Genomic DNA, 121,254 nt, shown 5'->3' on the forward strand with positions numbered 1-121,254 from the left:
CAGTATTCAGTGACGCAGTATCGACACAATATCAATACAGTTTGCTATTGGTCGAAACGCTACATGACGCCTCATTTACCCATCACTAGATGTAAGTATTGTGACTGTTTGAAATGTTTGGTGCAGCTGTGGCTTACCTCTGTCTCTTCCTGTGTTCAGGCTAAAAGATTCCCCAGAGGCCTGAACACCTTTTAAAGGTTCCGGAAGAGACCAATGCAGATGGAAGCGGGGGAGCAGCAGAACTATGCTCTTCAGAAGTTTAATGTTGGATTTATATTTATAGAATGTCTTTTTAGAAATGAAATGTCTGCTTAAAAATTAATAGTATTTGCTAATATTATTCTGAAGGTTTGGTTGTATTTGTCAAGTTTGTATTTTGTTTTACCCTGTTCCTTGGTGAGTTTGTTAATTGGACTATAAAAGGCTGCATGTTGGCCGCATTGCTGTGTGGTTGCTGCTGAGACCTTAGCCCTTTGTAAGCAGGGTGTCTGTGTGTTAAATGTTGGTGAATAAACATCCAGTTGGTCTGCACCGTTTCTCTGCCTCAAGACTCCGACTTAATCCAGCCGCTAAGGGCCATTCTAACAAGTGGTGTCAGAAGCTGGGGTTGGAGTCACAAAGTGGAGTTGAGGATGACAAAAGACAGAGAAAAGAGGAAACAAGACCAACAGGTGGAGCCTGATGATGGAGCAAAGTCGTCTGCTAATCAGGTGGGCGTGGCACCCAGCAACCCTGAGAAGATTGAGGAGCTTGCAGATTTGGTGAAATCGCTCATTCAGTCTCAATCAGTAAGAGACCAACAGATTGCAAAAGAAGCTTCCCGTCAAGAGCATAGATGGAAGTCTATGCAGCACCAATTTCACCAAATACAGCAGCAAGTGAATGATCTGAGGCAAGATTCTGGAGGTGACCAGCTGCAGCCTGGTGCACTGCAGCCTCAAGAGGACATAGATGATCCATGAGGAGGGACAAGTCAACCATCTTGGGGTGTCGGGCCTGAGAGGGATTTCAGCATGCACAGAGAACCTAATCTACATCCTCTACCTAATGATGACATTGAACATTTCTTGACCACTTTCGAAAGAATGGCCGACGTTTGTCGATGACCAAAAGAGGAATGGGCTATCCGGCTAATTCCCCTACTGACTGGCAAGGCACAAAGTGCTTATGTTTTGATGGATCTTGCAGACTCAGAAGACTATGACAAAGTGAAGGCGGCCATATGGCAAAAGTATGAGGTTACAGCTGAAACCTATTGTCAACGTTTCCGTTCTTTGGACATTCTTCCTGTAGAGCACAGGTGTCAAACTCCAGTCCTCGAGGGCCGCAGTCCTACAGTTTTTAGATGTGCCACAGGTACAAAACACTGGAATGAAATGGCTACATTTCCTCCTCCTTGTGTAGATCAGTTCTCCAGAGCCTTGCTAATGACCTAATTATTCTATTCAGGTGTGGTGCAGCAGAGGCACATCTAAAAGTTGCAGGACACTGGCCCTTGAGGACTGGAGTTTGACACCCCTGCTGTAGAGACTCCACAAGAGCTGTATGTGGGCCTCAAAGAAATGTTTTGCAAGTGGGTTAAACCGGACAAGGCAACAGTAAAAGAAATTTCAGAGACAATGATCCTGGAACAGTTCCTGAGGATGGTTAACCCTGAACTGGAGGTGTGGCTTCGTGAGCATGACCCAAAGACAGCAGAGAAAGCAATACAACTGGCTGATGTCTTCACGGCAGCTAGACACAGCACTTTTGGCCGAGGCTCCAACTTTGCCCACGAAAGTAAGTCCATTGGGGATGAACGAGGTGGTGGTCATTTGGAGAAAAGGGCATTTTCTAGTGGTAGGCAACTTTCCTCTAGTAAATACAAACCTGATTCTGCTAAGAATGCCCCTTTTCGTTCTGGAAAGTGAGACATAAGATGCTATTTATGTGATGGACTGGGCCACACTCAGTACTTCTGCCCCCTTACTAATCAGTCTAAGCCATTCCTGTTTTGTACAGTCCCTAGACCCACTACAGGTGCTTTTCATGATGCTGCCTGTACTGCACTAGTTCTGATTAATGGGCAGCGGGAGACAGCCTTGCTAAATACATGGGGGTTTCAGACTGTGGTTTTGTCTTCCTTAGTACCTAGAGAAAGGTGGACTGAGGAGAAATGTCACATAAGCTGCATAAATGGAGATAAGCATGAATATCCAATGGCTGACATACAGTCAGATGACTGTTTTTTATGTCAGTAGCTCTTGCAGAAAAGCTGCCTCATACTGTTATTCTGGGTAATGATGTCCCCATTATTGCTGATCTCACTCAGCAAGCATAATTACATCCTCCCAAACTACTGAGTCCCACACATCCAGAAAACGTTCCCCCACAGGAAGTAACTGGTGCTCTTTTAGCCCAAACCATAGAGTACCCATGTATAGTGAGATCTGCAGGGCACAACATGGTCACTACAAGGGCTCAAAGTGCTCAAAACACCTTGAGAGAGTTACCATTTTTTGAGGAAGTATGAGAAATGGGACCAATTAAATCTTATAAAACCAAGGCTGAGAGAAGGAGGGACAAGATGAGAGGATCTGCCAGAAATCACTTTTAAACCATTTCAGCTGCTAGATGTTAATCTTCCAGCTAATGTGGGTGAGCTTCAGAGACAGGATCCAACTTTGAAAGTTTGATTTGAGAAAGTCATAGAGGTGGAAGGAAACACACAGGGCACTGCAGAATTTCTTGATGAAGCTACTTATGTAGTAAAAAGGGGAATTTTGTATCAGTGTAAAGGGGATGTAGAGGCCTTAGCATTACCACAACAGTTCAGAGAGAGAGTAATGGATCTGGGACACACAGATTCATGTGGGATTTCAGAAAACACTGTAGAATTGCCATAAGATTTGTGTGGCCAGGAATGTATAGTCAAACATCACACTTCTGTAAGTCCTGTGTTAAATGTCAATTCACTTCAGGAAAGAAGATTTCTCTGGCCTATCTTCAGCCCCTACCAATTATTGGTACTCCTTTTGAGAGAATAGGGATGGATGTAGTGGGTCCCTTAGAGAGAAGCTCAGCAGGCAACAAGTACATCCTAGTTATATGCAATTATGCAACTCGGTATCCTGAAGTTTTTCCCCTGAGGTGTGTGAAAGCCAGACTGTCTGATACAATTGTTCTCCGGAGTAGGGATCCTGAAAGAGGTTTTGACAGACTGTGGAACAAACTTAATGTCTAAGCTGTTACAGCAAGTCTACAAGTTGCTAGGAGTGAAGGGAATTAAGACCACCCCCTATCATCCTCAAACGGACGGGCTTGTTGAGAGATACAACCAGACTTTAAAGAACATGCTGCGCAAGTTTGTTTCCACTACAGGAGCAGATTGGGACCAGTTGTTGCCCTATTTGCTTTTTGCATACAGAGATCCCACAGGCTTCGACGGGATTTTCGCCATTTGAACTGCTCTAGGGACGCCAAGTGAGAGGACCATTGGACCTCCTGAAGGTTACTGGGAACATCCTGAATCAGCGGAGGACATCGTGGCATATGGTCAAGATGCGACAGAGCTTGGAGGAAATGACAGCTTTGGCACAGGAGAGCATGAAGACAGCACAACAGAACCAGAAAAGATGGTATGACCAGAAATCTAAGGAGAGGGTCCTGAAACCAGGCCAGCAGGTCCTATTGCTGCTACCAACCTCAGATAACAAGCTGCTTGCCAAGTGGCATGACCCATATGAAGTGACTCAACAAGTGGGTAAGGTTACATATGATCTGTTTATGCCTGACAGAGTGAAAAAACATCAGACATTTCATGAGAATTTGCTGAAAGAATTCCAGGTGCGTCAGAGACCAGTGCAGCAGCTCTTGATTTGTGAGGTTCAAGATGAAAAGGTGATAAAGTTTTTGCCCTCTAATGAAACACAGCTGTGTGGCTGCTGCTGAGACCTTAGCCCTGCCTGTGTGTGTGTTAAATATTGGTGAATAAACACCCAGTGGGTCTGCACCGTCTCTCTGCCTCAAGACTCCGACTTCATCCAGCCGCTAAGGGCCATTCTAACATCTCCAGTCAATATAGATGCATCAGTATTGCACGTGTGCATGTGTGTGGTAAAATAGGGTTCATAGCTGCAAGGAAACGTATACAATTGGACTTTTTTTTAACCTTTTTTTACCCTTCAACCTGACTGCTGGGTCAAATTGACCCAAACAGTATCAGATTGAAAATGAACCATTTTCAATTTATATGAAGAGTGCACCTATTAAGACAAATAGAAAAAGTTTCATGCAGAAAAAATACTTCCAACTATTTAAAAAAATACATTTTACTGTAAAACGGGTCAATTTGACCCGCAACATAACAGGAGGATTAAGGGAAAAGAAACAGACTAATTGTTTTCTTAAAATGAATTTGCAGAAATAAAAAAAGTCAAAGATCCTTTTGAGCAGAAGTGTAATAATGTAGTTGATGGCAAACAGGCTCAGAAAACATTGTTACAGTACAGAATTACATCCTGGAGAAGTCTGAAGAAATCTGACTGTAAAACTGTTTTAATCTCATTTTAAATTTTAAAACAGGCAAAATATTATTGACAAGATAAAAAAGCTGCATTTTAGACATGCAAAACAGACTTCTAAACATCTTTCTACACATTCTGTTCCAACTGAAAGTTATTTTACAAATTTGATCTTAAAGTCAGACGGATGTTCAAGGCAAAATATGGCAAAAATATTGAGCAAGATTATGATTAAAAGGCTGAAGATGTGAGCGACAATAAATCTTTACAGAAAACTGGATCTGAGTCACTGATGCACAAGATTAACAGCAGCTTTAGTTCAATAACTGATCAATGCTTAAAGATGCATTTCTGATAAAAACTATAAGCAGTTAAACTGTTCGCTGGAGAAATTATATTTTTTACAGTCTTATGTTATTTTGGGCTTGGAAACGAGTTTTAATCGTCACATTTAAAGTGGTTTTCATCGTTTGAATCAGCAGAATCAGGACCTGGTGACTCAGATTAATGATCCGAATTGTTCGTTAAGGCAGAAAACATTGGAGCTGCATCCCGGGTCAGCGGCCGGGTCCGTTTTACAGAAACGCGTTATGTACAGGAGCTACAGGCTAACGGCAAATCACTGAGGATGAGGACGGATGATCTTCTTCACTTCTTGAATCTTCCCAGGTGTTCTCTGGCGATAATGAGCCTCTGGATTTGAGCCGTGCCTTCATAGATCTACAGATAAAATAAATCAGAGCTGTTTTAGACTGTTGGTAGTGAATAAATCAATCAATTAACTTTATTTATATTGAACATTTCAGCAACAAGGCAGTTCAAAGTGCCTTACATTATAAAAACACAAAAATACAAAGAAACAAAAGAAGCCAGACAGTAAACCAGTAAAAGGAACTCAGTGTTTTGTCAGTTTTATTCTAAATGAAGCGATCTTCCTCACCTGGTAGATCTTGGCGTCCCTCATCAGCTTCTCCACCGGGTATTCGCTGTTAAAGCCGTTTCCTCCAAAGATCTGGACGGCGTCGGCGGCCACCTGGTTGGCGATGTCTCCGGCGAAGGCCTTGGCGATGGAGGCGTAGTAGGTGTTCTTGCGGCCCTGGTCCACTTCCCAGGCGGATCGCTGGTACCCCATCCGGGCCAGCTCCACCTTCATGGCCATCTCAGCCAGGAGGAACGACACGGCCTGGTGCTGCCGAACAAAAACACAGACACCATAACCATCCTGGTAGAAAGGCTTCAGCAGAAATACAACCCAAGTTTATTAGCCATTTGCTTTAGTTAATGTACTGTTACGGAAGAGGATTAGGGCCAAGAAGCTGACTTCTTCCTCAGTTTCAGAATATTTCACATTGTTTATGCATCATCAGACAAATCTAGTCTTAAAACTTAAATCAACCAAACAAATTTGGGACAATATTTCGATGTAGATAAAGTGCAGATTTACAAATCCTATAACAAGGAGGAAATGTAATTATCTTTATATGCAAACAACATAACAGATATAAATCAAAGAATATTTGCTTATTAATTTGGATTTTGATATAGATTCACACAGAATCTGGGGGAAAAAATTTGGAAAGAAAAAAAAAAAACAAGTCAATTCTGGAAAAAAAAGTCCACAATCTGAGATTAAAGTCAGAATTCTTAGGAAAAAATCCATCAAAATTCTGGTAAAACAAAAATTATTCTGAGAAAAAATAAAAAATAAACCAAAATCACAGGAAAAAAGGAATTCTGACATAAAAAGTCTAAATTCTGAGATTAAAATCATATAAAATGTAAAAAAAAAATGTGTTTGTCCTAATCTTCTTCCATAAACAACTTATTAGTTCCCAAGTTCCATTTCTTTAGTTTTATGCTCAAGGCGCCACCTAGTGGTGGAAAAGGAGACTAAAAGTGAGGCCTGGGCTTTATCCAATAAAACTATGATTCACCGTTTCCATGAGACTCGGCACAGCAAAAGGTCAGATTCTACACTGTGGTTTACGTTTCGGATCGCAGCTGCATCCTTTCAGAGGAATAGTCACATCACAAACTGCATATTTTAAGCGAAAATTATTTATTTTTTCTGGTGTGCCATATTCATTTACTCTCCCTCAGTAACAGAAGAGTTTTTGTTGTTTTTTTTAACTAGAATATTCTCTGGAGTCTTGGCTTTATTTTGATAAATAATCCAAATAATTTCATTTTGGGGAGGTTATTTCAAGCAGAAATGTTGTAAAAGGAGTTAAATATACCATTGTGTCATAGTTTGAATTGACGACATTGTAGCTAAAAATGATGCGACACATTAACACCCCATCCTGGACGTTCAAACTAACCTCAGCAATAACTTTGCCAAAGGTTTTCCTCTCCAAGGCGTAGTTGGTGGCTTCGTCCAGAGCCCTCTGGGCCAGGCCTGTTGCTCCGGCTGCCACCTGAATTAAAGTCACTTTAATTAACAGAACGAAACATAAATACATTTAAATCTGGAATATTTGAGACAGAACATGGGAAACATTTGATCACCTCAATTATTATGTACTGCGGACATTTACTCGTTTGATTTAATGGTACCGTTTTGACAAAAGCAAACATAAAGCAAAACCAAAAGATTTTTGTGACACAAAGGAAAGTTATGTAAATTTCATATAAAGTGAATGCTAGAGAACATGCTGTTTATTCAAATATTGAAACTAAAGGACTTGATTTATTTAAAAATGCTATTAGATATGTTTAAAGCTAGAAAATATTACTGACAGTTAGTTTAGAAAAGGTATTTTTCTCAAGCTCAAGAGATAAAAATAAGAAATAAATTTAAAGGTAAAACTGTGAACTAGTTTAAAACAAATGTGCATTTCGATGGACGGATTAAAATTATGGAGCAATTTAGATGAAGAGATGAAAAAGTGCTTTACTGTGAATCAAATCAAAACATTTTACAAGAAAAATTATTAAGTCTTATAGATTTCTATGAGTAGATTATGAGGAGAATGATAGATTGTTTGCAACTTAGATTGTTGATTTAATGTTTACGGCTCAGAAAATGTATTTTATTATTGAAGAGGCAGATTTTTACAAGATTTATTTCTTCTTCCTGCTCTCTTTTCACTTGTTTGCAGTAAATGTTGTAAGAGAATGTTTGTGAATTAATGATGAAATTTGTTAAATATAATGAATAAACTGATTAAGATCTAGAAAAACATATCCATGCATTTATTGTCTGTATTGTGTTTTTATGGTGAGAAGCTGTCATATCTCCATTCTTCAAAATAAACCTGATTTGCTGTGATATTTCTGCAATGCTGGAAACATCTGGAGCTCTTACTGGTGGTCTGGTGTTGTCAAAGGCCCCCATAGCGATTTTGAACCCGGCTCCCTCTCCGATCAGAACGTTCTCCTTCGGTATCCTGACGTCCTCGAACGTGATGCCTCTGGTGTCCGAGCATTTCTGACCCATATTCATCTCCTGGAAGGACAACACGGGTCAGAAAACGCCTCGAGCACGAACCGTCGTGGCTGGCCTGAAGATATTTACTGTTTATCGTTAACATCGCTAAATTAATGTAGTTTTATTTACAGAGACGCTCACAGCTTTATTAAGATTCCCTGCTTACCAGGGTATCTGCAGGTTTCACCAACTCAGGTTTAGGAATTTTTAAGACCATAATGAATGAAATTTAAAACTTGTATCACGAGAGAAATGTACAAAAGAAAATCGTATATTTTACATAGTAGTAGTGCCAAGATTTATGCACACAATGAATGTAGCATCTTATGGATTAGAAATAGAAGTGAGCTTTTAAGACCTTAATTACATGAATTAAAGAGATTTTAAGGCCTTAATTTGAGATAGATTCATTTATGATTTTCAAGGTTTTAATTTTGGATACTTTGAAGACTTTAAATATGTTTGAACACCCTTCTTACCTTCCTTCCGATCTGAATCCCTGGAGTATCCGCTTCCACGATGAAGCCAGTGAAAGCTTTGCTGGTTGGACATTTGGGATCAGGATTGGTGCGAGCAAGGAGGAAGTACCTGAGGACAGAAGAGACAAATAACATGTTGTCTACCAATACTGCAGCCACATAACCCCCAATGAGCGAAAGAAGACAGCAGCTGGGCGTAGATACACACCAGTTAGCTTTCCCTCCGTTGGTAATCCACATCTTCTGGCCGTTAACGACGTACTCGTCTCCCACCTTCTCGGCTCGGGTCTTTAGTCCGGCCACATCAGAACCGGCTCCGGGTTCAGTGACGCAGTACGCCTGTGGAGGAGAAACGAGAAGCGTCACAACTCTGAACGACAAACAGAAAAAAATTTCATTTTTTTTATGTTGCCTAAATTAAAAAGCCATAACTTAGATTTTTTTTCAAACCGCAGGAAGTGGAAGAAAATGGTCACATTTCTGTATGTTGTGAAAATTACCTCCTTATATTTACTCTTAAATTGTACTAAATTTTGACTTTGTTTTAACTCCTCGATTAACTTGTTCCATAATTTTACACCATGAATTGAAATATAAAAGCTCTTTCTTGCATATACTACAAATCCTTCGGGTTGAGAAACCCCATGAGTTAAATCTCCTTCTCTTTCAAAAAAACATCTCTGTTTGTGCTCAGGTAACGGTTTATTTGATAAACATAATTTGAACAATTTTGAATTCCACCAGATCTTCAATGCTTAAAAATAAACAGTGTGGAGTCAAAATGGTGGATGAAACAGGAACGATTGCCAGTATTTCAGATATTACAGAAAACTAATCAATAATTATCTATAAGCCACATCGTCCAGAATGTATTAAAAACATTCTTTTAATACTAATTTGCTCTAATTTGAAATGTCGTGTATTAAAAAAATCATCATAATTAACAGGAATAAATTATTTCAAACATTTAGTGTGTAATAATTTGTTTCACTTGGTGATAAAAGTTTCTGAAATAAATGGACTTTTCAGTAATATTCCAAACTATTCAATGTTTAGACTAAAACTAGCAGTTTGTCTTGTACTGAACTTACACACATCAGCGGCTCCTCCGTCATCCTTCCCAGGTATTTCTTCTTCTGCTCCTCATTTCCAGCAAGAATTACAGGCATTTGCTGCAAAGTGCAAACAATAAGTTGATTAATACGGAGCTTCTCCTTATGATTGATGATGTGGAAAAACTATCAGGAAGGAAGTTAGGAGACATAAAATCTGTTTTGAAGCAATAAACTTAAATCTCTTAAATAATATTTGAATAAAATTCATTAAATAAATAATTTCTGCTCTGTCACTAGCTGCTCTCCTGTCCTGATGACGTCGTTATGGATGCGTTACTTTACTTACTCCCAGAGAGTTTGCCTCGATGGCCGTCTGCATCCCAGTGCAGGCGTAGGCCAGCTCCTCTGTGATCAGGCAGGCGTCAAAGATCGACAGGCCCATTCCACCTTAAAGGAAAAACTCAACATTTAAGAGAAACGGAAGAATAAACCTCACATTTAGATTTGGGTCAATAATCAGAATATACATTATTGATCCCCAAGGGAAAGTGATTATTTGCTGACAATCTACTCCCATCCAAATAGATATAAATTAGCAAATACAAGCCATTAGTGATATAAAATTTATAACATGTGAAATTATAATTTAAATATGACCTAAATGTGAAATAAATAAAAAAGAGAAGTGAATATATCATAAATGTTGATGTGCATCTACTGATTTATTAGGAGTTTATTAAGATATATTTGACACTATAACTGGCCTAATTAAAAACCAACTAATTATTTCACCCAGGAGCCTTTTATGAATAAAAATAAGTCTTAAAAAAAGACTAAATATGATCTGTTTTATTTATGTTTTTAACATTTTTGTTCATTTATCTGTACAGCAGAGATTTGCCTACAAATCTTGCATTCAGAGAACAATCAAATATTTCATATCAAACTATTCATGCTCTTTATGAAGCGTTAAAACGGGACAAAATTCAATAAATAAACAGATTATTAAATCATCAAATGTACCATAAAATAATTTATTTAATAACCCATTATTGAGTCACCATTAAATCATTAAAATGTAAATTTAAAACATCTTTTACAGATAATTAAATGTGCATTTATTTAATTATCTGCATCTGTTATTATAAGATCCTGACAATTAAAAAAAGATTGGATATTATAGAAATGCATTAAATTAGTAATGGCTTACCGTACTGCTGTGGGATGTGACTGTTGATCAGGCCGAGCTCCCAGGCCTTCTTGATGATGGGGACTGGATACTGGGAGAAAAAATTAAGGTCAATTAAACATTAAACTTAAACATTTGGCTTCCTAAGACCTACATTTGATTAGATTTAAATCCATTTTCTATTTCCAAATAATAAAGCTATGTTTTATAATATTAAACCAACCACTATTATACCATTGGTATTTAAATTCGGCTTCATATCTTTAGGAAATTTGAACAACTGAAGGGTATAAAGATTAAAGTTTTTCTGTAAAACTACACTTTAAAAGAAAGTATTCAGCCGTATATTTGAGCCTCTTGTTTTCTGAACATACTTCACCACTTCTGTCATAAGCAGCTGCCACAGGAATCATCTCTTCTCGAGCGAAGCGCCTCGCCAGCTGCTGGAACTCCTTCTGCTGATCCGTCAGCTCTGTTCAAAAAACAACAGAAAAAAATTTAAGACAGAATTCACTCATTCACTACAAATAGATACACTTTTATTGTTTTCCAAAACATGTTGGTATGACTCAAACAAAACTCATTTATAAAGGAGCCTAGCAAGGACAAATGTTTATGAGTGAATCTTTCAGGAGGAAATTAGGTTTTGTTCTAATATCTGATTCTTGGGTAAAACCACTAAAAAACAAGGCTGCAGTTTGTTTCTGAAGAAAATTAGTTTATTTATAATAAATAAATAATCAAAACAGCTTTCTTTCAGCATTTATGTCCATCAGTGTGTGTAAAAAAGCATTGGAGGGGTGGTGAAAGAGGTCAGAAACCACAGAGATGCACCGATCCAATATTATATCTGTATTGGTCCTGTAGTAAAAAAAATAATTCTAGATTGGGTATCTGTGACGATGATCCCAATAGATGAGGGCAGATCTATTCAGTATAATTCTATGCTTTATTAGTTATTTCACATTATATTTAGAATTCCTAATTGCACTTTCTGAACCACTTGAAAGAAGATTTGTTGTAGTTTGGTTTTACAGGTTTGACCAAAGTAGTCAACCTGTTTTTGTCAGTGTCAGTTTCTTTATTATTTCCTTTATATTGGCTGTTATACTCTAATTGCACTTACTGGAAAATTTAAGTTGTTTTTATATGTTTGTCCAAACTTGTGAAACTATTAGTGTATTTAAATGTGCTGTGCTGGTGCAGAATTATCATTTAAATGTGTAAACTGATGACTATGTTTAAAAAAGGAAAAGTCAGTAAGGCACAATTTTCTGTATTCACATATTGCTTATCGTCTTGTTTTCCTCCGACTCACCGAATGAGTAGCCAGGAGCTCCTGCATGGCTGCTGGAAGCTGCAGCGGCTGCAGCAGCACCGGAGCTCTGCAGACGAATCCCAGAGCGAAGGCTGGCTCTGAACACCTGCATGGAGGGCAAAGGTCATCATAGCACCTTTCAGCAACAAGGCATTTCAAAGTGCTTTACATCATAAAAAACACAAAATGCAAAGTCGTAGAAACACAGTGAACAATTGAAACATTACACTTTACCGTCGCAACATCAGATTGTTGATTAATGTTTCATTGATTACGTTTCAAAAGCAACTCTGGACAGTTAGGTTTTTAGTCTAGATCTAAAGGAAGTTATTGTTTCGGCTGTTTTGTAGTTTTCTGGAAGTTTGTTCCAGATTTGCATGAATATTATACATATATATAATATTCACAGAACCTTTGTCATCATCTTATTGTGTCTACTTACTGTTTGGCAGATTAACAGTTAGGTAAACATTGTGTTTACATATTACATGCTCTGGATTCAGATAAAATTGTTCTCCTTTGAATAAAATATAAGAAAAAATAATTTATTGCCCAGCAGAGGGGAAATTCAGGTGTACCAACAGCAAGTTAGAGGAAAATGGAAGAACGTAGTTACACCAAGTAAAAAAATATAAAGACACTGAAAGTTTAGAGCAAGTTTATAAGAAAAATAATACTGTAGTTATTAAAAACAACATACTGAAAAGGGGTTATGAACGACAAAAACCATCCAAATACATTTAACAGAAACTAAAAGGTATTCCAGTCTGTTTACTCAGACCAGGTTTCAGTTTAAGTCGGTTAGTCTTTTCTAATATTTCTCCTGCTCCTTGAAATGGACCTTTAGATTACAGATATTTACACAGGATGCTAAAGCTAATGCTAGAAACTCAGGCACGGATTCGGGTCTGCTGTTAAAGATCCAGGAGATGCTGAAAATCATTCAAATAGTGACTAAAACGTACTTGCAAAAACTCGATAGAAAACTATTTCTGTGTTTTAGCCGTTATAGCAACTTGCTAACTAACATTAGCATGTGACGTAACGGTTCAACTAGCCTCGTTTCCATATACAAACGCACTAATTTAAAGCTTACGTTCACAAATTAACTGGAACTGAATACATAGAAATGTGTCTGCAAATAGCAATTAGAGGAAACAAACGCACCTTGTTGAGCAGCATTGTTGATCCTTCAGCATAAACTGAACCGACTGGACGTTAGCTAACTCTGCTGCAGCAAGTTAGCGTCCTCTCGACCAATCACAGCGACGGAAAAAGGTGACGTGTACAACCTGGCACCTCCAGTGTGACTTTTGTCCCAGTTTTTCCAGCTTATATAATGCAGTTCACCTCTACTGTTTATAGCAGTTTAACGTAACGGAACATTAAAACTGTCTCAGAAGACGTCCTGTAACACAAGTTAAATACAGCAACAGCTCAGAACCTGTTCCGATGAAAACTACGGCAGGTTGGATGGCATTCAGATCAAATACACCAAAATGGAAAACTGAAATATGCTATATAGTGTTGAAAAAGAGGTTTAATATTGCAAAAATACCAAAAGAAGGCTCCAATATTTCTGGTAAATAAACCCTTCAAATTTCTCAAAAAAGAAAACTGCCATGATTCACAAAACAAGGCAAAAATAATAGTCAATATGATCAAAATTAATCTCATTATTTAATGTAGTTAGTTTTAAATATTACCTTACCTGTATAGGGGGAACAAATATTTTTGTAATGAAATAAGATTGCATCTGATGCGTCGTCTTTGCTGGCAAAAAAATAATAATTATGCTCATCAGTTTTTATATCAAGTTCATGAGATTTTTATCAGAAAACATTCACTGTGAAAATAAAACTAGGTCAGGTTTTAATTAAAAGTTCAACATTTTTCCAGATTCTGCAGCAATTAAACAGATTTTATAGGAATTGTTCCCATTTCAAAGAACAAAGAGGGCAGAGATCAGATCAGGTGTGGGACATTTGAGTTTTATTGTTGTATCAAACAGCTGTACATCTATTTGCCTTTCTTGGCCTTGATCTTCCTCAGGTAGAACTCCAGCTCTTTGCCCTCCAGCAGATATCCGTCTGCCCTGCCGCACTGGCCGGGCCTGGAGGCGATGCAAGCTGCAGGAAAACAAGGAAAAACTAAACTGTTAGGAAGAACTAAAGCAAAAATCAGGTAATAAAAATATAAATATGGATTTTAAAAAAATTAAAGATATGTTAATTTACAGTTTTAAAGTTCTAAAAAGTATATACTAAAGCAGTGTAACTTGAACAAGTACTAGAGATAATTAGAACAAATGAAAATAAAGCTGAGGATAAAATAGTATGAGAATAAAGTCATGAAGACAGTCATAATATTACAAAAAGTAGGATGTTACAAGAAGTCGTACGAGAATAAAATCATATTACAAAAATAAAGTTATACAAGAAAAGTCGGAATATTACAAAGTCATAAAATAATAAAATAGTAAAATTACAAAAAGTCGTAATATTACTAGAAGCCATAGAATAAAGTAAGATTACAAAGTCGTACAAGAATAAAATGGTAAAATTCTGAAAAGTCGAATCATGAGAAGTCGTACAAGAATACAGTCGCACGGAAATAAAGTAATATTACAACTTTATTACTTTGTACGAAGTAATACTACAAAAAGTTATAACAGAATACAACTTTTATACAAGTAGAAAAGTCGTATGAGAATAAAGTCGTAACATTACGAGTATAAAATTGTACAAGACATAATATTGCGACTCTTAAGACTTCACTCTCAAAATATTACAACTTTATTGTAATAAAGTTGTATTACTTTATTAGTTTATCCTGGTAATAAGACTTTCTTCTTGTAACTTTATGACGAGAAATTAAGGTGAAGTTGTGATGTTACAACTTTCTACCCGTAATATTATTTTTTTTAGATTTTCATAATATGATCCTTAGACGCCATTGTGAATTTGCTTTAGTGAACATTAAACCCCGGAAAATTGTTTTTTCTGACAGTTTTACCGACCAGTGCTATCAATGTGACTCGCCTATATGCCAAACTAAAAGCAGAATTTCCAAAACAAAGAACATTTCTGACCAAACAATCAGTTTGAAGATGCACAAATATTGAGCACAACTTTAAGAGTGAGTTCTTTATTGAGATTTATAGAATTGTTCCCTTTTTAAAACTTTAATATCATGAAATTCTGTTTTCAGGCTCCTTGTTTAGCTTTTGTAGTGGATGAGAATGTTTGACCTACCGAGAAGTTTTCCCTGCAGGAACTGCTCCTCCAGGAGAGTGCTGATCTTGGCTGTCTTTTTACGCTCTTCGTACTTCTTCTGGATCTTTTTGGACCTTTTCTTATTCAGGATCTCCTCCTCCTCAGGAGTCTGCAGGAGGACAGGAAACAACTTATTAGAATAAGAAATAATCTCTGTAAAAATGAACTCTGCTGATTGTTTTTGGTGCTGCTCTCTCGTCTTTCTCAGAGACTCTGATGTCACCACTTCCATTCAGTAGCAGAACTGGTCAAAGTTATCATCACGGAAAGACTTGATGGAGATTAAAAATACAAATATTATGTAAAGCTGAGATTTTAACAATCCTGATTATCGCTTGTAAACACCTCAAAATGTCAGCTCTTAAAAATTTGTCCATTTCAAAAACTTTTCCAGATGCAAAGTTCAAAATTTCCCAGCAGTTTGTAATTAAATCATGAAAACAGTATCAGATGAAGGACAATTTCACTTTTTCTGACCAATTCAGAGTTCTGTTCAAATGCTAGAAAAACAGACTGAGTTGTATTAAAAAAAAATTCTTCAATTCACATTTTGTGAACATTTGCATCAGTAGTTTGTTTGCAAAATTTAGACAAATGAGGGGCATAAATGAGCCACATATCTTTAACTAAAATGTGGATTCATCTTTGTCACGTTAAATTAAAATTTTTACTTGTTATTTGGATCGTTAATTTTACCACTCTCAACTGGAATGAAAGTATTAATAAATAATACATTTGACTAGATGCAGTTACTGTGTGCAATTTAATGATGCAAATCACTTCTTTATGGGACTTGAAAAAAATGAAAAAATAAATGAGAATTTTTGAGTTTGTGCAGCTGATTGCTTTGTTATGCAGTCAGACATACAGCTGGCTGAAAAGGTAGTAATAACTAGTTCTTATTGTCACTTTAATCATTATCACAACAGTACCACAAACTATTGTGACAAAACGTTAAGTCCAGATCACCCAATCCTATCAAAATGTGAAGTTGGCATCAATTTGCATCTTACACGTTGAACACCATCTTTAAATATAGTTTAAAGGCATGAAATGTACCAGCTTGGCTCCCTTCTTGCGTCCCAGAGGAGTGGCATAGTGCGCCTCATACCACTGTCTGAAGGGAAGGCTGTCGACCAGGACGATGCAGTTTTTCACCAGGGTCTTGGTTCTGACCAGCTCGTTGTTGGAGGCGTTGTAGACCACATCGATGATCCTGGTCTTGCGTGTGCAGCCTGAGCACACAAAGCGAAGCAAAAATCAGACCAAGAAAATCTCACTCTTTGAAATACAAAACTAGTTTTATAGGACTTTTATTTTTTTCTCAGAGTCTTTGGTTTCACCACTTGCACTCAGCAGCAGAACTGACAAAGTTCTCATCATGGAAAGAGGAATTACAGGAAATTTAACGGAACACTCACCCTCAGAGCCCCATGAAAAGTTTCCAACATCCAACCTCAGAGCACGGTACTTCTTGTTCCCACCACGGACCCTCACTGTGTGGATGCGGCGAGCTCCGAGCTGCAACGATTAAACGCTCCATTAAAGCAAACATCATTTCTACAGCAGCAGCAAAACCAAATGTTTATCTCTTCAGCGTGTCAGTGTAACTATGACAAGTCCTACCATTGGTAAGTCCAAAGCTTTGAACCAAAACGGCTCAAACAGGAGCCTACCTAAGGGCAAGTTTTCATCTCTCACGCTGCTCCACATTTAACACAAAATTGTCTCTTCTCTTACCTTTGTGTTTGCAGGTGGACGACCGAGCTCATACTTCCTTTTCTTGTGGTATGGCTTGCGTTTACCGCCGGTCTTGCGGCGTTTGTGCCAGTTGTCCCTTGAGATACCTGGAAAAATGTTTACAAAAATGCATCACATCACAGTTTCTACCACGATACTGATTGAAAATAATCTTATGCTTGAGTGATCAGTTCTCCAAGGTAAGGTTTGTCCGCATTCTGAATTTGGAATCCGCTTATAAGAATTTCATCACGTCACTCAAGCAATTTCAGGTGAACTTAAGATACAGAAACATAAAAACACATTTTGATTCAAATTCTACTTCCTTGAGCACTTTAGGTCTTTGCTGTTAATTGAGACTGAACATATCACATAAAATATCTAAACGTGCATCAGCAAAAATTTCTAACCAGTTAGCCACTAAATAAAAACAATAAAATGTGCATTATCTGCTTTTAAGATCATCATAAGCAGCATGACATGATCTCTGCCAGCGCGCTAGCTTATGCTAACAGCCTTCACTTCAGCTTTACAATGTTTACACATTTAAAGATCAACTTTCACGAACTAAATGAGCATCAAAACTCACACTATCATCTAATAAAGTATGTAAACCAAATTTAGCAGCTCTCTAAACCGTTTACGAGACACACTGCAACTGCAAGAGCTAGCTAGAAATGGGTGATGCGAGCAGCCATCTTGGAGCATTTCACACAGCTACTGAAAATTACATTATAAAACATCATCTATTGCATTTACGAATCAAAGTTCGAGCTAGAAACATTTTAAAATTATTAAGCAGCATTAAGGCGAACCATTTCGATAATATTCCACCGATAAAAAGCGAGATGGACAAGGATTCTGTCTTCGAGCAATGCATGAAAACACGTACCCATTCTCAGGCGCCGGCTAGAAAGAGGAATCGCAAAGGCTCATGGGTAGGTTTGAAGCTTCGACCTCTCGCGATAATTTACGCACTTAGTCCCACGCGTTTAAACGCGGTTAAAAGGTTGTTAAAACGTATCAGTTAAACTATTTCGAAGTAAGCCACCGCACACTTTTACGGAAGAGAAATACGGCGACCGAGGGAAATAATTCTAGCTAATCTCAGATTTTTTAAAGATTTTAATTCAGACTTTCCCGACTTTTCAGAAGTCAGGCCTTTTCTGGCTGAAAAAAGTCATTCTGACTTTTCTTTAAACTCATATTTAGTTTTTTTTTTAAAATTCAAACACTGTATTCCCAAGAGAAAATTAAATGTTATAACTTATATCATCCGAACATCTTCAAAAAGTTGTTGTGGCTGATGATGCTATGGGCAGGAAGAATCTCCAGTAGCAGTCAGTCCTGCAGCAAATCTGAAAAGGCTTCTGACTGAAGACTGTTGCTGTACTTCAGTCTCATGACTGTCACGACATACTAACAGCTAACACCATCAGTTGCTAGCAAGCATTGCTAATCTCTACTCGTATATAAATCTCTGGTCATTTGTTCAGAGAGTGAAGAGTCTGGAATACGATTCTTGCCTATGGACATTACAATGGCTGTAAAACACGTTTGCCAAACAAGATGGCCGCCCGAGATACACTGGATTATTCTGGACTATGAAAACCCCTGGAGCGGATTCCTGAAAAGATTTTCCAAACATTAAATCTTCAAATATTAAATATTTGATTAATCGATCAACTTGATTTATCGCCCAGCCATACCTGATACCTGAAAATATAATTGATAATCTACCATCTGTATTATGATTCGTGAAATTTAGGCTTTTACTCACAAAACTAAAGTTTCAGATATAAAAAATACCTACACAAACTGGATATAACCCATAACACCTAAACAAGTTTTAACAAGTTTTAATCATGTTAACAAGTTTTAACTGCTTGGATGAGAAATGGTTTAAAACATTTTCAAAGAACTTTATTAAAACTATTATTATTTGAAGATAAAACATGTTAAACCAACATTAATGAGTCAGGTTTGTGTTTTCTCATAGTTGTTTAATATATACAGCTATTACTGTTAACTGGCAGTTGTACAGATGTGGTTATAAACATGGCGGTGTGCATGTTTCCGCGTAGTGAGCAGCATTCAGTGAGGCGGCGCAGAGAGGTCACTCTTCCCAGGGGCTCATGTCGGTGTCAATGGCCACACAGTTGTACGCAGCGTAGCGCAGCTTTTCCTCACAGACCTTGGCACTAAAGAAGAGAGCAGGGAGAGTTTTAGTGTTCAGCCATTTTGTATTTACAGTTCAGGCGAGAAATCAGCACAAAAACAGTCATCATAGCCCCCTGACCAAATCCTGCAACTAACAATTATTTTTGTAATGGCTGCTTATTTGTTGAAGTTAAAGCCACTATAATGTTCAAAGAAGTCCGTTTCTTCTTGTTTATGTTCAAGTGCTTCCACTAGATGGCGCTTTTACACAAAAACATACTAAAAGAAGATCTTTCTGAGGAAATATCTAAATATACATCCAATAATTAGAGATAATAATAAAAGACATATCTTTGGCTTTAATAATCTTATAAATCAATTATTCTGATGATTAAATTTTTCAGTTAATCACATAGACAAAATTTGTTTTTGGCAAGAAAATAAAAATGCTTTTGCCAAAAATGCAACAGCATTGTATTTTTTAAAATCATTTGTAGCAGCAAAATAATACTTATAAGTTCAACATGTGAAAAGCTCAGTTCTTTCTGTATAGCGTATGGATGATCTGTTGACTATGTTTTAGATTAACCAATTATAGCAAAAGGTGCTTAGTATGATATATTTCTCTTACAGAATTTGGACCAGGTGAAGCAAAAGGGGTTAAAAACTTGTAAACTTGTAAAAATGAAACTCAAGACCCTTAACCTGGTCATACCTTGGATAGTTGGGTAGATACAAGGTGCTGGAACACGTGGACGACTGTGGAAGTGCGTCAGTCGTGTCCGATCTGAATTTGAAAACAAAAACAAGCTGGGATTATTCTGTTTTTCCACCATTGCTAAGAAATAACTCCTAAACATAGCAGTCGTGCTCACCCTAGTTTGTCAGGGAAGACATAGATTGGTGCAGGAAGACGACTTCTACCCGTCACAAACCTCAGAAACCTGCTGCGATCCTCTAGAAATTAAAAAAGCAATGTGTTTAATTCATTTCTGTCTTGTTAAACTCTAAAGAATTATCTTCATGTTTCATATATAAGTAGGAAAAGTTACAGGGCACAAACCATTGGTGAAGTTTGTCAGTGCCTCCCATAGGTACTGCACTCTGACGTCACTTTGCTCCAGGTCTTCGTAGCGCGCTGGATGATAAATAAAACACATTATTTTCATCATGTTAATGAAATGTTGAGTTTTGCTACTGAAACATCCCTGATCTGTGCACCTGATCTGTGCAAGTTTTGACGCTTTTTACATGCAAAACATTTATTGTTCCAGTAGAACAATAAATGTATAAACAAGTGCCAATAGAATAAGTCAATCTATGCTTTTCATCTCAAAAAATCTATTTATTAAAAAACAAAAAACTACATTTATGTAAGTATTCAGAGACATCCTGGATGTACGGTATATTTCTCTGCCTCTCAACACTCCTGAAGGTTACGCCTGTCATGATGACAAATTTGGCTGGATGATAAATTGTCCCAGATGTTATGATAAATGATAATATTGTTGATTTATTACTTGTTACGACATTCCTACCTGAAGTTGCTGTATCATTTTATAAATTTCAGTTTAAAGGCTTAATAACAATGTTATTATTAATGGTGAGTGAAACGTACTGAGCCGTTTCAGGGCTTCCACTGTGATCTCCGGGTCTCCACACACTTTCTTCTCCACTTCCTGCCATGTGAGCAGGTCCAGTACGGCCTGTGGAACCACCTTCAGCAGCCCTGCCTGCATGGCTGCAATCTGCAGCAAACAGAGAAAAACAGAAATCAATAATGAAACAAAGGAAACCAGGAGCAATAGTAAAGTAAGAGGAGTTTGTCTCCAACCTGCTGCCTGCTCTCCTCCAGCCGAACCTTCTGCACCAGGCGGATGAACTCCTTGCGGTCTTCGTATCGAACCGGCACGTTGCTGCCACCCGGGATCAGGTCCATCATGTGGCCGTCGGTCAGCGGCGTCGTGTAGACCAGCTCCTCCCCGAACCTGAACTCAAACGTCTCCTTGTCCATGTTCTCCATGGCTTCCAGCAAGTTCACCTGATCGCAGATTTAAGCCAAAGTTACAGAACCCAACAAAGACCACAAATTATCTGCAAAATGTACAGTCAGGCATGGGTAAGCGAATCTGCACTGCTTAGATGTCTCACCAGAACCGAGTCGACTGCTGGGAAGTCTTTTGTCCAGCTAACCGTCTCCCCTGTCAGCTGCTTCCACACCAGACCAGGCAGAGCCAGAACCTGCAGCAGGAATTTGGGATTTTAAATTAAAATATGGTCCAAAGTAGAGCTGCAAGACATCATTTGAATCGATTAATTACATTTTTGGTTTCTCAAGATTTAGTCTTTGGAAAATCTGGATTTGCAGTCCTTGGGTTTCCATAGTTCCAAGGCGGCCATCTTGTTTGACATGCGTGCTTAAAGCTTCTATTTATTTGGACTTTGAATTCAGGTTAACTCTACGACTGAACATTAGAGTCAGGCAACTATTTTTAAATCCGAGAGTAAACTCATAGTATTACCAACAATAGTGCAGGGGATTCTGGGTAAATACAACCAAAGTAAACACGCAAGCCTAGTGCCAATTGGAGAAATGGATCATGGTCTTTTTCCCAACGACAAAAGAGAAATCCTACAACTCTACTCCATTTTGTTTACATTTTGTGAAGAAAATGTAAACAAAAACTTCTCTCCTGGTAGAGAGGAAGGAGACAGTGGTTGATTTTTAGACCTTTGCCAAGGTAGATAAGATCGGCTGCACATGTAAGAATCAACTGATCACCAATCTCCCAAAATTAAGAAAATTGGTGCAGATTTACCGATGCACCCATTAACCTACAATTGGATTGTAGGTTGACTCACCAGGAAGTCTTTCCCCCTGAGAGCTGCACCCATCAGCTGACCGATCCACTCATATTTATGGAAGTCCTTACAGGACGGGTTGGGGACGTAGTAATCTCTGGCCTCAAAGTCTCCCTGATGGACAAAAGACGGTTTCAGAAAGGCGAGGCTCACTGACGTTTGGCAGCAGTGATGAGGTCGGATCTGCTACCTGGTTGGACGTCCGGGTGAAGAACGGCAGAGGCATGGGACACTCGGCAGAGCTGGGGCAAAGCTCCTCCGACATGTCTGCCAGGCTGTCCCGAAAGCCTCCGCCCTGGTCGATGATTCCCTCGGCGATGAACTTACATTCCCACCACTGATCGTAGCGAGCCGGCCATCTGATGAGACGAGAAGAACATCTTGGTTTGTGATCAGACTTTACTTTGACTTCAGAGTAGAGGTGCTAACAAATGATCATGATATATATATATTTTTTTAAATATCTCGATAATGATAGCAAAGACGATATTCCACATTTTCTGCTTTTTAATATTTGATGCGGCCAAACAAATATGCAACTAGGGTTGTCACAATAATCAATTAATCACATGACAAATTAAAACAAACACAATAATTTCTCATTTCTATCGTTTTTTTTCTTTTCTCTCTTTCTACCAAAATATGGATGACAAACTTCTACATTGGTCCTATTTTTGAAGGATAAATACTTTTATTTACAAAGACTTCATTATTCATTTTATTTGTTGTTTTGTTTATTTATTTTGGATATTTAGAATGTCTCCCAGTTCGAATGTTTAAATGTTAATTAGAATTTAAAGTTTATTTATCTTTGAGAATGTGTTCTTGCATTATTATGCCATTATTACCATTTTGCTACTTGAAAATGGTCTCAAAACAATATAATCATTTATCACAATAACTTCTGGGACAATTTATTGTCCAGCAAAATTAGTTTTTGTGACAAACCTATATGTCACCAGAATATAAAATATATTGATACAGAAATATTTACAAAAATCAGACAAAAAAAATACAGAATTAATTTTTTTCACCATTGTTACCATATACGAGACAACATGCCGCAGTCCTACTTGAGAGTAACACGAGGCCAAGAAGACGTACCTGTAATCTAAAGTCTTTTCGTGTTTGTCGGACGGCTTGAGACCTTCATACACCTTCAGGAGCAGAGAAAGCAAAGATGAAACCATGGCAACGACGTCTGACTGAGCTGAACCTCTGAGTTTAGAGACGGACCTGGCTGAACACGGCGTTCTTGCAGCTCGGGTCCAGAGACGGGTTGTCTCTGTGCTCCATGGCCAGGCGTCTGTTGATGTAGAGGCGAGGCATGAAGTTTGGCTTGCTGGTCTCTGAGTCCTTCAGGCACTGGATGATGAGGGCGGAGCGCCGCTTGGACAGCAGCAGGAACTGCTTTATGCTCTAGAGGGCGCCAGAGAACACACACAGAGATGAAAAAGCACAAAAAAGGAAAGAGAAAACATTTGTTTGACACATTTAGCATGTTTTTATGCTTCCATTTGTGTTTCTACTACTTCTAAAAATATCCCATGTGATTAAAAAAAACACCCAGCCGATATGTGGCAATCACTTAATGTTTTTTGATGTCTGGAAAATGAGACGTTTCAAAAAACTTCTGATTATTGAGTCACATTCCACTGCGCGTTACCTAGCAACCACAACCAGCTCAGCCCATAACTTAGCAACTCAAGCCAGGCCAAGTGCCGTTACCTGGCAACCACAACCAGCTCAGCCCATAACTTAGCAACTCAAGCCAGGCCAAGTGCCGTTACCTGGCAACCCAAGTGGATTAATACCTCAAACTAGAGACTAAGTGAAATTAGACTTCTGTTGCATTTTAGGCAATAAAATGTTTTCTTATAAAAAAAAATACACTGAATTGTGTTTAATAGCTACTTTTACTAGCTTAAGTCGCTACTACAGAACAGGACAATGGTTTTTTTTCTTCTTCATTGGTACGTTTAAGTCTGCTGCTTAACGTAACGTAAATGTACGTTTAGTCTGCTGCTTAAATGTACATTTCCAGTTTCTGAGTTTCAGTTTTGTTTTTTCCAGATTTAGGTTTTTAGGTTAAAACCAGCAGCAGAAAAATAATTTGGACTCTTCTGCTGTTGATAATGGAGGAAGAAGCATTTTGAAAAGAGGAGCTTCATTCCCATTGATGGTGTTCTGAGTTTTGATCTCTTGGATTTTCTGTGTGCAGAAGAAGAGATCATGTTTACTAAACTTAAAAAATATATTCTAACTCATGTTTACATTATTATTTTTGAAAAAAATCCAGTAAGTGATCCGTTTCTGACACAACCTGTTAAACTGTCTATTATTCCTATGTTTGCTTGTTGGGTTTATCAGAACCGGGTCACCACACATGGTTTTGTTTTGGTTGCTGTTCACCACATAAACATCTATAACCCGACTCACTTTGATCTGGTTAAACGTTCCCAGGCTGTAGTCCCAGGCTGGCACCAGGTGTGGCAGCACATTGTCCATAAGGCTGATGAACCTGCAGCAGACCGAACATAAAACCAAACTGACGCGTCACGGACTGATCCAGCTGAAGGAAGCAGAACGGAAACCGCAGCGGTCTTACCTCTGGATCACCAGCGCTCTGCGGTACAGGATGTCGGGCGGCGTGCCCTGCAGGCGGGGGTAACGGACCAGATTGGAGGAGTGAAAAACATCGGCGTTCAGACCCAGATCCCGTTCACACGACGACTTGATCTTTAAACCCCGAATTCGGACGTCGATCCCCTCATCTGTGAAACAGTTGGAAAGCTTTATTTAGGTCTCACTGAAACAGATACTTTCTTCTTACCTCTAATGAAGAAAGAAATCATTTTTAAATTTGGTTTAAATTCTGGAAATCATTTTTATCATCATTATCTCCAAACTTTACAGCCAGATTTTAGGCCCAAATACACAAATTGCCTTTCAAACAGAACAACAGAGCAGAGTTCATTTGGATTTAAAAGACGTTCCGCAAGGCAAAGTTTTTGGCCCATTTTTGTTTTCTATTTTTATTCACAATTCAGAAAAAAAACATCTATCTTTATGCAGATGAAACCATCTTTATACAGATATGTTGGGCATTTGGCTGGATGGCAGAAGCATTTAGAAAGGTTAAACTGGGTTTTCATCATCAAAATACGGCCAATTTTAACTTCACAGTCACCAAAAATCTCGTTCAGGCTACATTTCTGAACATTATTGATTATTGTGTCACTTTATACGCAAGTTATTCACGGAGTTCTTCACAGTGTATTTCATAAATAGCTTTCTTGGCTCTCGTTATGTCTAAGAAGTAAACAGCAGCGGTTTATTTTCATATACACACATTTAATTACATACTTGTATTTGATTTGAGTACGTTTCTAGGAGATTCTTGTGATTTACAATCTTTGAATTTGTTTATTTTTTTATATCTTCTCAATTTAACAGAACAATATTGGGAATAATCTTCATATTACTCTAAAGTCTTCTGTAATTGTCCAACTGCTGTTCTTAATTTGGACTTCTCTGTGTCATGATGACTCCAACTTCTTTGATTTTCTTTATGTTTTTCTTCTTTAATGCCAAACTTTAATGTGTAACTTGGAAAACAAATGGTGATATCTGGGACCTTCTGGACAAATAAAGGTAAAAAACAAAAAAAAAAGACTGACCTCTACATTCCTCGATTCGGACTTCAATAACAGGGAGATGAGAAGTCATGTCCTCCAGAACGCACACCTCTCCAATCAGATTGCTACAAGAAAAATGAGAACAGAACGCTATGAGATATATAAAACAAAAGACTTTCTGGTGTTACTCTGGTGTATTAATGGAGAAAGTCTTCACCATCCCATAAATAAAACTCATAAAGCACCAATAATTCAGCCGTTATAATGCTAATTCATGCAGGTAGAGAAAGTTTATTGGCTGAAACTCACTCGTCTATGGTGACGTCACTCAGCTTCTTCAGATTGTCTCCTTCTCCTCCATAAACCGTCACTCTCTTGGGCATGTAGTTGTCGTCCGTTGAGTCCACAGTTAATATCAGCTTACTGTTGGAAGAAAGAAGAAACAATAAACCCTTTGACAGAAAAAAGGATTCACTGCTTCTTGGGTTGTTGTTAAGGTTTAAGTTGTAGGAATCCATTAAAGTAAGAAACAAGTGACTCGAACCTACAGAGACACATAAAGATAGTTACAAAGTCGGCCTTCTATCAACTGAAGAACATTTCCAGGATTGAAAATGACAAATGTATCAGCAAAATCTAGAGAAACTCATCCACACATTATCTTTAGTCGAATTAGTTTGCAATATTGTATTTACATGTCTGCCTAAAAAAAAAATCAGACCATTGCAGCACTAAAACCAGGAAACAATAGAAAAACACCCAAGTCCCAATACACTGGCTGCCTGTAGTTCAGAGAATAGACGTTAAAATACTGTAGCTAGTTTATAAATCAACAAAATCAATTAGTCCTTTTGTCAGTGTGTGACGACGCACTTGACAATCGTTGACTGTGTTTTACAACTTTGTATTTTTGGGGCCTGCCATGCAAAGCAATGGCAGGAACCTATTACTATTGTCGGAGAAAGTGTTTCTTTCTTCTTCTTTATTTTTCTTCCGTAACCGTTAATGCGGCTCGTACCGCTGGGTGCACACCTACAAATGAGGTATCAAAACGTGCAGAAAATTCACGCCATTCCAGCTATTACTTTTGGTGGGATTTGGGCTTAACGTGGCGACATAATTCGCAAAAAACTACGAAAAAAACCCCATTATAAGTCAATGGGAAAAATCCTAGAAATACCCTATTTTTGAGGATTTTCTGTGTCGTCACAATTTCACCTAGAAATGCCATTCAAATTTCATTTTGTAGATACGTCTGTGATCTCTTCGAAAGTGAAGACGGCTCGTCGATACCAGTTACGGTTTGTCCACAATTTGCCTCTAAGCGACCCAAAGTTTCTCATTTTTCCTAAAGTTAGAGTGCGTCTCTGGCTGCTTAGAGTGAGAGATGAAGACAACTTTTTCAGCCCAAATCATTTTTGAAATCGCCATCACGCCCACAAATATCGCACGATTAGTATCAAAATCGGTCCTGACATTGATACGCCTGTCTGCTTCGGTAAAATGTTTTCGAAATTTATCTAGACCGTACGGTTTTCTGTCACGGTGCTTCAGAGCAAAGTCATGCGACAGGATTTTCTGAGGCTGTCTGAGGCTCTCTCCCATGTATTTGAATATAATTTCAGATCTGGGCACAACATTTCTTTCTCTCATCACTGTAAATGCTCTGACTGAGGTACAGATATGAATCTCGGGACTATCGCAGAAGACACATTGACCTCTCATACGCTCGAAACGCTTTTCGAATATGTATTACGGTTCCCGAACACGAAGGATTTGTTTCCAATGCTTTTTTTCAGTAAAACGTGTAGGCTCAAACACACAATGGTGTGTTTGAGCATGTATGACTCACAGCTCACACCTGCTGAGACCATTATTTACCATGGCAACGGAACTCAAGAGGCTATTGGCTGGTGGTCAGGACTACAAATTCGCATCGCTGTAGTTCTATCTATCCTCAGTTGAAACAGATCAGGACTGAGAACTGGCCTTTAGAACTACCTGCTGCTATGGGCTGTATATAACTGATTTAACTCAGTAACTGTTACACATGGGATTAGTTTGGAACTTTAAAATTAAGCATATTGAAAATTTCAAAATAAAAGCCCTGAATATTTTTACATGACGTAATTGCTCTTTTTGGCTTTATTTTACTTTTCCATCCAAAGCACTGTTACACATGGGATTAGTTCGGAACTTTAAAATTAAGCATATTGAAAATTTCAAAATAAAAGCCTTGAATATTTTACATGACGTAATTGCTCTTTTTGGCCGTATATGACTTTTTCATCCAAAGCAATGTTACACATGGGATTAGTTCGGAACTTTAAAATGGAGCATAATAATAATTTCAAAATAAAAGCCTTGAATATTTTTACATCAGCTAATTGCTGTTTTTGGCTTTATGTGACTTTTTCATCCAAAGCACTGTTACACGTGGTATTAGTTTGGCCCTCTGAAATGAAGCATACTGAAAATTTCAAAATAAAAGCCTTGCATATTTTTACATCATGTAATTGCTTTTTTTGGCCGTATATGACTTTTTCATACAAAGCACTGTTACACATGGGATTAGTTTGGAACTTTAAAATGGAGCATAATAATAATTTCAAAATAAAAGCCTTGAATATTTTTACATCATGTAATTGCTCTTTTTGGCTTTATTTGACTTTTTCATCAATTTCAAAATAAAAGCCTTGAATATTTTTACATGACGTAATGAAGCATACTGAAAATTTCAAAATAAAAGCCTTGCATATTTTTACATGACGTAATTGCTCTTTTTGGCTTTATTTGACTTTTTCATCCAAAGCACTCTTACACGTGGTATTAGTTCAGAACTTTAAAATAAAGCATACTGCAAATTTCAAAATAAAAGCCTTTAATATTTTTACATCAGCTACTTGTGTTTTGAGCATTATATAACTATTTTAACCCAAGGACTATTACACATGGGATTAGTTTGGCCCTTTGAAATGAAGTTTAACAAAACTTCCAAAAATAAAAGCCTTGAATATTTTTACATCATGTAATTGCTCTTTTTGGCTTTATTTGACTTTTTCATCAATTTCAAAATAAAAGCCTTGAATATTTTTACATGACGTAATTGCTCTTTTTGGCTTTATTTGACTTTTTCATCCAAAGCACTCTTACACGTGGTATTAGTTCGGAACTTTAAAATGAAGCATACTGAAAATTTCAAAATAAAAGCCTTGAATATTTTTACATCAGCTACTTGTGTTTTGAGCATTATATAACTATTTTCACCCAAGGACTATTACGCATGGGATTAGTTTGTCCCTTTGAAATGAAGTTTAACAAAACTTCCAAAATAAAAGCCTTGACAACATTTTAAATCGTACCGAATGGTGCACGTCCACCTCGCTTAACGTTCTTGCGGTTCTCCGCGTGCCACTGATTACGTCGCGGCGTTCTTTAGCGTCGATGCCGATTTGTAGCGACGACGCCGTGCCCAAACCCCACGGGCGCGCCTCGGCAGGCCCCGGCTAAATTTCTTCCGAAATTTTCTAGTTGTGTTTTTATGATACTGTGACTTGCCTCGTTGCTGAAATGTGCTGTAAAATTAAACTTGATTGATTGAACTTGATTAATGTATCACATTTTGTTAACGTATCAACAGGGCTTCTGGTTCTGACCGGCTCTGTATCCCCAGAACCAAACATGGAGAAGTAGCATTCAGCTTCTATGCTCCACAAATCTGGAACAAACTTCCAGAAAACTGCAAAACAGCCGAAACATCGGGACTAAAAATCCAGCTGCATACAGTTGCCTTTATAATAACTGAAAAATAGATTAATTGCCATCTGAATTACAACTTTTCATTACTTCTCTTCATTCTGCTCCATAATTAAATGTTTTTTTTTCTGTTTGTATATTGTGTTAGTTTAAAGGCAAATCCATTTGCCTTCGCAAATGGATTTGCAAAGGCAAGTCTATTTTAATGCTTTGGTGAGAAGCTATTTCCCTTTGCTCTACAATGGACCTTTCATAACTGAAACGTCATCAGTTTTATTCAGGATTGCAACTTTTCATTACTTCTCCTTACTTTATCAGTCATATAATGTTTCTGTTAATTGTTTTATGATTTTATTGTGCCTTGTTGCTGAAATATGGTATACTAATAAACATTGTTGGTTCTCTGTATGCTGCAGATTGTGTGTTTGCATGTTTAATTATACTATCAAATTGTTCCTGAGTAAATGAGTAATTTGTTTGTTTTTTTTCTTTTGAGGGGAAGGACTAAAAATGCAAAACTCCTGGTAGGAAACCAGACAGTGAAGCTTAATAACACAAACAGCTGCAGGAGTTCCTGGTACTTGCTGAGTCTTAGTTAAAGACATGCTGGAAAGTCAGTGACAATTCTTAAAAAAATAAATAAGATGCAGAAATATTATTTATTTTATATACAATTGGAATAAGAGTTTGAATGACTTTTAAAAGCAACTAAAACATGGATCTAGGCCTGTCACAATAACAAATTCTCCTAGACAGTAAATTGCCCCAGACGTTTTTGCGATAAATGATCAAATTGTTGTTTTGAGACCATTTTAAAATAATCTAATGGCATAGTAATGTAAATTATTACATTCTCAAAAATCAATAGACTTTAAAATATAATGAACATTTAACACTGGAACTGGAAGACATTTAAAAAATCCAAAACAAATAAACAAAATAACAGAAACAACAAATATAATTAATTATGAAGTCTCTGTAAACAAAATTGTTTCTACAAAACACAGGGCTGGTTGAGACGAAAGAACCAGACTGAGGAATTTTATCATCCAGTTTTTGGTAGAAAGAGAAAAAAACTAAAAATTATGCAAATAGAAATTTTTGAGTTTGTTTTAATTTATCATGCATTTAATTGATTTATTGCTTATTGCAGCAGGTCTACATGCATAAAATCAATAAGTTTAGGATTAAACATGAAAAAATATAAGAAAATGAACCAAAAATAAACTTTCTAAATGTTGTGAGTGAGCAGATACTGAGCTGCACAGCATCAAATAGATCATCATCAGAATATCAGGAATTTATAACAACATATATCAATATTGTGAGAATTCCTAACATTGCTCAGCCTTTGCTGAGGCCTTTATGAAGACGCCACCAGCTGAGCTTCAAACATAAATAACCCGACAAACAGCAGATTCTTACTTGACCACAGTGCCTCTCTTCATGAGCAGGCGGATCCAGTGCTGCCCCTGCATGCCGTCGCTCTCCCAGTAGGTTTCGGTGTCGCCATCAGTCAGACAGGTCACCCCGCCGCTGGGATCCTCCTGTCGTTAAACATCAGTTTCATTCAGGCACAGCAGGAAAATGCAATCAGATTTTTTCCACATATTCGACCTATGTTCAGATCTTTCCACCCAAATAAAAAATGTGATCTGTGTATTCTCTTCTCTTGTATTTACGGAAGTAATCCGGATTGTTTTGAAAGCGTCAGTTACGTTACATTTTTATGTTCTGGTTCTGACTGCACACTCTAACAGACTTCTCTAAAGAAGAAGGCTCAATTGAAAACAATTGAATCAGATTTCTTTTTGGGTGAAGAGATCGGAGTTGAACCGTTCAGACTGCGGTGAAGAAGTCGCGTATGGGTTGGCATGTCACGAAACATTTTGCTTGACGTTTAATTGTCCCAGAGATTATTGCGATAAACAATAATATTGTTAAATGAGACCATTCTCAGTTAACATTTTAAATAACTGAGAAAAAAAAAGAACCAGACTGCAGTCTTTTCTCATTCAGTTTTTAGTAGAAATAGAAAAACAATGAATCATGCAAATAGAAATTATTGAGTTAGTTTTAAACGATCATAATTAATGGATTTACTGCGAGAACCCTACGCTTTTGCCTGCTGTTTGAATCCAACCTAAATGAAGAAGCAGTTAAACATCTGCGTGTCGCTCACCGAGCTTGAAGACACTTCGATGCCGGTGACGCACTGCTTCACGCTGCCCAGGTTCTCGTCCTCCTTTCCTATGTGGTCGTAGAAGTAGTGCACCAGATCCTCGTCGCATTCGTATGTCCAGGTGGGAGGAACGCACCTGAAATGTGCAGGTAGCGTTTAAACTCATCACTCCGTTAACAGTGAGCAGTCACTTCACACGACCGTGCTCACCTCAGCTTCTGGACAGCTACCGAGTCGCACTCCGCAATTTTGGGCTTGGAGCCGATGTAGAGCGCGTTCTCCACGTCCACCACCTGCTCCCACCTGTAGCAGGGTTTGTGGTCGTAGCCGAAGAGCTGCTGCTGCCGACTGATTGTCTCTGGCGACTCCACGGGAACCAGCCTGTCGCCTCCCTCCGTGTGCTTACACACCAGGATCCAGCCCTCCTCCAGGTCCTGGCCGGGCCGCAGCTCCTCCAGCTGCTCCTGGGAACCGAAGGCCGTCATTGGGTCGTCAAAAACATCAGCAAAATGTTTCTCTGACTATCACAACTTTGACTGATATCATACAGAATGAAATTGCAAACACTTCCTTCTAAAATGTGCTGCACCGGTGCAGATTTGTCAAATAAATGTGTAATTCAGTGCATTTATGCCTGTGTTTAAAATAAGAAATGTCAATTCAGCACTGTTTTCGTGTATCGGATCAGTATTTACTGATACTAAACCTCAGATATCGGTATCGGAAGCGACTGAACAAATTAAAACTGTTGTTTTTACATGTCTGTCCAAGCTCGTGAAGCTATTGGTGTATTTAAATGTGCTGTGCTGGAGCAGAATTATCAAATAAATTTGTAATTTATCTATATAGTTTATGTCTGTTCAGTTTTCTTTGAAAAAAATAAACATTTTACACCAATTCAACACTGTTTTCTGTATCAAATCGGTATTGGCCGATACTAAACCTCTGATATCTGCATTGGAAATAAAAAAAGTGGATCGGTGCATCCCTAATTGTGGGACAATAAAGGATATTTCTATTCTTTTTTTAACTAATGAAGAGGGATGATGAGCTCACCTTGTTGATTTTGACCCAGAGACCCTGGCTGTTGCAGTACTCCTCCCCTGTGGTTCTGATGCAGGTCCCTTTCTTCGGCTCTATGCTGTACTTGCATGACTTCTTACTGTGTGGAACCTGATGAGGGCTTTCAAAGATAGCCAGGAGGGTCTTCCCCACCGTGGATCCTCCTGCAGCAGCACCAGCAGCAGCAGAGCAGCTGGAGGATGAATCCTTGCAGATTTTGTAGCAGACCTCTTTGGGAACATAACACAAACTCTCAGGGACCGGCTCACTCCTCCTGAAGCTCTCGATGCACCTGTTCAAGAAGCGGATCCTGCCCAGGAGGAGGTGAGGGTTGTTTCCCAGAGCCATGGCGGAGAGGATGAACAGAGGATCAACAGCCCGGCAGCAACAGGGGGAGGACAGCTGACATTACACCTCTGCCCTGTTGTGTTTTCCAGCCTGGATGCAGGGATGCTGCTGCAAACAACACAGAACATTCCGCCTCAAAACACGATTTACAAAACTCTCAAAGGTCAGACATTACCTAATTAGAGGGCGAAGTTCACTCACTCTGAATCAAGAGTCGCCTCATTTCTGGAGGTAAAAGTCACTGTGCTAATGCTAACATGCTAGGTGTGCTGTAATGACTGGGACTCTTACTCTTTATCAACAAAAACTAATGAAAGATCCAGCTAAATATCTAAAATACTAAATTAGACAAACGTCACACAGTTTAAGAACAAGCCCGGAAGCTGTCTGCAGGAACAATAAATGTCAACATACCTGCTGAGGAGAGTTTAGATGGAGAAAGTAGTCTATTCGAGTCTTGATTTCTCACAACGCGGAAGTGCAGAAAACATCCGTTTGGTGTCCCTTTCAAAACAAAAGCTCCAAACCGTTTAATTTTTAACACGCTCCGTGTTGCTCAAAGTTGTGACTTAAAATAACCAGAGCTGGGTAGAGAAGACAAAACTTGTATTTAAGTAAAAGTAGCACAACTTAAATATATTTTTACTCAAGTAAAAGTAAGAAGTAGCCATTCAAGAATTTACTCAAGAGTCAAAAAGTATCACTAGACAAACAGACTTATAATATCTGATTATTTCGCAGAGATGTCATCAGACATATATAGAGTTGTGTGTACCTTCTGGAATTTAAAGACTAAAATAAAGAAAAACAACAACAAATAAATAGCACAGTTACAAAATAAAAAATGCAGAAGGAAGAAATAGTTTTCCAAATTGATTTTTTTTTATGTCAGACACTTGATTTGTTCATTCAGTGAAATTACTCGCAGTGGGTAGATTATATGGAAATTTTACTCAAGAAAAAATTAAAGTATGTTTAATAGAACTACCTTTAAAAGAACATTTTCCCCAAAAGTTACTGAAGACTGATAGAAAAGGGATCTCAAGGTCCAAACACTCTTCCGTATTTCATATTCATGAAAATAGCTAAATGTAACGTGTTCTCTGAAACTTCATTTTAGTAAAGTGAAATTTGGCCAAACATTATGAATAAGTTAATGTGATGCTCATAAATATTAGTAGCGACCGACTGACTTATTTTGTTCACTATAAAATTTAACTTGGACAATCAAGTCAAGCCCAAACTGTATGTCAATGTAAATTTATTTATATTCTGGTTTACAACTCAGCCAAACAAAACAGTTAAACAGTAAAACAAGAAAAGAAAGTGGTTAAAAATCAATTTAATGTCACGTCAGGCAGGCACTGCCCGTCACCTAGCAACCCCCATGGCGCTCCGTCCCCTCCCACCCCGTCTCCTAGCAACCCAAGCGAAGCTCCGCCCACTTCACTGTGCCTCTGGTTTAATGTTATATAATCAACTTGTATGTTTGTGGTATGATTGCATATATTTCTCTGTACTTCATGTTTTCAAACACAAGATGTTCATATTTTTCTTTCAACTAAATTTTAATTTAATTCAGTTCAGTTTATTCAGCAGCAATTCAAAACAAATGTTTTTACAAACATTTCAGTTCTATTCCAATTGATGCTAATTATCAAACAATGCTTTCGTTTCATTATTCAAATTAGTTTAAAGTTTTCCATCTAAGAAAACTCATCTGATTAAAGTGCTCGAAGGCAGCCTTACTTATCAATATTTATTTTAATAAATACAAAACCTTGATAAAACCTCCTTGAATATATCTGAGAGATATAAAGTTTACTTCTTTTTCATAAATAGTGGCGTGATAAGCACCAGGATGTTACTGATCTATATTTTATGCCTGAACACATGCATCCACCCACACCAGGAATGACTCAGTGAATTGTTAACTAATATAATAATACATACTTACACTGAAGAAGCTGTAGTCTAGGATGAAGGTGTGTAAATATGAGCAAGCTAGAACAAGGCATTTGTTATTTACACATAATAAACCTCTCAATGTCTGATGTTCCAGTTTAATAAAGTATTAAACTAAGCTGGCTGGGCGTTTATGTGCTTAACATAAAACAGATCATATAAAGACCTCACAAATCAACATAATACCTTATCAAACCTCTCATTTCTATTTCTCAGCATTCATATTTTGTGTGTTGTATGTTTTATTTGACAGATTTCTTTAGTCTTACATGTAAAGGCAGCTGAACAGTCACCAGTATTTCACTTCATTAATTTCTCATCACAGATTAAACCGCTGCCTTGTTATTGGTTGCATCTGTTTTGGTTTCAACGGCCTCGTCTTCCTCACTGTGATGAGTCAAAACGTCCATCAGGTGCGGGAGGCTGCCGCTGCGCAGGATGCCTTTGGTTTTCTGCTGGAGACCGTCCAGTCCGTCCCCCAGGGAGCTGCGTGGAAGTAAATACTGCTTGTTCACCGGCACATCGGTCGGCTGATGAATCTCAAGATCTTCAGCGCTCATCCTGGAAATAATGGAGTTTTTTTTTTTTAAGGTCAAACATAAATACATTATTATAAATTTAAAAGGGGCTCAGAAAATAATTTGCTTTATTCTACAATTGGATTGTGTCTAATTTGAACACTTTGTCTTTGTTTTGGCTTCAAAGAGATTTTTAGACAGCACAGTGACAAAGAAACATTTTAAAATTTTCATTATGTTACATAATTGATTGCAAATCTAATAATACAGGTGATCTGCTTCCACAAACATAAATCTCACCTGCATTGTATATGCATTGCAAATATGCAATGCATTGTATATTTGCAATGCAAATGTATATTTGCAATGCAAATATACAATGCACCTGTATATTTAGCCATTAGGAGGGTGAAACACTTTTGCCTGGTACTAGAACCGAAAAGGTTTGTAGTCTTCCTGCTTTTATAGTTATTGTTGTGATTGTGAAGATTATTACAAAATATATGTATAATTGGTGTAAAAACAGCGTTAAGTTTCAGAGTGGCAGTTTTATTTAACCTTAAACTGAAGGTTGATTAATTAGGAAAGGGTTTTTTCAGTACGATGGTACCATAGGTGTGTAATTGATATGAATAATAAATCATTTCTAAATTCTTAATATGTAAATGTTATTAAGTCATCCTTTTGTCTTGATATTTAAAGTTGTTTTACATGTAAGAGACACAAACAGTTTCGATATTTGCAACAAATGTCAGGTCCTGTAAGGCTTTGGCCAATTATCTTTGGACACGGTGCCACGTGGCAAGCAACTACCTACAGGTTTGTCTTCTCTTGTATCCAATCAGGATTCAAGTTTAACTCCACCATTCAACACTAAAAGAAAAGTCTCACCTGGCCACATCTTATTCAACATTAGGACGTGTTATTAAGGAGAGCATAACATTTCCTGTTGCCATTGGTACTGGAGACGAAAAGGTATGTGTTCTTCTACTGCTATAGTTATTGTTGTGATTGTGAAGATTATTACAAAATATATGTATAATTGGTGTAAAAACAGAGTTAAGTTTCATAGTGGCAGTTTTATTTAACCTAAAACTAAAATTTGATTAATCAGGAAAAAGTTTTCTTCAGTAACATGGTACCACAGATGTGTAATTGATATGAATAATAAATCATTTCTAAATGATTTATTATTATTATTAGCCATTAGGAGGGTGAAACACTTCCTTTTGCCTGGTACTAGAGCCGAAAAGGTATCTTAATCATTTAGATAAAAAATCTACGTGATTTATTATCTACATAATTAATAATTATATAAATACTTATTAATATAATTGAAAGTTACCCCTTTGTCTTGGCACTTAAAGTTGTTTTACAATATTTGCAATACTAATGACTGTTCCTGTAAAAGGCGTCAGCCATTTTTTGGCACAGTGCCACGTCAGCAAGTTAGTCTTTATTCTCGAAGCTTCCTCATTCTTGTGTTGTCTGTAAGCGCCTACTAGTGGAAAAGGAACATATGAGATGTAATTAAATTTTGTTTTATACCTTTTAATATTTTAAATTAAGGTCAGCAAGCTTTAGATGTGTTCTCAGGTTTTGTTATAGAAATCTAGAAAACCAAACAATGAACATATTTTTTAATATTTAGGTTTCTTGCCATTTTAATTGTTCTCAACTCTCTCTTCAGCTAAAATATTATTACAATTATATTAATAATGCAACAATAAAAACTTAATGGACATGTTCATCAGAGCAGGAGAAACAAGTGTAGAGGCATTATGTCTCCTCAGCATTGATTTTCTAATAATGATGATTTCACCGTATAAATACAGATTTCAACTGGCAAGAAAAAACTAATTTAATTGATATAAATGGCACACGCAGGTATATTAAAGCTACATTATTGTTGGTTAAAAAATCATAACATTCAATGCAATTCTCACAGTGTAGTAATATATTACTGACAATAATTTCACATTGCAGGACTCTGAACGCTAGAGGAACTTCGAGGAAGTTCACCAGGATAACTTCTTGACTTCATCCTTTTTTCAGCTGATGTGGCCCGAATTCGTGAGACTCTGATCAGCAAAACTTGACCTGCTTTTTTTTGTTAACCTACTAAATTATAAGTTGGTTATTTTTAGATACTTTCCTTTAGATACTCTATTTACTATCTTGTTTTTACCACAAGCATAATGGCAAGATTCAGTTCCAGTTTGCAACCTAGACGCAATTTCAGGTATTTTAATGAAGACAACTTAATGTCTGATCCTTTATATGGTGATATCAAGGAAACGTTAAACATTTTAGATGTTGAAGGAGCTTTAATACATTTCAGAAAATCTTTCAATGCAGTGGTTAATAAGCATGCTCCTATAGTAGGTTACATATATAAGAATATATCTGGGAATCGATCCTGTCCTAAGAAGGTCAATAAAGATGAAGGCCAAATATCAGATCCTAAACAAATCTGTGAAGCTTTCAATCAGTATTTTATAGATACAGCAGCTCATCTGTTTGAAAGAAACGATAAAGGGCCACCTGTCTTACCAAATGAGGTTGATGACAGGATTACATCGAGTTGTTGCTTCGGGTTAAAAGAATTTACTTGTCAAGAAGTTTATGAGGCTATGCTAGATATGGATCCGAGAAGTGCCATTGGGGAAGACGGTCTTGAACCTTACCTTTTGCGGTTCACTTCTCCATTAACAGCGATCTACATAACACACATTTTTAACCTCTCAGTTTCAACTGGAACTATCCCTAAAGTCTGGAAGGCCTCTTATGTAACCCCCATCCATAAAGGTGGTGAAACATCTGACCTTAATAATTACAGGCAGATCTCTAAACTTTCATGTTTAGCAAAGATTCTTGAAAAACTGGTTAGCAATCAGCTAAACTCGTTTCTAACAGAAAACCAGATTTTACATGAACGGCAGTCTGCTTATCGAAAAAACCACAACCCTGTGACAGCTGCTACTGTTGTGTTAAATGATATTATAACTGCTTTGGACAATAACCAACACTGTGCAGTGCTTTTTACTGACCTCTCTAAAGCTTTCGATACAGTGGATCAAGCTGTGCTTCTCAAAAAACTTCAGAGGATTGGATTTGATGAAAAGGCCTTTAAATGGTTTGAAAATTATTTCCAAGACAGACGTCAGAGCGTTACCAATCGAAATGTTGACTCACGATTTCGACATGTTGGAAATGGTGTTCCTCAAGGCTCTGTTCTAGCTCCTGTTTTGTTCAACATCTACATGGCGGATATTGCTTCATCTGTAACAGGCTGTAATGTTCACATGTTTGCTGATGATACTGTTCTGTACTGCAGTGCAGGTGATGCTCAATCTACCATCACAACCCTTCAGCAAAGCTTTAATGATTTGCAAAATGAATTCAGGAAACACAAACTAGTTCTCAATGCAAATAAAACAAAGTACATGATTTTTACATCAGACAGAAATGTTGATGATGGACTTGTCCTCTCCAGTTTGGATGGCACAAATATCGAAAGAGTCAAAAAGTACAAATATCTGGGTCTGTGGATTGATGAGGGTCTGAACTTCACTGATCATGTGACAACATTGGCCAGTGATTTGAGAGAAAGAATTTATTCTTTTGAAAGAGAAAACTCACACTTATACATGGAGAGCAAAAAAGACTTGATTAGAAACAAATTTTTGTCCAAATTTCATAAGGGTGACATTTTGTACATGCATGCCTCGCGCAAAGTACGCAAGCAGTTGAATTATTTTTATCATTCTGCTTTAAAATTTATCCAAGGGCATGGAGATGATGCTGATCGTCATACTCTGTATCATGAAATGGGATTGCTTTGTCCCTCTCTGATCCGTAAGGGCCACTTGTTACTATTTATTTATAAAGCTTTGAACGGCTTTTTACCCCCTTACATTAAATCAATGATTGTCATAAAGGAAGCCAGAACAAGTGATTGCATTTTGCTACAGGAGCCAACGGCCTCTACTAAAGTTGGTAAAACCAGATTTAGTTACTTTGGACCAAAAACCTGGAATAAAATGCAGGAAACACACAAACTTGATCCTTCTGTATCATTCTGGAAAGCTAAGTCTTTAATTTTGTCTTATCTGACTTCCAAATGTTCTTGTCAGTGCAGACACTTGAGAAAACCTAAATGGGGACTGTAGGTGTTATTTTCTTTGCTGACACTTATTTTTCTGTGAAGCACAAATACTAAGATACGTGTGTTCATAATATGATCAAAGGTTGAGGATAAAAATCATGAAAACTACAAATGTGGATCAGAGTTTATTTCTGTTTTGTTTGTTATAAGAATGATACTATAATAAAGTTCTAATGTAGTTTAAAAAATATACATGATTAATTCAGCAACTAAATGATGAATGAATGTTAGCTTAATTGTTTCTAAACTGTAACTTTGCATTTTCATTTTATTTTTTAATAAGTTTAGTCATCTTTTGTTTTAATTTCCATGTATTGAACTTCTAAATGATTCAACATAACATATATTTTTTGACTGCATTGAAGTTTTATTTTATTATTAGTTTAAACTCGTTTATTTTTTTGTATTATTATTTTAAATAATAAAATAATTATTTTATTATTTTATAAAGGGTATTTAAAAGCCTAACATACAGGTCTGTAAATTAGCCTTGGGTTAGAGGACTTATTGTGAAGAAAATGGGTTATTTTAATTTTATTTTGTTTTATATCTTATCCATGAGAAAAAAAATCTAAAACAATTATGTTATTTTACATTTAAATGCAGAATTTTAACCAGTTGTTGCATATATTGTTGCTTTTGAACCATAATAAGTGGAACATTTACATATTTGATGTGTACTGATGACTTTAACAATGTCTCTTGACAAAATGTAATAGCTGTTGACTATATAATGTGTTTATGTTTTCGTAATGTAAAGCACTTTGAACCGCCTTGTTGCTGAAATGTGCTGTACAAATGAACTTGATTGATTACATTTTTTTTTAATTAAAGCTATTTTCATTGTTTTATGCAGAAAAACCTGTAAAATTAAACTGAAATGTGTTCATCTCAAATAAATCTGGTTTTCCTTTGCTCAAACTCATGTCGTTTCTTCTTTTACTGACTTTTTGAAATGATAAATTGTAGTTTCTACTCACCTCATGTCGAAAGTGGAGCCTTTGAACGCTGGTCTGAACGCCTCTGCTGCCGTCGACTGGGTGTAAGGGACCGAGAAGAGGCCGTTCTTCCAGTGTTTGTCCTTCACAACCGGAGCCAGGTTCTGGTACATGTCGTCCACAGCCAGCATTGAAACCTGCAGGAGATGAGAATAAAGTTAAAATCCATATTTTAGGTTTGGTTGTGTCACAGCGAGGCGCTGAAACGCAAACCTGAATGTTTCGGTCGATCAGCTGGTTGGTTTCAAAGTCATCATCGTCTTCACCAAAAGGGTTGATGATGAGCTCTCCTACCTACAAAGCACATGCAAAAAAGCAACTTCAATATGATTTTACTGAGTTAGAAGGATAACAGTCTTAATAGCATTTACTCTTAAAATTAATTTAAAAACCACTAATCTAATACAACTAAGAATGTAAATGCAGAAGCATCAAACCATACTTATTTCTAATTGGTTTAATAATTTTCTCATCATGTTGGAAAAAGCCCATTATATCATAATACAAGGTCTGATTGGTAATAGTGTTCTTTTACTTTTGGTTGCAATACAATTTTGTTTATTTACAAAATTTGCTAAAAACATCAGTTGAAATGTGTGAGAAATAACTTAAAATACAATACCAGCATCCTACTTCACTGTATAAATAGTGTTTTAAACATTTAATAGGTTATGGACAGTTGGGCTTTTCATAACAGAGTTTGTATTTCTGCTAAAGTAATTAACCACCATTACATTTCCGCTTAAACGTTTTCCTTTCAAAACAGCAATCAAACGTTCCCTTTACCCTGTTATGTGTTTTCGACATAAAACACTGTAGACACAAAAACTACAGCTGTGAATAATAGATTCTTCCACTCTCAGTCTAAATTGTCTTCTCCATAGTTTTTTAACTGTTGTTTTTTATTTGTTTTTTCCCTGTCTAGCTGTGGGCTTCCTGTTCCGCAGAGCTCAGGTCGGGTTGCTAGGAAACCATGGCTCCATAGCAACCATGGAATGCTCTGAGATCACCATAGCAGCCTGTGACTCAGCAGTTCCACCAAAATAAAGAGAAATTTACGGGAGTTATATATTAAAGATAATACAGAATGTCCTTCCTGACATACAGTAAAGAAGGAGTGTCAGGTCACCTTTAGCCAGCCGGTGTAGAAGAAGAACTGCAGCAGGGTGAAAACAGGAACGTACATGTCAAATCTGTGACCGCTGTAACCCTTCTCGGGATTCAGAAATTGTCGGCCAATGACGCAGAAGGCGAAAAAGGAGTAAATTGCAATGGTTACCACCTGTATGAGAATGAAACAAAAACCTACAGGATAAGTACACACACTTCAGCTCCGAGTTCATCCTAAGCAAAACGTTTGTGTTGATTCTTTGGCATGTAGGACGTAATAATCCCAAATTATACTTAAAGGCGTCTTCAGTTCTGAACAAGAATGGGAAGTTTGAGGCATATAAGTTCAAAATAATCATATTAATAAGGTCACTAAGGTCACAAACAGGGACATACAATAACTGAAGAATGTTGAATTAATATGATTTACAACAATTTTTTATTTCCCTTTAGGATTTATTAAGCATTTCTGAATTTGAATTTGAATTGAAGTGTAGCTGTTTCAACTGTTTGCCCTAATGTCTGATTGGTTCAACATTTTCACTTGAAAATCCAAACTTGCCAAATGGTGAGTATTTTTGGTTGAAGGTGTGTAATACTGCATATTTTAGTATTTATCCGATCTCAGGTAAATACAGGGCCAGTATCATTGATACCAATACCAATACCGATACCGATACTGATACCGATACTGATACTTTTTATTATTTAAGCTTTTTCTAACATGACGCTCTGATGTTCATGTGTTTTTGTGGATTTTGCGTTGTATTTTATTTTTTTAACGTAGGAAAAACCTTTGACAAATTTTATGCAATTTATGTTAAGAATATATTAAGATAATAAACAGAAAGACATAGAAAAACAAAACAAATCTGAGCTAATTCTTTCCTAAACGCACACAAACACATTAGAGAGAAAATCAAAACAAAATATGTTTTGACACCATAGAAAAACAACAACAAAAAATTGTACAAATTCAAGAAAGAATCTGAAGTTAATTTATTGACCACTCTAGTATCAATCAAATACTGATACCAACTTGGTATCAATATTATCAATATCTGCGAAGACCTTATTGGCCCTATTTATTAGACTGACTGTTTAGAACTGAAGAAACAAATTTAAGTTAAAAGTATTTCTTGCATTTTATCATTAATTTTAATTAATGCCTTGTTTCTCAGTGATTAAAATGAAAGATTTAAAAAGCCATCTTCATGCTGAATCTTTGAAAACAGTAGATTGTAAGTGACTTTTTTGGGCTTTGTGGCCTGTACCTGAGTGTAGACCAGAGGGATGCTGATCCAGTCGTAGTGGAACAGCAAACTGCATTTGGCTCGGTAATTATTCAGCTCCTATTGACACAGTACAAGAAAGATGCAAACATCACACATATATGTGTTTTATTTCACCTTTACAGTACTTTACTTCCATTTGAGTTTCTCTCAATTGATAAGTTATTTCCCAATCTGAATATTTGGCGAATTGGAAATACATGTAGCTGTTTGTCTTAGCTTTTAGCTGTTTGCTCCTTATCACTTCACATTAGTCTGAAAGTTAATTACCCTGCTTTATGCATTAGGACACTAATTAGCAACTTTATCCACTATTGCATGAGACAAGTAAACTGGTTATATTTTATAGCTAAATAGGGATGCACCAACTTGAAACTTTGGGCCGATAACCAATATTTACCAATACCATATTGATTATATGCATTTCCTTTTGATTATAACATTGTAAAAGTGACCACACTGCCTTCATTCTCTGCTTCAGTTAAACATCCCATAAACCTAGGCTGACCTCCATGTTTTTCAGATGAGATAATAAAATACATTTTCAGTGTGTCTGCACTGGGAATTGGAAAATTAAATAATAACAATAATACATTTTTATAGGGCCGCCGCCGCCGCTTGTACGGTTTTTGTGTGAAAAAATCTGTCAAAGTCCAAAGAGAAATTCTGAATGACCTTCAGAAACCCAGAGAAAGCAAATATTCACATGTAAAAACAGAGGTGCGTTGTGCATGAACTAGTTTGTGTTTTATTTGTCGTTCCTGTTAGTGGAGAAGAACCACTCACGTCCATCAGCAGCCTGAGAGCGATGTCGTCCCTGACCCGGCCCTCCTGCCGGGCCTGGGCCGCCAGGTTGGAGAACCACGTCAGCGGCATCCAGTACTTGTTGAAATCAGAGTGAAGAGACTCAAAATTCTTCAGCTCGTGTGTCGTCATGAATCCTGCACAAAAGTAAACAGGAAGTCAGTAAAACAAAATATTTTATCATCTATTTTTCTATCTATTTTCAGTATTTCAGCTGTTTTCAGTTTTCTGGAAGTTTGTTCAGCCAGACATTATATATAAGAGGTTCTTTTATGTCAATATTTCCTTAATATTGATGGAAACGAAATAGTTTCACTGGCAGATTATTTCACTATAACAAAGGAAAAATGTTGCTGTAAGTGAAATAATCTGCCGGTTGAACTACAACATTTTTTATCAATATTAAGGAATAATTTACATTAAACAAGTTCATTTATCTTGCTGCAAAGTTATTAATAAGTAAGTTTTCTCTTATTTCAAATGTAACATATTTGCACTAGAAACTAAACCGAAAATGCTTGGTAAGATTTTGCATTTTTGCAGTGTAGATCTTTCATAAGAAGTGCTTAAACATAAACACTTACTGCGATTATATTTTCCTCTGAATGAAACTGTCTTTCATATAATATGTTCTTTATACTTTCAGATTACACTGCCCTCAAGTGGAGGATGTTGAAAATCTGTGTGCAGGAACCAGTCAGGTTATTATAAGGTGATTTATGAGAAACTTGGCTTAGTATACAAACTTTAACTGTATTTCAATGTTATGTTTTTGCTGCATTACATAACAGCATCTTATTTAGTTATAGTTGTGGAGATGCTTTTGTTAAATTGTTTGGTTACAATTTAACAAGAGTGGAGGATTTCATGTGGCTTGTGGTTCAGCCCATCATCTGTACATGAAAAGAAAAATTCAAACCTGTCAACACATGACTGCTTCCCACTTAAGGTTTACACCAAGCAATGAGGGTGGGAGAGCAAACGTGAAAGAAAGTGGTCTGACTGGTAAACTGGTTACAGTTGATATGAGGAAAAATGAAGTTAAATACAAGGGAATCCTGAAGAACAATATTTTTATAGGTCGTAGATACTTAATCCAGAACATTAACAACCTTAAACATACAGACAGAACCACGAATAACAATAATAATGTCTTAAATCAAAGAATATTTATGTGTTTGAATGGTCTAGTCAAAGTTTAAACATAAATCCAAATGAGTATCTTGAATATTTACATGTACAGATACTAAATGATATGCTACAAAGGTGCATTAGTAGATAGTAGATTGAAATAAAAAGGAGTACATTTCCGCCAAAAAAACTAAAATTTTTAGAATGATCTGAGAAATCTTCTAAGAAAATCTCAGAAATTTCTGAGTTTCAAAAGTCGAATTTTTGGGAAATTTTCAACTTCATCTCAAAGACGTTCATCTCTGCAGTTTTTATGTTTTAAACAAACTTTCAACTTTTCAAACTCAGAAATTTCTGAGATTAATATTAAAATTTCTATGTTTTTATCTAGCTATTTTTTTATTTTTGGAAATCAGAAATTTCTGAGATTAATCTCAAAATTTCCCCCTCTGTTTTTCCTCTCTAAAAAGGACCTAATATGACGTCACAGATTTGCAGTTACTGGTTCAGTTTCATTGCAGTTTAAAGCAGAAACATTTCTGCAAAGACACAACAGAAAATTATCAAGTAATTAAAGGACAGGAAAACAATTTCTGAAAAAATATAACAGTAAAATTACATCTAAAATGGTCAACATCAATATTCTCCTTATTTGCCCCAATAAGGGGCAGTTGTCCTCCGGTTTTGTTCCTACCTGCCTCCACGACGTGCTCCAACGTTGGGAAGCGTTTGCGGACTCTGGTGCTGATGGAGCGGAGGATCAGGACCGACGACAGGTTGGCGTACCTCATGAGGGTCCGGCGCAGCAGGCGACCCCGGTCGTCGACGCCGTGCACGTTTCCCGACACCACCATCATCAGGTTGTCCGGCAGCGGGAAGCTGGTGTACTGACCCCACCAACGGGTGAAGGCCTGGTTCACGTAGAAACCTGGACAGAACAAGATAAAGAAATTCACTTCATTTTCAAATCGACAGGGAGGCTGATGATACGGAAGAGGATTAGGGACACTGAAAAAGAAAAGAATAATTTTAATCTGGATTTTTGTTTCCTGAGAATTTAGACTTTCTTTTTAGAATTCTGACTTTTTTTCTCAAAGTTCTGACTTTGATCTTAGAATTCTGACTTTTTTTTCTCAAAGTTCTGACTTTGATCTTAGAATTCTGACTTTTTTATCTCAAAGTTCTGACTTTTTTTCTTAGAATTCAGACTTTAATTTCAAAATTATGACTGTTTTTCTCAAAATTATGACTTTAATCTGAGTTTTCTGACTTTTCAATCTCATAATTCTGATTTTTCCAAATAAACAACCAAGCATTCCTAGGTATATGTCAACTATGTTGTTAGTGCAGTATATGAACAATGATCACATAACTATTTCAGTATCGTTGTAGGATTTAGAAATTTACAGTTTAGCCACACTGAAAGCCTGTTTCAAATTTATTTGGTAGATTTGACTTTTAAGAGCAGATTTTACCTGAAGAAAATATTAATAAAATATTTAAACATTTCTGATTCTAAGGGGAAAAGTCAGAATTTTGAGATTATAATCAGAATTCTGAAGGAAAAAAATCTGAATTCTGAGATTAAAGTCAGAATTCTGAGAGGAAAATTCTAAATTCTTAAATTTTTTCCCCAGCTTTTATCCTCTACTGTGCTGTGATCATATTTTACCCAGGACAAACAGAACGGGGATGAAGCTCGTGTTGGTGAACTGGTCACAGTAAAGGGCGACGCGCTCGAACAGATCCTGCTGCCTCGGCGTGAGGAGGAGCCTGGATACAGAAACAACCTTCAGTGATGCTGCACCAAAGACCCACGTAAATAAATAAAAAAACATTAATTAAGCTAATTTACCTGTAAAACACACTGAAAAACAGATAGACAGCACAGAAAACCAGGAACTCCTTATACATCAGCTTGTAGATGCTTCCCTTCCACCTGAACAGCAGCCTGGAGAAGCCATGAAACCTGGCGTTGGCTACTTCTAGTGAGTACGACACAGTCATATTTAGGCTGCAAAAACACACAAAGCAGCATTTAAAATGTGCAGAACATTAGATATAAAAAAGATGGATAAAGATGAAAAAAGTGAAGCTATGTCTCACCTGAGACAGTTGGCTGAGAGTGTTGGTATGGTGTCGGATCTGCACCCCGCCCTGAAGAAAGACTCCTTTCTTCCTCTGAATCTGAATTTAAAGCTCTCTGCCGAGTCGTCATAATTTACGGCCTCGGCTTTATTACCTGAGAACCTGCAGCCAGAGGCAATCACACCTGCTGAGCTTTGAAGCATTTCTCTTATCAAAGGAAAACCAGATTGTTTAGGTGGTTTGATTACGTCACAGCTTTTTATCGTCTGTTTGACTCACACAACATTTTTGATTATTCAGTGGGAGTTCCTGAGGTGGTAGACGTCTAAAAAGCATAATTAAGCGTCAAATTAGATTTATTTTTAATAACACCATTTTATTCAAACACTAAATAAAATCCCCAAATATTTAAACCCAAGTCATCCATTTTAGGTTATCCCTGATACTGACCAAATGAATGTAAACTTTTGAATTTGAGGAAAGTTACAAAAAAGTTTTTTAAATGTTCTTGCCAAGGTTTTTGGCATTTAACAAATAGAGATAATTGAAGTAATTCTAACTGAGCTAAAACAAAAAAAGTTTGGTCTGATTTAACTTCAGACATTTAGAAGAAAAAAATGTGTGTTGTATTTTTTTATTCAGTATGTAAATATTTTGTTCAATTGTATATACCTGGTTACAATTTTTATGACTTTGCATTTTAAAGTTCACCCATAAGCATATAATTTGAGATTATCATTCAACTCTTTGCGAAATAAACAAATAATATATAGATTTGACTTTACTTTTCTCTTAAGAATGTTCAAATATTAACAAACCTTGTAAATTATATTTATTCTCTATTAACTTAAATAATTTCTGAATTCCAGAAGGAAGATTTTAATTAAATGCTTTATAGAAATGTACAAAACTAACTCAACAAGAAACATTTCAGCAAGATATAACAACTTATTTTAAGCTAATAATTCCTTAATATTGATGAAAAAGTATTAGGTATAAGTGAAATAATCTGCCAGTGAAACTAGTACTTGTTTAGCAATATTGATGAATTATTGACTTAAAACAAGCTCACATTTCTTGCTCTGTCTGATTTCCAGTGTACTAAGATATTTGACAAAAACAAAAGAATTCAGTTTAGACTTGAGAAAAAATAATTGTTGATTCTCAGGAAGCAGGAAAATGATACACAAAGATAGCAAAGTAGCTGCATTTCCATTGGAAATGTGCACAAAACGTTTTGGAGATTCTGCTAATATCATAAAAAATACAATTTCGCGATTACGTTGTTTCTATTAAATAAAAAACGCAATTAAAACAACACGTACATAAGTTTATTCACGTGATACATCATTTTTAAAAACAACCTGCTAAGCCATTATCCTCCTACCACTTCCGGTTGTCTTCTTCGTCTTTTTCACTAACATCCGGTTGTTGATCACGTGACTCGTGTGACGCCAAAAAAAAAAAAAAAAAAAAAAAAAGTGTTTCCGTTGCCAAACATTAATTTCGATACATCCTAGCCAGTCCCGGCTGCGTGGGCCGAACCCGGACACAGAGTCAGCCGTGAAGCCCCGGACTGGAAGCTGTTTGTTGTTTTTACCTATAAGTGACCAACTGCCCTCTGTCACTTTTTGTTTTATCAAAGTGGCAGCTAAAACGGTTTAATCCGTCATTCACACGTCGTAACCTGTTTTTCCGAGCCGCTTTTAAACGCAACATGAGCGCTAAAACGCTCGGCAGTGAAGGAGGCCTGCTGCTGCTGCTGCTGCTGCTCGGGTTTGTGTTAGATTCATGGCAGCAAAACCAACAAAACGCAAACAACTTTGCGCAGTTTTTCCCTCCAAACCAACTGAATGAGTTAAGTAATGCTGTTGGATGCGGGTAATGTTTGCTAAAAGATGACTAGTTAATGCCAATACAGCACGTTAAGCTTGTTAACAAGCAGCCTATAGGTTACTGGTGCTGTTGTCTATGTTCAGATGCGTAGATTGAGTTTGACCCCCAAAATAAGCCGATTCCCACCCTGTTAAACTCGTCTGGAGCCTCAGCTGATCCCTGCGCAAAAACGTGAGTGTTTTCTAAATTGCTCGATTCTAAGCGAATGTTTTTTTAGTTTTTTCCCCCAATTTGCGTAATTTTACAGAAACATAGTCAGTGTCTCCGAGTGTAAAGAAGTGGACTGAGAACAAGTCTGGCGGAGGAATGAAGCGAAAACTAATGATAAATGTGTCCAAACACACAAAGTTAAAAGATTTTGTCTTAAGTATTTATTTTCTTCACAAAACATTTCCACTACATTTCTCATTATTTGTCAATTACTAACAAAAACCAGCTGGGAAACTTTGAACCTCGTATCTTAAACGAACAAACACCTCAGCATAGAAAACCAAACAAAACACGCAGCCTGATTGCACTGCAGAGGTTTCTGGTGTTATTTACAAGTAGAAACTGTGATAAGAACGGTCCAAATGTCAGACCGGTCAGAAGGTTTTGTCCTTCTGGTCCATTTGTTTGTTTTTCACATGGTTAAAGCACAGCACTGTAAATCAAACCGGGTTGCATCCGTCATACTTTGTCACTTTGAGTTGAATTACTTTAAGCTGAATAGACATTTATAGGGCCATCCGGTACCTTACATCAGCGTGGACTTCCCTCTTTCCTGCCTGAATCTGCAGACGGATTTATTACTTGATCATTCCGCCTTTAGTCGCTAGATGGCGGTGTTGCCCCGAATCTGACGTGACACACATGGGTTCCGCTGTAACTTTGTCCATAAGATCTGTGTTTATCTAATAAACAAAGCTCTCTCAAGGGTCTTTAAGAGGCAGAAAACGTTCACAAGTACTTCTGACACATTAGGCTCATTAGGGTTGTTTACAGCAACTATGTGATATTATCTGTAGAGTTACAACTACTAGTTGATTTACTTGAGTAACTTTTTTGGGGGAAAAATAGAAGTATTTTTTCTACATTGTACTTTTTCTTTGATTATGAAGTGTCACTGCTCTTATGACCTTTTATTTTTGAACAAATTAGGACAGGACTATGGGTAGGCCTGTCGCGATAAACGGTAAATCAATCAATCGTACGATAAATTAAAACTATCAACGTCATTATCGTCTCTTCCGGCCTTTTCCTCTTTCAGCTAATGAGACTGAATGAAAAAAGGCTCAACTCCGGTGCTCTCCACTGATCCTCCCTTCCTCATTTCCTCAGTGTAAAGCCCAGCGCAGACGACACGATCTTAGAGCTGCCAGCCGATTGTCGGCCCATTTTCAAAACCTGAGACCAAACATTAGCCGACAGAAATCCTAGGTATAACGGTTCGATCGGGTTCGGTCCTACCGTGTGGTGTCCAACAATGGGCACAAAATAATGGCTACAAGTCCAGTGAACTAATTTTAAAACCAGACATTAATCAATGCTTTACTACAATCTACCTGCAATGCATGTGGCTAGTGTCAGCGTAAAGTCCTGACTGAATGAAAATCATTATAACCTATTTACGTCACGTTAACGAATAACAGCTGAAAAGTTACCGGGTTTATCAACTGCGGTAGCAATTTCGCTCCAACTCCTCCCCTTGTCATTTCTATATTCTTTGCATGTTAAATAAACATTAATGTTGTTTCCACGTATCATCTCCAATGTCCGCTGGACTTCGGGTTGCGTCTTGTCAGCTGTTTGGGATTCCCCCTGTAATTTCCCCTCAGAAAACACGGAGGAGAATCTGCGCTTTCTGATTGGCTACCTGTCACATTCAACAGGTTTCCCAGTCGGGGAAAACCCCTGATTTAGATCGGAGCGGCAACGATGATCTACCATAACACACCACACAATCTTAGAAAGGCCAACGTTTTAAGATTATTGTAAGGGGAAAAATAGGAGCAAAAAATCATGTAGTGTGAACTATTGCATCAGGTAGTGGATGTGCCCATCTTCTCTATTTAAATCTAATTATTACTGAAGGGCAACATAATATACAGACTTCATAATCTGCACTCTTTTGTGCAACTTATGAGAAACGGCAGAGCAACAGGCAGCTCAGAGTCTCCACGCGCCACCTACTGGTGAAACACCGCTACTACACCCATCGTCATTAATCCCTGTTCACAACAAATAAAATAGCTACCTATCATAACCCCATAAACATTTAAAGAAATGCATGCTCCTTTTTTTCCTGTTGTGGGCACACACCAGTGGGCATCACACTAGTTTGGAGTATTTAGCTCCAAACTAGTTCTACTTTATTCACACTCAACCATTTGTTGGGTTTCATCAGCTGTGACTTTCTGAAACCCTGTGAAAAAAAACAAACTGTAAAACTTTAAATTTCACTGAAGAACCAAAACTATAAACTTCAAAAAATAAAAACTTGTCTTCTTTCAGCAAATTAATAACAAGTTCAGTTCAAACTCCTGCGAAATACAACTTGGTTATGTTCATTCAGAGGGCTACGGTGCAACATGCCTTAACAGATTTTTAACATTTGCTAACAAAAATGAACCAAAACTGCATGCAACAATAAAATATATTTTATAAAATAATTAGAGAACTGGTTATGTGCCCAAGAAACTAAGGATGAGTCCTGTTAGTATTGCCCCAAACAAAGCAACAAAGGAGTGGCTAAGGAAGCACATGAAGGTCCCAAAGTGTTTAAAACGATTCTCCAGACTTCAACATCTGTGAAGGGATCTGAAACTTTTCCAGGAACCAGGAAATCCAGGAACAAATGCCAATAACCTTTGTAGCAGTCAGTCAAATATGTTAGAATATTCTGGGGTTAAATGTGTCTGCAACAAGATAGTTCTTGTGTGAACTATGTACTGACCCAAATGCAAGAAAATGTCGACTACAGTTAAAAACAGAGAAAGTGTGTCTCCAGCTATAGCATCTAACCACAACAGCAGCACGTTGCAGATATTCTTCTTCTTCACCTTGTTGTTTTCTTCCCACACAACAAGTTGGTACACTACCGCCACCTGCTGGTCGGTCAGTTGATCTTGGTTTGTCTTCATCTACCATCCAAGATGGTAGATCATGGAAGAGAGGACCTAAATATGAGGGCATACAAACAAAAATCATGCATTTGCATAGGTCTGAAAATGACCTAGGCTTAACATTTACTGTGGCACACACTGAGTTTGTGGTGCATGGTGGGATGGGTTTGAGATCCCTGGTTTTCTCATGGGTAAATCTTGCAACTTTATTTGTGCTCAGCCCCGACTAGTTCAATTGTTTTATTATTATTATTTTAATTAGTTCTTATCATTTTCATTTTATTAAAGGATTTTATATTTATATATTTATTTCTACTCATGGCATTAACTTAGCAAAATGTTACCGCTTCCCACATCAATATATGTATATAAAGCAAAAAAAAAAAAAACTACAAAAGCAATAAATGTTTGATAAAAGAAACAAACTTTCCAGACCTCATCTACTTATTACAAATGTTCTTTCCAACTCTCTTTTTCCAATGTTTGACACAAGAACAAGAAAATAAATGTTTGACTAAACAAGCAAAATTAACTTTCTAATGAATAGATATTGAAAAATGTTCAAAAGAAATGATCACATATGGCGGAAAAAAACAAGTGAATCAGACTATTTTGAATATAAACAAGAATAAAAAGCATGAAATTTACTGGTGAGATGATGTAACACCACCAGCAGAAGATTCTGTGATGTCACTAGTGAGGCAGTCTGTGTGATGTCATCAACTAGACATATATGTATAGAACACAATTCTGCATATCTTTCATTGCTTGCTATATCGCTGACCAGTTCAGACATACTCAAAGCTCTTTCAAATACCGTTCAGGTAATTTAGAAACCGACTGATTTTACAGAACTATTGAAGGGAAAATGTTTCATCAAAATCCAAGATACCACAATGGAAAGATGGGACCCCAGATGAGAAGGGGATTCCAGCACAACTCCCAAGGCAGGTTCCCTCCTGTGCACCCGAATGTTTTGCACGAGGAAATCCAAAGGCTGCGTGCTTTTTTGGAAATGGAGAGAGCCCAAAGGTTTGAAGACAACCAACGACTGGCCCACATGGAAGAAGAGCTGGAAGAAACGAAATTCCAGTTAAAAAGGCAGAAAGCTATCAAAGAAGTCTTCATCAACAAGTCCAAAGAGTCAAAGAGGGAACTCGAGAGAGTAGAGAAGCTTAGTGATCCAGCAGCTGCCAGCGCTGCGATCCTTGCTTCCAATGTGCACAACGATGTGAGACATAAGAATAAGAAGATGCTGCAACAAGACTTTGTAGATTTAAAGACGGCCCATCTCCTCAGCCAGGAAGCATTTTCATCAGAAATCCAGGCTGAAAAAGAAAAAGGTAAAGCCCTCCAAGAAGAACTGGACAAACTCCAGACTTCTTACGAGGAGCTTTGCTCTAAGTATGAAGCCGACATTGCTCTGGTGAGGCAGGAGGCTGAGACACAAACGTTTTGTGAAGAGAAGGATAGTGAGGTACAACAGCTCCTTGAAAATCTAAGAGCTGAAAAGGAAGATATGTTTCAAACAATGTCGAAAGAGATAAAATTTCTGAAAAGCAGCGAAAAAAGTTTGCAGGACGAATTGGACCAGGTCAAACGTTCATATGAAGAACTCGGCGGGAAGTATGATAGAGATGTTTCTGGACTTGAAGCCCAAGTAGAAACATACAAGAAAGAGATCGATCTTGAAAGAGAAGCCAGTTCAGAGAGAGCGAAGAAAGACCTTGAGGAAATCAACAGACTGAAAGCTGAGCAAGATCATCTCTATGAAACGATGACAGAAGAGTTCCAGACTCTGCAACAGAAATTCAACGGGCTCGCAAAACATTTAAAAACTAATATAGGCCAGTATGAAACAAGCCAGTCTTCACTTCAACAGCAGGTGGAAAATCTTCAGGTGCAAATAACTGAGGAGAAAAAAGCTCACTTGGAAGACTTGGCTCTTCTCCACAACATAAAAGCCATGAATGCCGACCTCCAGGAAAACGCAGCAAAAGATATGAAAATCCTGCAAGAAAAGGAAAGGGATGCACAGACTGAGTTAGACAAGATTAAAGGTTTGTACCAGGAGCTGAATTGTAGATATGAAATGGATGTTGCTGCACTAACACAACAAGCAGAAAAATATCAGCAAGTAAGTTGTGAGAGAAATATTAAATTGGAAAGAGAAGATGAGGATCTCCAGCTTGCTAACTCTCTGACAGATGAGAAGGGAGACCTACAACAAAAAACTTCACAAGAATTTACAGATTTTCAAGAGGAGGAGAAAGATTCAGAGAGCCAACCTGACCAGGTTGAAGTTTTACATCAAGAGGTTTCTTCTGAGGAGGATTTCTCAGAAGAAACCTCATCAGGTTGTTCCACGGATTTGGAATCCACAGCAAAGACGGAGTTCGCTGTAGAAACCATCCAGGAGAATGTGGACAACCCAGATCCTCAATCCATGCAGGATGGTAAAAGGAAAAAGCCAAAGCTTTCAATTTGGAAAAAACTGCGAAACATTCTGTGTTTGAAGAAACAGAAAAAAGAAGGAAAAGAGTGAACGAAAATCAAGAACGTCTCACTTTAACTATCATGCCATGCGACGCTCCGTCATGACAAAATTTAAAAAGGCAAGTTTTTTCCCCCCATTAACCAACTAGAACAAAGATCCCTTCTTAACCCAATTCAAAAAACAATCAAACGCTAAGATGAATTTGAAATAGAAAAAAAGCGGGCAGCACGGTGATGCAGTGGTTAGCACTGCAGCTTCACAGGGAGGATGTGTCAGATCTTTGCTGTGTGGAGTTTGCATGTTCTCCCCGTGCTTGCGTGGGTTTTCTCCAGGTGCTCTGGTTTCCCCCCACATCTCCTAAAACATGTAGGTTAGGTCAATTGGTCAATGTAAATTGCCCCCCAAAAGTGTTCAAGAAACTGCAAGAATTGCTTTAAAAATCACCTAAAAGTCTTGAGGTATCAGCACTAAATCTAAGACTATTCCTTACCCAACGATGGCTGCTTCCTCTACTTTAGCCCTTTTCCCTTCACTTTTTTAGTGGCAGATGGCACAGAGCCACAACACATAGCTCAATATTTATAGCAACCGATTAATTTAAGAATTAAAATTCGTCTTGTAATAGAAATGATTTCTGTTTATTTTCTCTCTGTTTTTGTAGTTTTATGGTTTGTCCTTTATTTTACCTTCTCTACTCACATTTTATGTTGCAGTTGCACTTTTTCGTAGTGAAATGTTTTTAAATCCGGAATTTAAAAAAGGTTAACAGAAGGATCATGCAGTGGCTTTTTAAAAAAATGTTCCAGGGTGACTGTGGCTCAGTGGGTAGAGCGGTCGTCTTGTGATCAGAAGGTTGTAAGTTCGAGTTCAGCTTCCTCCTGCCACATGTCGAGGTCCCCTTGGGCAAGGCACTTTTGTTGCTTACCGATCTGCATATCGGTGTAAATGGGTGAATGTGACTGTAGTGTGAAGTGCTTTGAGTGGTCAAAATGATTAGCAAGGCTCTACATAAGTTCAGTCCATTCATCTTTTTGTTTCTTTGATAAATCCTGTGTTTGTTTTTTTTTATACCAAACATAAAAAAGCTGATTTAACAAGTTTGGACTTCTTCAGGGTCCCCGGGTGTTAAATTAAGGTTAGAATTACATCTGTACATAATATTAGATGATAATTGTAATCATAATTTAATACTCTGGAACCCGAAGAAGCCCAAACTTGTTCTATCTGGTTTGTTTGTTATAAGAAAAAACAGGCTTTATCAAAAATGAAAAGAACTGTGTGATCTTTCTGTTAGTCTTTATTTAAAAAAATGAATTCAATATAATATAACAAACTTAATAAAAAAAAAGTGCAATTTAACATGAAAAACTGAGTAGAAAAAGTAAAAACGAAGCACAATCCATGAAACAGAGAAGATAATCAGAAATTATTACTGTTGGTGAGGAAAATCGATCCTTAAATGAATACATTGCTATAAATAGAAACCTATGTGTTGTTGAGCTAATGTGTATTCTACTGGTATAATAGAGAAGAACGACAGGATGCTCAACATCTACAGAGGCTGTAGACCTCAACACAGTTATCCCAGGTTCAATTCCAAGTCTTGGGTAATCTGCTGCATGTCAGTCCCTTCTCTCTCCTCCAAATCTCCTGTTCAGTTACTGTTTAATAAAGGCCACTAGAGAATAAAAAACTAAAAATATACCTGCCACCACATCGTGCTCATTTCCTCATGTTGAAAAAAAAGAATGAAAAAAATACAACTCTTTCTTGCTCTCTCTCTCTCGTTCTCTCTCATTCTTAAATAATAAATGTTACATACATATACTGTACATACACACATACATAAATGCACACACACACACCCCAACATGCACACATATACACATCCCTTCCATGGGCTGCCACCTTATCGTGGTGGAGGGGTTTGAGTGTCCCAGTGATCCTCGGAGCTATGCTGTCAGGGGCTTCATGCCTCTGGTAGGGTCACCCAATGCAGAGAGGTCCTAGGTGAGGAACCAGACCAAGTGCAGCCCAAATACCCCTTATGATGAGGACCACCAATGGAAACAGTGTTCCCTCTCCCGGACGTGGGTCAACGGGGCCCCACTCTGGAGCCAGGCCTGGAGGAGGGGCACGTTGGCAAGCGCCTGGTGGCCAGGCTTTAACCCATGGAGCCCTGTCCGGCTAAACAATAAATATTATTTTACAAACTACATTTAGCATTAAGCTAAATATTTATTTAAGCTTAAGATTTAGTGACCAAGCTATATATATTATATTGAGCTAAATGATAAGCCTTGAGCAAGCTGAATACTTAGCTCTGAGCTAAGTATTTGGCTAACAAGGCAAATATTTGTCTCTGAACTAAATATTTAGTTCAGACTAGGGTAACGGGTACCAGGATTCCGGACCCGTCAGCAGCAGATGAAGCTGAAAAACAGCATGTAAATGAGCACAAGGGAGTTGCACTCTGTACAATTTCTCTCAGCTTATTTATTGAACAAATCAGCTCATTTAACTGTCAATACAGCCCAATTTATAGTTCAGTAACTTACTGTACACATTAGACATATTCCATCATAGACATCAACATTAGCTTTCCTTAAATCAGAAATAATCCCATAACATCCTATTTTGTCACAATTCCCTCAGGTAACATGTACCTTCAATTCACTGCACTTTATATGCATATTTAATCACAGACAGTGACATATTTCATGGGCATGTATCTTACAGCTGTTGTAAACTGGCATAACTATCTTAGAATTCAAACTACTTTAATTAAGTGAATGCATTAAATCACAGTTTAACCTTCCACCACTGTGTTTAGAACACAAATAAACCCTGGAGCCTGATAACAGTATATCACTCTCACATCATGGATTATGGGCTATAGAAAACATGTTCATTCATTTTTTTTTTACACAAAATTCAATGAGATTTTAGTTTTCTGCCTATTTTAAGCTGTTTTAGGGCATCTTGTCACTTTAAATCCAAATAAGCTGCTGCTTTCCTCTCCACTCAACTCAATGTTTACACTGGGGGGTGAAAATGGCTGGAAGCAGATGCACAGTTATACAACTGTACATCTTTGAAAAGCAGAAGTGGAGAGTGCTTCACAACCAACAGGAATGCAGCAAGTGGTTTCTGGATGGGAGGTCGACAATAAAGCACTTACAATGGCTGTCTTTATTGTACGGTGCATGTAACAGGCTAGGGTTGCTAGGTAACGGCACAGAACCTGCTAATTTGTGATGTTACATTCTTAAGGTTTTTGAAACGGCTCATTTTCCAGACACCAAAAAACATTAATTCTTGCCACAAACTGATTGGGTCTTTTCTTTTAAGCATTTGGCTGTTTTTAGAAGCTGTACAGTAGAAACCTAAATGGAAGAACAAAAATGAGCAAAATGTGAATTTTGCATAATACATCCTCTTTGTGTAAGATTTTTGGATGTTCTACCCACTGTGAGTTACTTCATTGAATAATGAACAAACTTGTTTAACAAATAACCAGACAGACACACAACTGCTGTTTATGTTAAAGTTTCATGATTTAAACTCAAAAGAAACTGTTTTTTTCTCTTTTGCCTGGTTTAGTTATTTTTCATTTTGATTTTTTAACAATACAAAATTTCCTAATTTAATATTTTGCTCTGCCTGATGATGCAATTTTTAAATATCAAATGATGGATGTTTTGATCAGTTACTCAGTACTTGAATTGCCTTTTTACCAAATTCTTTTACTCTTCAGTAATTTTCTGGACAGCTACTTTTTACTTTTACTTGAGTTAAAGTATGTTTATTAGTGTTATTCGAGTACAACTTTTCTCCAGAATTTCATTGTTTTCATCTTAGAGAACCATAATAACTGGTTCAATTTAGATTGTTGGATTGTTTCTAGAACCAGCAAAATGTTTACCTCTCTGGTCTCCCTCCTGTCACTTCACACACTGGCTTACCTGTGGTCCTAATGGGACACATCCCCAAGTCCCTTTTCGATCACCTCTGTAACCCAATGCTGTAATTACAACTTCCCACGGTGAATGAAACCGGAGACGGAGGAAGAGTGGGATTTCAGGTAGACGGCGTTGGCCTGAGTCCTTGTCGGGGCTAAAAAGCCGAGGGGCCACAGGGAAAGAAAAGCTCTGCAGAGTGAAAACCTGCAGACCTGCATCCCTTTATTTATCATTTCAAAGAAGAAGGCTTTAATAATGAAAGATTTTTTTAAAAAAAGTAAAATATCTAACATGTTTTGCTATTAAGGCAGGTTGGTAAACAATTCTGCAGTGCTCTATTTTATTTTAAGCTTTTCAAAATAAAATAAGATGACCTACTTCATGCATATTATCAACAGGTGAGTAACTGCAATTGTTTACCTTTCATTGACTAACATGTGACGGCAAACAATAAAAACAGCACAAAATGTTGCCAGGTATTTTGGTTTTATTCCTACTGCAAATATCTCAGTACGCTTGAAATAAGACAAAACTAACTTACAAGTAACTTTTCAGCAAACAGACCGGGCTTGTTTTAAGTCAATAATTCTTTAATATTGATGAAAAAATACTGGAAAGCACAGAAGAGCTACAGGAAGAAACCTTTGACACTTGAATCGATTTGTGTGTCAAAGGGACCCATCCCTGTATATATATATATATATATATATATATATATATATATATATATATATATATATATATATATATATATATATATATATATATATATATAAAGCAAAATTTCATAATGAGCTGTTAACAGCACTTACCAGCAGGAAGCAGCAGCTAACAGTTGTAAAGTTAAACATAGCTAAAAATGCTCAGCAATATAAATGTATACAAAACACAGCAAATTTACTCATTCAACACTGCATATGATTACATTTATCTAAAATATGTGCGTGACGTGTCCCTGGCACTTTTGTGAATGAGGACCTGATTAAGTGTTGTGCTTTCTCCTTGCAGTTGATTGGCTGGAAGGGGTTTAAAAGGATCAAGCCCCGCCCACTAGGGGCGCTAGTGAGTTTGGATGAGCAGCTGCGTGGTTGAGAGGATTTAGTATGTGTGTGTGTGTGTGTGAGTGTTAAAGTATGTATATTATATAGTTATTTTTAATGGTAGAAGATCTATAGGATAAAGTGAATTTCTGTATTACATCTCCGTCCAGTTGATGGCGGTAATTCACTAAATATGTAAAACTGCCAGAAAATGCTGTAGAAGAATTCTGATCAAATTTTCTAAAAGACAGACATTTTTTCTCAGCCGTCCTTCAACAAAGCTTGAATGGAAAATATGTATGAACCCGCCTGGAAAATCCTCCTCAGCTCTTTCAATTCCAGGAAGTCCCACCCTCGCTGCACCATCCGTCTCCCTCGCTCAAGCCAATTAGCTTGCAGAGGTATAAAGTGTGAGAGTCTGTTTTCCACATCGCAGATAACAATCGAGTGTCTGTGTCGTGCACTTTAGCCGTGACCTGGATGTTGGGCCTTGTGTATTGTGTGGCAGCCAGGTGTGCTCTCCTGCTGACTGAAGCGACTCGGACTGATTTTGATCTCAAACCAGGATTCACGGCCACTTAAGCCCCAACATCTCTGGCCTTTTCCAGCTCTGTTGTGAGACTTTCTAAGGCTTTACTCAAAGCTGAGCAACTCTAAAAGGAAACACATTATCTGTTTACAGAGTTGTTTATACACTTAGTCGATTATACTTACTTAAGTGTCATAAGTTTTTTAGTGAAATAAACTAATTTGGAAACATTTCTGTTTTGCCTGATTTTGTTATTTTTTGTTACTAGTAACAAAAAACACAAAAATTACAACCAAACTTTATATTTTGGTCCGCCTAATTTTAAATATTAAATGATTGATAATTTGATCAGTTATTCAGTACTTTACCAAAAATGTTTTTACACTTGAGTCTTGGACGACTACTCTTTACTTTTACTTGAGTAAAGATATGTTGAAGTAGTTTTACTCTTACTTCAGTACAATTTATGGGGACTCTATCCACCTCTGATTATACATTTAAATTTGGTGAAATAATAATAAGCTTACAAAGTATTCAGTCTGTATTGTTAGAAAAATACTTCAGTTTCCCAATCAAGCACTACTTTCTCAAGGTTTCCTGCAGTAATGTGACAAACATAATGGATATAAATGCTTTTTAAAGGATTTTAAATGTAAACACAGGCATTTGTGATCTTAAAAAACATTTTTCCTTTTTATTTTTAGTTCCTCTGTTCTGTATGCCCCACAGGGAAAAGATCCAGATTAAATCATTTCCTCTTGCATTGTGATACTTCAGAGGTTGAACTACACTCAGTTTTTGTGTAACACATTCAAAAAGTGTCTCTCTATTAAATAATAAAATAGAAATGTAACATCTGAACATAGAAAGAAAAATATCACAGCTCTGATCTAAGAAACTAGAGAAACTTTCTCAATGCTTGAAATGTCTAAAAAACTGAAGTTATGAATCATTTTCAGTTTCTCGGTTTATTTTGCCCAAACATAAACAACAGAGCTGTCTGCAAAACAAAGACACTATATGAGAATCAAACACCATTGTTGTTTTTTAAAACCCTAACCAGGGTTCTGAATGTTTTTCCCAGAATACTTATCGATCTGAATGAATTGTATAAATTAATAGCTGTAGAGCGAAAGCTGAATAATTGATGGTTCTGATCAGGTTGTAATACAGAGAATATTTTATTTTATATGTTTTTATCTGGTGCTTGTGTTTCTTCTCATGCCGCCCTGGGCTACCGCCCATTTTTAAACCATACTGGGTTAACTGGTTCCACAAAATAACTATTTAAAGTACAAAAAGGAACTCTATTCTTGAAAAAAAATACAATTGTCAAGCTCTATAAATATATAAAAACATGTTTTTTATTGTAAAATTAAATAATCACAGCTTTGTTTTATTTTCATGTTGAAGAAAAGCATCAAACTTTCACAAAAGGTAAAAATATTCCTCCCTATTGAGTCATTTTTAAATATAGGGGCAAAAAATAAAGAGCCCTCCTTAAAAAAATAAAGCTCATATCTTGGAGGATTAGAATGTAGTGAAACAGGAAAATTTGTCTCTTTTAACAAAATTTAATTCAATGCATAAATTTTATTAAAACAAATAAAAGAACACTTAAAAAATAATTACAAAATTAACAAAAATGTTTTTATTTTATAGGGCAAATAGACCAAAATCTTTACAGCTGAGAATGTAAATCATAGAAAAACTGAGTTGTTGCACTTTAGTTTGTTTTTGGTAAACAATAATCCTTCATTGAACTTTAAAGCCGCTGACAAATTAGTTGTTTTTTAAAATTAAGTACAAAGTATTTAAACACAGCCAAAAACATGTATATCACAGCAGACCACGATCTGAGTTAAATTACAAAAAAATAAAAATATTTATTTCTAATTCTACTTCATCAGTGTCGGATATGATCAAGATTGTAAAAAAGTGCACCAGCTTTTCATTTTGAGTTTTTAATGGTTAAATTATATTGCTAAAGATAAAGCTCCAGTAAAAAAATCAAAAAAACATTTACTGCTCACTGCAACATCGATTCAGGAGCTGATATGACTTTTTTTTTTTTTCTTTTGGTCAGTTTTCATTCTGCCATTTAACATCAGATTACATAATAAAAAAAACAGTTGTTATTATGAAGAGTGCTGAAAACATTTACTGTTGATATCTGCTCAAACACTATGAGAAACAGTTTTAAAGCAAAGGTTTTATGACTACCTGTCGCTCAGCTAGCTGTGCTGCACTGCTAATGCTAGCTGGTACATAAACAGGAATAAATAATGTACACTTTTGTTTTTATCCATCTTTATTACAGAGTTTACAACATTGGTATTAGCTTCAACTAGAACAACAACATCTTCTTTGCTGTTGGAATAGCTATATGTTTAAGCTAGTGCTAATGCTAAAGCATTTTTGTTAGCTGGTATTTTCTTGAAACTATGAATTTCCTGTAGCTACATTCAACTATATCCATGTATAAAACTTGTAGCTGTTGATTTGAAGTTAAAGAAGTTCAAGGTAGTTTAGCTTCTTCTTTATTTATGCGATGCTGTAGCGCCGCTACCAGCTAATCAAGCATGATGCCACCACCATGACTGATGTTTCATAGTGTTGTTCAAAAACCTCTTAGGACTTTTTCTAATTCATTTTGTTTTTTAAATTCTGTATTCATTTGATTAGGAAAGGGCACATTAATTAACTTTGCCTTGATTTACAGCAATTTAAAGATGCAGAAATTAGCACAGTAGCTAAATTTCATTTTTTGTCCTAAGGCAGGTAATTACAAAAAATAACAGTAAAACACAATTGGATAATATCATTGTGATGAAAAAATCTGTGTTTAGAATCAAACTGTAATCTGACATATTTGCTATCATACATTTAAACTAACCAGTGTATTAGAAATCCATAAAAAGTGTGTGATAAAGATACACACTGAGACTGAGGTATCCAAATATTAGTGAGAGGTGCATTACTGTGTTTCAATCTGTTAAAAGTACAAAGTTAATGTGGCATTAATGCCCATGATTGATTGAAAGGCCATCTGTAAACTTAAAGGGGATCTACTATGCAAAATTAACTTTTTGCACGTTTTTATATTTCCATTTGGTCTCTACTGCTTCTAAAAACAAACATGTTTTTGGCTATAAGTTAATGTTAAAAATGAGCCGTTTCAAAAACCTTCCGGATGTTGAATCACAATCGACGGGAACTGCGCCGTCACTTAGCAACCCCAATGAATCCCAGCTTGTCACCTAGTGGCCCAAAGCTGAGCTCGAGTATGTTTGGTCAGCTGGCTTTACCACAATATGTGCTGTACAATGGCTGCTGGAAATGCGTTTTTATTCCTTCATTTGGGTCTCCACTGTTTCTAAAAACAGCTCAAGCGCTTAAAAAAAAAGCAGTTTTATGGCAATAAGTTTATATTTTTTGGTGTTGGGAAAAGTAGATGTTTCAAAAACCTAACGAATGTAAAGTCACAATTTAGAAGCCACTGCCTGTTACCTAGCAACCTCAGTGAAGCCCATGTCGTTACCTAGCAACCCAAATGGAGGTCCAGCACGTCTTGGTTAGCTGGTTTTATGGCTGTATGTACAATGGCTGCTGAGGTAAAACAAGTGTTTTGTTGGCGACTTACTATCCAGAAACCACTTGTTGCCTCTTTGTTGGTAAAGCAGGAGGCTGCACTTAATGCTTTTCAAAGCTGTATGGTTGTAAAATTGTGCATCTGTTTGCAGCCATCTTCACAAGCGATTATAAATGTTGGGTTGGCGGACCTGACTAGACTAAAATCTCAATATCTAAGAATGATTTTGAAAAAAAATGTAGTGAACTTGTTTGGTCCAATCCTAACCCGTTCATTGAAGCATAATAGGTCACCTTCCACCATATCTCTGTGTCATGACAGATTTACGTTCTCATATTCCCCGTGGTCCGAGTCTTCCAGCTCGATGCCCGGCACCAGGCTGTAGTACTCAGTGGACTGAGTCAGATAGACCTTTTCTCTGTCCGCCGAGTCTTTCATCACTTCTGTCACGCTGACCGTGTCCAGCTCCATCTTGCTGGCCCTGTCGGGCTCCTGCGGACCCTGCCTCCCCTCCGAGGAGCCGGGAAGAGACTCTGCTGAGCTCAGCTTGATCTCCACCTCCTCGTAGATGTCCCTGGTGCTGCCCAGGAGACCCGAAGCCGGGCGGAGCAGCAGCTGGTTCTTCAGGATCCCCTCCGTCCTGCAGTCGGCAGCTCTGCTCGGCTCGGCTCCTGGATCCTGCTGCTTGTTGTGGTGCTTGTGGTTGCTGCAGCCAAAGTTGGGGGCCCTCTTTTTGGAGGAGCTGAAAGTGAGAGTTTCCTTTTTCTTCTTCTTCCTCCCACAGCACCAGCAGAGCAGCAAGGCGGAAAGGATGAGGAGAGGCAGGACGATGAAGAGCGCCGTAAGACCGACCAGGCGACAGACGTCGCTGATGCGTAGCGACCACACCGTTCTGCCGGCGAGGTGTCGAGGAAAGAAGCACGTCAGGTTCCCCACGAGATCCTCCAACCGGGCCGTCCTGTTGGCCTGCCTGCTGGCCTCCAACCCTTCCAGGAACAAACAGGAGCATTCCCACCGGTTCCCATCCAGCCCCAGTTCATGAAGCCTGGGAATCTGGAATAAATTACCAGGGAGGGAGCGCAGCTGGTTCCCCTGCAGGTCCAGCCTCTGGAGGCGATCAGAGTCCTGAAGGAAGCCTTTGGGAATCTCCTGGAGTTGGTTCTGACTCAGGTCCAGCTCAGTCAGACAGGGCTGGTCCGCCAGGAAGTACTCTGGCAACTCTCTCAGGTTGTTCCCATCAAGGAAAACTCTCTGCAGTGAAGAGGCCTGCTTTCCGCTGACAATAATAAGGCTGATGTTGCAGTTGGAGAGATCCAGAGTTTGTACGTTGGTGCCGTTGGTAAACACAGACCAGCGCACGTGATTGAAGGCAGAGCCAGAGAAGTTCAAGCAGCAGGCATCAGCGGGAACCTCAGAGGGAAACTGGGACAAGACGGTAGCTGCTGGACAATTGCATCCATGAACCGGACCGGTCTTCAACAGCAAGGCCAACATCAGGAGAGTCCAGCGGAGAACCATCTCTGCAACAAAAATCACAGGGAAAATTAATTCATCAGCTCCTCCATTGCAAAAAACCATACCAACTATTTTGGGTTTAGCTTCTAGTGCAAATATCTTAGTACTGGGCCTGCTAGCTAGATGTCCGTTGCAGTACGTAACTTTTACAATTTGTTAAAACTGTCAGCATGTCGTAACAGTACATAATCTGTATAAAGATTGATCTCCTCCACCTCCTTCCTGAGCTAATATTCCCATCTGAAAAACAAAAACAACCAATCAGAGCCAGGAGGAGGGTCTTAACACTGTCAATCAATGCTGCTCAATGTGCAAATGGCTGATAAATAACTTACAGTTCCAGGAAAACCGTTAATCCGCAGTCAGCTGTGGTCAGGCTAACTAGTGTTAGCATTCGTGATGAACCAGCGCTAAGACCCTCCTCTTGACTCTGATTGGTTGAATCTGACTGTATGTCTGATTATTTTTATGTCACGACATAATTAGCAATTTAGCAAATATGTAAAAAAACAACAACTGTTTTTTAGTAAAAGTTACATCCTGTAGCTTTAATACTGTATTAGATTAAAATTAGTTCCAAAAGATTAACTAACAACGGCCACTTAGACCTTTTTTCAGTGTTGTAGTTTGGCCTCCACCCAACAGAGGGCGCCGCTGGTCATCCTGAAGCGAGCCAGTTTTAAGAAAAAAGATGGCGGAGGGATCGCCGAAGAGGATCACCCAAATATAGTCCGCTGAGGGACGCAAAATGCTGTTTATTCGGTTCAGTTTAATAATTTAACAGCAGTTTCTGTCCAGTTCGTTGAAACAGAGTGACAGGTGAATTCTGCCGTCCTGAACAAAACATGGGGGAATGCGTAAGTGTTGACTTATTTTAATCTTTCTTTATGTATTCAGAAGCCTGACAGCTTCCCGTTTTGGTATATTTCATAAGTATGTCGAATCTCTTGCTACAAGAGAAAACTGTTTTTTTAAGAAAATCGGACGCTTATCAATTAATCGCTAGTCCATCAACAAAATCAATCAACGTGAGATTAACTTATTCATTGATAACTTGCATCCTAATTTACTGCACTTGAAGGCAAAACTAACTCTGAAGTAACTTTTCAGCAAGATATAGGAGCTTGTTTTAAATTAATAACTCCCTAATTTTGATGAAAAGGTACAAGTTTCACTGATATATTATTTCACTTATAACTTGGGAAATAGTCTGCCAGTGAAACCAGTACTTTTTAAAATCAATATTAAGGAATTATTGACTTAAAACAAGCTCCTATATCTTGCTGAAAAGTTACTTCAGAGTTAGTTTTGTCTTATTCCATAGGTACTAAGATATTTGTACTAGAAACTAGACCAAAAGTACTTGGTAAGTTATTGTGTTTTTGCAGTGTTTTATCCCTCTGATTCCTCCTCAAGCCTACCTGCCTCCCAGTCCTCCCACAGACCAAGATGGCGGCTGATATGCTGGTAGACTCAGCAGCTTCTCTGAGGACTCCTGTTTGCTTTGAGGGTTGTAAAAGTTGGCATGGCGACTGGGATCACCGGGGAGCAGCTGCAGGAGAGGAAACAGATGCTTGGGTGAAGGTTTCGCTTGTATTAGTAGATGGGAACAATATTAAAAACACAGTTCAACTGCCTTGTCTTGGCAGTTTTTACTTTTAAGATGAGAGGCTCTTAAGACACCTAAACCTGCTTTAAACGTACAAATTCAAACTTTGTACCCTTTGTGCTTCCATTTGGGTTTCTACTGCTTCTAAAAACAGAAAAAGTGTAAGAAAAAAAAAAAACACCCAGCTGTTTTTTGGTGTCTGGAAAATGAGCGGTTTCAAAAACCAACAGAATGTAACATCACAAATCAGCAGGGACTGCATTGTTACCTAGCAACCCCAGCGAAGCCCAGACTGTCACCTAGCAACCCACGCTGCGCCCCAGAGCATCAGCAGGTTTTACCACTGTACGCGCTGTACAATGGCTGCTGGAAAAGACAGGTGTTTTGTTGTTGACTTGCCATCCAGAAATTACTTGCTGCATTCTTGTTGGTTGTGCAGAAGGCTCTACTTCTGCCTTTCTAAGATGTACAGTTACATAATTGCGCATCTGTTTGCAGACATTTTCACGTCTTATTTTCACTGCCTGCATTCATGAAGCCTCTTTTTCAACTCCTCTGGGATTTATAATCATTGTTCGGAAATTATTTTAGCTTGAGATGCTAATTAGCTCTCCAATAAAAACAATACCTTGTCAGTACAAAAATGTGGACAAAAGCCTTGAAAATGATTGAAAGATAGCTATGCTATGACTAGCATAGCATAACTGTCTTCTAGGTTCTTTACTGATGTTTTAAAGAACCGCTGAACACTGGCCAACAAAATCTTCGTCCTTACGTCACTTTAGTGTCTCTTTTTGTATTTTTTAAACTTCTTTCTGCAGTTACAGTGCATGAAGACAGATTAGCATAGCTTAACCTCTGCCTTTTTGTCTGCTAACCATAGCCCTCATCTCTCTAACATCCAGATATGCGCTTCTTCGGCTGATAAATCACATGTTTGCTGGGTCGGCCGGTTCAGCTTGCATGTCGGCCACAGCTGGACCAATAAATCCCAGACCCCCTGCAGCAAATAATTAACACTAGATTGCAGCAAGAAATGTGAGTTTAGGTTTTGTTCAGCAACAGTCTGCCCAGAAACCACGTAAAGTTTCTCTACATAGACCCTCACTTCCTGCCTTTGTTAAAGAGCCTCGCTGGACCTGCTGATATTCTCAGAAACGGCCTATTTTTGCCTTTTTTATGTGGCATCTCTTGGCTTTGCGTTGAATTAAGAAAGTAAAGGTCAGATCGTGGGAAACTGAAAAACTTTACAGCGGCTCTACGTCGAAGTTTTGCTTTCTGCAGCAACATGACTGACCTTTAGAGATAAAAAGAAAGCAACGAAAAAACACGCCGTTCTTTGTTTACCGATAACTTTAGCCATTATCTATATCTGTAAGGCCTCAGTGAAAATTACATGACCTTAAACAACGTGTAAAGATATTATTTAGTCGTTTATTTATCTTCACAGATTCCCACTGGCTCCTGCAGTAAGTTTAATTCAACTCAAATTAAGTTCAAAAGTTGTTGTAGTAACTGTAATTATTCAAGATTCTTCAAAGAGCTGTTGGTAGATGGTGATGGCTGGGGGTGGAAAGCGTCTCCTGTAGCAGTCTGCAGCGAATTTGAAGAAGCTTCTGACTGAAGACACTGATGTTACAATAAGTGCAGTAATTCCAGGTTTAGTATGGAAATGTTGGAGTTTACTTCTGATTCCTCGTTTTTGGTCTGCTAGTAATAAAAAAATACAAATTTTTGCGAGAACAATTGATTTCTATGTTAATTTTTAAATTGAAAGTTCTTTCTGAAGGAGCAAGCACACTGCAAAACTAAGCATTTTTGGTCTAATTTTTAGTGAAAAAAATATCTTAGTACACTAGAAATTAGAAAAAACTAACTTATAAGTAACTTTTCAGCAAGAAATATTAGCTTGTTTTAAGTCAATAATTTCTTAATATTATGAAAAAGTACTAGTTCAGTGGCAAATTATTTAACTTTTTTCTATTTTTTCCATGTTATAAGTCAAATAATCTGCCAGTGGAACTTGTTTAACTTTGAAATTTTAAAATTTTGATTTGAATTATACTTTTACTATCAATTATGTTTGATTAGGGCCTCCAAGAGCCCTATAATTTTTCAGTTTGCTGCTACTTTAAGGTTAAAATTAATTACCATAAAGTTTGTATGATGTAAGCTAATTAGAAATGATGCTAATGGTAGCATAATTAGCATAACTTCTGTTATCATTTAGCACTTGTATTTACTCAGGAATGATGAAGCATTTATTGTTGACATGTTGGTATATGGGGGCCCCAAGTGAAAATCTGCTCAGGGCCCCAAAAAGGTTCTGACCGGCCCTGTCGTTTAGCCGCCTTCATGCCGTCTGACAGGTTCCGTTTGAGGGATTTCCTCATTCTGCAGGTCAGGAAGTTTTCAGGCCTGAGTTGGTGAGTAAAACTGAACAAAGCAGTGCGGATCCCCTGTAGTTAATTCTTTAAGAAACAGAATATAATCGTCTTGGTCATTATTTGAGAAACTGAATGTTGTCTCAGTTACAGGAGGCCATCTTGCATCATCACTGTTCAAACAAACAGCCTTTCCTGCTTCCTGTTTGCTTCACACACGAGTTATTCAGGGTGTTTTCAGCCATGTTTATGTTCCCCACAGTCAGGCTGAGGCAGCCCCGCTCTGCACCTCAGGTCACCAGTAATTAGTTTATTTATGTCTCCAAATCATCGGCTTCTGCCAACTGTTTTCATCTGACTATCTCCCAAAGCAGAAATAACATTTAAGGTGACAGGAAATGGGTGTAATCATGTTATTTATTTGTGTCATTCTTTTCATTTTAGTGTCAAAAATACCACAGTTTGAACCTAAATTTATATTTTTAGTCAATCTGATGTTATTTGAAAATATTAAATCAGATTTTGTGATCACTACTATATGGAAGAGGTGACTTTAATCTCTGAATTTAAACTTTTTCTCAGAATTGTGATTTGGATTTCAAAATTCAGACTTTAATCTCTGAATTTTCACTTTTTTTCCCTCAAAATTAAAACATCAATCTAGGAATTCTGACTATAATCTCAGAGTTTTGACTTTAATCTCAAAATTCAGACTTTATGGTAAGAATTAAGATTTTTTTTTCTCCTCAAAATTCTGACTTTGATTTCTAATTACGATTTTTTTTTTACCTCAGAATCAGAAGTGTTGAAATAGTCTATGTCCTATCAGACAAATATAGTCTTAAAACCCAATAAATTTATATTTGGTAGATAAATATAAAAAATTAAATAAATTATATATATATAAACATGGTGCCTAAACATGCTGCAATAAATCAATTAACTGCATAATAATTTAAAACTCAATAATTTCCATTTGCATGATTTATACACTCTTTCTCTACCAAAACAATTTTGTTTACAAAGGCTTCAAGAATCATTTTACTTGTTCTTTCTTTTGTTTTATTTATTTACTTTGGATATTTAAAATGTTTTCCAGTTCCAGTGTTGAATGTTCATTAGGATTTAAAGTTTATTGGTCTTTGAAAATGCATTTACCCTTATTCTACTTGAAAATGGTCTCAAAACAACAATATTATTGTTTATTCTGCTCCTTTGTGGCTCTTTGAACATGAGTTTCATTACAGGTTGAGATTTGGTTTGGGGTGTTTTGTTGATTTTTGGGTTTTACTTTCTGTTTGGAAACTATCAGTCAGATCTGGCAACCCTATATAAGGAGAGACCAGCAGTAGATCATTGTCATCATCAACCAACAATTACTACTTACTCCGTCTTCCTCCCACTGTGTTTGTAACTGGATGAACATTTACCTGCTTTTATTCAAATTCAGGAAAGCTCCGATCTTTTTCCGCTGCACATTTTTGAGGATTTTGAATTTCGCCCTGTGGTTCTCCGTGTTCCTGCATGTCTTTTTCCTCTGCGGTTATTTGCATGCTGTTAGGTTTCATTTTCAGCTGATAATAATCAGACAGACGGAAAAGTGTTGGCGTCCAGTTGGTCATTTGCTTAAATTTGAAAGTTTTGGTTCAACACTGGGAAAATACAAAATCTCACCAAGTATTTCTGTCTACTTCCTAATGCAAATATGTTACTACACATGAAATAAAACAAAACTGTCTTACAAGTAACTTTACAGTAAGATATAGGAGCTTTATTTAATTAAAAAAAGTCCTTTATATTGATGAAAATGCTCCAGTTCCACTGGGAGATTCTCACAATAACAAAGTTTTCTTTAAATTGTCCCAGGCATTATTGCGATAAATGATAATATTGTTGTTTTGAAAGAATTTTCTAGTAATATAATGGCAATAATAATGCAAGAACACATTTTTAAAGGTCAGTAAACTTTAGATTCATTTGAACATTTAATACTGGAACTGGAAAACATAAAAAATATCCAAAATAAATAAATAAAACAAAAGAAACAACATATTAAATTCATTTTGAAGTCTCTATAAACACAATTGTCCTTTACAAAAAGGCTAGTTGAGGCCAATTAAGACTTTTATCATCCAGTTTTTGGTAGAAAAAGAAAAAAATTATAAATTATGCAAATGGAAATCATTGAACTTGTTTTTATTTATCTTGCGATTCATTGATTTATTGCGACAGACTTCCTTATTTCAAGCGTACCAAGATGTTTGCTCTGGAAACTAGAGAAAAATAGTTGGTTAAATGTTTTGTGTTTTTGCAGAGAATCGTTCACAGCTGCGTCCGAGCGACTCTTACAACGGTTCAAAAGTCTTTGCATTCTTCAGTGAAGATAACCGAGACGTCAAACTCCGTCTGAGTCGGATAAGCGGAGGAAAGGCTGCAGCTGTATCAAACCTTCGGCGTAAACACAGAAAACGACGAGGTGATTTCACCGCGGCGAACTGGAATCCACAGGCTGACCTTCTGGATGTCTGAGAGCGAGAGCGAGGGTTTAAACCAGGATGATCTCACCCTCTAACAACGTGAGCCGCTGCTTCCTCTCTGGCAGCCAAACGGATTCATGCATCCTTTCATCAGGACGGATCTGGAAACATCCAAGGCATGTCTCCTGTGCTTCTAATGTCCAAAAGGTTTGAATTTCAAGGCATAAAGACACATTTTAAGTTTGGAGAAGTGGGAATAAACTTTACTGTTAGTGGGCCAGTGGCAAAGCAAGTGGATCTGCATGATATACAACTGCGTATTAGGGATATTATAGGGAAGAATAAAAAGGAAATTTCTGACTAAATTTTGAGATTAATCTCAGAAATGTTCTTGGAAAATACATAAAAATGTCTGACTGAGAAGTAAAAAATTTCCTAGGACAAATTTCAGAAAAATTTAGACTAATCTGAGAAATTTTCTTGAAAAAACATTTCTGAGTTTAAAAAAATTGAAAATATTTTACTTTTGAAGCTCAAAGTTTCCAAAAGTCAAAAATCCCCAAATTTAAAATTTTGAAATTTTCATGTTTTTTGTAGCAAATTTCTGAGATTAATCTAAAAAAAAGTAATAAAATGGTGCCATGTTACGGCCTTTGTAAAAAAAAAAAAAAAAAAAGGTGTAAATTTAAGCCAAATAAATCTCAGAAATTTTCTAGAATATACTTGATTTTTTAATTAATTTCAAATGTTTAAAAAAATTGACATTTGAGACTCAGAATATTTCCAACTTTTGAAAATTGTCAAATTTGCATCTTTTGGCTGTAATTTTTCTCCGTTTTTTCCCCCTTTCTATAATGACCCTTCATAGGGGCGTTGTGCAAGAGGGGGCGCCAAAATGAAGGTGTAACATTTATTATTTTTATTTTATTCTTATTTCTAGTCAAAGTTTTCTGTTTTTAATGTGTAAATGAAGTAATCTGTAAGAAAGGCGCGCCTATAAAGTGCCCACATTCACCTCAGAAAGTAGAAAGTTTCGCCTAAAGTCCTAATTACCCGTTTTACCTCCGTGTCTCCTAAGATTTAATTTCAGTTCTTTAGCTAACATTATCCTGTAAGTCGGTGAAGAGGTTTTAATGTATCTAATTCAAGCTGTTTATTAGGCCAAACTGGTGTGACAGGCGCATAAAAACCCATAAAATGTTTATTTATGGCGGTCAGAGTGAATAAAAGGTGAGGCGTCTTCTTACCTGCTGTCTCCATCAACTCGCAGCCTCTGAAACGGTAATGACGGCGGGTTCAATCACACCGTCCGTCTCCTCCGCATCCCATCGACTCCTCGCTCTGCCGCTCCGTGGGTGTGTCTCCTCCGGGCGGAAAGTGGAAACTCGGCGTCCTTTTCTGAGTGGGACTGATTATTTGTCTGGGAGGGAGCGCTGATAAGGTTTGTCCTCTAAAAGAGCCTTTACGTCGCTTTTTAACTCATTCTGCTCGACTGGTTTGATTCTGGAAGAACTCCGGGCAAAGTTTACGCAAAGTCAACGGCAGCCTAGTGGTGACGAAGCGCCACCTGGTGGATGGGAACACAACTACAACGGTTTAAAAACAAAATACTACAAAGTATTTTTGTTTAGTTCCAGTGCAAATGTCTTAATACACATGAAATAAGGCAAAACTAACTTACAAGTCATAATTCTATGATAGCCTAATATGACCATAAATAGGGGGAAAAGAGTAAGTTTATACCAAAACATCATATTAAAATTTCTTTGAAAAGTGTAAAAAATATACTAGAAAAATATCAGAAATTTTTAGATTAATCGAAAAAATTTGGAAATTTCAGTTTGAAAAGTTGTCAAATTGTTTAAAAAAGTAGATTTTTTTTTTTACTTAAAACTAAAATAAATTCCAACTTTTTTTTTTTTCCTCAAAAATTTCCGAGGTTAATCTGAAAATGTCTGGGAGTTTTTCTTGAACATTTTTGATATTTCAAAATCAGAAATTTCCAAGTTTTTCCTCAAAATGTTCTGAGATTAATCTCAAAATTTTGGTAGAAATGTACTTTATTTTTTTTCATCTACAATGATTTTAAGATGCTTTTGTGCATTACAGCAAGATATAAGAGCTGGTTTTAAGTCTATAATTCCTTAACATTGTTTTAAAAAGTGAGTAGTTCCACTGGCAGACCTTTTCACTTGTAACACGCAAAAAATGTCTATTAAGTAAAACAAAAATCTTTTCAAATACCAAGATATTTATAAGAAGACACCAATTCAACAGGGTTATATTGTGCAAACCAAACAAACAAACAAAATGCTCCTACCCTTGAAGAACACTTTTTATAAAATTGTAAAATATAAAATTTACAATTTTATAATTATATAAAAGCATGGACTCTAATACAGAGACTTGAAGGACACCTTGTGTCTTATTCTGATAACAGGGGGAAAGATCACTGAGTTGCTTATGGCCAAAAAGATAATTTTAAAATAATAATAAAATAACCCAGTTTGTTTAGATTATTAGAAAAAAAATGTGAACATTTCTGAGTTTTAAAAGTTGTAAATTTGCTAGAAACAAATGTAAAAAAAACATTTTTAGGTTAATCTAGGAAATTCTTGAAGAAAATAGTTCAAAAGTTGGAAAATTCTTCAACCTTTGAAGATGTAAAAAAAAAAATAATGTAATTTTGAAACACTGAAATTCCCAAGTTTTCTCAAACTCATGAGCTTCAAGATTTTTTTCTAGCAAATTATGATTTTTCAAACTCAGAAATAAAAACATAATGTTTTCCAAATGTGAAGATTTCTCTATAGCTAACGGTTTTTAGTATATAATAATATAAAGTGTAGATATGCTTTAAAAATTAAAGGTTTATGGAAACTTTTGGCAAAAGTTACCCTGAAAATGTTACATGTGAAAAATCGCTGAAGGTGAGATTAATCATGTAAAGATAAAATTATCTACTTTATCTTCACCGAAGGCGAATCAAATGGAAATTTACAGCTAATCAACGGTTCAGAGAAGGAATCGATGCCCATATTTGGACACAAACGCTCAGTCGTTTCTGGCTTTTAAACGTTTCCGCCGCCAGATGGCGCCATCCGCTCACTAAACCGGCTGATTTGGTCTAAATATTGCAGACGTATTCAACCTGGCAGATATGATACCGATTATGACAAAATCCATAAAAATGAACAAATACAGTTTTTATTTATTTGTAAAAGACAAAATAATGTTTATACAGTTTATACAACAATCAGTGATAATGAGACACTTCTGATCTGCTACAAAATTACTGTAAACATTTCCTGGTTGTCAGTTTTATAGAGTTTTATGTAAATGTAAAGAGTGCAGAGTTTACTGTAAACAGCTCCCACCTTTAACTGACTGTATATAAAACACATTAAAGGCAGCCTACTAAACAATGAGGAGACATATAACTTTAGAAATAAAGTTTTCTTTAGAGTAAGTTTGTTTTGTTCTCTTTAACTGCACATTTTCTTTCTTTACAGTTTAAGGAGAATTTCTGTACATTCACTCAGAGACTAGGGGGCAGCGATGACGCCTGGTGCAGTTTCAGTTCTGGACACAAGCAGGTGAGTTTTAACACGTCAACTTGGATGCTAATTCAGAAATGTATGAGGGCCATTGTAGAAAGACAGGAACAAAAGGAGGAAATTTCCACCAAAACAATATTGGACATTTTCTAGAAAGAATTAGAAAATTTCTGGGTTTCAAAATTTGAAAGTTTTCTAGAAAAACTCAGAAAATTTTAATCTCAAAAATGTTCTAGAAAAAAACTTGGAACATTTTGGTTTGAAAATTCAAAAATTTCCTGGAAGAAAATGCAGAGCTTTTGAAAATAATCTGATATTTTTGAGAACAAACTGGGAAATTTATGAGTTTGAAATGTTAAAAAGTTAGAAAATTTCTAGAAAAAATAGACATTTTTGAGTTTTCAAACTCAGAAATTCCAGTTTGTTTGTAGAAAATTTACTAAAACAATCTCAAAAATTATTTTATATTTTTCTAGCAAAGTCAATTTCTGAGATTTTTCTGGAAAATTTTTGACTATTTTTAGTTTTTTGTGGGAGAAATTTCCTCCTGGTTTTTTCTATATAGAAGGGTCTTATAGAAAGGCTCTTAATGCCTTTGTAGAAATGTCACTTTAAATGTGTAGGGGTTTAAATCCAACTAAACTTCTCTTTTTATCAGAACTACTAGAGACTAAAAGATCTGCAGAGTTAAAAAAAAAAGAACAGGCTTTTTACAAATTTCCAACTAAAAATTCAATACGTTTCCAGACTTCCACATTTTTTCAAATCACATTTTTTCCCTCTTTTTGGACACTTGAGTATCTTCTTCTTTGGTTTTTATCATCTGCATGTTCTGTAAAACATTTCATTTCAAATTTCACTGCTCTTCTTGACATCAGCAACATTTTGGATCAGCTCTATTTTCTTATCTTTGGGACTCCGACATGTCAGATCTGGACTCGATCATTTCTAATGCAGAGTCTGTAAATCACAGTTTGTTATCTATGATATCTTTATTTTCCCTGTAAAAAATCCCCCAAAGTTGGACTAACAATTCTCTGGCATTTACTTTTGGAAAAAGTTTAAGACGCACAGATCCAATTTAAAACCGCCTTGAAAAGACGTGAGGTGGTCCATTTTAATTTTTGTATGACTCTGTCATTATCTGTAATTTCTGTCTGGTTCGATGCGGTTAAGTAAAAATAATAATCATTTTCCAGGCGTATTGAGGTTTTCTATATTTCATATTCTATCTTTTCAAAGCTCTATAGGAATCCTGAAATACCCAAAATAAATGTGGCAAGTTTGTTTATTCATGTCTGTGTTTCTAATGCTGACCATATTTGGCTTCATTATTATTGCTCTAAAAATACTGAAGCCAGTGTTTATTACTTTGTTTTTAGTTTCCTAGTTTATTCTTGTCTTCAGTTTCTTGTGTTTTTGTATTTATTTCTCTTACATAACTTTGTTTCTGTGTTTATTTTTAATTTTCACTCAGTATATGTTTGCCTTCTCTCACAAACCGTGTTCCCGTTAATGTTTTTCAATTTTGAATTAGAAAAGGTTGATGGAAATGGCAAAATTTGAAATAACTTCTTCAATTTAGCAGAAAAGCGTTTTTTTTCTCTCGCTTGCAGTGGTTTGTGGCTTTTCCAAAAGAAAAAACAAACGCATGAGCTAAATAAGTAGCGAACGCCCACAACCACTGATGGGTCCGTGCCGCGATTAATTTGCTTTTTAACCACTTTTTTTTTTTTTTTGCAAAATCTTAAAGGCACATCCAGGCACATAGTGCCATAAAATGGCACAACTGTTACCTTCAGTTGGCATTCAGGACGACTGAATGCTTTGAAATTGGGCCTCTGTCTCTTTAAGAAGCTCCTGCTCTTTCTGAAACTCCGCCTTCAGGAAGTCATCACGACATGGCTCCTCTATTAACCCTTTAATAACGTTTTATTGAGAAGTGGCTCGTATGATGAGCTCAGCAGATGCGTCGTTCCACCAGGTGTTCGCTAATTGCTGTTGGCTAGTCTGTAGGAGCTGAGAGGGGGAGGAGCTGCGTCTCGAAGGCGGAGCTAGGTCCACCCAGGCGTTTTGCACAGCTGAATGGTTGAAGGATTTCTCAAACATGTGTGGAAGAATTAAAGCGACAGTCCAGGTTTGTTTTTGGTGAGGGAATAAAACTATAACAGGCTGTAAAGCCAAAAAAGTAGATTTTACAGGATACTGCTCCTTTAAGGAAGATATTTTTGTTTTCACCTCTCTGCCTCTTTCCTGACTTTTTGTTTTTTAAATTGAACTTCGATGGGTAATTTAATATTATTGATTGCTGAAGGAATGTTGTGTTTTAAGTAGGCCGGTGTTTAAGGTCACTGCAAAAACACAACATCGTACCAAGTATATTTGGTCTAGATTCTAGTGCAAATATCTTGGTACGTTGAAATAAGAAAAAACTAACTTGCAAGTTACTTTTCAGAAATACATAGGAGCTTGTTTAAAATAAATAATTCCTTAATATTGATGAAAACGTTATATTGTAAGTGAAATAATCTGCCAGTGGACTAAGAAAAGAAAATGAAGGTCCAATTTTAAAAAATGTGATTAATTTGTTATATGTATCCGAATTAATTTTGTCAAATTAATTCAGATACATAATTTATGTTCACAGCTTAACAAAGTTAATATATTTACTTGGATAAACTTAATTTGATTGCTTGAAACAAATCAACTCATTGCTTTGAGTTGGATCACCAGTTTTCTTTTTTCAGTGATGGAACAAAATATTTTCTCTGTATTACACATTAAAATTTCTCATTATAATTATACTTTTTAGTCAATACTACGGAATTATTGATTATAAACAAGCTTCTATATCTTTCTGAAAAATTACTTGTCAGATAGTTTTGCTTTATTTCAACTGAATTAAGATATTTGTACTATAAACAACGTAAAATATTTGTTTTTTGCCGTGTATTTTAGTAATAAATTTCTCTCATCTCCATAAATAGTCTCTATTTCCTGCTATAATCTGCTGACTGTCAGTTATTGACCCCAGCTGGAGAGAAAACTGCGCTCCTCTGCAGTTTGTTGTGCAACCAGAAACATTCACAATAGTTTGGGTTCGGCATCGTAGAGAGAGTCGGAGGACGATTACGGAGCAAGTACTCGCTTCATCCAGATCACAAACGCTTCTGTCAATACAAAGTTCACTGCTTCTTACATCTGGATGTGGTTACCAGATGTGCCGTTCCGGTCAGTTTGCCTGAAAGTTTCCTTCTGTCTCCAGTTGTGTTTGAGCCATTAAAGAAGAGCGATAATGATAAGTTCCTGCTGGAACTGCAGCACATTGTACAGTAGATTAATGATCCTTCATGCTGCGTTTCGTTCGGTCTTTACTGACGACGTGTTCGGGTTTTCATCATGAATCCAGGTAGATGGAGTAGATCTGACTGAGGCAGCGGTCCACACCTCCACTCTGAAACAGGAAGCTGTCTTCTGGACACGGAGACGAGGAGTAGTTGTCTTCGGCTTGGCCTTGCATGTCCTGCAGCAAGTCGAACCCTGAGAGAAGCAGAACAGGAAACTCTTTTTTTTTGTGTATGCTTTCACACCTGAGAGTCCAATATACTCGGTTCGTTTGGGCACCAAAATTGCAACATTTGTTACATTTTCAGTTGCTGCAGTTCGCTTTCACACTGCACTGAGTCAAACGATCCAAACCGAGTGGAAAAGCCGTTCCCCTCCTCGCCAGTGGGGGCGCTGCACCAAGAACTACTAAAGGAGGCAACATGAAACCTCTGAAGAAGACATTGGCGCAACTTCTTGCTTCACAAAAAGTAAACACAATGAAGTTGCGTCAGATTTTAGCGGTTGGAAGATTTTATATTACTGGTTTGGACATCGACTATTAGCCGCTAACGCTAGCGACGCGCTCCAGCAGGCGCCATTACTGTGTGTCATTGTCCGCAAAACCAGACTGCTCCAATATGAGCAGGAATCTGTCACAAAATCATCATAGCGCCCTTGTATTTACCCGATTTCCATAAACTGTGGCTTAAATCAAAGCTAATATTTTAATGTGTAAAGTATGTATTATTCTCCCTGGATATAAATCTATAAACAGTTTGGTTTCTGTCAATAGGCAAGAGAGGACTAAGCAAATCTCTTTTATGTTGGCCAATAATTTTAATATTACATAATTCCTGCTGTTAGAATTAGCTTGATAAATTTTAACAAACTATAACTAGACTTTATGAAATGTTTCATCCTTTTTGATGATTGTTATGAATATCTCCACATTCTACAAACAAACAACTGATTATGTTCATTGTTTATTGATTGAAGGTTTAATAATTACAGCGCCTGCAGTGCGCCACAGCAAGGGGGGAAATAAACTGATAAGCAATGAGTAAAATAACTTTAAACCACTTATATTCTGCTTTTCCCCGCTCTATGTCTCGGCTTTATTCTACACGCCGACCCGTTGCCGTAGCAACTGACACAACACCTCCGGAAGAGATATTTTAAATATCCAAAATAAATCAAACAGAAAAAAGGATCTAGTTGAGTCCAAAGCACCAGATTTTAGACTTTTGTCATCCAGTTTTGTTAGAAAAAGAGAGAGAAAAAAAGATAAGTCATGCAAATGGAAATTATTGAGGTTGCTAAACTTTATCATGCGATTAATTGATTTATTACTCATTGCAACAGGTTATGTCTGTGGAGAGAGGCGTTTAGGTCAACATAGTAGTTAGTTTAATTGCTAAAAACAATAAACTGTAAAGTTGTCAGATTATTTGACGTCTTACCTGCAGAGGCTGATGGGTTCGTGAAGTAGCCAGCAGTTTCAAAGCCTCCGTTGCCGATTGGTGGAACCAGTTTTCCTTCTTGATAGACACATTCTTGGAGGACCAGAGCAGCAAACCAAAGTGTTACTCCGGAGCTCAACATACTGCGTGAAGGTAAGGGAAGTTGTCCTTACCTGGTTGCTGCTGCAGGAACACCGGCTGCTGGTGGCTGTAGGTTTTCTGGAAACCTTGCAGGTGAATGTCGCATCTTTCTGAGGAGGAGCTCGCTGGCCGGAGGTCCGCTGGCCGCAGGTCCGCTGGCCGGAGGTCCGCTGGCTCAAACATCGGCGTCGATCTGTGCCTGGTGAAAAACAATGTTTACATTATTCCAAATATACATGTTCGCATTGGTCGCAACGCGCCGTCGCCACGGTAAAACATGCCAACGACGACGCTAATCATCGTTAATTAAAGCTAGTCAGAGTTGATGGAGTTGGGTACAGGAAGAGTTGAGTCAATATATTATTGAAATGATTTACAACAGCCCTAAATCCGTTATTAGGTATAGGGGCATTTATTTTTTATATATGGGCTTGTTGGTCTGGATAACTATTTTCTTCTTTATGAAATTATCGCTTGAAAGTAGCGTTTTGTATTTCTAAGTTACATATTAAAATTAGTTTGATGTGCAGTGCAGAGTGAGAAAAAAGAAAAAACAGCAACGGATAAATTTATTCATTCAAGATTTTCTTTCCTAAAATGGGGTTAAACTGAAATGCTCTGCTCAAATTAAACCAACCTGGGATTTTAAATGGCGCAGAAAGCCATTAATCATCTTTTTTTCCTCAGGACTTTTAACCTACACACAGTACAGTATGTAAAAAGTGTTTTCCACCTCAGAGAGTGTAATGTAGACACCCCTTGATGATTTGTGCAGAGCTGTATCCGTTGCTGCGGAGCAGGAATGTGCTGACTGTGCGCAAACACTCTGACTCAACATGGAAACAAATGAGTCAATGCAGCCGGTTGGACAAGAAGGAAGAAGGCAGCTGGATATCTCAAAGGAGATATGCAGCTGAACCCTCCACCCTCGGTCTGGTATTTCACTCCCGTCTCTTCAAAGAGCGCCCTCTCTCTGCGTTTCTCTCCGGGATGATGTACTGTAGCAGATTCATCCCCGGGGAGCAGAGTGGCCTTGGAGGGTTTTTAGTGGGCTTCATAAACAAGCTGGGCTTTGTCAAACACACAGATGGCCTCTGGCCCAAACGCAGTCAATATTTGCATCTGACCAGCTGCAAAAAAAAAAGAGAAACTGTTTGGAGATTTCTTTTCATATCTACCATTTATCAAACCCAGAACCCTTTATTATGGATTTCCCATGTCAAATGCTATTACGTTTAATTTAACTGCCTCTGCTTTCAGTGGAGAAACCCAATAAAAGCCCAAATTAATCAGAAGGACTTTCTGAAACCCAAACTGATATAAATCACAGATGGCTGTGGTTTCTTGAGGTAATAAAGACCAGGCTTTGTATACGATTATGTAAACAAAGTAGGCTTTGATATAGTGGGACTGTTAAATGTGCTGCGATGACTATAAGCCCCAAAAATCCAACACATTCCCCTCAGTGGCCCCTGAAACTTCAGCGCTGACCTTGGCTATAAAAGTCTGCTTCACAGCTTACATTCCTGCAGCGCTGCAGCAGCATAGCTGAGATGTTTCAGCCGCGCTGAGCTGATGCGTCGCTCCGACGCACCGGCTTCGCATGGCTGTCAGCAGGACCTCAGGGAAACGGCTCCTCTGATCATATATTACCAGCTAACCGCCCTCTGACTGCGCTTTTTTCTGTCTCTAACTGGAGCCAGCTGCAGTAAACGCTGTGCATCTAGAAGAAGAGTGGGCAACACTTTGTTTCTAATGGCTCATACTGACTTAGTTACAACTTTTGAAAGGTAACACTTGGGAGTGAATAATGGGCTCAATATGCTGTCCACTTTAATCAAATGTAAAAAATTTAAACTGGAAAATCTTGGCAAATACAACAATATATTTTAAAAAATGTTTTCAAGCTCTAATATGACAAATATTGCTGCAGTGAAAAAGTATTTGCCCCCTATAGTTGTCCCTTTGCTTTCTTCACAAATGTAAAGGGAACCTAGCATGTAAAATGAACATTTTGCACGTTTTCATACTTCCATTTTGTTTTAACTCTTTCTAAAAAACAGTTAAATTCTTTAACTTTAAAAAGGTTAAAGAATTTAACTGTTTTTTAGACCAGTAAAAATTCAGCTTAATTTTTTTTTGTGCCTGGAAAATTTCAAAAACCTCATTGTTGCATCAAACTTGACAGGCACTCCGCCGTTACCTAGCAACCTCTGCCAAGACCAGCCAAGTTACCTAGCAACCCAAGCAGAGCTCCACCACATTTGGTCAGCTGGTTTTATAAATGTATGCACTGTACAATGACTGCTGGAAACACAAGAGTTTTGCTGTTGACTTACCATCCAGAAATGACTTGCTGCATATTTTCTCTGGTTTTACATCAAGGACTTAATCAGAGCTTTCTGATTATTGTGATTATTTCTACCCCTGCAAGCCAGAACTCAAAGAATAATAAATAGCCTGCTTCCTGTTTGTCATGTTGTGTTTTGGCAAAAAGTTCATGTTTTTTAGAAAGTGAGCCTTTTCAAAAACCTGCGCAGTTACCTAGCAACCAAAGCAGAGCTCCAGTACATTTGGTCAGCTGGGTTTACTGCTGTATGTGCGAGTTTTGTCGGTTAGTTGTGCAGGGGGCTCTACTTCTGCTTTTCAAACAAGTATGGTTGCATATTTATGTAGTTGAATTATTTCCTAAATTAACATAAGTAGAAATAAAACCTTTCACAATTTAACATTAGCTAAAAATAGAGTTGTTTTTCTGATTTTTGTTTTTTTGAGGCATCTTTGTTGGTTGTGCAGGAGTCTCTACTTCTGCTTTTCAAAAAAGTACGGTTGGAAATGTTTGTGTGAATTAACAGTGAAGAAAAAATATGAAAGGCTTCTGCACTGAAATAATGTAACATCTAGTGGTGAGCAACAAATGCTCACAAACATGTCAAGAACGACGGCGCTGAAGTGAAACAAGCAGCGAAGAGCCTAAGAAAGCTAATTCTGTGTTGTAGTTGAGCAAACAGAAAAACATGCAAATGTGTCAAACTTAGTCATGAGTCACTTTGAGCTTCTGCAAAGTAAACTTTGTCGTCTTCTCTTTCCTCCGAGTCGTATAACAGTGTTTCTGTGTGGAGGCCGACCCGGTCACCGCCTCCATCCCTCGCTTTTTTTCCTCTCCACCGCAAAACACACAAACCCGGCTCATCACAAACACAGCGCCGGCGCTGAACCCAAAGGGTGTTAAAGGAGGTCGAAGTGGCTCGGCCCGCCCAGAGTAAACCTGGGGTTGAGGTCACACAACGTTGATTTACCTGTACGTGTTTTTAATGTGACGTAAAGTTACTTGGAGGTAAAACAAACGCTTGTCTGGCGTTGGGTTTGGAAGGTTGTTACGACTTTATTCTCTTATTATTTCAACTTCAGACTCGTGTGACAATTCTTGGAATATTGACTTTATTCTTATAATTTTATTCCTTTATTCTCATATTATTTTGACTTTATTCTTCAAATATTGACTTTATCTTCATAATTTTATTACTTTATTCTCATATTATTATGACTTTACTCTGGAAATTGTGACTTTATTCTTGTATTATTTCGACTTTATATGCATATAAATTTATTCTTGTAATTTCATGACTTTATTAAATTATGATGAGGGGTAATAACATCTTTCATGACTTTTTTCTGACTTTATTCTCATATTATTGATACGTTAGTCTCGTGATTTTATTTTTATTTCATAGTAAGGCCCTAATACGCCATCTGACAAGTTTCAATACTTTTTTCCTTCCAGTTACTAAATTACATCATAATTCGGAGAGCACATTTTATATTTATTCTGGTTGTCTTCCTATTATTTTAGCATTTTTTTAATTGGAAGCATTTAATTGTGACAAAAAAGCAAAAACAGACATTTTTGAGGGGATAATTAGCTTTTTATACACAAAGCCGTTTGTTGTCATTAACCGTATATCTGTTTACTCACTACACCATCTAGCTTCCATATTTACTTTAGCTTCAGCTCTGCCAACGTGTATTATTAAAATTATGTCCAAGAAATGCACCTTGTTGTTTCTTTCTTGGCAGGAGAGAAAATATTAAAAAAGCTCAGGAAAGTCTGTATACAAATAAAAAAGGCCCATGAGGATGATAAATGACGTAGGACTTCATGAACTCACTAACTTGTTACTTTTTAAGACACGGGCCATGGGCTTCTTGGATCTTACCATTTTAAAAGTGTCCAAATAATGAACAAATACTTTCTGGCTTCATACAAAAATACCCAGACAGTACAACGTGTTATTGCTTAAGTGGAAAATAAACGTTTTTCAAATGTATAAATTTCATTTTATGGAGTGACGTAGATGTTGAGCTTTAGGAAAGTTCAATCATTTAACAGAGACATTTGTGACTGTAAATGCGATAAATTCAGCTGCTTTTTCTTTAATTTATCTTACTATCTAGTGTTAAACACATTTGTCAAAGAAACTCCAAAGCACCATCAGAAATCGGCTCAAAAACTGCATGAAATCACAAGAAAATATGATTTTGTATTACTTAGGCTAGTGTTTTTCAAAGCGGACACCACCAGGGGGCGATAGCAGGGCCTCAGAATGAAAGAAAAATTTTAAAAAGACAATCTGTTTTCCAATCATTATTACAAAATATATTAAAACAATTTCTTTTAATGTTCATCTTTCTGATTGGCTCCCAGTCAAATTTATTGAGCTACTTTGCTTCTCCAGCTAGCATAGTCAGATTTACAATGAGATAATCAATTAAAATTAGAATTGTTTAGCAGTATTAGAGCTAAATAGATGTAAAAATGATTAAACAATGAGTAAAAATACATTTCTTAACATATTTTGCAGCACTGTCTGTGAGTTTGTTGGTCAGAAGCTAATGCCGTTTGGGGATCCATAGCATGGAAAAGTTTGGGAACTCCTGTTGTTTCCCAACAACTCAACAGCCATTACTAATAATATATTGGCAATAAAAGTCGGTTTACATGCAAAGCTTCAAAACCCAAAGTTTTGAGGCCGTAATCTCCAGGAACTAAACTGAAAGTTGCGTAGAGGTTTAGAAAAAAGAAGCGAGGCCAAAGTTTATTACTTTGTTTGTTCTTCTGGATCCCACATACCTGGCAGGCATTTGGCTCAAGCTTCCAGTTTTGGAGGATGGATTCAGGACAATGGGCTGCTTTAAGTGCAGACACACAGAGGAGCTATTTTTAGCTTTAGCATGAAATACCTCTGCATCTCCATTGCCAAAACAAAATCTAGTCGTCTTAGGTCTGCAAAAGAAATCCCTGCTACTTCAAACTTTGCCAGACACCACAAAGGATAAGAGGAAAACCATGTTTTTTCTTTACTTTTTGAAGATTTAAGCCTGACTCTGGGTGCATGATTAAATGTAATTAAAGTGCTCTGTTTTCCTGGGAAAAATCTGAGATAACAGTAGTAAAAAGTTAAAATATTGTGATGTTCACCATGTTATCCAAGAGGCTTAAACCCAGAAAAACAACATCAGTAAAAAACAAACAACAGCTATCACTGCCCACAAATGAAATGTTCAGCATCTTTACAAAATAAAAATAGTTTTTGATGTTACACTCACCCATCCCTCATTGTGCCCAGGCTGGTCAGTGAAGATACGGGACTGTTGGCATCAAAGTTGCCCTCCAAGCCGGGGTAACGGGAGCAGCTGTCTGCAGATGGGGGCATCAGCTCTGGGTTCCTGCTGCTGTGAGACGAGCTTCGGTTTGAGTACACACCTGAAACAGAGCCACAGGTATTTTTAGAGACGTAATAAAACTGAACGCAAAGAAAACTGGTTTCTAGGTTTGGATTTGGGTTAAAGTCTAATTACACTTTAAAAACATTGAGCTGGGGGCTTAAAACTAAGTCATATCCTCCAGTCTAACTACTTCTGTAAGCTTTCAGGTAATGGATTAATCCATTATTTAATTATAAGTTTTTAATTTTTATAAGTTAGATTTCAAAAATGCGAGCAAACAACTTCTAACTTTAGCTAGAGGCAATATTACTGTTAACTTTTAATGCTTATGGTTAAATATGTGCTGCTTTGACTATTAGCAGTGCGTCCTTTAGCTTTCAACAGCTAAAACTTACCCACTACGCTACATTAACAAAAAACAGTTTTTCTGTTAACTTTCCATGATCCTTACATCTAACTAACTCATCTAATAATAGTATTTATGTTAGGTTTCAGCAATGTTAACAGATAACAGCTGACTTTCAACTCTGCCAGCAGTTAACAGTTAACTACTCACTATTAGCCATACTGGTGTTAGCTTTGAAATAGGCTAACAGTTTAACGATGCTGACTACTAACTACATTATTAGATTAATAATAGTGTTTCTGTTATGTTTCAACAATGCTAACAAATAACTGCTAACTGCTTTAGCTAAAGCAGTATTTGTATTATATTTCAACTATTCTAACGCTATCAGTTAACTGCTTCTGTTAGTCGTGTTTTTACCTTAACAATGTTAACTACATTATCTAAAAATAGCATTTTGTTAGTATTGTTACAACAATACTAACAAAAATAACTGCTAACTGCTTTAGCTGTGTCAGCATTTCTGTTAGCTCTCAGCTATGCTAACATTAACCACATCACAATGCCACCGCTGCAAATCCCTTTAAAAAACAGCTTATGTCAGCAAATAGAATAAAGAAAACCGATCAGATGTAATTGGGCATAATGCAAACGCAAACAGTATACAGTTTGCACAACCAAGATTTCAAGGAGTTTCAAGGAAATAATAAACAGTTTTGAAGAAAGAAGCAGTCTGAAGGGTTCAGAGTCACTTGTGCAGATAATGTTAATAGAAAAACATAGTTTTTCATGTTTATATGTCATAAACTGGATCCTGAACACTTTGAGTTCATGCAAAGTTTATGAAGCCAGCAAAAATCATACATAATGTATTGAGAAGAAAGGTTTCTGACTCTGTTTGTCCACTTTTGATAAGGACAAAGTCCTCCTGGGATCGTTTCTGAATTAAACACTGACACGCTTGTTTTGCCCTGAATAAACATAGCTCGCAGTGTGCTGTTTGAGGCTTTTCCCTCAAAGTCCTCAGAGTAAAACTGCAAGTAGTCTGAAGTAATAGACATGGACAGCTCTCCTGGACACACTCTCCTTTCCTTTGCCAAGTCAGCCTCAGTATCCCTGACAGCTTCTTGATCCGCGTTCAGCCATTGAAGGAGGGGAAAAAATAGAGCTTGGCGCAAAACCTGGTGTTGGAGGAGCTGGAGGAGCGGGCGCAGCGAGGGAGGGCCCACTCGCTCGTTCGCTCGCCCGCGTTCAGCGCCCGGTAATTGGACAAGGTAAACACGGGAGACGGGAGGGAGCGGAAAAGGAGCGAATGAGGCGATGGGAGAAAATGAAAGAGGCAGCTTGAACAGCCCAGGTGTTTGAGCGGCTACAACATCTCTTTGTTGGAGGGTAAACACAGACGTTTGCTACTGTTTCGTACCTGTGAAGTCATCCAAGGCTGGTAGAGGCGAGCTGTTTTCCTGGTGGGAGCAGGCCGAGCTGTGGAGATGCTGCCTCGCCAAGCAGTCACTCAAAATGTCCGATTCCAACACGGCATGCACATGAGCCTGCGAGTAAGACAGAATACAGATGTTCGGCCTTAACTACGGAGCTGCGCTTTTATGTTGCATGTGAAGGAATGAGAGTAATTACAGCGCTTCGCCAGACAGTGCTTTACCAATTTCTGTCACGTTATAACCACAAATATCAGAGTATTTTATTGAGATTTCATGTTATTGGAGTAAAAGGACAATTATACTTGTTTTCTTAAACAATGTTTACATATAAAAATCTGAAAAACATGACATAATTCAGGATAGGGATGAAACAATTAATTGGATTAATTGTGTTCAATCACTTATTGAAATAATCATCAACTAATTTAATTATCGGTAAATTGTTAACTGGAGTATACAGACTCTAAAAAGGCCATTTGAAGAAAGAACAACACTTTCAATTAAGCCAAAACTGCACAAAAACACATTAGAGCTGGACAGTATGGCTGACAAACCACGATATAGGCATTTTATATCAGTTTATATTGATTATTATTGATTATATTTTTCTTTAAATATTTAAAACACTGCTGAACTGATGGTGTGACCTTTCCTCTTTCATCCACAGTTTTCACTCCACATCATTGTTGTTTATTTATAGACAGTTATGAGGCAAAGCTTGAAACTGCAGCTGCAGCAGGTTGTTGCTAGGTAACCAAAGAGTGAGTTGCTAGGTAACCAAAGAGTGAGAAAGTCAGTTGATTCTATTAGTATTAGTATTATCTAGTGATATTTGATCACGTGTTTCTCAGTATGCATTGTTACTATTGTCCAGCCCTAAAACTTGTACACATTTTACATTTAAGTGAAAAATGAAACCGTCTTTGTCTGCAAATATCTTCTATCCAAAACTATTAAGCACCTTTTTAATCCAATTTTTAAGCAGCTTATCGGCTCCATACACTGTACCAGTGGCGGCTGGCCAGTAGGGGGCGCTTGGGCGCCGCCCCCTTTAAATTGTTTAGATAATAAATGATTTCTATTCTGAACTGCAAAATACTTAGAAATGTATTTATTCATACTGTGTGTCCAATAGACATGTTAGAATTTATTAAAATAGTAAATACATAATTCTAATTGCTCACATTGTGCACACTTCCTATGTGCAGGGCGCCGTCCTAATGAGAGTGTATGTAGGCGCATCAACTTTTGGCAAGCAGGTGATCTGAGGCTGACTTTTAATTGGTTGTTTAAGGTTTTCCACAGGGCGCAGCGCTCTGCGTCCCGGACACACCCATTTTGTTGTGTCATTACTGGTAGAGCGTCAGTACTGGCTAATTTTTTTTAAAAACATTGTGTGATTGGACAATCCCCGATTCGACTCATTAGCGCAGCTGCAGTTCGTTAGGTCGATTCACGTTTACGTTTGCATTAAGCAATGCATTTTACTGCTTTCCGTGTTTGCTATTTCAAAGTTCTGGCACGGAGGCAATGTGGACAACAACTGGGGTAAGAGACTTAAAACATCTTTCAGAAAAATGCCAACGGCACGAAAACAGCCGCAGCCACCTAGACAATGCAATGAAGCTAAGTTTTTGGGGGAAACTTAGCATAACTGAAAGGTGCTTTTCAACTCTGAAAAGAATCAAGACTTTTCTGAGAAACTCAATGACTCAGGACAGGCTGAATTCATTGGCCATGTTGTCAATGGAGAAAAGACTAGTCACAGAGATGACTGACTTTAACAAGAATGTAATTGAGAAATTTGCAGGGCAGAAGGAAAGGAGGGCAAAATTCATGTTCAAATAGTGCTATTTTTTAAGATTTGTTTTGTTTGTTTTTCATTTGTTTGTTTGTGTGCGCCCCCCTCAGTTTTTAGCACCAGCCGCTACTGCACTGTACTGATATTAGGTTGAGCAGAAAGGGTTGAGTTTTCCACATATTGATGTTAGAAGTATTTTTGTTTCAGCATTTTTTAGCATCATTTGTAGCAAATGATCAAGCTTACACTAAAGGAATGCTGCGCTGTTGCATCTTAGGCAATAAAATGTTTATTTTCTTATTTAAAAATGAATTGAATTGTGGGTTTTTTTTGCATTTGTTAATGTATTTCTAATTTGTATAAAATAAGCATAGGCAGTTAAATGAAAAACCTGCAGAATGTGGCAATTATTTTTAGCCGATTAATCGGTTGATGGCTGGAATAATTGATAGAATAATCATTTACTAAAATAATTGTTGGTTGCAGTCCTGTTTGGGTCTTGAACTACTGATAGTTTCTCTCTTTAGAAATGATATTTGAAGTCGCCTTATTATAGTCAATCTGTGGTTATTTCATTATTGCCCCAGATATGACCCACAAAGCGCTGAAGTGTAAACGTGGCGTTAGGGGGCGTGGCCAGCAGCAGCTCATTTGAATTTAAAGTGACAGAGTCCCTAAAACAACTCATTCTGAAAGGAGGTCAATAGGCAGGACTGACCAGACTAAACTCTCATTATCTAATAATTATTTTATCCAAAAAAATTAATAAACATGTTTTATTTAGCACATAAACGTATCCTAACCTGTTCAAGGAAAAGTAATAGGTCTTATTTAAAGTTGCAACTTGGCAAAATATGTAAAACTATAAAATATAAATACTTTTACTGCCTCATAGCGGGAAAATTCAGGTATATCAGCAGCATCAAGACATGTAGATTCACACAAAAGATCAAAATGTATTATCAATATCTGTAAAAAAAAAAAAAACTAGATTAGTTATACATAAAATATATAAAAAATACTGTACAGTTATCAGAAATTGAGATATCCTTTTCAATCCAATGGATGTGCAACAGAGCGTAACGACTTTTTAAAATGAATTTTATGTACATGTGTATTGACCTTTAAAAAGACAGCAGGCTATTTACAATATCAGTGCAGAACAGAAAAACAGATGTGCAATAACAGCAGAAAAACTGCATGTAAAAGCTGCAGCGTCTAATTTGTGTGTTTAGGTCATGCAGTTCCCATGCAGCTCCAACTGAAAGGGACCGACTTTGATTACATACAGTAGATCAATAGAAAGCACATTTATTTTCATGTTCTGCTGTTCATTTTTCCACGTATACGAGGCCTGGTTCTTGTTTCGTTTTGTGCTTCGGCCTCATGAGGAGCAAAATCCAGAAATCCTGTCGGTCCAAGATGTTTGAATAAAATAAAAGCAGGACAATTAACTTTATTATCGTCCGTTAACAGAACATCCCTGAGGACTTTCTGAGACGTTTAACTGACAGAGGAAGCTCTCAGCGACTGCCAAAGAGCTAAGCATGTATAATCAGCGGAGAAAATGCGCCCAAATCAATGTTTATGAAGATGCAAGCTTCAATAGCTTGGTCACATAAGCTTTAGGAATATTGTAACCGTGGGGCGTTTTTAAAGTGAATGTTTATGAAGTGTGTGTTTCAAAGTTTTATTTAGCCCCAGAGGGTTTACTGCAGCGCAGGGTGTGTTGGCTTTGTCATAACACTGAAGCACATGTTGTTCTGTTTAAACCAATAAGGCATCTGAAAACGCACCAAACGCAGTGTCACTCATGGTCCACGGAAAACAAACAAAGCCCAGATAACGCAGAACAATAGACCCACTATTCCAACTTCCAGAGAGTTTGGGTAATAGTTTTGTTTTATTTCATCCTACTGAATAATAAACATGTTTTCCTCGTGTTGCTGATCTCCATCTCCACAGCACGACAGAAACTCAGATCTGGAACCTCTTGACTTTGTTTTCAATGAAAGTTACATAAAAACCAATATTTGCCAGGGGTGAGGCGGTGCAGGACTAAAGCTTGACCTTATTCTTGAACGTGGCCGTCACAGGTCCAAATCCCGACCTGATGACCGTTACTGCATGCCTCTAAATATTTCTAAGCTGATTTCTGCAGCCGTTTCAGTTATATTGTGTTTCCCATGTGGAAGATCAGGGGAGTGATGTGGGGCGACGGCGGGTACCTTGACTTCTCTCTCCTGCAGGCCTTTGGCAGAGTGAGCTTTAACGTGTTTCCTTAACGAACTGGGATCGGTGTAGCGCTTGGTGCATCCGGGGATCTGACAGGCGTACGGTTTCTGTCAGCAAAACCACAACAAGAAAAAATCAGAAAACTACAACAAAACTGATTTACATGCCACTTTATACTGTAGCTTTGATTATTAACAGCATCATATATTAAAGAATATCCAGCTGAGCCACATCAACACATTACACATAAAGATTTAGGACGAATATGGAGAAATTTGTGCAGACTGCTCAGAAAAAGGAAACGCTATGCAGCATATTTACCTTTCATCTGAAAGCTTAAAGGGAGAAAAGCAAGAGGAGAATTCAGAAACAAACATTTATATGATCTGTTTAAAGCTTCATTTGTGTTTATAAGTATCAAAATAAAGAAAAAATGTATATATTTAATGCTTAGTGAACAATGCAAATTACAAAATTAAAAAAGAAACATGTTTTTAAATGGACAAACAACTCAAATAATTTAAACATCTTCCTCTTTTTAATTTAAAATCCAGCTGTAAATTACATTTATTCACATATACAGCTGAATAATATGTTATATCACAATATCAGTGTGTGAATGAAACAAAATAAAATGAATAATTCATGAAAAACAAACATAAGCTGCAAAAAATGTAATAAAATAGAAACATAATCGAACATTAAACATAAAACCTTCATATTCAGTCATTATTTGATTCTTGATGCAGTAATAATTTCTGGAAGTTACACACCTAAACCAAATGTTTTAAAACCAAATGTTGCCTCAAACGTCTTGCTTTATATTTTAAATAATTCACATCTTACTGTTTTCAGATACTTAAAATAATTAAATGCTTATGTTGTTTATATTTAAATATAAATGCAAGGCAACACAAATAAAACTGATGGATAAATGAACTAAAAAACAAACTTTACATTCTCTTCATCTGATTAGATTGCTATGCTTCTCAGAAAAAGAGTTGAAGTGAAATTATTATAATTTTTTATTATTTTATACTCAAAATGGATGAGTAAAGCCCCCTTCATATTCCTATATTACTTAAAATGATTGGATTTTGTCAAGTTAATTGATGAGAACAAAACATAACAAGTGAAAAAATACATAATTAACAAAAATGTTTACATGTCAGCTCCTTTTACTTTGAAATGTGGAAAATATAGAGAATAATTACAGCTTTAAAATGATGTGGAAGCACCAAATGTTTCAAAAAAAAAAAGTTTGAATAATCCAAATTTCTCTGACTTTATGAGCGGCAGTCGTTTGTTTATTTTTACGTCTCTGAGCGTCTTTAAATTATAGGGAATAAAAACTCCTTTATTATAAAATTACACCAGCACAATTCAAGTTGTTTTATTAAACTTAAAGTAAAAAAAAAAGGATTGTTATTTTTATATCGACAATTACTTACATGCAGACATTCCTTTGCTGGGCCTCCAAAATGGCGCCAGAAGTGTCTGATTCTTGATTTGTGACGCAACCGAGAAACCGCCATTAGCGCGAAACCACAAAAGGGAGAGACCAGCTTTCTGGTCCTGCTGTAACAACAACAGAGTGCGACATCTCATCCGTGTAATAAGAGCTGTGATTCGCTGGATTACAGCTAAATCCTCATTGCTTGTCAGCAGGAGTAAAAATAACTGCGGGCTTTGGGAGTAAATCCACAGAAAGTCTGCAGAGCAACGTTTCCACCGAACTGAGACCGTATATCAGGCGGAGACGGGGAGCAAGAGGCGCAGAGGCTCTTTAAATTAAAACGGATTTATATGTGTGTCTTGGAAATGCGCTCTTAAATAATTCAATTATCATTTGGAAAATATATGAAGCCGTAAAACAAAGTTATGTGTAAGAGTATATACATTAAAGCCAAAAAACTACAGCTTGCTATCATTTACACATGGTCAGGTTTATATAATTGTTTCCTTTTTGTTTGATATTCATCTATAAAGCAGAATGTAACTTATTAAAAACATTTTTTATGTATTTGTTGAAACTGTCACTATGATGTGACAGACAATCTGTGAAAAACATTTAGCTTTTCCAACCAATCAGAGCCAGGAGGCGGGTCTTAGTGCTGTCAATCACTGCTCACCAAGTTTATTATAGTTCACTAAAATAACAGAAACTGAAATTGTGAAAACATTTTTGTTAACTGAAATAAATAAAAACTGAGACAAATGAAGAAAAACTATAACTAATTGGAACTATATTGTTTCTTTGCAAAAAGTAACATAATCAAATTATAGATCTTATATCCTTCATTTTTGTGTTTATGAATCTATTCATTCGCCTGAAACAAATTTTTCCCTCCACAAAATCAGTTTATGGCATTTAAGCCAGTCAACAAAATGATCTTTTGGTTTTTCAACAATAATTGAATAATTTTTTAAAATTACAACTTCTGTTGAGTATTCATTACCAAATGTATAAATAATCATGTGACGGCCCTGCTGTGTGGCAATGTGGTAAATTATTTGTCAATTAAGGTCCTCAATTGTGGGAGGTGCCTCTGATTACGTGGCCACTTGGATTGTATTTAAGGAGCGCCGTTCCAGGCCCAGCCGAGATCCAGGCCCGGTCGGATCCAGAGGCGGCCCCGGCAGATCGCTTGACACGTTGTGGCAGTTGGGAGCAGAGACCTGTGGGGGCCAACCGGGTCCATGACTCGAGGAGGCCCAGGTTGAGGGAGCACATCTTGGGCTGCCGCACATTATTCCCTAGACAGTAACTTTTAATAAAAGCCTCTGAAGGGCTGAAAAGTTATTCTGGATGTCTTGTCCTCCCTATTTTTTGTTGCGGCCACCTGAGCCGGGCCGTAACAATCACAATACAATAATTTGACTTTTTTTTATTCTGCATCTAAAAATTAACCAAAATATGAAAAAAACTAAAACTACTGCTACTAGTAAAAAGAAAACAAGAACTAAACAGTATTTAAGTAGTGATGACTAATAAAAACTAGCAAACATTCAATAACAACTTAATCTGAGTTACAATAACATTTAATCTGCCTTTGGGATCATTAAAGTATTGTGAATTTGAAAAACAAAATTAAAACTAGCTGGATAAGACAAACAAAAAGTTACAACGAGATAAAACCAAACAATAATGAAAAACCCCAAACCATTATAATCCTTTCAATCTCCCTCCCATTGCTTTCTGTTACGCTGCAGCTAGCATAGCCGTTTTCCTTTAACGGTAAGATGGTTTTCTGCTAGTAGCACATTTAGCAGCGCATTCACCAAGTTGACTGACAGCATTAAGACCCGCCTCTTGGCTCTGATTGGTTGTTTCTGACCAGGAGAGATGCATTTCTTCAGCGAAGTTCAGGGAAGAGGTGAAGGATATCAATCTTTTCACAGATTATGTGTCTCATAACAAATATGTAAAAAACGTATTTTATATAAAAGTTGCGTACTGCAGCTTTAAGTATCAGAGCAGTTGGTGAGGCGAGTGCATGTGTTGCCTGACCGTGTCCAGGTGGGTGCGCTGGTGTTTGGCCCGGTCACTGGAGTTGCTGAAGGCCTTCATGCAGCCTGGGTGTTGGCAGATGTACGGTTTTTCTCCTGTGTGGCTCCGCAAGTGGATCTTCAGGTTCTCCAGACGTGAAAATGCCTTGGAGCAGCCTTCGAACTAAAACAAAAAAAAAGAAAAACGGACAATACTCAGTTGCGTTGAGTATAATAACATTGTGCAATTAAAATAGGAAAAAATAAAGTTTTTGCGCTTTATGTGCTTTGATTGTTTCAAGGAAAACAACTTGAATTGTGCCCTTGTAATTTTATGAAGAGTTTTTTACTCCCTATAATTTAAAGGCACTCAGAAAATAAGCAAAAGTTGTGGCAGACCTCTTGCATTTTATTTCCCAGCTCTCTGCTTAGCACCACCTGGTGGGACTTGCTCTGTCAGTTTGATTTCAAATGTTTTTTCAAATTTGATCTATTTTTGAAGCTAGACAGTTTGATAAGTTGGAAAACTATTACAAAACATTCTATGCAGAATGTTTTCTATGCAGTTTTTGTAAGTTGATTTCTTACTACAAGAGTAGACGGTAAGAAAACCGATTTACATTTTATTCTAAAAACTAAATAAATAAATATTAATTCACATTAGTTGATGATATAAGCCTAAAAACAATGCCAATACAGTTAGAAAATTATTGAAAAGTTATTATTTTCCATGCTGTACTGTTTGTGTCATTTCATTCAAGGAAATTGAGATCAGCAATCTGTTAGTAAGCCTACTCTGGGATCAATTGGCAGTGCCTCCATTCTCCAAATTCAAAATAGAGCCTATAATTATATTTATCTACAGATATTCACCACAACAACCTTTATGTTTATTGTTTTTTTTAAATCATACAAGTATAACTCCCTTGAATGATATTTAACATTGCTGGGTTGACTCAGAATTTGAAGATTTGTTTTATTTATCATATTATTCTTCATACAACATATCATAAAAACATAATTTTTGTTATTAAAAAAATTAAAGCACATAAAAATTCATTTGTATGACTCTAATGACAAATTTTACTTAGGAATGATGCAAAACAAAACTACAATTTTATATGTGGCCTTAGTTTGATCCTCCCTCTGACATTATATTGTAAAATAAAAACAAACTTTAATCTCTTTGTGTTTTAAAAAGTAAACATTTCAAATGAAACAATTAATTAAGTTATTTTTTAATAGAAATGGATCAAAATTAAGTGAAATAACCCAAAAACACACACAGGTGGTGGGTTGTTCTATGGACTAAATCCAGACAAGAAGCAAACATCACCTTCAGCAGTTAATTTTTCACACTTAAGTTTATAATGAAGAACTTTGTTAAGATGACAAATTAAGCAGCAGAGCATGTTTGCTTTTGAAAACCACTGGTAATTTCTTTGAATAAGGGCTTCAAACCTCTTCAAGGTGTGAGTCTGGGGGCAGGAAGAACGGCTTTCATCTAAACTGTTTTCCTTCCAAACATTCACTCCAGGTTTTATTAGTTCCCACTAATGACTCTGTAAATGTCACTCACCTCATTTATTTGAATAAGTCTTTACGTAAAAAAATATCCCACTACATCATGGTGATTAATTAATACAAGGCCTGAAACCACCTGAATATAAAAATACAGTTCAGACCGCATGTAAACAGATGAATTCCTGAGAAACTTCCAGCTTTCAAGAAGCTGCAGATTTGAGGCTCCAAAGCTGTAAAAACAAATGTGACTTTAACACATAAATTAACAAAGAAAATTTATGTTTTAAACTCTAATACTTTCAGGGCTACTTTTCTTCCACCTGATGCTTTTAAAAGTGTCGCGCCTTTTTGAATACACTGAATTATTTCCTTGAATACATAAACAACATATTTTTTTTTACATAAAATTAAAACACAACACTTGACTTTTTTTTAAACTTTTCTACACTTTATGAAGCTTTTTCTCGTGGTTCTACCTTATAAATCTAGATACAGATTGATGCTACTAGTCAAAGATTTACTGATAAACAACTTTAAAAACAAGGTAAAGCTAAACGTGTTAATATTTAGAAAAACTTTTAAGTTTGCTTATATAGTGTCAATTTATTAAAATAATCAATTCAGTCATGTCATTCAGATAAATTCAAGTAATTAGACTTTGCAGCTAAGTTCAGTTTAAAATTGTTAAAAGAAAAGAAAATTATCCAAGGAAACCCAGCAAGCTATATTCTAATAAAATCTAGTGTTTTAGCTGCCGAACTGGTTGATTTAACACGATTACCCTAAAAATCTGCAGCAAATCTAGAGCCAAATGGCAACACTGAACATATAATGTTTAGTAAAACTCAATTCCTGTAAGCAAATTATTACTTATCACATAAAATTGAATGGAAGTTACAAGGTAACAGAGTAATAAGTCTCATAATTTAATTTAATGGCATGAACATAGAAACGGAAAGAAATAAACTCATGAAAATGTCTAAGTATAAACTACACATCGCCTTCTCAGTGCGTCACCTACATAAAATAATTCCATTCCTGGCGTTAACTAAATGGCAAAGGATGTAACTGCACTAGCATCCCTTTAAACAGGTTTAACATAATATACTGGATAAACTAGTCATATTTTAGCTAACATTATCTTCTTGTAGCAGGATTACAAAACTTACACGGTTTGGTTAGAAGAAACTGAAGTTTTTTTTACCTTTCGCTAGCTGGTTGGGTAGCTGAACGTGTTTCTGTCAACAAATCTACCGCTGGCGATCCGCAAGTGTAACAGCGGAGTTAGCATGGGCACGCTCATGGTGCGTTTAAAGACGACTCGGAAAAACCCGTTACAGCAAATCAATAACGGGTTAAGTAGTTGTAACGGAACAGAGGGCACAGTTACGAGAAGTCCGGGGGACACGAGTATATTCCCCGTCCGTTACACCTTACGGACGGACGACATGACAACGTATCACATAAACGTTTCATATAAGTAGATTATTGATTAGTTTTTTGTTTGTTTGTTTTAAATATCTGAAATTTGTTTCTTCTTGAGCTATTCTATCCATTTTCTATTTTCACTCCACGCCGTTTTGTTTTTTTTAAGGCAGTTATGAGTCATGGTGGCGAAATCTGAAGCAGCTACTGGGCGTGCTGTGGTGTCTTCGGGGTAGCGCGACCCACGTTTGGAGTCTTCGACGATTCCCGGACCCGGCGACATTTGCCGCATGTCTTCCCCCTTTCCTGTCAGCCTACTTTCATGTAAGGGACACTAGAGTCCACAAAAGATCCCCTGGAGGGGAGATAAATAAATAAATAAATACTAGGCAAGTTACTTAGCAACAGGTTGTTAGCTAAGTAACAGGTTGTTGCTAGGTAACCGCAGAGCGGGTGAGTTAGCTGCAACCTTGTTTAGCTAGCCATCAGAGGTTGAGCAGCTAAAGACTTTTCTCTGCCAACGTCATTATGCGATTTTTGAACGTAGTTCAGTTAAATTATTGAACATTCTATCAGAATTATTTTCTATTGATATTGATCACGTGTCTATTGATTTCTTTTGCCCAGTCATAGGTGTGCAGTGTCAAAACTTAATACTTTTCTAGACTCAAATTTCCAAAGTTCTCACAAATTTTTAGCTCCATTTTTAAAGTGTGAATACAAGAATTAACAGTGGACAGATATTTTTACATTGATCAGATTTCAGGCTTTTTCTGCTGTGTTTACCATTTTTACTTTTTAATTATTTCACTTGAAGGCACCATTCTTGAGCGTTATGTAAAAAAAATTCTGCATAAATTCACAGAAATCTAACAGAGCTGTGAGCAATCTTTTCTGGCCACAGAAATATAAAAGTTTCTTCCAAGGTATTTCCTGCTAATGGGATAATTGTTGGTGTACCCTCACGGTAATCTCATTGCAGTCCAATAAATCATAACAGGAACATTTTGCATTTAAAAACTCTTTGGGGACTCATGTTTACAGCCTGAATAACACCTGCCGACATTACAGGCTGGTAAATAATTTAGAATACGTTAATAAACACTGACCGCATTCAAGGGAGACATTCATTTTCCACTGCAGTACCAGTGGTGACTTCACCGTCATGTCCGAGTCACAGCAGTTGATTAAAATGAAATCACATTATTCATTTAGCTCAAGCGTGACCGGTGAATAATTTTTGGTGTTGATGTAGATTTAATATTAATCCAGAGTAATACATTTATGAGCGGGCAGGGGCGCAGGACACAGTAATGAAGTGATTCAGTTAAATAGAAAGCGTGTGAAACCTTTTAAATGAATTATTAATCAGGGTTTTGGGCTGATGACAGAGGGGAATAACGGAGTCGCTCTCAGAGACGGGAATTTGGTCGTTTTGGTGCAGATGTGATGAAGAGAATGACTGATGACATGATTGATGAAGAGCGACAATCTTGGCTCTGAGGCAGAAACCTTACACGTACTATTTCTAAAACATGATGCGGTCTGCTTTACTCTTCATCTCTATGCTTTTTTTAAATGTTAAAATACTGAGGCCGAACACTGACATTAATACTGAGAGCATGTATGGACCTGGTTACATATGGATAATATTTTCTTTCATATACATACAGTAAAAAAACAGAAAAACTGTTATTGTGTGGAGCACAGACTCAGACCTTGTATAGACATTACTGGGTCTTTATACAAACAAAACTCTACGCCACATTGTTTAAAAAAAATAATATTGTACACACTGGATCGGTTTCAGAAAGATTTTCAACTACACGAATCCACACAAAGCTGGGGTGCATTCACACCAGCCTTGTTTAGTTCGCTTTATTCAAACTCTAGTTCGTTTACCTAGAAAGTCTGGTTTGTTCGGGGAGTTGTGAATGTGTAACTCTCAGGGTGTTTTGTTTCACATCTGATACAGTTGATATGGTTTGCTTTCACACTGCACTGTGTCAAACAAAATCCAGATTAATTGAAAAACCTGTTCCCCTCCTTGCCTGTGGTGGCGCTGCACCAAGAACAACTGTAGAAAACGACACAAAAACCTCAAAAGAAGGCACTGAGCGCAACTTCCTTTTTTCACAAAATGTAAACAAACATAGAGTGATGTCATATTTTAGCGGTTGTAAGATTTCTCTTTTGTCTTTGGCAAGAGATCACAAGCCATTTCTCCCACCAGCACTAGACTCTTGCGTTTGTTTCGGTTGTATTTACCCAGAATACCCTGCGCTGTAGTTCACTTCCTGCTTTTGGTGGTCTCCTGCCCACTAGCTGTTCACATATGAATTCGAACTGTGCCAGTGTTTACTTCAATTGAACAGGGACCTAGATTTGTAGGCAGATCAGAGTTCAATTGCGAATTGGTTTAAGTGAACTCCGGTGTGGTTTAAATGCATATGTGAATATCATGCAGACTGGAGACCAATCCAAAAACAGGAAGTGACCTATAGCACATTGCATTCTGGGTAAAGAGTCTAGCCAAAGACAAGAGAAATCCTACAACTACTAAAATCTGACACAACACCATTTTTATTTACATTTCATAAAGAAGAAAGTTGCGCAAAGGTGTTCAGAGGTTTTTGTGTTGTTTCCTTCAGTTGTTCTTAGTGCAGCGCCCCCACTGGTAAAGGACGGAAACAGGTTTTTAAAAAGGTTTGGTTTGTTTCATAAAGTGCTGTGTGAAAGCAAACCTCAGCGGCTGAAAATGTAACAAATGTTGCAATTTTGAACCAAATCTACCAAAAAATGCATGTTATGAATAGCATTTCATTTAAGGTCATCATTACGATTTCACTGGTAACAATTAGGGATGGCTTAGGGTTAAGAATAAATGAGGTTACTAAAATGAATGGAAGTCAGTAGAATGATAATATGAGTAGAAATACAAACATGTTTGCATGCTCTCGGGGTGGGTTGTTATTGATTTCTCACCAGAAATTGAACATTTTATTATTTACAAAAAGCTTTACCGTTTCTTTAAGTTTTTATTGTTTATATTACGGTAATTATTTACTGTTGCTAAAATTTATATCTAATATTTAGATATGTTGGGAAAACAGCCATTGTTAAAATGGCTAACTTTGTGTGCCATTTTAACGACGTTACAGGTCACACAGTGCCTTGATGTTGAAAGTAATTCACAAGTGAACGTAAACAGGCACTCCGAAACAAAATCTCACCATTTTGACCTTTACGTCAGGTCATTTAAAAGCCCTGACAGGGCTTGACTGGTCTGAACCTGCTTTCAGTTCGCCTCCGTTTGTGTCAGACTGATCAGACTGTCTGTTAGACATGCAGATGATCAAACTGTTTCCTCTGCCATGTTTCCCTTACTCATGCATAGAGAGGAAGAAACAGGGCTTTATTGGATGAATGCATGAATGCAGGATGTGTCTGTAGCCCTGAAACAGCTAAAGACGTACAAATAATCTGTTGTTAATAGTAAAATAAAGGCAAAATTAGAGGTATTACTTTTACATACTCTATGCCAGAGTTTTAGAAAACAAACCAAATCACCCTGCAAAAATCTACTCCGCATTCTGTAGAATAAATACTTTTACATTGGCACTATATTTTTATATTTATAATTAATTCATAGAACATGTCAATACTTTCTAAAGAACTTGCTGGTATGGCAATTCTAATAGAGAATATTGATATTTTCTGTGGTATTATAGCAAGGATTTAGTTGGAGTTTTTTCAGGGGTAAGGGTTTGACTTATATTTTGTGATTATTTATATCCCGGCTTGTTTCCTGTTTGCCATGCTGTTTTTTGAAAATAAGTCTTCTGTTTTTGAAGTCCTGAAATTAAGCCATTTCAAAAACCTGTGCCGTTACCTAGCAACCCCAGCAGAGTTCTGCCCGCTATCTAGCAACCTCAGCAGAGCTCCAGTACGTTTGGTCAGCTGGTTTTACTGCTGTATGCGCTGTACAAAGGCTGCTGGAAAAGACAAGTGTTTTGTTGTTGACTTACCACCCAGAAACCACTTTCTGTATTCTTGTTGGATGTGCAGGAGGCTCTACTTCTGCTTTTCAGAGATGTACGGTTGTATATTTGCGCATCTATTTGTAGCTATTTTCATTTTTGAGTGTAAAAATTGAGTTGGGGATGTGGCCAGCAGCATGTTATTTGGATTTAAAGTGACAAGACGCCCTAAAACGGCTCAATTTGAAAGGAGCTCAAAATGGGCAGAACTGACCAAACTAAAATCTCATTATCTAAGGATGATTTTGTACGAAAATGTAATGAACATGTTTGGTAAAGCCCATAGACCGATCCTAACCTGTTCAATTAAGCATAATAAGCCACTTTTAAGTCTAAGAAAGACGACTCACCATGCATTTATTAGGTTTTTCTCCAGAATGGACCCTCATGTGAATGAGCAGCTTGTAGCGAGCGTTGAAGGGTTTGTGCCGTCGGACACAGCCAGTCCAGAAACATGCAAACTCCTCCCCTTTACGCTGGTCGATGTGCACCTTTTCGATGTGCCTCACCAGCTCCTCCTGGCTGCTGTACGTGGCGCTGCAGTCGATCCAATGACACGACTGCTCCTGCTGGTCCAGCATGAGGTCCGGTCCTGCTGGTCTACTGAGGCTTGGGGACTGGCTTCTGTCGTGAGCATTGTTACCCAGAGACAGCTGGCCAAGATGGAACAGCTCCCCCTGCTGGTTGGCTATTTGAAACGGCTCCCTTTTACATGGCAAGAAATCATCTGGAGGTTCTTGTTTAATTGAACGGTAATCCTCCTGTAGATTGTGTTGTTGTGACGACACTTTGTGATGGTGGTCAGAATAAGGCACGTGTGAGGTAATAATTGAAGATGATGAAGAAGGAGAAACGGACGAAGGTAGAGATTCAAAAGATGGAGACTTGGCACAACTGGTTAACATGTATGAAATGGGAAGAGATGGCTGAGGGTAGCAGCTGACCCTCTGAGTGTTAGTTTTTAGCTCTGTTTGACCTGTAATGACAAAATCCTCCACAGTCTTTTCTAAGTGGGGTCCTGCTGTCTTGCAGCTGAGCAGGGAGTTGGGGTTACATCCCAGCGAAGTCCTGGGAAGGGAGCACAGACCACCTAAATGCAGCGACGGCTGGCGGAGACCCCCAAAGGACAGCGGCGCCTGAAGCTCTTCAACATCCTCAAACACGCTCCCAAAGCTGGGTAGGGTGAGCTGCATGTCCGGAGGGCCGAGGTCAGGGGGCCACATACCAGACCGCCAAGAGACCCAGCCAATGAAACCACCTCAGACAGACCTTAGCAATCCACTGGAGGGAAAACCTTCCACAGCGTCCTCCAAACTTGGTGATCGAGGAGTGGACGGCATCTTCTAGAGAGATAATCTTGTCTCATTTGCTCCAAACTGCAGCTTTTATCACCAATGCTGTGGAAAACACAACACAAAATGATTGATCAAACAAAAGCCTCAGCGGGTACTCAGATAAAATGAGGTGGAAAAGTGAGAATCAATAGATTATTACATCACTAACATGCATTAATTGTCAAGAAGAAGACAACTAAAGGAACTAAAACAAGGAACTGAAACAAAATAATCTGATTTGCAAAACTACAACCTGCCTTTATTTTTTTTTAAAAAGAGTAAATATTACTATTTTAGCTTTTATATTTTTTCTTTAAAGTTCACATATTATTAAAAAGTTTTGTGGCTTTAGTAGCCTATAATCACTAGTAACTGGAGAGGAACAAAGGAAGAGAGAGTCTATGCATGGTGTGTGTGCGCTGAGCCAGGTGGCGCCCCCTAAAGGCCATATATTGACACTTAATGTCTGTACAGTTTGAAAGTGTGAAACCAAAGTCAAATTTCTTGCACACAAAAAATCCGATTTTACGAAGGCTTCTAGCTTTTTCCCACCACTCTTCTCTAACGGCCTTAAAGGAACAGATGTTGGTGTGATTGATCCTCTGAAGAAACATATTTGTCCACGTCGGCTAAGCTGAGTCAGGCTCTTCAGAGATGTTATGACTCAGCAGGTGTGGCAGCTTTGACTTTTATGCCTCTTATTTCCAGTTTGACTTCAGCAGCAAGTGTTATTTACAACGTCTAGCGACCGCACTGCGAGTTGATTGCATGAAATCTGCTTGTTTACAGACTAGCAGTGGTGGAGAAAGTACTTAAACACTGGCCTTAAGTAAAAATACAAATAAACAGACAAAAAAAACCAGACAAGAATATCACTAAATGTGTCTACGTATGTATTTCCTTTAATACCTCAATAGTGTGCATGTTTTTATTGTGTTTAACTTCTGTGACACAGCTGACATTTAGACTTGTGATTTTGTGCATCTTAATGGAGTTAAATCCATTAAGGAATATAAAAAGAGGAATGACTATACCTTTGAAAGTTTGTATTTAACTCAAAGCAAAATCAATGTTATTGCTGTGCAGTAAACACTTTGAAGTAAAAGTTGTCAGCCTAAAAAAAGGACATTAGCCACACCTAACCCAGGAATAGGCACCAGTCATTTTCAGAGATATTTCAACTCCAGTTAGTTAAGAAAACACTGTGACAAACTGTGAACCTGTGGCATTATACGGCCAGTGTAATGTGAACAATATTTAAATTTTCAGTGTTGAGCCACATGGAGTCACTTTTTTAACCGGTTAACTCGAACAAGTCATTGATTACTTTCAAATTAATAAATCAAAATCGCAATGGGACATGAATGTAACGTATTACGCAACACATTATAGAAATGTAATGGAGTAGAAACTTTATACTAGAAAGAATAGATACTTAAAGGTGACCTATTATGCTTCCTTGAACAAGTTAGGATAGGTCCATGGGTTATGCAAAACATGTCCATCACATTTTTTTCTGCTAAATTATTCTTAGATAATGTGATTTTAATCTCCTCGGTTCTGCATATTTTGAGAATAAGCTGTTTTAGGACCTCTTGTCACTTTAAAACCAAATAAGCAGCAGCTTATTTGCCCCCTAACTCAACGTTTACACTCACACTTAAAAATGTCCGCTAACCGCTAACAGATGTGCAATTATACAACTGTAGATCTTTGAAAAGCAAAAGTGGAGCCTCCTGCACAACCTACAATAATGCAGTAAGTGGTTTCTGAATGGTAAATCAACAACTATACACTTGTCTTTTTCAGTAGCCATTGTACAGCGGAAAAAGCAGCTAGGCAGAAGTAGTGGGGCTCAGTTTCGGTTGCTAGGTAACGGGCAGAACTCCGCTGTGGTTACCGCTTACTTTCCAGACACCAAAAATGATCAATTTATTGCCATAAAACAGCATGACAAACAAAGAGCAAGCTATTTATTACCCTGTGAGTTCTGGTAGTTGTATTTTAAATACATGCTGGAGTATAAATAATCACAAGATATAAAACCCAACCCAAAAATGAAGAAAAAGAAAAAAACTCAGATTAAATGCTTTACATAATTCTGGAACGAACGCTGCTTGGGTTGCTAGGTAACAGGGCTGGGCTTGGAATGTAGTTCAGGAATTTTACATTCAGGAAGTTTTTTTAAACACAAAACAAAACATTAACTTATTGCCAAAAACCGGCTAGTTGGGTTTTTTTAAGCTCTTGTGCTGTTTTTAGAAGTAATAGAAATCCAAATGTAAAATTTTTAATTTTGCCCAAAACTGAAAGTATCCGCAATTAGATCTGCTTAAGTACAGCCCCACCACAGCAGTTAAGGATTAATTCTTCCTCACTCCTCTCACAAAAACAGTAGCTCCATTGTGTAAAAAGTCCTTCACAGGTTATTGGAGATGACTCCTTCTCCTCCATCTGCCAGATATTGATGATCTAATTTGCAGCCGGATCCCTGCCACGTGTAATTAGTCATCCAAACGCCTCAAACAGGAATCCATGCTGATGAAATCCGGTTGATTCTTTATGAGCTATAAACCGGCACGGCTAAGAGGATGAGTAAGAACACTTCTGTAGTTATATTAGCTGATGATGGAGTCCCTAAGTGTAGGTTCAGGCCCGTGTTTCCTGGTATGCTCTGGTTTAAAGTTTTATGATTCTTCCCGTAAATCGCTGGAGTTCCCCCCACTGGAGTTGTGTAGCAGACCAGTCATGGGAACTGTGGTTATATCTTAATTAGAGAGGCTGCGATGTGTCTGTGCCTCAGCGAGCTCAACGGGATTAATAGCAAAGTGGTTTGGTGTGACTGAAGAATGATAATTGCAAGCCACTACCTGCTGGCTTTGAGAGCTGGAACCAATATTAAGAGTTTTGAGAGGAAATAAAACTATCAGAAGATGAGAAAATACATAATAATCACTCAATTATTCATAATCACATCCGATCTCTTCCAGGAATGTATCGGATTTCCAGCTGTAAGTGCAGCTGTGTCTGTTCACCAAAAACACTTTGGTCCTGATCCAGAAAGAAGAGCCAGACAGTGAAACTAAGAAAAGTGTCCCGCAAACCCTGAAGCAAGCCAGCGAGCGCTGTAAAATAGCAACCTCATCTCATGTGGTGCCTTTTAAAGACTCACTTGCTGAGGTTAGCTAAACACAGCTGTGGCATTTCAGGACAAGCTAATGTGTACTTATCTCAACAATAAGCACAAAGGATTCTTTCATATGCTTTCTAGTTTATTTGCAACGTGGGAAGGATCAATTTTTTTGTTGTTGTTTTATTACTGAAATAAACCTAAACCCATAAGAACCAACATTTCTAATTATGATCCTCATAAATTAGAATTTATTGGAGCTAGAGTCCATTTCTGGGGATTAAAATATGGATTTTTATATGTCTTTTTATCTCATAATGTCTTCTGTAAGGGATTAATACTCCTCAAACTATTTTTTTTTACATTTTATCACATAACCAGTGGCATCCCCAAGTGAGGGGCCTAAGAGGGCCATGGCCCTTTTTGAAGAAAAAAAAAAGAAAAAAGATGAGCAAAAAAAGCTCTCTCTATATATAAATATAAATATTGTACTGGCTTTTAAATGCTTTATTTATATATGCCAACAGAAATGTGTGTTTTTTTCTGCTCAGAATTGCCAAATATTTCTAAATACATGCAGACACAAACAAATGACAAATGTTTTTTAATTCACAGCTGCAGATGATGAAATAATTCATTGCTTTAACTGATTCATTTAAAGATAAAACAGATCTGAATCTGATTATAAATTATTACATGTGGTTAAATTAAATCAGCCAAGTATTGGACTAATTTGTAATCAGTTGTCTTGATAAGGTTGCATCCTGTCCAGTTTTGTTTTTTACTTTGCTTTGCAACAGCATTTTAAACAACTGAAACTATGTATTTGATTGGACAAACCCCAAGGGAGAATTTAACTTTACGAAATTCACCCAACTAAGCGTTTTGTAAAGCCAGCAGTGCAGCAGATCAATGTTTTCTTTTGTCCTACATTAATTTTAGCTTCGTCTCCCACCAGATGTTATTTATTTCACCAAATCCAAATGTCACAAACAGCTGTGGTCTCTCAGAATCGAAAGGTATTTTCTCTGGCTGTAATTTACATAAATATACATGACTCTGGGTGGATTTCACCAAAATGCACGCATAACGCCTCATTTAAATGTGGGCAAAACTGTGTGAGATGCTATTAGATTGTTGGCTCTGTTTTAGGAGCAGAACTGCCTTTGTGGGAATTAGGACATGCAAACTGTGGTTTACACACATTTATAAGTGAAAATATACTCATGAAATTCCCCCAAAGTTTGCAGCTTGAAATTTTTCCCAGAAACTAAACAGAAAATTAAAGCTTTCATACAACAGGAGCTCAACTCTCAACACTGTTTTTGAAATAAGCAAAAGCATGAGGAGTTATAGTGAAAATAAAAACATAAAACTAATATCTTAATAAGCAATTAACTTTATGAGCAGCAACAATTCTTCTTAGTAAAAGCAAAGTTTTATGTTTTAAATTTGTGGTTTTGCTTCAATATCGGGATACTGTGAAACTGTTGATTAAAACCAAATAATTCCCAGATGGCTTATTTATTTTATTAACTTATTTCATGTTTATAACATGGTTGAAAAGTAGAAGAGTGAACCAAACAGGAAAATATAATACAGAGGACCATGAAGCCCACAAATGGCTGAAATCAGTGAATACGTGAGACCCCCATTTGTTAAAACCTTTTCAATGTTTTGACAGGATAATATGAGACAGTTAATCTCTGAAAACATCAAGCTCCTCCACCTCCACCCTGAGCTGCTATTGCTGTCTGAAAAAATGCTCCCGACACAAAAACAACTAATCAGAGCCGGGAGGAGGGTCTTAGTGCTGTCAATCAACCTCATGTACGCTGCTCAATTTGCTAATGGCAGAAAAATAACTTACAGTTCCAGGAAAACCATTTATCAGTGGCTGTGCTAATTAGCATTCATAGCAGGTTACGTTGTGGTGAACCAGCTGTAGCTTAGCAAAGAGCAAGGGGAGTGGGTGAGCATGAGAGTGATTGACAGCGCTAAGACCCTCCTCCCAGCTCTGTCTCATTCAGACAATTTCATTACTACACCAACCTGAGTATAACTTCCACTGTTTCCTGCTACCACAGTATGAAGACAGAGATTTAATACTTCAAAACACAAAACCAGGTAGTTTGGTCTAGTTTCTGGTGCAAATGTCTTAGTGCACTTGAAATAAAACAAAACTAATTTAAAACTAACTTTTCTGCAAGAGCTTCTTTTAAGTGAATAATTCTTAACATTGATTTAAAAAAGCACTAGTTCCACGGATACTATTTTACTTACAACATGGGAAAAATACTCAGTCTTTGGTTACCTAGCAACTCATTCACTCTTTGGTTACCTAGCAACAACAAGTTGAGTAACTCGCACAGCAGCAGTTTAATAATTCACCACTGTGCCTCGTAACTGCTTAAAAATAAAAAACAACGGCGTGGAGTGAAAACTGTGGATAAAGCTGGAAGTTATGTCACCACTTTAGCAGCATTTCAGATATCTAAAACACAAAACGAATCAATGATTTTTGATATCGACCAATATTAAATGCTTATATCGTGATACGTTTTTCAGCCATATCGTCAACTGTAGGATGGGATAAGATGTAGGTTTAAAAGTCACACTGAGTCAAACAAAGATCTAACAAACACAGTATCTCAAAGATGCATCATCCTTCACCAAATCATGTTTTCTGTTAAAAACATTGGTACTTTAATACAGTGCTCTGCTATCTTTTGAGCAAAAAATAGGTCCTAAAAATTCACCACAATGAGTGAACATCATGTCTTCTGAATCCTCATAGAAGACAGTATTATGTCCTTTAAATATTTGTTCCAGTTCATCCTCTTCATTATGTGTTTTTCACAGAAACAAGTGCTGCAATAATTAAGCGCTGATCTCATATTTTGACCAAAGATGAATGTGGCGATCAGTCGTCACCACCTGAGCAGACGTGCAGAGCCAAATATTTCCAAGCAGGTGTGGATCTGTCAGAAAGTTTAGCAGCAGATGGCAGGAAATTCCCCTGGAATGACAGCGGTTCAGTCCAAACCACAAGAGAAAGGCCTGTGGACCAGAACCAGCAGCATCAGCAGCGGGGCGTCTGCTAAATCTCTCCTCCGACGGACTTAAACTGGTTTGATTAGCCTTGACTGCCTCTTCCCAATCTGTTTTTGGGTGGTATTCGATGAGAGGAAACCTTGTGAGAACGGACCGTGTTTTACACGTTCTGGATTATTAAAACCAATGTTCGGCGGCTCTGTCGAGCAACACTTTCCACATGATTTCATAGACGGTAGTGAATGATGAACACAAGACGTTGTCCTGGGAGAGCCTGAAATTTAAAGTTTGTTTCCCTTTGCAACATTAAATTATTAGCGTCATAATGTATCCGTCTGTGCTGCCTGAGTAAACAACTGAAAGTCATGATGTCACATTAAAGATGGCCTCTGTTCTGTCTTTGACTTCCTCAGCCCTGCAAAACACAACGAATCCGGAAAAAAATACAGATTTTAGGTTTGTCAGTGGTTTTCTATAGTTATGTTTTTGACTTGGAATAAAAAAATCATAGTGGCAGCCAGACCAGGCACAGCCAAAATTTAAAAAAGAAATATAATTGTATTAATTTATTTATTTATTTTTGTATAATAGAATTTCTATTAAATTTTTTAAGACGGGGGCCATGGCCTCCACAAGCCCCTCTCTTAGGGGCACCACTGATCAAATACTTTCAGAAACTGTTTAAGGAAATTGACTACTACATGCAGATGGAGGATCAGTTCAGATCCAGTGCCACAAAAAAGTGTTTTTTGCATCCTTCTGGATTTTTTATTTTATTTATTTTTTGCTTTTTTTGTTCCATCAAATTTGGCTCATCAAACATTTTAATACACTGGAAAAACACAAAATCTTATCAAGTATTTTTGGTCTAGTTTCTAGTCCAATTTTCTCAGCACACTTGAAATAAGACAAAACTAACTTATGACTTTTCAGCTTTTCAGCAAGATACAGGAGCTTGTTTTAAGTCAGTAATTTGTTAATATTAATGAAAAAGTTCTAGTTCCATTGGCAGATTATTTCATTTATGATTAGACATTGTTTCCATGTCATAAGTAAAATAGTCTGCCATTGAATCTCAAACCTTTTTTTTGTCAATATTAATGAATGATTTAATTAAAACAAGGTCCTCTGTGTTGCTGAAAGATTACTTGTAAGTTTGTCTTGTCTTATTTCAAGTGTTAGAAGATACTTGACCATGAGTATTTAGTAAGATTTGTCTAGGACTGCGCTTTCCAGGTAAACAAAATAGAGTTAAAGTGAACTAACCAGGGCTGATGTGAATGCATCCTTTAACTAGGCCACTCCAAACAACATTTTTAAGGAATTCAGAGTAATTGTTCTGTTGTAAATACCATGTTTTCCTAACCTTAGAATCACAATCTGATGGCTGAATGTTCTCAGGGATTTTCCGAGCTACAGCAGGAATCCCTTTACTGGATCCATTTACCGGGAATACCCAGAATCCACTGGAGGCACTGCATGTCCCTTCTGACCTGGAAACGTCTTAGAATCCGACCCATCTGAGCCATCCGACCCAATCTCAATGACAAGGACACATGGAGAAATTTCAAGTTGACTGCCAAAGATTACTTCAGGCAGACAACTATAGTTTTCTCTGAATGACAGTGACTCTGACGGGGTCACATTTCAAATCTGTCCAGGGGAAAGTGAGAGAAAAGAATCAAATAAAGTCATTTAAAATAAGTAATATTGTAAAGGCATTCTTGTTTCAGGGTTTGCAGAAAGTATACAAGTTATACTCACATTCTGACCAACAATTCCTGCTCTGAATCGATGTAAGCACACATATTTATCCAAATTTTGTTTCAGCCCAACCTCTTAAAATATTAATTTTTCTGTGAGGTCCATATTAAACGTATAAGCGCTGTGCACCTCTGCTCTGCTGACTCTGCAAGGTGGTGTCATTAATCTTGACAGATTTTTATAATGTTTTACCTGCTATGTTTATTATCCTTGTATGTTAGTCTTAGGTTGGTCCCAGAAATAATATTTGAGAAGAAATCCCTCAACACCAAGTCTGGTCTTCTCATTACTGTATGTGTCCCAACATAAACTATTGGCAGAAAATAGCGCCGTGCTGCTACTGACCATTACCTCATATCTTTAAAATATTAACTTTAATTTAGTGGTAAACCTCTGGCTTGTTTTGACTTTATTAAATAATCTCCTTAATGTGATATTTTATATTCATGCAGCTCTATAAATAAAACTATTTAATGTGCCACCATACCAACGTCTACCTCAGGACTTAATGGAAAATGTTTAAAAATTACATCTTCTGTGCTGTTTTGTTCCCCAGATAGTGATGTTTTCACATAAAGAAACACATTTTTGCACTATAAAACAGAGATCCAAATAGAGGTTAATAAAATTAGAAAGATGGATGACTATTTATGGTTAAAAAATTGATATTTGACTATTTAACGCAACAGAACAGCTATCACAAATGCATAATTTTATTTTTCCAACCTTCCTGTAATCTAGGTCTGGACAACATGGCTGAGAAATGTATCACGATATAAGCATTTCATTTAAGTCGAAATCGACAATTATTTTAGTTTGTTTGTTTTAAATATCTGAAATACAACCACACTGGTGGTGTGACCTTTCCTGTTTTAGTCATAGTTTTCACTCCACGACGTTGTTTTTCATTCTTAAGCAATTATGAGGCACAAACCTTAAGCTGCTGCTGCGAAAGTTACTCACCAGGTTGTTGCTAGGTAACTGCAGAGTGAGTGAGTTGCTAGGTAACCAAAGAGTGAGAGAGTCAGTTGGTCCTTTCTAAGGCAGCAGTGAGCGGTTGAGCAGCTAATGCCGTGCGGTTATGGGTCAGAGTTCAGTGAAATTATTGAATATTCTACCAGATGTATTATCTATTGATATTGATCATGTCTCTATCACGATATATATTGTTATTGATTTATTAGCCAGCCCGTCCGTAATCTATAAAATGATTTTTAGCACTGAAGGAGCTGCCTCAGTTTCTGGTTGATGCCATGTGATGATAATCTCCTGTATTCCCCGTATGTCTGGATTAAAAATCTGAGTTGAAAGAAGCTTTTTTTTTTTCCAAAGAAAACCTTCAGGCCTTAGTTTTGTGAATAAAATCTCACAAAACAAAGTTTGTTGATGAACCAAACTTGAACTTTTGAGCCAAAAACCTTAATGTTTCTGCTGGGAAGCTGAAGCAGCATTTCATTTTTCAACATCACTGCAAAAACACAAAATCTTACCAAGTATTTTTGGTCTAGTTTCTACTGAAAATATCTTAGTAGACTTGAAATTAAACAAAACTAGCTTGGAAGTAACTTCAGCGAGATAAGTAGCTTGTTTTAAGTGAACAAGTTATGTTTTAAGTTATTTCCGCTGACAGATCATTTCATTTATAAAATGGGAAATTACTTGTTATTAGTGAAATAATCTACCAGTTTAACTGGTGTGTTTTTTAAATCAATATTAAGGGAGCTGGCTTAGATCTTTTAAAAGATAGAGGTCAAATAAAGATATGGGATGGAAAATAGCCTGAACCAAAATCTGTTTTTTATTTTTATTTAAGTTTGAGGATCTAAAGATGTTTTATATCTACTGTACAATCACTATTATTTGTTGAGAATATTATGGCTTTGGGTGACTTTATGAGCTTAGATGCCCTGAAACAACTGTAGCCTATAATTACTGCTTAAAACAGACGGTGAAGGTAATGCAGGGCGATTTACAGTTTTATCTATTTAAACTATCATAACTCCAATAGTTATAATTGTTATTCACATATTATTTATTTGATAAATAACATGATGTTCTATATTTTTTTAGGGCTTAAATAAATAATTGGATTAATTGTGATTAATGGATTTATTGAAATAATTAATCACACAATTCACAATTGTCAGAGTAATCAATAGAATATTCAATTACTAAAATAATCGTTCATTGGAGCCGCCATCTGTTTGATTATCTTTGATTAAACGTAATTGACCCTCAGCAGATGTTTTTTGTTTTTAATCATGCTGACCTACAAAATGCTGCCAGATTTTTGGGCTTATCTAAATTCTAATATCTTTATGTACTGACATATTCATACTGTCATTTATCTTCCTGACATGAAAAAATAAGAAATAGGATAAAATCTGTGTCATTAATCTTACAATCTGTTGTTTGGGACACATTCTGAGCTTTGAAGATTTAAACCAGATTAGGTTGTTTTCTGCTCATTTGTGTACATTTTTCATAAGATTATTTTAATGTTGGCTCTCTTAAGGGTGCTTTCACACCAGCCATGATCAGTCCGCTTTATTTGAACTCTTGTTCGTTTGCATAAAAAGTCTGGTTCGTTTGGGGCAACGTGAATGCTACTCAAACACTTCAACCAAAACTCTCGGTTTTGGCTGAACTCTCCAAATCGAGAGTTTGAGGTGATCTCTGACGCAGTTCGAATGCACATGTGAACGCTAAGTGGACTAAAGACTGCTCCAAAAACAGAAAGAGAACCATAACACAAAGCATTCTGGGTAAATACAACCAAATGCTGTAGCCTATGAGGAGAAATGGACACAAAGGAAAAATCATATAACTATGAAAGGCCGATGCTACTCCATCTTTGTTTACATTTTGTGAAGAAGGATGTTGTGCTCATGTCTTCTTTAGAGCTTTTTGTGTCGTTTTCTTCACTGGTCCTTGCTGCAGCGCCACCACAGGCGAGGAGGGGAACAGGTTTTTTTAAAGGGTTTGGATTGTTTGACGCAGTGCAGTGTTAAAGCAAACTGCAGCAACTGAAAATGTAACAAATGTTGCAGGTTTTTTTTGGCTCCCAATCAAACCGAGCCTACCGGACTATCAGGTATGAAAACATGCTAAACTTGAAACATTTCAATTTACTGCACTTTTCAATCCAAGAATCAGTTTGATCTATTTCCCCTGATCAGCAATCAGTTATTAAATTACCATTTTAAATCTACATTTTAACATTAAAATAAAATACCCAAACGCATCCAAAACCCCTTTTTTTTTACTGCATTGCGCAAAAGAAAACAAAAGTTCCGGGACTTTCAGTGATTTACCAAGTAAAAACAATTTATAAAAACCCTGGCTTCCAGCTATAATGCACCCCAGAAACGATGTTGAAACCGTTACCTCTGACACTGGCAGCGGGTTGAATTACCCAGCTGTGTCACCCTTGGGTGTTGCAAAAGACCCGACACCCGTAGCCAGGAATAATATTTCCGCACCAAACCAAAACGAGCTCTGCCTATGGCCAATCGCTGTTAATATCCGTGAAATGTATGTAGGAACTGGGCAGCGAAGGAAAACATGCGACAAACCATTTCAACAGTGTGGTGTGGAAACAGAATAACTCTCATAAAACATCCGTTGAAACCAGGAAGACAAGAAAAATGTGACAAATTCAGACGCCGCGCCAGGGTGTTTTTTAGTCCTGGTCACAAATATTTATATGAGCCAGCAAATCCTTTTTTTTTTCTCTTCCAGGCAGTAATGAAAACCATATGATCAGAGTTGTTTCTCTGTGGCTTTGAAACCTTAATTAAATGCATTAGGTCATGCTGTGCTACGTAATGTAAACACAAGTAATAAAAGCAGCTTAGTAACAAAACTGTGACAATAAATTAACTCTATTACAATAAAATCACTATTGGTATTCATACTGGTGATATATATCCACCAATATGAATACCAATAATTATTTGTTTTTCATTTACATGTTGCTTAAAGTGAAGTTAGGTCAAATATTAATCTTTCTTATTGACATAATGTTTTATTTGCATACATTTTTCTCTGGCATGCCCTCTGCTCTTCTGTTGTCTATTAGGGCCTAAAAGAAGAGGATTAAATTTCCCAAAAAATACCTTTTGAAATTAATCTCAGAAAAACGTAAATTTCGGAGTTTCAAATATCTAAAATTTGCAAGAAAAAAAATCAGACATTTCTAGAATAATCTCTGAAATTTTCCAGAAAACATTTTCCACTTTTGGAAATTTTCTGAGTTGAAATTTCCAATTTTTTCCCCACAACATTCCTGGGAGTAATCTGAATATTCAGATTTTTTTTTACTAGCAAACTTTCCACTTTTGGAGCCATATTTTTCTAAAACAGGACTCTTTCCTGCTCTTTCATCCCTCCACTGTTTTGTTACTGTATCAACTGGCTTAAGGATGGGCAGCATCGCCCTCTGGTGGATGGAGGCCAAACTACAACACTGAAAAAAAATGTGTTAACAATGTTAGCTAATCGATTGGAACTCATCTTAATCTAATAAACCATTAATTGACAATTAATCATAAGTCAATTAACAGTTTGCATCTCTGCAAATGACTCCTCAAAATAATTACAGAACCAACAAGCAATTTGACAAATAAATTAGTGTGGCATTAAATGCAAGAAAGTACTAAAAAGAAGAGATTTATTTAATAATTGATCAATTAATTACGTATAAATATATATTTCTTTTATGATTAAGTTTTTAATTTATTTCTGTGTTTTTATGCATATTTTTTTATTTAAACCGATAGTTTTCAGTCACTTTTATCTTTGGAATAGTATATATTGAAATGTTTTTTTTGCACATTTTTCTATGAGCTGCCTTAACAGAATATTATACAGAATATATAATATATTTTGGTGTCTCAGCTCTGTGATTATCATACTTAGGGGTTTTCTGGTTGTACAAGTGAAAAAGAACTGTTTCTATGATAACTTTGAAGATTACTTGCCAACGCTACGTGTTCGTCCAGGAGGATTGAATGATGCAAGTCGGTGACTCGATGAAATATGTAGGGCTTCCTTAAACAGAAAACTTTCTAAACTAATTTGAATAACCAAATTAACTAATTTAGGCCTATTAAAACAAATTTTTCTAGTTGATAAGTTGTCCCACACGTTATTGCCATAAACAATAATACTGTTGTTTTGAGACCATTTACAAGTAATTTAATAGTAATAATGACATAACAAATGCAAGAACACATCCTCAAAGATCAATAAACTTTAAATTCTGATGAACATTTAACACTGGAGCTGGAAGACATTTCAAATATCCAAAATAAATAAACAAAACAACAGAATTAACAAATATAATGAATTGTGAAGTCTCTGTAAACAAAACTGTCCTTCAAAGAAAAGGCCTTGTTGGGACAAAAGCACCAGATTTAAGAATTTTATCTCTAAGATAAGAGAGGGAAAGAGAAAAACAATAAATCATACAAATGGAAATGATTAAGTTTGTTCTAATTTATCATGCGATAATCGATTTGTTGCTTATTGTGACAGGCTTTTATTGTACTGTTAGGATCAACTGGAATGGCTCGGTGATTAGATTGAAATGTGTGTTTTTGTAAAGACGACCTTTGTTGTAAATTGGCGCAACATAAATAAACTGAACCGAATTGAATAAGATCTGTTGCCTAAACAACAGCTGCTTCAAATATACAAACATTGTGAATAAGACAAATAAAACATGACAATATGCCAACAAAAGCAGCTGAATACTAGCTTTTGTTAACTGTATAGTGGTAATATACATTTCTGATAGATCTTCTAATTTATCTCTCATGAAACCATTAAATCAAATTGTATTCTCATTCTTAATAAATAAATGTTAAAATTCCAGATCTATGGTAAAATGTAAGCATTAATGGTGACCCCCTTGGTTCGTTTATGCCTTGATCTGGCTTTATGTGTTTACTCCTGTTTTGTATTCTCATTACAAACAGGAATAAACATATTAACTTGCAGATATAATGGTCAGAAAATACTCTATTCCATCTGGTTTTGTTGATTTGTACTCGGTGCAGAGGAACCAAAACAAAGATAATCCTAACAGACGGAAATAATTTTTTAGAAGATTTTCCTCGCAGGAAGGATAAACCGCTCCAGGGTTCTCAACAGGCACCGCTCAGCTCTGCTTCTGCTTTTTTTCCCATGGTGTGAGCTGAGTGCCTCCACCTCAGGAGACGTTTCCTGCAGCTATATGGAGCATGCAGTAATGCAGGACCCCTCCTCCACCTGTTGCTGAGCAAAGCATTTATAACCAGATTTGATATTTTGCACCATAACTGTAGTTATTTGACAACTGCTGCTCTGTTTTTTTTTTGCTTTTACTTTGTTCAAATCCATTTAATTGACATAAATGTTACAGATAACATTATTCCAACGATGGTTATTTAAAATATAAAATTAAAATAAAAAACACTGACCGTCCGCTTCATGAGACTGTCTTCAGTCAGAGGCTTCTTTAAATATACTGTAACACAGACTGCTACAGGAGGTCTTTCCTGCCCATAGTCATCCCCATCTACAACAACTCTTTAATTAAATGACTTACATGTTACAATAACATTTAATTTCACTTTAGGATCAATAAAGTATTTTTAATTGAAAGTTATTTTTAATGTTTTATGTGCATACTGTTTATGTGATCAAATATTTAATTATTTATGTGTTTGTCACAACTACTGATACGTACATTTAAATATTAATTAAAGGCAGAGAGGTGGCCAAAAACTGTACTCAAGTAAGAGTAGCTATATCTCAACTTATTTTTAGTCAGCTAAGAGTAAAAAGTGTTTGTACAACATGAAATATTTAAATATATACTATAATATAGCATTGAAAATATAAAGTTATGTGAAAATTGTGATATTTTTAAGGACCTTATATGAATAAGAATTCATATAAATAACATAATTACAAAATAACATCAGGCAATAGAAAAATAATTCCAAATCAATTTCCTTCAATTTAAAGTGTAGAAAAACTACAGATTTGTGTCTGTGTCTGGTGAATTTTTAGTTACAAAAAACAAGCTGTGAAGTTACTCACAGTGTGTCGAGTATCCAGAAATTTTAAACAAGTTAAAGCAAAAAGTAGTAAAAAATACTCCTAAAAGCAATTTTTAGGAAAATTAATTTTCTTAATTTTTCCCCAATTAAGAAAATTGCTCAAGTAAATGCAACTTGTGGAAATGTAACTAGTTACTACGCAGAGCTGGAGTAATTTAATTACTTCCCATTTATAATTTAGATTTAGCTGAAATTACGTGCCCTGCGACAGACTGGCGTCCCGACACCACCTGGAACGCTGGAGATGGGCACCAGCACCCCTCTCGACCCCACTAGGGACAAGGATGTTAGAAAATGGATGGATGGATGGATGGATGGATGGATGGATGAAATTACGTGTTAAAATCAACAATGGAAAGCTTACATCCTCGTTTTTGTGATGTTATTAAGCTCACATAAGCTTTTATTTCCACTTTGTTAGTGAATTAAATCAAACAAAAATATTACAAAAAAAGTTAAACTGTAAAAAAATAAAATCTACATAATACACACATTTTTCCAGACTGAATTAACTGAGGTCTATAATATATAATTTCAATACCTGATGCTATCATTTGCTTTTCCTTGACAGGTTGGTTATGTTTGCAGCACTCGGGTTGCCATGTCGCAACCCAAAGACACACTTAGCTGCTTACATTTGTAAAGCTTTGCATTAGAAAAACAATCCACTTCATCTGAAAAGCTTTTGTTATTCTTTTTTCCTGGCATGAAGCTGAAGTGAACATGCAGAAGATCTGCCAATCCAAACAAATATTTCAGGTTGACACAAATCTTGGCTTGCTGCTGTTTCCCACTCCAGCTGTGCACTTGACCAAACAATTTGAGCATCTGGAGAAATAATTGGCCAGTCGCTGGTATTGATCAACAACTCAATCAGCCTCTCAAAGGCATAATAGCTATATAGGGCTTTGAAAAACACTGTAAATTTAGTTTATTACTGTTTTTACTGCCACATATTTAAGATAATATAAAGTAGATAATAAAATCAAATGTGATTCAACCCTGGCTGCACACACCTCTGTGGCACAGCATTGCAATCATAAACCATAATCCCTCTGCAAAAGCTCCATGCCAGTGATATCATGAGACTAATGAATAAAACAATCCTCCTCATCTGTTGGACCTTCAGTAAGCCAGATTTCCACCCCCTGCGCAGCACTTCTCATTCCAGCTACATTACATAAATCAGTGAGATGCAGAGGAGTGGAAAGGAAGAGTCCCATAAGTAATAAGAAGAAGGGGGGGAAAATATCAGACCAAATCATTTGGGGATGATCTCACTACAGTGTAGCCTACAGCACCCACTCTATTAATTTCACAAAACTTTGTTGCACAATCAAAACAAGATCTTGTGTAATTCATCATATGGAAGTAAAGTCAGACCTGAAAAGTCATTTTCCAAACCCCACTGTGGAAGTATTTTCTTCCATCCCGGGAAGATTTCTCTTTTTCCCTCATTAATCATAAAACAGACACTTTTCTGGACTTAATTCAGCTAAACGTTGCTTCATCTCTCACCTGGAGCCTATTTATAGAAACAGATGCATCCTGTTATAGTGTCACACAGAGTCTGAGTCACTTTAACGCCATAAAAGTATTATTCTAACATAGCAGTGGATATAAAGCGTAAACACTGCGTGGGAAAGTCTCCCGCTGCATTATAACGCCGGTCCGGAGGCAGAAACAACAGGAAAGCTTTAAAAGGTCTCCTCTTACCGTATCACGTCCAGGCATTCAGCGGTAGTAGAGGTCTCGTCCTCGCGCTGGCTGCACGCGGACTGTAGTTCCTACTGTCACTGCAGCTCGCGCTCACAGCTCGCGTGCTGCATCAGCTTTGTGGCGCGCGCGCACGCGCACCCGACCCCCTCTCCCCCTGAAAAAACCCCAGCTCACCCTCCGCCCACACTTGTTGCTGCCAATAATAGAGCATCATTAAAGTAAACCAGCTGTGCGCAGGTATTACAACAGCAGCCCTTCATTGTCCATTCATTAAAAGGCTCCATTCATTGTTCAAAATTTAGGTTTTAAAATAAAAAAAAAGTAAATTAAACAGCAGTTTAGGAAATTAAGTTAAATAAAAATAGGTTACTGTTACGTTAATGATTTAAACGCGTTATTAAACAGTAAAAACGGATTATATTCCCACATGCATACGCGGTCCCATATTTCCCTAGTTGGTATCCGTACCTGGCTGTCATAACGGTTGCTATGGAGTTGCTATGACAACAATAAACAAGCCAGAAACTTAGAATTACCTCTCGGCTCGTTCCTATCTAATTTCTAAACATTATAAGTACATTACAGCTTGTACTTATTTAGGATGTTAGCAGAGGTGGATAGAGTAACCAGAAAATGCTACTCAAGTAAATGTAACACTACTTTAACACATTTTCAAGTAAAAGTAAAAAGTAGCCGTTCAAGAACTCAAGTAAGATCCAAAATTTAGTAAGAAAAAAAGCTACTCAAGTACTGAGTAACTGATCAAAACATAAATCATTTAATATTTAAAAATTACATAATCAGACGGACCAAAATATAAAGTTATGTGGAAATTTTGGTATTTTACAAACCAAAATAATTCATATAAATTGGCAAAAGAAAAACATTTTTGAAATCAATTTCTTTCAATATAAAATTTATCAAACTTTAACAAAAATACAGGTGTATGTCTGTGTCT

At 36.9% G+C, this 121,254-nt stretch overlaps 6 protein-coding genes and 3 non-coding genes across 10 annotated transcripts; all 9 read right to left on the bottom strand.

The window, feature by feature from the left end:
• Positions 1–4,421: 4,421 nt before the first annotated feature.
• On the bottom strand, positions 4,422–13,245 carry acadm (acyl-CoA dehydrogenase medium chain). Its single transcript, XM_005815133.2, has 12 exons — positions 13,141–13,245; positions 11,974–12,079; positions 11,030–11,127; positions 10,677–10,746; positions 9,813–9,913; positions 9,503–9,583; positions 8,620–8,750; positions 8,412–8,520; positions 7,810–7,950; positions 6,824–6,919; positions 5,443–5,691; positions 4,422–5,222 (listed from the first exon to the last, which is right to left on the bottom strand). Exons 1-12 carry the CDS (start codon positions 13,153–13,155, stop codon positions 5,151–5,153), a joined length of 1,269 nt encoding a protein of 422 aa, XP_005815190.1. The 5' UTR covers positions 13,156–13,245; the 3' UTR covers positions 4,422–5,150.
• A 698-nt stretch (positions 13,246–13,943) lies between these two features.
• On the bottom strand, positions 13,944–17,953 carry rps8 (ribosomal protein S8). The gene is made up of 6 exons (XM_005815134.2): positions 17,881–17,953; positions 16,989–17,095; positions 16,670–16,769; positions 16,308–16,483; positions 15,228–15,357; positions 13,944–14,102 (listed from the first exon to the last, which is right to left on the bottom strand). The coding sequence occupies exons 1-6, from the start codon at positions 17,882–17,884 to the stop codon at positions 13,993–13,995; spliced, it is 627 nt and encodes a 208-aa protein (XP_005815191.1). The 5' UTR covers positions 17,885–17,953; the 3' UTR covers positions 13,944–13,992.
• LOC111609009 lies at positions 15,449–15,517 on the bottom strand. The gene has a single exon (XR_002752972.1). It is a non-coding gene; the product is annotated as a small nucleolar RNA SNORD38 (small nucleolar RNA).
• Positions 16,569–16,636, bottom strand: LOC111609010. Its single transcript, XR_002752973.1, has one exon. It is a non-coding gene; the product is annotated as a small nucleolar RNA SNORD38 (small nucleolar RNA).
• LOC111609011 lies at positions 16,844–16,952 on the bottom strand. Its single transcript, XR_002752974.1, has one exon. It is a non-coding gene; the product is annotated as a small nucleolar RNA SNORD46 (small nucleolar RNA).
• A 1,021-nt stretch (positions 17,954–18,974) lies between the features above and the next one.
• hectd3 (HECT domain E3 ubiquitin protein ligase 3) lies at positions 18,975–33,484 on the bottom strand. Of its 2 annotated transcripts, none has more exons than XM_023334774.1 (20): positions 33,411–33,484; positions 32,643–33,104; positions 31,797–32,050; positions 31,587–31,722; positions 30,830–30,951; positions 25,958–26,071; positions 25,691–25,773; positions 24,619–24,784; positions 24,450–24,531; positions 23,247–23,429; positions 23,115–23,167; positions 22,201–22,369; positions 22,011–22,124; positions 21,300–21,389; positions 20,983–21,189; positions 20,767–20,896; positions 20,212–20,286; positions 20,024–20,105; positions 19,864–19,935; positions 18,975–19,189 (listed from the first exon to the last, which is right to left on the bottom strand). In XM_023334774.1, the coding sequence occupies exons 2-20, from the start codon at positions 32,994–32,996 to the stop codon at positions 19,105–19,107; spliced, it is 2,571 nt and encodes an 856-aa protein (XP_023190542.1). In that variant the 5' UTR covers positions 32,997–33,104; positions 33,411–33,484; the 3' UTR covers positions 18,975–19,104. The 2 variants fall into 2 exon arrangements, with proteins under 2 accessions (XP_023190542.1, XP_005815193.1); XM_005815136.3 differs by having other exon boundaries at positions 32,643–33,101; positions 33,411–33,480.
• A 926-nt stretch (positions 33,485–34,410) lies between these two features.
• best4 (bestrophin 4) lies at positions 34,411–47,155 on the bottom strand. The gene is made up of 10 exons (XM_005815137.2): positions 47,089–47,155; positions 46,838–46,996; positions 46,655–46,755; positions 45,677–45,910; positions 43,834–43,988; positions 43,030–43,107; positions 41,775–41,927; positions 40,859–40,939; positions 40,628–40,782; positions 34,411–35,522 (listed from the first exon to the last, which is right to left on the bottom strand). The coding sequence occupies exons 2-10, from the start codon at positions 46,987–46,989 to the stop codon at positions 35,288–35,290; spliced, it is 1,344 nt and encodes a 447-aa protein (XP_005815194.1). The 5' UTR covers positions 46,990–46,996; positions 47,089–47,155; the 3' UTR covers positions 34,411–35,287.
• Positions 47,156–62,396: 15,241 nt separating this feature from the next.
• LOC111608804 (vasorin-like) lies at positions 62,397–73,148 on the bottom strand. The gene is made up of 3 exons (XM_023334938.1): positions 72,923–73,148; positions 66,627–66,757; positions 62,397–65,210 (listed from the first exon to the last, which is right to left on the bottom strand). Exon 3 carries the CDS (start codon positions 65,206–65,208, stop codon positions 64,003–64,005), a length of 1,206 nt encoding a protein of 401 aa, XP_023190706.1. The 5' UTR covers positions 65,209–65,210; positions 66,627–66,757; positions 72,923–73,148; the 3' UTR covers positions 62,397–64,002.
• Positions 73,149–77,852: 4,704 nt separating this feature from the next.
• On the bottom strand, positions 77,853–120,397 carry LOC102229051 (zinc finger protein GLIS1-like). The gene is made up of 9 exons (XM_014474937.2): positions 120,294–120,397; positions 102,537–103,583; positions 95,220–95,381; positions 91,702–91,815; positions 87,657–87,783; positions 85,768–85,924; positions 80,193–80,359; positions 80,020–80,112; positions 77,853–78,772 (listed from the first exon to the last, which is right to left on the bottom strand). Exons 2-9 carry the CDS (start codon positions 103,407–103,409, stop codon positions 78,630–78,632), a joined length of 1,836 nt encoding a protein of 611 aa, XP_014330423.1. The 5' UTR covers positions 103,410–103,583; positions 120,294–120,397; the 3' UTR covers positions 77,853–78,629.
• Between the last annotated feature and the right edge of the window lie 857 nt (positions 120,398–121,254).

Source organism: Xiphophorus maculatus, chromosome 6 (genome assembly GCF_002775205.1).
Source record: "Xiphophorus maculatus strain JP 163 A chromosome 6, X_maculatus-5.0-male, whole genome shotgun sequence".
Lineage (NCBI taxonomy): Eukaryota > Metazoa > Chordata > Actinopteri > Cyprinodontiformes > Poeciliidae > Xiphophorus > Xiphophorus maculatus.

What these genes read in the sequence shown, in the direction of transcription:
- rps8 (XM_005815134.2), bottom strand. An exon ending in GTCCACCTGCAAACACAAAG is followed by an intron (nt 16,770 to 16,988) that starts GTAAGAGAAGAG and finishes TAATCGTTGCAG; the next exon opens with CTCGGAGCTCGCCGCATCCA. An exon ending in CCTGCAGGGAAAACTTCTCG is followed by an intron (nt 14,103 to 15,227) that starts GTAGGTCAAACA and finishes GTTTTCCTGCAG; the next exon opens with CTTGCATCGCCTCCAGGCCC.
- LOC102229051 (XM_014474937.2), bottom strand. Translation starts at nt 103,409, where the DNA reads ATGTGGCCCCCTGACCTCGGCCCTCCGGACATGCAGCTCACCCTACCC. An exon ending in TGCAGGAGAGAGAAGTCAAG is followed by an intron (nt 87,784 to 91,701) that starts GTACCCGCCGTC and finishes TCTTACTCGCAG; the next exon opens with GCTCATGTGCATGCCGTGTT. An exon ending in GAACCCATCAGCCTCTGCAG is followed by an intron (nt 78,773 to 80,019) that starts GTAAGACGTCAA and finishes TGCTTCTCTCAG; the next exon opens with GGTTCGACTTGCTGCAGGAC.
- hectd3 (XM_023334774.1), bottom strand. Translation starts at nt 32,996, where the DNA reads ATGGCTCTGGGAAACAACCCTCACCTCCTCCTGGGCAGGATCCGCTTC. An exon ending in TCAGGGGGAAAGACTTCCTG is followed by an intron (nt 21,390 to 22,010) that starts GTGAGTCAACCT and finishes TTCCTGCTGCAG; the next exon opens with GTTCTGGCTCTGCCTGGTCT. An exon ending in TGGAGGAGAGCAGGCAGCAG is followed by an intron (nt 20,897 to 20,982) that starts GTTGGAGACAAA and finishes TGTTTGCTGCAG; the next exon opens with ATTGCAGCCATGCAGGCAGG.
- LOC111608804 (XM_023334938.1), bottom strand. Translation starts at nt 65,208, where the DNA reads ATGGTTCTCCGCTGGACTCTCCTGATGTTGGCCTTGCTGTTGAAGACC.
- acadm (XM_005815133.2), bottom strand. An exon ending in TCACATCCCACAGCAGTACG is followed by an intron (nt 9,914 to 10,676) that starts GTAAGCCATTAC and finishes TTTTCCTTTAAG; the next exon opens with GTGGAATGGGCCTGTCGATC. An exon ending in TTGGCAAAGTTATTGCTGAG is followed by an intron (nt 5,692 to 6,823) that starts GTTAGTTTGAAC and finishes TTTGTTCGGCAG; the next exon opens with CACCAGGCCGTGTCGTTCCT.
- best4 (XM_005815137.2), bottom strand. Translation starts at nt 46,989, where the DNA reads ATGACTGTGTCGTACTCACTAGAAGTAGCCAACGCCAGGTTTCATGGC. An exon ending in TTTTTCAGTGTGTTTTACAG is followed by an intron (nt 46,756 to 46,837) that starts GTAAATTAGCTT and finishes TTCTGTATCCAG; the next exon opens with GCTCCTCCTCACGCCGAGGC. An exon ending in CTCTCAGGCTGCTGATGGAC is followed by an intron (nt 43,108 to 43,833) that starts GTGAGTGGTTCT and finishes CTGTGTCAATAG; the next exon opens with GAGCTGAATAATTACCGAGC.